Source organism: Lonchura striata, chromosome 2 (assembly GCF_050655825.1).
Source record: "Lonchura striata isolate lonStrDom1 chromosome 2, ASM5065582v1, whole genome shotgun sequence".
Lineage (NCBI taxonomy): Eukaryota > Metazoa > Chordata > Aves > Passeriformes > Estrildidae > Lonchura > Lonchura striata.
This window is the reverse complement of record NC_140704.1, coordinates 124113272-124257450: the sequence shown is the minus strand read 5'-3', so window position 1 is coordinate 124257450 and position 144179 is coordinate 124113272. Positions and strand designations below refer to the sequence as shown.

The window sequence follows — 144179 nt, the reverse complement described above, 5'->3', positions numbered from 1 at the left end:
GAGCAGCATAGGATGTCTAAACACATGGCACATGAGTGGAAGGACCACAACTTACTCCATGAACTATTTTTGTCACCAGAAGAAACTTTTTTCTGGAAGGATCTTGGTAACCTGTGAGTAAAGTTGGCTGATGCATCTGCCTCTGAAATCTTGTCATCATACCTAGTGTAGGTGTCTGCAGGATGCAATGGGTAAAACAAGCTATCCACAGTGCTGTGTTAGCACAGTGCCATCATCAGTTGCATGTGGGACATGCTAGGAGAGCAAAATAGCCACATCAATTTTGCATCAGCATTAGATCATGTCTGCCTTCAGTTCAGTGTAAGGACATATGCTATATCAGCTTTGGTGTTTCAGCATAGCCCCAGTGCTACAGCCACATTTCAAACATCTGCACATACTCAGTCTCTGCTGTGCACTGCATGGCTATTAAATAAAACAGCACATCTTAATACCTAAAGCTCTGGTGGGAGTCCAGGTGTTGGGAACAATGGGCCCATGAGAAACAGTCTCTTCTAGATGCAATGTAGAGAAGCAGACATCACTGGTAAGTAAGAATTTCAAGACCTACCATCTTCTACCCAAGTGACAAAGAAATGTAAAGGCTGAAATGAATATGCTAAATCCCTGACACAGCATCAGAGATTTTTCTGGTTCTTCTCTTTGCACTAGAAGTAAAGCAAACTCAAACACAGCTATGCTTTGCACAGCAAAGTACAGTATCAGTGATGCAGACTGGTTAATTGGTTTTTAAACTAAAAAAAAATATTTATGGGATAATTAATTTTTCTTCAAAACAGTGCAGGAGAGAACTGGGCTGGCATCTGACCAATGTTTGAGTGAAAGGATGTCATTTTCATTGTGAAATTTTCATTTAGCTGTGTCTCCTAGCTGCTGAAAATAGCCCTCTTAAAATTTGCTCTGTGTGCCAGCACAGAATGCCATGTAGCCTGTGGCCAGGAGGATTCTGCAGGTAGACATTATAGTCCAAAATGAAAACATGGTTCCAATTTAATTTTCTGGTGCATCTTAAAGACACTTAAAGTCCTGTGCCTTGCATTTAACAACTCTCAGGGTGGCTAAGGTGAAATTGTCACTGCAGTTCCGCTTACTGAAGTCACTGGGTGATGGTGGCAAGAAATAACATCAGCTGATAAATGTGTTTCTCAGATAACCTAAAATCTTTCAAAAAATCCTTCGCTCCCTGTGAAGCACATTATCATCACCAGGCTAATTATACTCAAAGCTGATATTCTAAAGGAGTTCAGGGATTTCCTTTTATATAAGAAAGTGAGATGATTAAATGCCCCTGCAGTGTCTATTTCTTTCAACAAGTAGATTTTTGCAGAACTGTTACAGTCTGAAATGTCCCAGATGGTGCTTTCCAGTTGCACTGGAGCATGTATTTTCTGGTAATTGCACAGCTTACCTAATTCCCTTGATCCTGAAGTCTATTCTCTTGTAACAAACTTTTTTAAAGGGAAGCATCTGTTTTATGCAAAACCACACTTACCATTTTGAAGGGGTTGGGATGTAGAGTACATAAGAAGCATGATTTTGAAGACTTGGAGTGGCTATAGGGACCCATATGAAGATTATAAATAAAATTTAAAACTTGAGAAAATTGCAAGTAAATGTTAAAACTTGAATAATTGTAAGTAAAAGTTAAGTCTGATAGACACTGAAAGCCACAATGAGCCTAGAACATACAAAAATTATTTGTAAATCAGGCCTCTGTGTACTGCAGCCTCTTGTCCCCACCAAGTTACACAGAACTTTGTCTACAAATCTTTGTTGCTTATTATCTTTTTTATCACAGTAAATTTCAATGTGTCATAGCAATCTATTTAATACTTCACTAAGGATTCCACCTAGTTCACCAATATGAACAATTACTGCATCTGATGAAATGCTTAATCAGGTATGTGAAGTGAAAATAAGACTTCAAGTTACATCTGTGATAGCAGTATGTTGATAAAACAATCACTAAAATCAGAGACATACCTGAACACAAAATCTTCAGAAAAGGGACCAAGTTGGCCCTGTGAGTAAATTTTAAAGACTTTTTTTCCCAGAAAAAAAGACTGGCAGAAGCTACTGAGGATTATGCAGGGGAAAGAGAGTTTGCAGTTCCCTGGGAATGGAGGGGAATTAACCTAAGAAATGAACTTCACAGATAACTTCATTGAACAAATTCCTTTCCAGTAAGAGCAGCCTGGTACATTGACAAAACCCTCAGTGAATCTTGATCTCTTTCAAGAGTGCTTGGTAGTTTTTAAAGCTTTTAAAGCTCTGGGATTTTTTTGTACTAGAGGCTTTGGATTCACTGTCAAGCATGATGGGACTGTGTGTGGGAGAGAAGAGTTTTGTGCCAGAGACATGTAGACAGCAGGGTGAGTGTGAGCCAGATATGTCTGCAATGAACAGCTATTTCTGGCTGTTTGGGACAAGGACACCTGGACTTCAGCATGAAAGAAAGAGTAATGAATAAAGCTGAAGGGATGAAAACCCTCTAAGATATTGCAAACAATATCTTGATATATCTTATTTGTATATATCTTATTTGTACTCTTCAGTGACTCATGAATAGCACAAAATCACATTGGTAGCTGACATTAGAACAAGCTGTAAGTTAATGAACCGACATTGCAAATTTTAGTTTTAAAAATAGATTAGTTGAGTGGCAAATAGCCACCACAACTTTTTGTCCATACATTTTATTACATTCCCCTGAGTAAGGCAGAGGGGAGGAATAAAGTCTAATTTGAAAATGCATATGCACTGTCTGGCAATACATTATTTGATTAATACTTTGATCTCAATACTGATGTAGCAAGTACTGGTATTTTCATCATTAGTGAAATGACTAACCTCAATGGAAAAGGCAGCAACACTAAAGTAAAATGTCACATGCTTATCTTTATCTAGTTGATGCTCTATTTTTTTTAATTAAAAAAAAGGCTTCAAGCTCACTATAATAAGAAATCAAAGCCTAGTTTTCCTGCAACAGCACAAATGCCATATTGTGAATTTCCTTCAGCAGAACGGAACTGGACAAGGCTGCTTTTGTCCATCCATCGAGATACTCTGTGACAACAGACACAGTGATCAGTTTAAGAATCAGATCACAGTTCTGTGTTTCTTTTGTGTCATTTACCCTGTGTTCTCCACAATCACAAATGAGGTATTAAGGAGTTACATGGTCTTCATCACATAACCCATAACTTAGAAAAGTTTCTCCCAAAACTGCCCTGAGGACTCCAAGCCAAATGTCAGATCCAGGACACAACAAATACTTTCCTTCATCCTCAAAAAAATCAGGCTCATTGCACAAGTCCATATGCATGAGCACAGAGAAACAGCAAGCCAGCACTACACTGGAATTGTGTGATTTCTGCAATTCCTGTCAGCTCACCTTATAAGCACTTTTGACCCAGCACACTTTATGTGGCCCATGACTTGTTCACATGCCTGGTAGCCCAGAGCACAGTGTCACCACATCTACACAATAGCCACATTTCCAGTGTCTGCAGAAATTGTGAGTGGACATCTCAGTCCATCCCTCTGTAACTCCACAGAAATAAAGATGAGTCTGGCAACAACTTGACCTATTGCTGGACTCTGTGCACGGGACTGTTCATAGTGAATGATGTTCTCGTGTCTTTAAAGTCTGCCAAAACCTGCAGCAACATGGGCAAGGTAACACCTTTGGCACATAATTGACTGGTATATGGATAAATAACATTCCTAGTTTGCGGCTTTCACGTTGGGGAAGATCTGGCTGCTTTCACAGTACACAGACATGCATCCAAAGTCCCTTAGCACCACTGAGGGAGGCCCTTTTTCTGATTTCATCTGTTTTTGAATACCTCAAGTGCAAAGACATTGTTCTTTGTGTAAACATCCATTAACTCTAATGCATGTCTGGACCTGCCCCAGCTTCCTGAATCACCAGCTCAGAAAACATGAAAGGAAAACATGACAAATGCCACTGCAAAGTGAACCGAGTCCATCTCCAACACCATGCAACACAGAAATAGAGGGGTCTCAAAATATTGTCAAGCCTTTACTCTAAAGTGGGTTCAATTTTATGTCTAGACTATTCCCACCTTTCATAGGTTTAGTTAATCTTTTCCTATCTCCCTGATGAATCTTCACTAATTAACTTAATGTGTCCTGTGGATTTTACTTTATAAAGCTCTTTTGCAGTTGCCATTTTGGACTAATTGATCTGCACCTTTTTTGAAAGGAGCTATGCCAATAGGGAAGTGTTGTTCCAGATAAAGCCCAGTAAACATTATTAAGGTATTTTTTCTTGAATTCTAGCTAGAATGTTTTTGACTTAAAACCAGAATAATTTTTCACTTAAGGTCTTATTTTTCACTCTTTTATTGCTACCTTATTTTTTTAACTTGTTTATTACTACTTCAACCAATTATCCTATACATTGAAAAGGTCTTTTTTTTCCTTTCCTTTGAATTTTTCTCTATTGAATTTAATTAATTCAATTAATTGATTTCTGATTTCTCAGCTTTTCAAAGGTATTTAAAATGCTGATCCTTTCTTCTAGTCTAGAAGTAACTCACAGACTTTTACTATTTTATTTTATTATTTTTATTTTAGAGGTTTTACCACCTCTAATTAGCCAAGTCAATACTGAAACTGTTGAGTGATACTGGCTGAAGTGTAGTCCTTCCAGGATCCTACTTACATGCCTAACAGAAAATCAGAATTAAGTACTGTTTGAGTACAGGTTTTCAAGCAATTCTGCATCTACTGATCTTGACCTAACTCTGACCTAGGACAGCCAAAATACTCTTTTCCCATTCTTTATGGATACAGCACATGGAGGATTAATTTAAAAAAAAAAAAAACTTTCCTAAAGGCAAAATATGTCACTGTTATTGTTTCCTGCCTATCCATCACACTACTTATTCAGAAAGTTAGAAAATTAGATTTAGAACTAGCTTTGGCTCAAGCTGCTTTTGGCTGTCTGTTCTGACTTTTTCCTCATCATATTATTACTTATTATATTTTTATTAATGTTTCTTATTCCTTTATTGCTTACAATATTGTTTTGTGTAAGAGAGTGTTTCTGTATCCTTCTGGAGCCCTAAGGTTAATCTTGACTGATTTCTAATTCTTCAGAATGTTACACATAAAGAATCCATTTAGTCCAGTGGAATTTTTCTGCTGAACACCACTGATAGGCACAACCAGTGAAATTATTTCTGTGATTTATTTTATGTTAGTGAGGTATGGTAAAACAGTCCATGATGGCAATCCAAACTGATGTTCAAACAGGTATACATTTCAGGACACAGAAGAAAATAGGGATTTCTACTCCAAGACTGGTAACCTCTCTCATATTGAGAGTACTCAATTCCATATTCTAGGTATAACAGGTTTTCTGACACCCTTTAGCTGCAAAAGGTAAACTTGCTCAGATATGCAAAATATCTTTTTGTATTCCCAGTGGCAGTCATGCTTTTCTCTTTGAAACTTCTGTTATAGTTCCACATGCACAGAGCTATGGACAGCTTCTGCACTTCAGTTCCCAAGATCCATCATACTTAAGTGATTTATACAAAGCTTCTACAGATTTTTAAGAAAACCTTAACACAAGACTAGCATCTGAGACTGTAATCATACATCTTCAAATATCCTAGAATTTAACATCACTCATCCTCTCCCTCTGCTTTTCCAAATATATCTATGGAAACAGATAGCCTTGAAGGAACTGTATGACAATATCCAGATTTTGAGGAACCCTCTGGAAAAAAAGTATCTTTCCAATTATATGTTCCTTTTGTTTGCTTTATCTCTCAAGGCAATCATTTTCAGAAAGATTTTACGGCAGATCAGAAAGTACATTCCTGCCATGGATTTCTCATTCATACCAGCACTAAATCAGCCATTTTTATCACCAGAAAAGCTGTGCATATTCCAACACATCATGGATTAAAGGAGCAATAAGGAAGCAGTTCAATGTCCAGGATACTTTAAAAAGAAGAAAAGCAGAAACATGAAGAAATGGTTGCATAAGAGTCCCAAGCTAATAACCCAAATACAAGCAAGCAACCAGATGTTTTTTCAACCAGATATATAATACACAGGGAAGTCTATTTTCTTCAGTGAACTGCACATCTGAAATGGACTGCAGACTTGCCAACTGGACTAACTTTCCACAGAAGTTAGGTGGAGAGGGGCAAAATCCTGATTCTTGGATTTTTCTCTGTGTGTGCAGTTTATTCTATGGCAATTCATCTGAAATAATTAGAAGCTGCAGCAGAAGGTGTGAATGTCACTTGTACAGGAGCCATGTGTCATCCATGTTAAACCTTTCAGCTGACAAGAATCCTGAGAGGCAAGAGAGAAACTGAAAATCATTATAATAATTTCTAGAACCATGAGCTCATATTTACAGCATTAGGAAAGAGGGTGTTTTTTTTTTTTAAAGCAGGCTGAATTTCTAATATAAAAGGATTAATTACTACTTAGACTGAAGAAATTGCTGAAGGGGACATGAGGATACGAGCAAGGGTAATCTCAAGGACCAGTGGCACACTGAAAAGGTAAGTGGTGTGAGTGAGAGAGGCTAGGAGGTCCTGAAAGGAAATGTGGTGCTAGATCAAACAGGGATCAGATAGGAACAGAAGATTTGGATCATAGCAAGGAAGGATGTGGAGAGAAGCAGCAGAACCTAAAGGAAAATTGATAGGTAATGGGACTTATGTATCTCAGAGCCTCAGGGTACAAAAATGAAATCTTATATTGAATGGGAAAACCATATTTTAAAATATGCACTAAAGTCTGAATTCTTCAGACTCAGAAACACAAAATCAATAACAAGACCATATAGGAAAGCTCAAAGTAAGAAAAACATCTGAATGTTTTTAATAATTTTCATAAATTAGTTTGGGGATAACATCCCTGATTTAAAAAAAAATTGCATTAAAAATTATAGTCCACTGCAAAACAGAAATAACTAATGCTGTAAAGTGTTTTCAACAACCTGACTCACATAAAGGTCATGTTAAAAATATAAACTTTTAATCAGGAGATCAGTCTGTAGGGATATGGGGAATTAACTATTTTTTTTTTCTTGATTACTACATTCTGGCAAAGGCCCTTCAGTAGAAGGAATGTAAATGAACAGGACAAGTAGATTAATTACAATGTATGACTTCCAGATACATTATTATTTAATCTTTGCACTTTTCAGTTGACTTTCATCATCAGTCAGCAAAAAAATTTCTTCATCATCATCTGTTTGCGATTTGCAAATCTAACTCAGTTATCATCTCAGAGTCCAGAATTCCAGGTCTCCCTGTACTCCTTCCTTTTCTGCCAACAATCTTTATGGAACATAGGAAAAAAAAAATTTGAAAGCTTTGGCTGGTGAGCAGGCATAGCCATAGTATTTTCTCATTCTACACACAACTGAACTTCCCACACTACCCCTGCTGAGACTTGCATGACATCATCAGGGATGATGGCTCTTCTTATGCTGAGTTTCAGCATATCATTCATTGCACTGATGGCTCCAGATTCCCTGTGTGAGAGGCACTCTATCCAGAGGAAAACTACTGAAGATGGATTAGAAAAATATATATGCAAATTTACCATTTATCCTAAGGTTAAAAAATGTATTTGTGCCTAGAATGGATTTGCAGTCATTCACTGGACAGAAATTGCGAGATACATTTTGTTGTCCCAGACAGCATCAAAGAAGAATAAGGCAGGCATCAACTTTCCTTTTCCCTCTCTCCTTTGTATGGAATTCTTTAGAAATGTTACTTTGATGTAATTTCGGCACCTGTGATGCGACCTTTGTTATTTTTTTCCACCTAATCTCGGAGTTGTGCAAACTCTGCTTCCTATTTGACTTGAAAATACTGTAAGTACATAAATCTCTGGGGTTTTGACCATCTCTTCCATGGAGTGTAAGAAAAGTATGTAAAGCACAAGCAGAAACTACAAGACAATGTACTTCATCCAAATAGCTAAAATTCCTTGGAACAATAGATGTTCTTGATTTCCTTATGTATCACATACAAGCACTGAAGTTCATGAGTGTAGAACAAGGCAATGTTCTACATTAATTTAGTCCCTTTTGTTTGAATGTAGTCCATATGTTTCTATGCTGTGTTTTCTAATGAGCTCACCTTAATAGGAACAAACCATGTTTATTTCTATACAGCAGATTTTTGCCTTTAATCATTAGAATAAGTTATTACAGAGATCTGATACAACATGGCAAATTTTGTTGCTGTTTTATTGTGCCAATAAAAGTGTTTTCAAGCATACAATATTTTCTTCAGTGACTCTATATCATCTATTTTACCTAATTTTAATTGCCTGTATAAAGCAGAAAATAGATAAATTCCCATTTATAATTTTCAGTGCAAAAGCACATCATATCAAGAAAAAAGAATTATTAATCACTGCATAAACTGAAAATTAATGGAAAGAAAACTAAAGTAATAACTTAATCATCTCAGCCTAAGATGGTTCTTTTTGGAGAACAGGACAATGAAGAAAAAATACTTCAACTTTACTTATCCTTTCCAACATTATACTTCTTCTGAAGTCACTGAAAAACTTTCCAGGAAATGTTTAGTGCTTAAGTCCTACTGCTTTCATATTCAACATTTCAAAGGATATAATTAATATGTCAAAAAACTGGAATCAAAATACTAAAAATGGAACTGCTTAAGATGAAATTTGACTATGAAGCAATTTGTTTTGAGAGATATAGAGAAAACCATAAGAGAGTAAATTGTGGAGTTTTTTCCTTCTCAGTGCAACCACCTCTATGTATGTCTGAATACCCCAGTGAGCATTTTTAGCTTACCATATGCAGATTTCTGTACATATTTAGCTAAAGTATCCGGTTCTATGAAGAGACGAGGAGGGGTTTTCTCCTAAATTGTTCAGTTCTTCCATGTGTGGCTCTCAGCACACTCACACAGTTTGGAAATGCACACTGCTATGAATAGCAAATGAATATTCTTTGTGCTTTTCTTACAAGCTGAAACTGGGGAGGAAAGAATGAGCAGAAACAGTGAAACCCGAAGTTCAATGACACTTAAATAGTGAAGGAAAAAACAAACCCTAATGGCTTTATCCAAGAGTAATGTAAAAAAAGAGAGCAGAAAATTTTGTGAGCTTGCTGTTGAAAAGTCTGTCAAGAGCAGATGAAGCTAAGTAGGTCAAGTACAGGTCAGAAACTGTTCAGCTTGCGCTGCTTTTAACTTTTATAGAAGGCAGCTCTCATTTGTTAGAAAGTCAATGGGACAAAAATAGCCTCTGTAAGTAGCTTAGGATCAGTCAGTCTTCTTTCAGTATACAGACAGTCTCAGAAACAAAAGCCAAGACAAAATTCCCTACTATTGTGAAAGAGGATGGTGTAAGTAAAACAGAGGTATGGAATGAAAATGTCCTGTTATATGATCTGGAAAACCAGTCATTTTTGTCTTGTACCTAATGCATCCAAGCAATGAAAAGTTCCTGCGTTTGGTTAAAAACCTCAGGTGCAAGCGAGCCAATTTCTTCAAGTCATTTCAGCCAAGACATACAAGCAATGCCCCACTCTCCTCACTGAAACACAGCCTGTCTCGCCTGTGAACCAGAGGAATTCCAGCTCCTCTCAAAAGTCTTCTGTCTGAGCTTGCAGACCTACCTGGGGAAGTTAACTAACACTTTGACATCAGTAAACTTTGAACAAGAGTCTAAAACAAGACTTAAAATTATTTTTTGCATCTCTCTTGACCCCTATGAAAAAACATTTCTGTAAATCTCTTGGAAGGAATCCTTCATATGAGACCCAATGGAAAAGTAAAGCCCAAAGGGAAAGTGTGAACAAAAATAATAGGATGCAAAACTTCAGACAAAATGGATTCAGTCATTTTGTGTAAGCACCACTTAAAACCAGCACCTTTTATGAATTCAGATTATGGAGGTTTTTAACACCAGTAGCATACACTGGCATAGCTTTAAGTACTATTCTAAGGCAACAGGCTTCTCTTGTACAGGCACATGTAGATTTAAATTGGGGCACATGCAACTGATAATTAAGTGCCATTAGCAACTCTGGAGAGACTGACTGCCCAGAAGCTTCCTGAGGCTGTGAATATGATGTCTGGGATTTGTGGAGGCTGTGAGATTGGGGACTGCATTCAAAATCTTCCTCAACTCTTTCTCTACTACATGTGCCTTGCACCTAAATGAGTTTAGACTTTTAACATGATTCATTGCTACCATTGTGCTTTCTTCCTCCACGGGATCTTCCTGCCCCTTTTAAATTAGAATATATGAAGAAGAGTGCACAGGCTTTCACACAAGGAAATCACAAGATATGCTTGGGTTCCCAGGGCCCTGTGTGGGGTGAGTTGCTTCATTTTCTACAGCTCATGCAACAGAAATATCACCCTGAGTGTATATCAGTGTGATATACAGAATGGAGATATTAAGGAGCATTTTGTGTAGGAAAAGCCATGTTATGCCAGAAAAGCTTGGCAAGCCTGCTGGCTGGTGTGGCAATAGACAGGCAGCTGCAGGTCCACTGGAATCTACAGAATTACAACTGTATTGTTAATTTTAATGAGATTACTCTCAGAATGGAAGTTAAACTTGAAGAGCTTTGGTGACCTTTACTGAGAGCACTGATTAAGTTGGTAGGTCTACAGCATGCCAACAAAGCTTAAATATGAGTGCTGCACAGTCAGACATACCAAACCTAAGTCCTTCGAGTATTTACAGAGCATTTACTTTATAAACACAATGTTCTTACAAGCACTTGAGGCTGTGAAGTGTCAACAAATATTTATACTGCTGTGGAAAGAGGTTCTTCACACAAGTGTAAGGGGAAGCTTTGGAGTGCAAAGTAAATTAAAAACCAGCTATGTGTGTGTTGTGTTGCTTCTGTGCTCTACACTCTCTTTGCTTTGGCTCCAATCCAGACTGAAATCCCAACACTGTCCACAAAGGTGGGAAAAAGCTGTCTATAGGAATTAGTCTTTTACCTCTCAGACTAGAGCTGCATATAAAATAGGAATGTTTTTTCATTTTTTAATGGAAAACTGTTTTGCAAAGTCATATAAATAAACAACTCTGCTGTTTGGAGAAAAGAATTATGAAGAATGGCTCCTTGCCACCTGGGTGGAAATACCATTAGCTGCAACAATTCACCAGATATGGTGAAAATGGTAATTTCACACAGTGCTTGTTATTGATCCATAATTGTCCACCAAAATACAAGACAAAGGAGGGTTGCACTTAGTGTGCAAAACAAAGAAAGGAAAGCATGATCAAAATATGCTCAAACACTGAATAGCTGCACCTCCCAGGAAACTGGCTAAAACTAAAACAAACAAAATAATAAAGCAAATCAGCATCCTCACTTCAGGAAAATTATAATCAAAATCAAAAAAAGCTGAATCTGGTGGTTTCTGAAACACTGTCATGATGCTCTGTAGACTGGGCAACGTGCAAAGCATGGACACAACACAATAGTTAGACAGACTCTCTGTGCTGCAATCTCCAGGAGAGGGTGAACCATGACAATGTCATGTCATGGTCCTTTCGAGAGCTGCATTTTTTCCTGCAGTGCACAGCCCACCAAGACAAAGAAAACAATGGAAATATAATCCCCATGAGTCCCCAAGGCAATATAGGGAAATAAATGTTGTGTTCTTCAGAAATTTCATTTTTCAACACCAAGGAACAAAAATTTCTGCAGAAAGCGGAGCCTTTTTAATGAAAAATCATATTTCATCCACAGTCCAACATTTTGTCAACAGAGTTCATATGAAAAATCTCTCTGGCTGATGAATTTGAGGCCCATTTTCTTAAGAGGCCAGATCCAGTCATGGTATAGATCGTTACAGTCCTATTGAGCTCATCACTGTGTTTACACCAGCTCTGGCCTCACACTGATTTTAACTGAAAAGACACAAACATTAGCTTTAATTGCCTGTGACACAAGAGAACTCTCTGCTGCTGAAGCACAGCTCTTTAGGAATACTTCATTTCACAGAGTTTAAAAAAAAGAGTAAAAGAACTAAAATTCCAGGTTAAGATGAGTATTTCTTAATTTTATCAACAAACTTCTGAAATCGCAAAGTGTTCCTTCTTCAGGTGCTTTCAAGGGAGGAGAAAAAGAAGGAGCAAATTAAAAGGAAATACTAAAACCACCTCAGAGACTGCAGCCTGAGGCTGTAATCATGATTTCAAGAACAGATATTGGAAAGAAACCTCAGAAAAGCCTTGAAATACCAGGTAAAAGAGTATAACATTCATTCATGCTGTGTTTGATGCGGTGCCCTGACATGGATTTTGGGATCAGTTTTATCAGCTGCAATTGGATTGAGACGAAGGAGGCGACTCACACGCGCTCCCCACCTCGGGCTGTGGCAGCCACAGTCAATGGCTGATCTGCTGCCACTGGCGGGGGACAGCCTGGCTGAGGGCCTCTGCCTTGTGCAGTTTGCAGCTCTCACAGAGTGCCCATAAACATATGTATCTTTAGAAAACGATCATGTGTTTTCAACTTCCTGAAGAATTCTTGTAAAATATAACTGAACCACATTACCCTTTGTCCTGTGCTTTTATTCCACTAATGGACAAATTGGGAGGAGGCTGAGAACAAATGTGCTATTAATTACCGAGATGGCTTTTTAATAGAACCTTGGATGATTGCGCAGCCACTAAACATTGTCCAGAAATTTCTTAATAATGCTAGTGAACGAAGCATTGCTTGGGAGAGAATAAAGATGCCATTGAGTGGGAGGCTAAGTTATGTCAGGTTAGTTTAGGAGATAGCAGACAAAGGGTGTGTATTGTATGGAAGGAATGACAGGCTGTATCCTAGCTGTCCGGCTCCTCCAGCAATGACAGATTTTCTAATTCACTGCAGATTCTCATAAAAGTGGGTGGTCAGTTCTGGTGAACCAAACAGTGGACCTATTGATAGTGGGTGGGAGAGTTGTAATTTCGAATTAACCTGGGTTGATTTAATACAGCAGAGAGTCTTAGTATCAGCATAAAATTAGGATTAATACATTAAATGTTAGGTCAGAATGTTAAATCCCATTGTTGAAAGACCTACATGCAGTCACTCAAGGCTCGAAATGAGGATTTCAGTCAATCAAGGCTACAGGTTGGAGAGTGCCATGCTTCCACAGCAGGAATGATACATGCAGGAATCAGAAACTGAAGATACTTTCCTGTCTCTCTGCAAACAGAAACTTTAAAAATTCACGTTTTTAATGTATCTATGTCCATATTAGCCTTCCCTTCACCTGTCATCATAATGAATAAGAAAATAACAGGCTCAAGTTTGTCCCAGCATTCAGGGAATGATCTCATATAAAAAAAAAATCCCAACCAGTTAATCATGTTTACTGTCCACTTCTGAATTCACTTTCACAGAAGATTTTTGATACACCAAAATCTATATGGAAAATTATTCTATCCATTGTCATTTTAGTTCCTACTGCGATAGGATTTGAACTCGGGAGGAAGAGAACTGATCTGGCTTGGAGTTATTCCTGACAGTAACTTATTCAAACAAGCAAATAAACAGGCCTAAACAAATTAAAAAAAAAAAAAAAAAAAAAAAAAAAAAAACTAAAAGCTGGGTAAATTATGATAACTGCAATGAGGAACACGTAGCATTAAACCAACCAGACCTGGTAGTGGCAAACAAAATAAAGTGAATTAATTGGAACTGAGAATAAAACAGAAGCCAGTAAGATCACATATAAGAAAAGCACTATATAAAAACAGATAACCTGTGAGCATTTAACAATGTTTGCATTTCACTTTAAAAATTAGGATTAGTTGGAACTCTGCCCATAGGTATTTTACAAAGACATGATAAGAAGTCAGAGAAATTTCTTTTAGCAGCACTCCCACTCTTTCAGACCAGCTGACAGTCCCTGAGCTCTCAGCACTTTTCAGAGACCACCAAGGGAAGGTTAGAGACCAACAACAGCAAATACAGCATGCTGAAGTCAATTTACTGTTGCAAAAGGTTGCAGTCTCTGAGCTAGTCAAGATCCTGCAATTGCTTTCCCACCTGAGCATTTGACAGATTGGGTTGCCTCTGCCTTGGCTACACAAACCTCTGCTTACCCCTGTTAATTTTATAGTCTCCTGTGCTTATGTTTGTGGGCAATGATTGTGTAATTTCATTCTAAGGAAAAAAAAAGTTTCTCGTTCACATAATTTAATTGTGGGAAACTGGAAGTGAAAAAGGTTGCTAATCCAGACAAGGACAATGGGCAGGGTTTTATAAGGCCATCCTATGTACAAATAATTAGTGGTTAAAATAATTGGCCCATGAGTAGGGTCAAAAATGTGGTTTAATTTTCACATATTTTAGCCTTTATAAATTATTTTCCTAGTATTTTAATTTATTTGTCATTAAGTCTTTTTGCTTTATTTTGGTATGTCACTTTCAGCACCATAAAATTAACCTAGTTCTTAGGCAGGTTTAATAGTGTAAGTTAAGGTGTCACTTGTAAAAATAGCATTATGTTTTTTCTTTCTGTCTTCCTTCATTTTTCTTTTATCATGTAGTGAGCCCATCCAGTATGGCTTTTACAGGTCAGGAGAAAAATCTAAATTTTGTGACCACAGCAGAAAAGCTATTATTTCTTTTGCATTTAAGAAGCTGATGTATCCCCACTTGCTTGTTGTATTTTCAAAAGTTTGTAACCTTCACTCTCAGATTTTAGCAGTGCCACTGCAGGGCAAGTATGTGAAACTAAAAGAACTCACCCACTGAAACTAAAGGTAGTCTTACTACAATGATCCTTGTTTCTCTAGAGTACATCAAGTGCAGACTATGCTTTTACTTAAGGAACTCCAATTGAATAAAAATATTTAATGTACTTTGTTATGATTTTGCTCATGGTGGTTCATTATGCTATTACAAAAAATATTGCAACACACCTTCACTTTTGCATCTGTTCCACTCACCACAAGAACTGCTTTGATGTCAAAATACACTGTGCAATCCTGGTGTAATATGAACAGTATTTTCTTATCCATCTACAAATGGCTGTAGTAGACCCACCTCTGGGAATGGGATAACACCTTCTCCAAAGGAGATACTTAGCACAATCCAATGAAGAATCTCAGACTTAATGAAAAATGAGTCTAAGGAATGTGCTTATGAAGGTTCCCAGGTGAGTTCTCAAAATCAGTAAATCTCCATTTGATTATGGAGAAAATGACAAAATTCAGAAATTTTACATAGATTAGGCATCTAAGCTAAAATTACTGTAAATCTGAGGAACTGAACAGGGAAATCAAGTGCATCATGGCTAATTCCAGTCAAATTCCATCTTTTTAGGCAAGCTGTAAGATCACTCTTTAACTTTTGGAAATAGATCCAATGTCATTATAAGCTGACCCACCAGTGGGGATTTTGCAGGAGTTGCTATAATTTTAACAAAGCTAGATGCAAAGGCTGTGCCTGTCAAATGTTCTACCTGACAGTCACAGAGGTGATCCCGTGGGCATCTGCACTGTCCTTCCCAAGAGGATGTGTCTGTCAAGATCAGAAATGTGGCAAAGAGTCTCCACTCTGCTGGATTTTATAGGTTTAACTCAGATTCCCTGCAATGTTTTGCCATCAGTATTTTCATTTAACTCCAATATACTAGTGGGATAGATGGAGACCAATCAGTCCACACTGCACTCTCAGTGCATTTATTCCAAGCTCCCTAAAGGCTGCAACAGTCTACCAAATGCTGAATGCTCCCTCCAGTATTTAGAATGTTAGAGACTATTTAAGATTTAGGCAATTTTACAGATTTTTTCCCTAAGTCTCTTAGTGAGCCCAAAATAGACATTATGAAAATTTCCTCCATGAGAAAAAAAAAAAAAATAGGAAAGAAAACAAGAATTGATAAGCATGAAATAGTTTCCAGAGACATATATGCTGTTCTTAGACCTTAAGTGTTAGCTTTGAGTACAACTACTTCTCAAAAAAGGCACTAGCACAGAAATGGCAACTTAAGTACAATGAAGCATCAAGGAAAATATCTGCAGAGTGTGAGTTTGTCATGAAAAGACAACACTGCTACTAATGTACAAAGCAAAACGTGATACATGGGATCGAGACAGAAGTTGCCTTATCTCTAAATATCCTGGCAATGTAACAACCTAAGCTTGCTTTCTGCCAAGAAATACCTGGCCAATACAGTCTAATAACCTTTCTTGTTTTCTTTTGGACATATTTTTGTAATTGCTTGTCCTCAGGTACAAAGATGCTTACAGGAAGTCATTAATCTTTCATGAGACTATTCTACCATTTCTTAATTCAGAACAATAAAAGCTTGGAAAGGCATGCATTCTCATGTCACTCTCTACTTCAAGGGAAAGGAAGTTTTAATGGAAGATAAATCTGATCAAATGATAGCAAGAGATAATGAAATAACTGTGTTAAAAAGAGTAGTGTAACAGAGCAAAAGAAAAAGCTCTTGAACGTCACTCTTTTTTCTGTGGTACGAGACCAGATGGGCTTCACAGAATATTACAATTGAAAAAGATGTGATTAGGATTTCTCATCCTCCTCTTCTTCATACCCCCTCCCCCATCTCATCTCAAACTTCCCCCCCTCCTTTTCCTCCAGATACAGGAGATAAGAACATTTTTTGTTTGCTATCTGTAGCAGGTGTGGTGGAGCTAAATGTAGAGAAGATGTCCAGCTGGAAGGACCCATCAGCCAGCTGCCCAGTGCATGCTGCTTAGATAAATACCACCTGTTCCTAAGGAGCAGGGGGAGACAGGGGAAGAAAAGCAAAATAAACCTAATAGTCACAGAGCTGAAACCTGCTGATCCTCTGGTTATTGTGTAGGTGCTTTTGTAGTTGGTTAGCTCCAAAACTCAACATGGGACTCACAGAAACGGGCATATGCAATGTGTTTGAATCTGGACTATGATGAGATGGTTTCAGACAATCACGGGGAATAATTTTACTGATTCTCATAGCACATGTTCATAATAACAAATACCATCCAGGAGGAACAGAAGAGGATCCACAAAATGCAGTTTCACAGGTGCTTTTTAAATCGAGACCATGTTGAAAGAAAACTTAGCTAATAATATTAAATTCATAAGAGTACTGAGATTATTTATATTCCTCCTGTGCTAAAAATATAGCTTGTACTTCCCCATACATCAGAAATCAAGTACAAAAAGTTGCCATCCCTAGAAATAACAGCCTGCTTTTCTAAATCAGTCTGTACAAAATGCCCTGTTCTTTTATTTTGAGCATCTTACAGATGTGGTAATCTCTTGAGTATTATTTGATCTGAAAGCAATTATTAAGCAGTGATTACAACACATCTGTACTGCTTATGGCCATATATGATTCATTTGACTAAGACAGACTGTTTCCTAACACTGTGAGACATTTCTCTTTCTGCTCTAATAGCCCTGAGGCAAACAACTTTTTTTTTTTCTTAGCAGCAGTGAAGCCCTGTGAATGTTCACAATCACTAGATTGTGCTCACAAAGCTAGTTTGAATAGGACTGGGGAGGAATAATTACCCTTTTGAAATACCTTTGTCCCCTTTGTTACCAATATTGTAGATGAAATTAGCCCTAACTTAGGAGAGCAGCATGGCCCTGTGCTTAGCATTAACCTGAGCCTGAAAACGTGAACTCTCTTCCATGCCTGCTGCTCTGCATGGCCTGCGTGACCTTCAGTAATTCATTTGCTCTTTTTCTGCCTCAGTTCCCCACGTATGAAATAGATATCCAGCTACAGCAAAGGGAACTTTATTCATATAGTCTGGATCTCATCTTAGAAAACTGACAGAAAATAAATGAGAACAAATACAAAGTCCAAGGGTTTGAAGGTTCAAAAGGAAAGTATAGATTTTGCAGGACCATGATTTCAACTGCACTTCCTCAACTATTTGTAATACAGAGGTTTCATTGAAGAGGTTGACATTTTTTTTATATTTATTGTTTAGATAGTGAGCATACAAAAACAAAAGGTTTTGTGTGTAACAATAGCTACATATCTAGGGTGTAATCTATTTAAAGTAGATGTCTTTATTTAGTAAATTTTGCAACAGCAAATTTTCAGAAAATTTATCTTTTTACAGTCTTTCAAGTATTACGTTCTGTGGAGAGTTAAATTCTATCTCCAGCTTTGCCTGAGTATGATGCAAATGTTCTGCATCTGTGCAAGATGCTTTTGGGCACATTCCTGGGACGTGTCCCTTATAGCTTTACGGTGCTCAGTCACCATCAGAAAATCATGGAATGAGAGGTGCCAGAGGAGAGTGGGCAGTTTTTATAAAGGGATGTCATGCATCAAAAAAACTATTACAGCATTTTAAATGAGTGCCCTAACACTTGCATAAGCAAGAGTGAGTAATAGAAGCAGAAATTAGTGCTAAAAAGTCATTTTTACAGCAAAGAAGGTAACCAGGGATGTTCCCAGGACTCTGTTCAAAGATGAGTGTAACTCCTAGTCAGGAGTCGCAGTTTGCCCATATCTTTTCCCTTCTAAGTCAAGATATTATAGGATGGAAAAGATTCAGGAAATAAACAACAAAGATGCTCAGAGGGAGAGGAGAGTGCCCAGGTGGAAATCAGTAAGGACTTTTTTGCCTGGAAAAGGCATCTGAGGCAGACTGTGATCAAGGTCTGCAAAACAAAGAGTGGCATGACACAGATACAGATCACCTGCTCCTTCTCTCTTCCTAACCACAGTCTAAAAGGCATCAAATGAAATTAGAAGGTGGCATGTTTAAAGCAGAAAAAAGGTATTTATATAGGTGCACACACACAATAAATAGGTAATCTTTGGAAGTTCCTCCTACCACATATAGTGAAAGGTAAGAGCTTGCTTAGGATTTAAGTGAAGTCTTTGGATCCCAGGGTCTCTTGAACAAATCTCACAAAATATTTGCAACCAAGTTTCTTGGTTTTCTTTTCCCTTTTTGCTAGGTTTTATGTAATTACATTAAATTATGCTTTAGCTATTAGCTGCTCTGCTGAGCCAGGCCAGTTTGCCTTTTCTTTTACCTCAAAAATTGAGTAAATGGAGAAGATCATGATTCTGCTCATTATTAATAATAATAATTATAATAATAATGAATGACAGGTAATTTCTGAACATAAGAGACCTGTAAATTCTTTCTGCATTGCAAATACCTTGACCTGCTAAATTGCCCATGTCAACATTTTTTAAAAATGAGTTATTCCTTTCCCCTGTCACTGTAAGAAAATATTCTGTAGGACACATTTGTAAGGGACACTATTAATATTTTCATTTTTCTGTGAGGAGAGTCATCCATATCCCATTATTCATTATGTGTGTATATGTATGTATGTATGTATGTATATACATATATATATATATATATATATATATATATATGTAGTAAAAATACAGCTTTTACTCTCATAACTCCCTTTAAAGTCATTGACTTTATCACTAATTTTGACTGTATGAAAGCTAGTGACTAATTTCAATCTAATTCTTAACATCCAAATAAATAATGCACTTCCACTTGGATAGTGCATTTTCCTTTCTGTTTTACCTGTGGCATGGCATAAAGGGAATTCTTTATACACTAATAGTGGCTTCATCTTTCTGAATTGTGAAAAAAATATTTCCTAGAACTATGGCCCAATAGTCTGAGGCCTTCTTGCATGTCACTTTATCTATGTAATCTGACCATGTACTTCAGTTAATGTCTGTCCCATTTCTGTGACCCACTTACTTTACTAATGTTTGTAAAATAATGACTTTAGGTAACAATCAGCAGCAGTTGCATATAAATGACTTTAAAAAATATATAGAAAAAAAAACCTATAGAAGTTTACTATTAGCTTATTTCTTTTCTAAGGGCCAAGGGCTAGATGTTTTGATACCACATATGCTGAAGGAATTTGTTTTGTATTTGAGAGATCTTTAAATGACATCCTTTGTATTGCCCTTTAAAATGCAGGGTTTGTTTTACTACACACAAAAAAATGAATAGATTTAAAAGGTTATTTTATTTTACTAGAAAACACTGAAATGTTAAATATCTACTATATTACTATGTTGTTTTCTAATTACTGTTATTCTGATGTTTTTGTTGTTTTTATTCACTTTTTTCTGTGGCATCCTTGGTTTCTCTTAACCATGTGTGCCCAAACTCTGAACATGATTCACTTTCTTGACCATCTCCACTGTAGTCCAGTTGTTGTCTGTTTTTCAGTCAACTCTGTGTCTGCCCAGTATCTTATAGGTTAATCAGAAATAACAACAATGACAAAATAATATGATTTTTTAAATTACTCTTACTACTGTTTATGTTATTTATTATTCTTGTTTTTGAGTTTGTTGTTGTTACTTAAGTAATATTGATATATTCAAATCATTGTCTTAAGTTGGTCTGTTGTATTATTTTTACACATGCCACAGAATCTTATAAAATACTTGCTCACTCAGACATAGTAGCTGATTTCACACCGTGGTATGTGCCGATTTCTGCATTTGAAGTGTACATTTGACGTCAGAATTAAACCTTTCCATTTCAGAGACAGCTTATAGCTCAAGTAAAATGGATTGGGAGATTTTATTTTTTTTTTCTTTCAGATACCACTCCTCAGTACAAGAAAGATATGGATGTAGTGGAGAAAGTCCAACATAAGACCACAAAAATGATGAAGGGGTCAGAGCATCTCTCCTATAAGGAGACAGAGAGCTGCAACTGTTCAGCCTGGAGAAGAGAAAGGCTCAGGGAATCTCATTGATGTATCTAAATACCTGAAAGGAGGGCATAAAGACGACACTTCCCAGTCCAATGGAGGCAATAAACACACACCAAAACCACTCTGACCTTCAGGAAACACATTTTCAGAGTGAGGATGACCAAGAACTGGCACTAGTTGCTCAAAGAGATTGTGGAGTTCTCCATCCTTAGAGATATTCCCAAACCTTCTGGACACAGTGCTGGGCAATTGGCTCTAAGTAGCCCTGACTGAGCAGGGGGTAGGACCAGGTGACCTCCAGAGGTCCCTTTCCACATCATCCATTCTGTGATTCTGTAAAAGTTGACAGATTTACAGATCATTGCAAGGATTTTCATCAATTCTTCTCCCTATTACGTATCAAATTAATAATTTTACCTTTCATTTATAGGTTGGAAAAGAGCCATCTATAATGATAAACTACCAGCCATCTTGCAGCAAAGATAGGAATAGTATCCATCTCCTCTGAGTCTAAGGGCACTGCCTTACTCATCTGGTAAAACTGGTGTGAGCACCAGCCAGAGCAATGGATGATAGTGCTTTCCAACCATGTATATCTATAGCAGGGATGATGAAGAAAGCCTCAGCCTAGCAACAGATTAAGCTCAGTCTAAGAAGAGATTATCTGTTTTAAAGAGGATATTGTGTTCTGTATGTGTTCAAAGCATGCCTATGCTGATACTTATGCACTGTGAAGCAGTGGAAGAGCACAAGTGAAAATAGTTGAGTTTTCATTTTAAGGTCCTGTCATGTATATGTCCCATTCCATTCCTGTGGGATTTACCAAACTAAGACAAAACACCACAAAGCAAAGAAATGGAACAGAAGTGTGTGTTAATCACAGTAAGCTGAATGTGTTGATAGAGCAAAGCTTGAAATACCTTAAAGTTGGAATTTTTTTTTAATTTTGTTCAGGTAAATCACTTCCTATAATGAAGCAGTAGCTAATTATAAACATGTAGAAGTCTGTGACAGGTAGAAAAACATGTAGCAGAAAAAATATAAATTATTAGAAATTCCATTATGTTATTTGCTTTGATGCTTCTCAAGAAAATAATGTGATACTTATTCATTGTGAAGTTCTTTGTGCTCGGTTTATGCCTTTTCATTGCTGACTTAATGCAAAAGCTGTGTTACTAACTGGCATGTCAGCCCCTACATTTGATACATGACACACGGCTGGACTATTTGTTCTGAATGTTCTTTTTAAATTTAGCCTGTTTTCATAGAAAACCATTTCTGAATTGACACCGCCTTTCTCTGAAGATGTCCTCCTGGTTTCTGAATGGATGATGAAAAAAGCCTCAGCCTAGCAAGAGATGAAGCTCAGTCAAGTATAATTGAGAGCCCAAAACCCAGCCTTCTCACCAGCCTTCTACCAGAACCAGATTTTTTGGTAAGAACATCTGGATAAATGAGCCACAATTCCTGACTGATAATTCCGCACTGTAATCACTGAAAAAAGTCTGTGCATGCACCCAGCCACCCGATCCTAGCAGTTTGCTCCCAGCTGATATGGAAATTGTGCCTATATGACAAGAGGGGGCAGGCAGATGGCAGCATGACCAGACATACCTGGTGCAGTTTCAATTTCACTAGTTTCAGTAACCTGGAAGCCAAGTCCAAGAAAATTGTGCTGCTCTGAGATTTATGGGCTCCCCTTAAGGATCTGAACTGCTGCATCTTTATTTCTGTTGGTGCTGGATTGGTTTGATCAAAAGTGGTTAATTAGATAGTCCTCTATGCTACATATTTGACCTCAAAATTTTCATAGTTTCTTTACAAATACTATGGTAAGTAGAAGAGGTAACTCTAATTCGTGGGAGGCCTAGCTCAGGCCTGTTTCTGGATTTAAGTGGTCAGGTCTGATTGAATGGCTTGCAGTCATGTCCTGATTTCTGCAGAGAAGAAGCAATAAGTTCTTGTTTAAGCCAATACGTCCTTTTTAAATCACCGTAGCAATTGAAATCTTTCACCAGGGAGAAAACAGGCAACAAATTGTCCCATTCTTTTTCCTGGTCCTTATGGTAAAGTGAGTTGCCTGATGTTTAGCAGAGATGTTGCTGGAGTATATCACGGTGTGGAAAGGTGAAATGTGTCTAGCACAAGGCAGGGTAATCCATTCCAGACTCATGTGTAATGCAGGGGAAACAGGTGCAAACAATTGAGCTCGCTGTCAGTAAGCCACGGTGATCGCTTTTGATATCTTAATCGTTAGTTGATCCATGTGCAACATTGGCAACATCACTGTCATAGCTGAATGCCTCCTGCACATCTGCAAACCTTTTCTGGGTGCTTCTTGATGTGTGCGTGAGTCCATGAAGTCCTGACATCATGAGAAACTAAATTGGGCATGATTGCTGTCATTTCCGTTTTCCTGCTAGAAAACCAGAGAGTTGACAAATGTCAATAACTGCTAATAGCTCACTACTGTTTGTCAGATGCCACACAGGACAGGTGTGAAGAGAAAGCAGTGTGTTTCTCTGAGCACCACTCAGCAACCAAATAATTTGTGAGACTGCCATCTAATTGCTCTTGCAGATAAAAAAGTTGCTGTTTCTTTACTTCATGACCCCTTGGTAAACATTCAGCATTAAACATGTTCCCACTGTATCTACTGACCTCCAGCAAACGGTGTTGCAGATTTCCTTACAGGTAATAACAATAGTTTGAAAATAAGTTTAGCCCATAGAATAGCTTTAGGTGTAATGCTATCAGCCAGCAAATTAGCCGCTTCCTCTCTATTTTCCTGCAGAAAACATTAACACAATTATATATACCTAATTTATGATCTTCCCACAAACATGACACTGAAACTGCTGACACAGGCTGCTGTGGTGGGAGCTCCTCTTTCTACCTCTGTGGGGTTATGCTAGCTTGCGGACAGAAGGTTTTTACAGAGTTCAGTAAGATCTGTGTATTCTGCCTATTTTAAACTTCAATTTAATTTTGAAACAATAAAATGAGGTTTGTATCTCTACACAGGGATTTTTAATCTCATTTGTGTTCACAGCAGGTTTTCACATGAAAATTGTGTTGCCTCAGAAGGAAGGCTTGTTTGTACAAAAATATAATAAATGGTTTATTATATGTGGGACTCAGATTCAGTCAAAGAAAGAAACTGAGAATTTCTAGCCAGGCAAAAGCCTTGGAAAGAGCTGTAGAAGAACGTAAATAATTCTCTATCTCTCTTGTTTTTCACATTCTTTATAGTTAAGTTCTATCACTGTGCGTCAAGCACTTTGCACCAATGCTGTGGGTTGTTTTCACTTCAGAACCAGTGGAGTTGGTCCTCACGAAGCTCTGTATAAAAGAGCAGTGTATTTTGAATAAATCAGAGTTTTACTCTCAGCAGCCTTCTGGTCAGAGTCTCCTCATTCCCATCCTGCCTTGACAGCAATACTTCATATGTTTCATTGATTTCATCAAGAATTGTTTTAGATACCTATTCTACATTATGAGAGTGAATATTTTGCCTGGATATGAGATATATTTCTGTCACATTCAGTCAATTAGTTCTTAAATTATTTTGAAGCATTTCTTGAGAATTATACCATTTCAGGTCTGACATTTATTTCATACTATTATATCACTGCAACATGTTTAGCCAAGCTTCTCCTACATTCACTGCATATTTCTTCTGACACACTTACTAACTCCTCCAAGGAAACAGACCAAAGTTACTTGAAGCATTTGATTTCCCCACTGTTTGATGCTCTATCTTATATATGGATATCCTGTTTTCCCCACTGGTATATCTGAGCTAGGTAATCCCAGGCACCTATCTTCTAAACAACACCACAGTGAAGGCTTCCATGAAGTTTTGGTATTTTCATAAAATGTCTAGAGAGTTTCTGTATCCTGGACAGTATAACAAAGTTATAGTGAATATGGTTGGTACATTAGATAAGACTCAAAAAAAAAAAAACTTTTCTATTTATTCACCAACAAAAAAACAGATGGGCAAATAAAATCTACAATGATTTTCCCCTGTCATCAAAAGCAATCAGAAAATACAGAAATGGTCCAGTCCAAGTCCTTGTTAATACTGTCAGAATTAAAAAAGGATTCATTTCACATTGCCAGTCCTTTTCTCATCTCAATACCCACTGCATCCTCATTTTAAAGGTGTGACACAAGTTGGTTCTGTTTATAGGATATTTAATTTCAGTTGTTTCAGAACCAATGTACAGTGATAAGGGACATGTTTGCTTCACATAGAAATTAATAACAGAACAAACTTAATTCTAATAATGTTGAAGATGAGAAAGAGCCTGTGTGTGTTGGTGCTTCACCTTCTCTGTCCATGTAATACCATAGCAAAGAATGACAAAAATTCCTACAGCCGTACATAACCTATCTATTGCATTCTCCATACTGTTATATCAGTTTTGGGGAGGAGCAGCCAGACTTTATGGAGGAATATACAACATAGTAGTGGTGTTCTTCTCATAGAGTTTGAAATCAGAGCTGAATATGACTATAAGACATTATTTATTCTGTTGCCCTTCTCCTGCTCTAAAGAGGATCACCTAAAGAGGGCTTGAGCAATGTTTTCCAGATTGTCCTAAAACCTTCCCATGAGGAAAATGTTTCCCATTTCTTTTCCTGACAGAGACTGATTAGAAAGAGATATACCTCATGATAGCACCCACATTCAAATAGAAGGTTAATTATAGCCCCTCATTAGACTATATCTCTTCCCAACTTACAAATCCAGATGGGATACCTTTGAGTTTTAGATTTGACAATGCTTAGAATTTTAGGTTGCAAGAGGTGTGTATTGAAATTTCCATATATGTTATAAGACGCTTATTTTAATACACATGTATATGCAGACATAATATATATATATTCATTTAATATACGTATGGTTACAGTGTGTATAATCTAATTAATTAATTAATTAATCAAATTTAATCAGTACGATCCAATGCCTTTCTAAAGTCATCTCCCTGTAAATACCTACACTTAGTTCTTCTAATTCCTCCACCTTAAATAGATAGCTTATTAGGACTGAGGAGATATGTAATGTTTATGATTGATAAGCGACTAGCTCCTTTCATATGCCAAAAACAAGCAAGTCGTATCTCTGGGATAAGGGATTGCAGCACCTTCTTTCATCCAGCTTTCAGTATCAACAAATGTGGGAATGCTACAGGAGAGTGCAGCTGCACCCTCATTAATACCCACAATGATCAGATAATCTCAATAATTAATTCATTTTTACTACTTTCCTTCAAAAATATGCACTTCCATTTCTAGTATTTTCCTACTTTCTATTTAGGAATTTTTCAGAGATCCTCTGTCTTGACTAGGAATGCAAAGTGACCTCTGTGGTTCCAGGAAGCTCACAGCTTACAGTCTGAATGAAAAGCTTTAACTCTGGTTTTGTTTAACAAGTTTTCAAAGGCACAGAGTTTGACACACGCTCTCTTTTTGAAAGTTATATGTTTTTATGTACTGCTATTTTTTCCCATTGGAAAGATTTAACTCCTAGTGGTAACCCTTTGGAGCACCTGGCTCAGGAGAGTAAAAGAAAGGAAAGCTTGATTTATAGAGGATGCCAGTGATTTTCATCTTGCTGTGAAACTTGGCTCTGTCCATCTGATGCCTTTTAAAGCACAACCATGTGTGAAAAATAATGAATCTTTATAACTTCCTTTACCTTTTAAAACAAAAAGGTAATGTATTTCTTTCAAAAGCTGATTGTGTTTCTTAGTGTTATATTTCCTTTCAAAATATATCACTGTATACAGTATGGATCATTTAGGATGGATGTTGATAGGTAATTCAGTAGTACATCCTTCGTGGTTCTATAATATCATAATTAAACACTAAAGCATTAGAAAAACATATCTGGACAGCATGATTGACCTTTGAAAGAAAAGCCTTGTAAGACCAGAAAGAACTTATGTAATTATATGCAAAATTACAACCATACAGCCAAGCCCAGCTGTTCGCAGTGACATAATGCCACGTGCGTATTCCACCTATCCGGTCACATCCGCCCTCCCCGAACCGTGCTGCAGTTTGCACCTAATCACATCTGCACTTTAGATTACCCCCACTCCCCCAGCCAGAGTCTGCCAGTAGCCCACTGGCTCTCACCAGATTCAGGAGGAGCCCCAAGGCAGCAGAGCTGAGGAAGCCCTGGCACAACAGGGGTTTCTCCATCTAGACACCTCGATAATGGAATGGGTATCTCCCAAGCATGTGGCCAGGGAAGTTTTCCTGGAACCTGTGCTCTCTGCCGGCCCAGGGGCTGCTGGGTTAGGGCAGGAGAGAATTTTCATCTTGTAGATAGGCAGGTGCAAAACTATGTTTGCTCATATTTTGGCTGAAAATATGTAGCAGAGCATATGAAGATACTGCCAGCACAATGTATGTGACCATTAAGAGCATGGTATAGAGGGAGCCAGCATGGGCTGCACTGCACTACTCTTCAGCTGTGGAGAGGCTGGGAGCATTGCAGGCTTGAGGATCCACAGTCAGATCTACCAATCTGACAAATATATTTTTGGTTTGGAAGCCAGCTTTATCAGATAAACCCAATAATTCAAACTTACAGAGTAACATTTTTTGGCACATTCAGCTACGTGTACCAGTAATGAGACATAATGTTGATATTAGAAGTTGAGATGGAAAGATATAAATGATAGATCAGATGTCTTCAACATAGATTAAAATGCTTAGTCTGGAAAACAGGCAATCACGGCAATAAAATCACAGTCTCCATAATCTTGTGTGATATAACGTTGAATGGAAAGCAAATGTTTGCTGTCACCTACGATAGTAAAATTCTGTGACATCAACTAATATATCTGGAATTATACTCAAAATTAATAAAAGAATCTTAGCCTTAACTCTAGTAAATCACTAGAACATAATGGATGCTGAGAGGTTACATGGGATTAAGCAGTGACTGTACAACTCAGGGGGAAAAGCTCCGTTGAGGGGTATCAGAAAACCAGATAGTTTGTCTAAGTAAGACTCTGAGCTGCAAACAGGCACTGAACTATCTATTTTCCCTATTCTATTGCATCTCTGAAAGCATCTGCCATTTGATGCTACTGAAAACAGAATATGGACTAAATTAGCGTCTGATCTCCTTCACACTATATATATAGATATATATATATTGATATTTATTCTTAATTGCACTGCAGGGAAAATGGGGGGACAAAGTGGTTTAGCAGTTAGGTGGCATTTCCACCATTCTACAGTGATATCTGGCATGTACTCAGCACAACAAAAGGTTTTTCAACACAGCCACATTTCTCCACAAATGTGGAGAAATTACTTTCCAATTCTCTTTCAGTCAAATCCAATCCTGGCTCTTGATCACAGCCTCAGCATTTGGCCTATTTATTTAAAGAACTTCCTCTCTACTTTATCAGCTTGCTCAACCAGGATCACCACAATTCTCCAGAAACTTCTGTGTATGCAGAAAATGTAAAATATTTCCAAATTAAGGAAGATCCTTCTGTTGAACCAATAGAAAGGGTACTCTTGAAATTTATCTGCAGGACAGGTTACCACAGCCAGCTTGGCTTCTGCAAGCACATGAGCAATAAGAAATAACCCACAACCTGCAAAAAGTTTGTCCTTGACTTCTATAGCCAGAATAGCCTTTACATCTGTAACTCACATCAAGGAGACTCTGGAAAGAATTAATTGCTCTGGAAGAAGCTGGATAAATCATGTTTTAAATTATTTTTGTGGGAAGTGAGCCTTTTAGTCTATTAACAAAAGGCTTGCAAACTGACCCTGTATTCTATTTATGCATTAACTGAATAGTTTAATGCATTTCAGCTTTTTGTGAGTTGTTCCAAAACAGTCTGTCAGTGGTTACATGAGTCATAGGTCATTGTCTCTGAGAGCTGATTGGATGATTGTAGATTGTAATAAGACAAAATGTGAAAAATAGCACCCAGAGAATAAAGCACTTGAAAAGGTCTGTGCCAAAAGATTAATCAGTTATGGTGAACTGCTTTAGTTTTGAGAGTTTTCACAGCCTTTCATGCCATCTGACCACGCAAAACACATGGGTGACATGACCTGCAAATAACAGTTAACTGGATTCACCACTTCAGCTTGGACTGTTTCATACTCTACAAACACATCTATTTTATGTGATTTGGGCCAACACATAAAGCGGTTTCTTACAAAACAATTTTTTCATTTGCTCTAAACTATTAAAGGCAGACAGTAAATGAACGGCCTTGACCACAGTTGATCCAAGCTGTTTATTCTTGCTTCTCATTCAATGAAGAGCAGCTGCACAAGCAGACTAAGTTTAAGAAATACAGCAGTCCTGTTGCAGAACTGCACTCCTGCATCCGCTGCCATGCCTCGGATTTCCCTCTGACAAGCCCCAGAGGTACTCACACACCATACAACAGGTGACTCGGCTCAGGAATCTCCCTCTTAGGGCCTGCTTTATGAAATCAGTGCAAACCAAACTACTCCATTTCATCCCAGCAGGGATAAAATAGCTCTTCAGGGGCCTCATCTCCTTTGCATTACCACATCAAGCTTGTTGTTGCCATACTTTCCCCATCCTTGCTAGCTTGATACAGGATACGGTTTTGCAATTTCAAAAGGGATTGTTCCTTGGAGTAGTTGTGATGTCAGTGCAGGCAGTGAACTCCTTAGCCCATCTGCAAGCCCTACCATGGGCTGCCCTCAGGACCACAGCCTCCCCAGACACACACACTTGCCACAGCTTGCCCCCAGGACTCTCATGAGCCATGTGTCCACCTTCGATGTTTGCAGTCCATGGTACCCAAGCCATCTTCCTGTCAGCCCCTTTGACCCTTTTCCTTCAGCATCCTACCTTAACTGCTTTCTGTCCTTGTGCCAGCTTCAGCTTGCAGGTGGTTGTTATGAGCCTTTTCCGCTTGTACACAATGAGGACACTTTTCCAACAGGTCTTACCCATCTTGCAGAAGGCTGCCATCACTCAATAGTAATTCAGGTTGACAGCTATAATGGGGACATCTATGTTACACATAGACATCTATCTAATCACCAAAGTCAGATGAGATTAAACCCCTCTGAGTCTCTAAACTCTGGAATAAAATTGTGTTTTTTGAAGGCCAAAGCAAGCACAGAGGATATACAGCCTCAGGGCCCAGGGCTTTGTTCAGCATGACCAAAGCAATCCTTCATAAATCATTATCTTAAAAGCAGCAGTGATGGGTTTTAAATCCTCATTCAAGTGCTAAACATTTATTTTTTTGGCTTAAATATTTGGTTCTTTGGCTTCTAAGCCATTAAAAACCCTCTCTTTTAATGTTTCCTTCACAATTTTTGAGGACCTATAAATTTGTTGGGGTTCAGTTTAAATTTAAAGTAACTGGATTCTCATGAAACTCTCCCTGGGACTTTTAAGGAAAACACCAAACATCACAACTGCAATCAGTCTTGAGAAGCAGTTGCTCTGCCTTTCAGAGGCATTTAACTCTCACATAAATCATGGCATTTGAACTGATTCCTTGACTCACTATTAGTGATTCCAGAACAAAAACCAGAAATGTAGTTGAAATTTAGGCCAAATCCACCACAGACTGAAGGAAATGGTTGTGAGATCACTTGCACCACAGTGAGGATCCCTGGGGCAGGCGGTGGGAAAGGATGCTTGTAAGTGCAGCTAGAAACTGCGTCAGTTATACTGACTGTCAAATTTATCACTTTATTTATAACCATGCCTAGACTAAATAGACCTTTTGTCTTTTAAGATGATTTTTGTACCTGTGTTGTCAGGAATTGAATTTGAACACAGGGAAAGAAAATTGTCAGCCCTTCCTGAAATAAGATTTTTGTAAAAAACCATGAGTAAAACTCATTGACTGTTCAGACCATTCATCTTGCACAAAATCATAGAATAATAGAATCATAGACTCATAGAATGATTTGGGTTGGAAGGGACCTTAAAGACCATCTAGTTCCAAACCCCTGCCATGGGCAGTGACACATTTCACTAGACCAGGCTGCCCAGAGTCCATACTACCTGGCCTTAGAGGGGTGTGGCATCACTAAATTCTCTGGACAACTTGTTCCAGTGCCTCACCACCATCCCAGTAAAGAATTTTTTTCCTAATTTCCAATCTAAACCTACTCTCTTTTAGTCTGAATCCATTCCCCCTTGTTCTGTCACTACATGCTTTTGTAAAATATCCCTCTACATATTTTCTTGCAGGGTCCCTTTAGGTACTAGAAGGCCACAATTAGGTCACACCTAAGCTATCTTTTTCAGGCTGAAAAATTCAATTGTCTCAGCCTTTCCTCATGGAAGAGGTGATCCATCCTTGTAATAATTTTGGTGACCCTCCATTGTACTCCAACAGGTCTATATCCTTCTTGTGCTGGGAACCCCAAAACAGAACACTGCAAGATCATGGGCTCTTGCCTGATTTTTGCCAGTGGTACATAAAACCCTTGGGATTAAACTCACCTTTTGATGTGGAAAAGAAAACAAGCACTGAGGAGGACTCTTCTCTAATCTCTTCCCGTTCCATTTCAGACTGAAAGACTTCATTTTTTTACATTATCTGAGATGTGTGTGAGACAGATAATGCTGTGTGATTTTTTTGTGTTCATTGCTTTCAGAATATTGAGTGAGTCTCTGAAACACTGCAGAGAAGTGAATTTTACTTTTAAAGGGCCTTTTATTTACAGCCATTAAGTCACCCAGTGTCTGAATGAAAGAACAGACCACTTAGCCCCTCAAACAATTGGTATTTAATTAGACAGCAGTTGTCCACATCTTTTAGATCAAGGGACAATTTGGACCTCCATTTGTCCTGAAAGCATCTGATAGCTGCAAGAGCTGAAAGTAGGGGCTGACCTGACTTCCTGCTCTTCAGATCAAGAGTTACCAACAGGTCAAAAAGACAAAACTTCAGAGCTAATTATTTGAAGGAATCTCTAGCTGCTCCTTGGAGCAGTTTGCATTGGCACAAAAAGATAAGGAAGCTACAGCTACCACCAGTGCAGATGCAATACTCAGGTGAGTAGGCATAGTAGGCACACCTAAGGATGATATCATGGGGAAGTTATACTACTCAGAGGATGCCTAGATTAAATATATCACAGATCAGTGCTCCTTGGGATGGATGGGACACAGGGCTAAAGAGCTGAGGAGTATGCTTAATGCTGCTTTGGGCAACCAGAATGGCTTTACAAGGACTTGCAATCACATCACATCACATCACATCACATCACATCACATCACATCACATCACAATCACATCACTGTCTACTTCACCTTTGCTCTATATTTAAGTAGAAGAAATGTGTGGCTAAGTTTAATGATCTTTGTAGGAAAATTTCCACATTTTCTCCTTAAATCTATTTTCCTACTGCACTTCTATTTAGATTTTTGTTTTATTTTTTGAGTCAACAGATCATATCCCTGGAAGTACATTGCATAATTGTGAAATCATAGAGACCAGAGAAACAATCCCATAAGTACTCCCCAGAACATAACCAACACAGAAATGCAAAAAAAAAATGTTCTCCCAAGCTGGTTCCTCCCACATAGTTATAGTCTTTAATGTTCTGTCAGCTTCTGTCTTGTACATAAACCATAAGACACATGGCCTCTTTGCATCATTATTTTGCAACTGCTTTTGTTGCTCCATCATTGACACTAGAACTCGAAAAGCAGGTTGGAAGTAAAAACATTCACAGTTGCTGGAAACATGGTGGTTGACCTGCCTTTCTTAGGTTCATAATTTTTCTTTATTCTATAATTAGTCTTCTACCTGTTCAAAATTGTAAAGAAGTAAAATCTTCTCTGCCATGATGCAGGGAGGAGATCAACAACTTGAACAGTACCAAAGAGTTGGGTAATCTTTTGTTTTCATAGGGATTTCACCTTTTTTGTAGTGTGGTCCAAACACAGGCATAGAAAATGGGAGATGGGCACTTATACCTCACCTAAGTCTCTTCCTCCCCTCAAGACATTTATTTATATCTATTTATTGTAAGATTTTCCACATACACAACAGAAAAAGTGGAATGACTCTATTGACACTTCTTTATCCTAAGCCTCTTGGTGGTGAACACGCAGAGGAAAGTGAGAAGGCTCAGGTGATGTAGGTTAAGTCAGCAGGTGAGTCATTAGAAATAAGTCTATAGGTAAGGAGTCATTAGAAATAAGCTTATAGGTAAGGAAAGCCTCTCCAGGCTCAAACAATTCTGATACCTTGCCAGCCTTCTTTACTGCAGCATCCTTCTGCTGTGCCTTGGGCTGGGGACATGCATGAGGGTCAGTGCAGCAGGTGCTAGCTACCTCAGCAGGAGGCTGAGAATTGTGAGAATTGTGAGAATTACCCTGGCTGCTGTGTAAAGATCCCTGAGACATAAACTTTACCAGGAGCAAAGAACTTTACCAAAAGAAAAATTGTTTGCATAATTTTTGACGAGCTAATTTTTAAAAATATTTCTACAAAGCATGATTTATTTCTTTTATTCCAGCTTTGGACTGGAATTGCACTTTTAGTTCATGTTTCTCTATGCTTCTAATGGCTTTTGGCCATGTACTTCACAGCTGAAGTTATAATGGTGACTATAAATACTTTCACTAACAGAGAATAATTTGGCTTCTCATGCCAGAAGCCAGAGCCTGCCCCTAAGGTACCTTTGCTAAGGTAAAACCCCTGCTCCCTTCCCACCCTGGGCTGATTGATTTCAAAACCTTCCCAAACACAAGGAGGGGGAGTTCTTTGATACATCACATCTCTTTGCCACAGCGATCTGTCTTGTGACAAAGTAAACACAAGAAGATGTCAAAATGTCCTGCTTTCTCTGGTTAACATTATTCACAGTAGATATAGTGTTTATGTGAGGAGGTGAAGAGACTTTAAAGCAAAAGGTAAAGTATAATCAAGGAAGGTTGGAAGGTTATTTAGATATATATCAGTTTAAGGCTTTTGATATAACATCATGATGTCAGCTTGGGTTAAACCCTTAAGATTGAGGCTGGATATAAGAGGGATAGTCCATCATGGAGAATGGGGTTTCCAGAGATCTGTAAGGTTAATCTAAATTATCCTGGAGATTAGCCCTGAGACAGTGAATGGTTCCACAAACATCACCACTGCTGTCCCAGGAAGCCATGTGATACCTTCCAACCTCAGTTAGCATTTTCAAGGAGACTAATCCTGAGCTCACTAGTGAGGAGAGGACATAATTTTATAGGTGAGGCTGTCACTCTCTCTCGGGGTGAGTTATGGGGCTGGGCTGGCAGTGGAACAGGAGCATACAAGTTACAGGTCAAGCTCTTCAAAGGCTGTCAGCTCAAGCAAATCCACACTGCAAATTTAAAGCTCTTCATCCTGAAGCATCAGGCAATTTATTCTGTTTTAGAAGAGAAATAAGCTGTGACCTTGTTTCTTGTATTTCTAGCTACTATCTTCGACTTATTATAGTCATCATTCAACTACTTTGTGAGAGGTATGCAGCATCAGTAACATGGAAAAGTTCCCAGAAAGTTTTTGAGTAGTTACTCTGCATGTTGAAGATGCTAAACTACCTGCTCTTTTGACACCAGAAAATGCAGATTGCTATCTCTAGAGATTTGCTACACTGATTTAATTCCAGGAGGCTTTCTTAAAATTAACTCCACATGCAGCTGCTGAACACAGGTACCCAAAAAATGACATTGTCATGACTGTAAGTGACATCTGTGTAGGCCATTGCCCCCCGGCATGTGCCTACAGCCCACCTGATATATATGATTTTCTTAGTACAATACAAACATAGAGTTTTCACTTTTCATCCTTAGCTTGCTTTATAAATTACATAAGGAAAACCTGCATAGACTTCAGACTCCAGTTGTGCAAATACTTGCTTCAGTGCAATTTTAAATGAACACAGTGGATTCCCATTTTTGAAAGCAGATTTAAATGGAGCTGTGGACACAGATAGGCTTGTAACAAATTAGGAAAACTTGGAGTATGTAAGAAGTGAAATGACATGGACAACACGAAATCATGACTACAACTAGATTTTAATTAAACATTCAAATAATATCAGACTACCAGGTACTTTCAAAATCATGTTGCATTGATTATGAGCACTATCATGGTAAGAAAAATAACAGAGAGTAAGAATTGAAATAAAAATCATGCATATTTATCAAAGGATTATGCAAATATGAACCAGTGCAGATGCTTTGATTATTTTTACTCAATTGTCATTTTATTTGCAATTAATTACAATTAATTATTATTAATTACAAATTCATTAAATATACTTTTAAGTGGTGGAAGAAGAATAAACAATGCATTAAAATTAAGGTCATTTTAAATTAAAAAAAAATTAAACAGCTCTGAAGCCAGGGGGAGCTTGTTTTTAATGCCTAGAAAACTAGAGGTACATGTAACAGTTTTCTATTTCATTTAACTTTCTTGTTCAAAATGGAAATTATGTGGGAATTAAGGAGTAGGGAAGTCTGTTTCTGACTGAAGCATCTATGGGGATGTGCTGTCTTAACACCGTGCCCTGTAAAATATTTTTTCCTATAAGAACATTTCACACTATTAGTATTCCAAGTCTAGGAAAGAAGGGAGGTGACAACCATGCCCATTCAGGTAGGCTCACATTTGCACCTCTGTCCTAGTTACCAACAAACTCAAATTGTCAGCTGAAGTGCCCGAAGTTTTGAAACATGTAGACTTAATTTCTTTTTTCTGTTGAGAATTAAAATTGTCAAATACCACAAAAGAGACAGTTGGTCACATTTTCAGCTCAGTTTTCCAGATTCAAAAAATGTGGACAAGCTGGACAATCTTCAAGTAAACACACAAACAGTTCAAAGCACGGAGGTAGATCCAAACCAAACCAAGAGCCTGGATCTTAAGGCTCCCACATTTCATGGACGCTTGGATCCAGTTCCAAAAATCTCAGTGGGCCCCATTGTGCACAAAGGTATGAGCCAAACCCATGCCCAAATCACCTTTCCTTTCTTCTTCCTCCTCAAACTGTGAAGGTGTTTGGCTCTGAAGCCAAGCACTGAGCATCATTTCTCATGTTGCTCTGCAGTTAGGTGGTTGTTAACAGTTGAAGGTAAACAGAGATCCTTTGAGGCTCAGCCAGTGAAAAACCAAAGGTTTGAATAAATACTGTTGACTTGGCCACGATCTCATGAGACATCAGGTCTGTGCCTGCTCCAAAGGCCAAAATATTTCGGATGGCAATAAGAGCCACTTTATTTTTATCAGTGAATAGAGTAGCAGTAAGAGGTTCAGCACTTACAGGCTTAGTTTTTCAGAAGTAACCAGTAATTTGGGGTTCTCAGTATGAAACATTGTATGCTTGATTTTTCAGAAAATGCTGAATATTTTAATTCTGAAAATTGGAATATCTTAGAACTGCCAGCTTGTTTTTGTTTGGGTTTTAATTTTTGCTTTTAAGTGTCAAGTAGCAATTTCCAAAAACATGAAAATGTTGTTGCAGTAGATATAATTTCTGTAAAAAATAGACAGTCTTCTGCTTTCTCACATCTCCGTAGTGAGCATTTTTTAAAGATATTTCTGATCAGTATCGTTGGATTCAGTCTTATGGGTAAGCATCTACACTGGCTGCTAAACTATAAAATATATTAAAAAAAAATAATCTGCTTCGTGGGATCACAGACTTGTTTGGGTCAAAGAACACCTTAAAGATCACCTCGTTCAAACCCTCTGCCGCGGGCACCTTCCAGTAGATCAGGTTGCCCAGAGCCCATCGAACGCTGCAAAGGATGCGACACCAGTAAATTCTCCGGACAACTCGTTCCCGTGCCCCCGCTCACCCCGCGTGAAGAATTTTCCCGTGTCCCGCTCCGTCCCGCCCGGCTTCCCGGGAAGGGCGCGGGGAGGCGGCGGTTCCGCGGGGCGGCAGCGCCATCTGCCGGCCGCGCTGGCGGGAGCGGCGGCGCCCGCGGTGTGCCCGCCCCGCCCGGGGCACGGCGGCGCCGGCGCGGGGGCACCGCGGGACTGGCCCGATCCCGGCGGGACCGGCCCGTTCCCGGCGGGACCGGCCCGTTCCCGGCGGGACCGGCCCGATCCCGGCGGGACCGGCCCGTTCCCGGCGGGACCGGCTCGTTCCTGGCGCGGGGGCACCGCGGGACCGGCCCGATCCCGGCGGGACCGGCCCGTTCCCGGCGGGACCCCAGCCCCGTGTCGCTGGATCGTTGTGAACAAAGCCAGGGCAGCCTCTGTCCTCCGACAGCAAACGCGCAGGAAATCGGCTGGACCAGGAGAGAAGCTCAGATAGTGCTGGTTTATGAACTGAGGGTCTCAGTGACCAACAGGGTTTAATTTACAGATTGTAACCACAAAACCCACAATACCTGGGTTTATAGGCTTTTGTCAATTATATGCTCTGCGAAAAGTACTGAGGAGGTCTTTAACTTCAGTATTGGTCAATTTACAATTTTCATCTTTGCTATTTTATGCTCCCCTTGTTTCACTGCTGCAAGCAGTTAGACTGTTCTTCCTTATCAGTACTGCATGAGGCCAGACAGTATCTTCAGAAATACAGAATAATAAAAAAAATTAGTGATTATTATCCAAAGAAAAAAGAAAATATAAAAATTATTCCCTATTTCTTCTGACATTATTCTCCAGCAAAAGGAATGCTGTGAGAAAGACTTTCTTGTGCTTGAACTGGTGATCAACAAGCTTGGATTTCAGCATATAAGAATCATAAACATTTTGGTTAAAAGGGACCATAGAGATCATCTAATTGCAAACCCCATGCCATGGAACACCTTCCATTAACAAGTTGTCTAGGGCCCCATCCAACCCAGTCTTGAACACTTCCAGGGATGGGGCATCCACAGCTTCTCTGGGCAGCCTGTGTCAGTGTCTCATTACCCTCACGGTAAAGATATTTTTCTAGTATCTAATCTAAACCTGCCCAATTGGAAGCCATTCACCATTTGTCCTGTCACCACATGCTCTTGCTCTCTCAGAAATAAGACATTTAACGTAGACAATACTTAGTGTATTTAGAGCTAATGATCACTGTATATTAATCAGAAAGCAATGTTGGACCTCAACCACATATTTATCTGTAGTGGAGACCTGCTGTTGTCTGTACCCATGTCGCTCCTTTGGCAGCAGTGAACTACAGCTTTCTTCAGCAAGTGCTCATTTCAAGCGTGGGAACAAATTGAATGCAGGGACTGACTCAGTCCTTGATGTTACATGTGAGGATATTCTAGATCTCAGTTAAACAGTTAACTAAGAACCATATTTTTTTTGGACATATAACAATTGCAGCCTTCTCTCAGGATGCCTGCCTGAAATAAAGTTGTTCAGAAGAAAAAGATAAGTGAATGTAGATAAGATTTTTTAATTGTCCTTCCTTTTTTTATTTTTTTTTTCTTTTGGCTTCATATTCTTAGCCATAATTATCTGTGCTAGTTATGAATATACATGATCACCTATCCATGGACTAACCCAATCAGGAAATACTTTTGTGGATTCCTTGCAGCGCCAGAAATGTACAGTATCATACCTGAATAAATTCTCTGTAAAAAGCTTGTCTAAAAAATTAGTTAGGGCTTTAAATATGATCTAGATTTGGCATAAAAATCTGAAAATATTTTGTGTTTTCTCTGGTCTTTCCAGTTGTAGCTGGTCTCATGGACTCTGCAGAGGAAAACCATTCACTGGGATCTGCTCTACTAACAGTCACAGAGGGATGAGGAAAATGGTTAACATGCTCATTTGTGTTTTCACTTGAGAGGATGGAACATAGCATTAATCTTTTTTGGTACCTTATATGTTGCTGATATTGCAATGTCAGACTATATTAAATAAGTCAGGAACAGTTTAAAGAGAGATTAATATTTTCATTGTTTGGTTGATAGAATTGTCAAGTGCGCCAGGGCACTGGTAGGTGACCAGACTTTACTTTTGTTCCTTTGCTGAAGAATAACTTTGGGACACTGATCACAGAGAATTTCAGTGATAAAGTGATATTTGTATTTTTCAGGTGAGAAATATTTTCTCCTTTCTTGCTTGCAGCACTTCATCACTTCCTCAGTAAAGTTCCCTGCTCCCTCCCACTCCTTCTAGCCAATTTAAGCCACCACCATCAGAACAGCCTTTTTCTGTGTGGCAGCACAAGCCATGACAGCAAATGCAGTGTCTGGGATATACTTATTCCTATTGGACATGTTCCTCTTACCTCCTCCTTGCTGTCTCTGATGGACAACCTCAGATGCTGGTGTAAGGCAGAAACCTGAATTGTCCCAAATCTATCCATTCCCAGTTAGTCTCCCCAGCCCAAGCCATCCTGCTGGGGAATAGCAGTGCTGTGGAAGAGATCACAACCACTCCCCCACAGCTCTGTGCAGGGCACCTTCCAACCCACTGTCATAAATCTGGGGTCCTGCCAGGGGGATTGCCATTTGCTGCATGTGTAAGGCTAGAAAGATGCATAACATTTTGTAAGGCAGAAGTCTAGGAAGGAATTTGAAAGAAAAGAATGTGGGCAAGGGATCAGGAATTGCTATCTGAGATATTTACAGCTTGAAAACAAAGGAGCTTAGATAATAACCAGTGACAAGCTGAATGCCCTTTCTAAATGACAAGGATAGTGTAGAGTCCCCACTACTAATACTGTTCTCTCCCACTCCACGTATGCACATACATATACCCTATATAAGATCATATACATCACATAAAATCTCACTTGATTTCAACTACAGCCTCTGTTAAGGATCTTCCACAAAAATGCTGAAGACCTGGAGCTCTGTATCTTTGAAAGAGCTCCAAAACACCATGTTACAAGAGTAAGTCACTTTGCCCTGGAGTAACGTTATGAACTTGATAGTCCATCCAGAAATGAGGTCGCAGTGAAATGAGGTGATGCTTCGTTTATGTGAAAGAATATTTGTACTGGAGACCAAATTTTTATATGTATATAATCAGTCCTAATAGATCACTATCAAACTAAAGTAAACCTCTTAAATGCTCAATTTGTGCATGTGTAAATGAAGCTCTGCAGAAAGGCCTCAGGATAGAATGAAGTTTATGAGATTGTAAATGAGCTCTATAAAACTGTTTGGAAATGAAACAAAGAGTTGTTTATCGCTTGTTGTACACAAACCATTATGCCTAGTAAGCATCCTGGGACACCATACATTTGGGATTTTTCAGTTTAGAAGGATGAAGACATGCAGTTCCTGTGTTTCAATGCAAACAGACCCTAGCAAATAGTTTGATTTTGAAATTACTGGAATAGAATATGCTGAAAATTTAAAAAAAAAAACAGTGGATCAAGTTCAGTTTGTGTCAGGAAGTAAAATTTTGGTGAAAAAAATCCATATTGTGTTTTAACAGTCCTGATTTGTGCCCCTTTTTATTTACAATATAATGTTTCATGGGGATCAGAAATCACCAGGACTCTTCTGCTGTGTCCTTAAGATTTCTATCCTTGACTCTGCTGTAGTTACCATGCACTAAAATGTTATGTATTTATTACTCCTTGTCCTTCTGTATGTATGTAATTGCTTTATAGAGAATTTATGTCATAAATTAACTCTCTGAAGACCAAAGTTTAATTTTAGAATCATAATAGGTGTGTGCTGTGGTCACAGTTACTCTGGGGTTTTTGTACAGAGTGAATCATACAATACTCAAAAGAAGTTAATTGTACTAGACCTTTATTTGTGGTCTTCAGGAGGAGTGTGCTAACCCTTCCAGGCATTCATCTTCCTTTTTGTGACCCATTTTTTCAAGCTAGGAAATTGCTTTTTACCTTACTTCATATTCATAAGCTGAACCTCTCAACAGTGCCTCTATTATAGCAGGATCTGTTGATGAAAACTATCATAATAAGCCATTTTGGTGGTTTGTTTTTAGAGTTTGCATCTGTTGAACTGTTGGTAAAAATTCAGTTAAGATTCAAAATAGAAAAATAAGTATGGCACAGATGTAGGTTGTTGGGGTTGGAACAAAGAATACTGATCTTTACACTCCAGAAATCTAGCCCCAGCCTAGATGAAGTATTCTTTAGTCTCTTATTTAATTTTCACAGATCTGTTTTTATAAGAGTCATGGTCTATGGAAAGATCTTATATAAGCATGCATCTATCCATATTAAAACACATGTATGTACATAAAACTATGAAGAACTTGAATCAGAGGTTACAATGGTTGATAATACCTATTTTTCTTTCTCCTCAATGAACAAAGCACAGCTTATGGAGGGGAAATATTAATTTATCTATATTCACTACAAGGGTATCAACCAAAATTGATTAACTAGTTTTAAATTAATGAACTTTCTTCAAAGAAATGCAGATTTAATAGCAAATGTTCAGCAAAAGCCATTGTAGAGGGCTGTCCCACAGCCAGAGTTTAAGGCCTCATTTGTTAACACTGCCAGTGCTCAGGACTTCCCCTTCTGCCCCAACCAAAATATCAGGACTTTGCACCTGGGATTTCTCCCACAAGTGCTCAATAGCTGCCTGGATCCAGAAGCAAATTGGTTTATGGCAAGATCTTTCAGGCAGGAACAATGTCCTGATAGTTTCTTGTGCATACAGTCTAAAATGTTTCCTCTGTACAAAAATGGAAACAAAGTGAACGTGAAGAAAGAGACTTGTTGCAGGACAAACTCAGATTTCCATATATCCTAAAAATTATAATTTTTTTCACTTTGGCGAACAAAATGAAAAGCCTTCATTACAAAATTAATTCATTTTTCTTTTAAAAAATTAAAAGCTTTTCAGCTGGGTTGGTAACTTATATCTTATGTCTGAAAAATGCATATTCTGGCTTAGGAAAGTAGGTTTTTCCCCTTTCAATAGCTGGCATGTTCTGACAAGCAAACAGCTTGAGCTAATATTTAATTAGGTAAATAGAATATTAATGTTAGAGCAAGAGATGCTGGTCAAGCATTCCTGACTCAAAAAAACCTCTTGGACACTGACCAGAAATTAAATACTCTACTGCAATATGAGATGTTACATATGCAATATTATTTATTATTCTGTTTGAAGTTTGGGTAACAACGTAAAATGTGTGTGTACTTAAAATAAACAGTAAATGAAATCAGGATACAAATGTTGCTGCTGATCTCCATATATATATATATATATAATGGGACAAGCCAAAGAACAGTCCTCAGGTTTTCCAGACCTGGATTGAGATCCAAGTGCTGTGGCTCGTGCCCACCCCTACTTCTTTTCAAGGAACTCATTCATCAGTGGTGTGGACATTTCCCTGGACTTTATTTTAGCTGCCAGAGATTTTTTGGCATTTTGTAATAAGACTAATTGCAGTGCATGTGAGCCCCAACGAATGAAGACACTTCTCTACTTTAAAATTAGTAGCTGTGTCTGCCAAAGTGACATGCAGAAATATTCTTCAGGGAGACAGAGAAATCAATGAGAGTTTCCAAGGCCACACAACAGAGTGATGACTTTTTCAACTTAGCAAATACTGTTTTCCAAAACGCTTGTCTTCTTTTTATTCCTATGGGGTGCTTCAGTAAAAAGAATTAGAGTGAGTAATTCTTGGACTTAATCACTTGATTTCCTAGGACTCTGAGGAGCTTTCATCTCTTTCTTACTGAACAGCACATCTTTTCTTCATTTTTTTTAATATTGACTCCTTGGCTAATAAAATTTTACAAGTGATTTTTGAAAACAAACAATACTATATTATCCCTTTTTTCCAACTCATGAAATAAATATTCCATCAAAGAGACTTTTATGTTTCACAGTGGCAGTTCTCAAATGACCAGCATGGTATCATGTTCAAAACAGGGCACGGTCCATTTTTACAGTAGATTTGCTCAATCACAGTTACTAATCGGATTAGTACTGCTTTTATGTCTGACAAATTTTTAAAAGTTGGGGGTCATTAAAGCCCTTGCACATATAGAGAGCCTGTGGTGCTGGGCTGTGTTTTTCCAGTTAACCATTTCTGCTTTGAAAAAAATCAAGCCTTTTTTTTTTTTTTAATGCATATAGAAGCTAAGTTGCTCTTTTAGACTGCAATACCACTGAGCATTTAAATCCATTGCTCAACTTAGCAAAGCACATGCTTATGTATGGAGTTAAGAGAAAAGTAGAAGAGGCCGAGTGCTAGGGAGGGACTCACCCATGCTATTACCCAAAACAAAATCTTTCCCTTGTGCTTTGCTCTTCCAACTCAACCACACTCAAGAACGAACCCTTACCAACTGAACTGCAGCTTTTGATATTATTTCTTCACAGCTCCTATCAAGAGCTCTAATAAAAAATATTCGGGTTAGAATTTGCTGTCAGGAGCTTGAAAGTGAATCCTCTAAGAAGTTAAGAAGAAACTACATGTACCATCAAAGGGCTAACTTGGGCACCAAAAGACTAGGTTTTGCTTGGGATGCTGAACTCCAGCGACATCAGATGTCTATTCCAGTTCTTGTACAAGGAATAGTATAAGTCTTATTTGGGTACTAGGTGTGCATCTCCCACTCACTCCAGCTGGTCCTTCAAATTACCTAAGGAAACAATTCCAAAACTTTTACTTATAAAACTATAGGAAAGTCTTAATGTACTCTATCAGACAGTTGGCATAAAGCTCAAGTAGGATTAGACCTGTGTCAAAAAAAGAAGCAGAGACAGCAGACAAAAACAGGTAGAAAATGAAGCTTGAACTTTCATTTCTTCTAGAAATAGCTCCCTGGAGCTTGAGATGGGAGCAGAGAGCATGCAATGCCCTTTCCAATAGTTAGCGCAGCATTAAAATTGCTGGGGTAGTTCTGACTGGCTCATTGCTGTACAGGCAGAAGTGGAATGCAAAACTGATAAAAAAACATTCTAAATATTCCACGTGTCACAGTACCAACAGCAATGAACAGTGCCTGTCTTTACTTGGAAGTCAAATCGATTTCAGTTTAAAAGACTACCAAAAGGCTACCACAGGAGCTGATCTCTGCAAACACTTCCAATGCTGCGTCCCCCAAATGCATGCAAACAAACACCTTTCATACACTTATTGAAATCACTTAGTAAGCCTTCAGGGTATAAGCAGAGATTAGATTTCTTAATGGAATTTTTTTTCTTAAATAAAGTAAGGTATTTCATTTTTTTAACATTAATCAATTATGACAGAATGATTCCAGTAGAAACAGATACACTAGAAAACAATTAAAACAAAAATTGAATGAAATATAGTCTATGTTTACACATGCTCTCTATAAATATTAACATCATGAGAAAGTGAATTAGTTAGCATCAGCCAAGTCAGGAAATTATCAAATTAAGTTTACACACCATAGTTTAGACTCTGTCCCCTGGGTACATGCATTGCTGTGAGATCTTTGATATGATATCATATGTCATTTTCCAAACCATGAATTGCAGTAGCATGCATTAAAAAAAAAAAAAATACAGAATTCTCATCTCAAATGTGTATACAATAGAGCCTTACTGCCTGTATGCCAACTCTCCTTTGTAAGGGAAAAACAAAATAAAGATAAAAACCTAAAAGCTGATGTCTCCTTTGCAATATTGCAAATCTCTGTTTATCTGTGGAGTAACAAGTGAGCATATAAATATAAATCTAGTTTGCTATTCATTAACTGAGCTATTAGGTAATCTATGGAAGAGATTACTAATGTAATTATGTGTCCCTTTTACAGTCATGATTCATGTCTCTTCAGTGGAAAGCAGGAGAATTTTTCATTTCTTCTGCCCCAAATCATTAATTCCTCAAGAGTTCAGAGCTGAACACCCAATGATACCTACAGAGATTGTACAACTATTATTAATTCATCAGCACTTCATAAATTAGTACAAATAAACTATACAAAGCAACACACTGACAGAGTTATACCTTCAAAGGAGTAATAATAGCTATTAACATGAGGCTGCTACTATGCAGACACTGCAAAATACTGAATTTTAAATAATATATGTCATAAGGTCATATCATGTGGCTTTTCAGCAAAATTAAGGTTCAAAGATGTTTTGCCATTTATAAACAAAGGTAATAATTGCATTTACAGATAATCCAAATTAGAAAAAAAAAACCAACTAATTTCTGGCAGTGGCACAACAGGTCTTCCAAAGACTACTAGTGTGCAAGTTGCCCAATATATGAACAAAACCTCCTGGATAAGTAAGTTTGTTTTAAAGGAAAAGTCACAAAATATTAAATTGATCTCTATTGTGTTTTGTTAGTACAAGTTCTTCCACATCTTAAATCCCCTTTAAGGCCTCATGTGGAAACACCAGCACCATTACATGCCATGATTAAAGGGCAACCTGACCCAAAAAAATAATAATTCTTTAAACCAGGGTATGATGAGAAATACTAATTGTAATCCTGAAGACTCAGGAGCTTTTATTTAGGGGCACAAGGAGTAGGTTTCAGACAGAAGGTCACCAAATTCTACTTTGAGCCAAGGCCAACTTTGAGCTAAGGTCATCTTAAACTTTCAGAGTAATCAATGGAGACCCAGTCAATACAGTCAATGAAACCAGGAGAGAATTTCACCTTATCCTAAAATAAATAAACGAAAGAGGCATTCACTCTCCTAAAGACAGATGTTGAGAACTTTTTGAGATACTCTAGGATACTTGGGACAGAAACAAGGGAGGCTGGGCCCAAGACCTACAGAAAATCTTTGCCATTCAAGAGCAGCAAATGGTAGCCCAGTGAAATACCTTAGAGCATCAAAAATGTCAGTAGATGCACATGATTAGGCAAGGGAATCCTGTCTGTACTGCACAGTTGTTGAAGAGTTGAAGAGCTCCCTGTGGAGTTACAAGTCTGGATTAGACAGCAAGTGTGCATAGGTAGGCACCTAAATCCCATGCACTGTGTCATTTCCATAGCTCCTAGCTAAAAGAACAGTAGAACAGTGTCCACATACTTCTGGGTGTCCACATACTTCTGACTGCCTTAGTAAAGTCACTGAGGGCAGGGAAGAATATAATCTTAGGAAGTTATTTGCCAAACACTGAACAATGAGGACCCTCAGAGAAGAAAAACACTGAAAGCACTAACTTCAGCATTTCATGTGTTTTAAACTCTTGGCATGTTACTAGTCACACTGACCCAGCTTATTTATTCTTCCAAAGCAAAAATAAACAAACAGAAATCCCCGGGTCTACAACATGAAGACACTAACAGTGTCTTCATTCATCCATTTCCAGAAATATGTGGGGTAAAAGTATTGGCAGTAAAATTTACTATGAAAATGGTCAAACAGTTTGGGCATAAAGAATTATCCTGGGAAGAACTTCACTTCTGATTCATCTGTTAGGTTGTCTCTAACTCAGAGCAGCTAGCCCTACAGTAGCACAACACTTTTCCATCAGGAGGTCAGGAGGAAAGGCATTTTTCATGCACACATCACTGACCCAGACCGCTGGCCAAAAGGGAGTGATATTGATGCACTCTGGAGCAGGTTTATCTGACTCTTAATCAGAAAGGCATTAGCCTGACACAAGGGTCAAAGTAGGGAGTATGAAATGCACTCATATAGGAGGGATGTCCATGATTTCCAGAAAAAGCTTGGAAAAAGAGAGTCTGTGGCATTTCCTCTAATTATTTTTATTACCATGTTGGACTTCAAAACAGCAGCTCAGGAAAAGAAACAGTGAGGTAAAGTCTTGACCCAACTGAAATCAATTGGAATTTTATTACTCACCTCAAAACTTGAGGTCAGGAGGACAGGACACAACTTGACCCTTTTTTAAGTTTAAAAGAATACCTGCTTGTTTTGAGGATATAAATATTATAAGATGGGCAGGGATTAGTCAGTGAGACTAAGAAACCTCCTTGTGACTTCCTGTACAAAGCAGAGGCTGTCAAACCAAACACATTGGCTTAGCTCACTCCTGCTGGATGTTTTCCTAGACTCTGTCAGGGCCCTGGCTGCACAAACTGGCTTCCATTGCCCTGAGCAGCCTCACCTGGGACACACACACACACCTTCTGCCCATGGCATCAGGAGCCCATTTAAGTTTGGCTGTGGGTTTTTATTAATAAATACCAGGTCTGTGTGGTAGGAATCTTTTTCCCCAGCTCTATTCCTAAGCATAGCTTCTGTATGGACATCAGACCTGGGCAATAGCCTAGGTTTTGCTCCTGTCTGGCTGGACTTTGGCCCTAAATCATCATTTTAGCTTGTCAGAGACAATCAGCTGAAACCCAGAAGCAGGACCCTCTTCATGTCCTCTTTTCTAAGGAGAGCAAGAGTATTCATAATTTTTGATTTGCATCTGCCTTTAATTTCTGTCTCCCTAGTAAGATACCAAGAAAGTTAGACTCAGAGATTTGAACTGAAACATTCAAATCACTGTGTTTCCCATTTGGTTTATGTTTTGTCATTTTTACAGTGGTAGGTGGTTACCCATCTGTCTTTAGTGTAGCTAATGGATGTACCCTTAATGGAGGCTTATTACAATGTGGATCTCTAAATATGCAGTTTTCTGTCACGCTGCAATACTGACAACATTCCAAAGATTCTGAAGAACTGTCTGAATGGCAGATTCCAGGGGTTCAAAGTCAGTGTCACAGCATCTAGTTGGAGGCCTGTCACTAGTGCTGTGCTCCTAAGTTAAGTACTGGGCCTAGTATTGTTTCACTTATTCATCGATGACTAGGATGAAGGAGAAGATGCCTCTTCAGCAGGTTACCTGGCCACACAAAGCTGGAAGGAGTGGCCAACACCCCAGGGAGTTGTGCAGCACTTCAAAAGGACCTGGAGAGGGTGGAGAGATAGGCAAAGAACCATCTGAAATTCAACAACTGCAAGTGCAGTGCCCTGCACCCAGGGAATAACAACCCCCTGCACCAGCACAGGCTGATCTGCTGGGAAGCAGGTCTGCAGAGAAGGACCTGGGGGTTCCTGGTGGAAAACAAGCTGATGTGCTGGCAGACAGCAAGCTGTCCAAGAGCCAGCAGTGAGTGTCCCTTTGTGGCCAAAAAGGCCAACAGAATCCTGCTCTATGTTAGGAAAAGCATTCCCAGCAGATTGAGGGATGTGATCCTGCTCCTCTACTCAGTCCTGGTGAGGCTGTGTGAGGAGTGCTGTGTCCACTTCTGGGCTTCCCAGTACTAGAAGGACATGGAGATCCTGGAGATGGTCTGGTGAAGGGCTACAAAGACAATGAAGGGACTGGAGCATCCCTCTTATGAGGAAAGGCTGCATCGATGGGCCTGTTCAGTCTCAAGAAGAGAAGACTGAGAGGGAACTTCATCAATGTACACAAGTATCTTAAGGGAGGATGTTGAAAAGCTGGATCCAGGCTCTTCTTGGTGGTGGACAAGAGGTAATGGGAAGAAATTGATGCACAGGAAGTTCACTGGAACACATTGCCCAGAGAGGTTGTGGAGTCTCCTTCACTGGAGATATTCAGGAAACATCTGGACATGATCCTGTACCTTGTTTCCTAGGATGACCCTGCAGGAACAGGGAGGAAGGTTGGACCAGACAACCGACTGTGGTCCTTTCCAACCTTATGCATTCTGTGATTCTGTAATGACAAATTTCAGCCGCCTCATTATGTGGAAAACTCACTACCAGTGCTAGAGCTTCACCTCCAGGTCCTGTTCCTGCATGCCCAGTACTTGCAATGGACTGCAGGTAAGCATCTTTTAGACTTGTGGTGAAGAGTTGGGACAAGTTTGTAATAAAAATGTGCCTACATTTAATAGCCTTCAAAAATTTATATTCTCTAGGTTTTTGTTTGTTTGTTCCCCACACCACATGCTCAATCCCCACAGTGGCTGAGTAAACCCACATAATCTCTTAATAGCTGCTATATCTATGGCAAGAGCTTTCATAGCATATGTGTGTTTCCTTTTGTTTTAGAAGTGGTGTATCTCTTTGATGCTCTTTTATGTGATTATTTTTATTTGCTAATTTTGTAGACCTGTAATATGCCACCTTTCAGTTCACTCTAGTTAAAATAATTTTGATACAACTTTTCCTTTTCTGTGAAAGTTGTGAAATAGCTTTGTTTGTCCTTGTCTGTCTATAGAATCTTTTGTAATCATTCTTTTCCTGAGATGGGGAAATAAGAACTGCATTCAATATTTGAGGTCAACACATTGTGAAATTGTAGAATGGTGCAGTACTGCTGCAAAAACAAGTCCTTCATAAAAGCATTGAGAAACAAAATTTTATCTCAGTTTGGAGTTCAACTGCAGCTTTTCCAGCTCAAAAAGAGGTCAGGCCTACTTAAATTATTATCCCATTCAATCAAACAGCTGTTCAACCCTTGATCTGGTAGACCAAGTCTTGGGTAATAGGGGATTGAAAGACTCCTCTAATAATCCAAAGATTGCTGAATAATCCTAGGGTAATTATAATTCTTCAGGTAAATCCAAGCCTTCAACCCTTGTTTATGTAGCTAACCTTCACTGCTTAGCTGCAGATGTGTTTAAGCCCATGAGTTAAATACCTCACTAGAACTTCTCTGGTAGTTTGCAAGGTCCACTGAACTTCTTGCCTAGGGGAACTGAAACACTTTAACTACAGAATCAAAACAAGAAAACTAATAATTCTTTATCCCACACTCTAACAGGCATAAGTGACACTGATGCCACTTTCTCCACATGTCAACTTTTCTTTAAAAATTTAATGTTCAGGTTTCTGCTACCTGACCTTTTATGGGCAGACACCACTTAAATGAACAGTTACTTGATAGGACAGGGTGGGTTGAAAACATGCCATTACCTGTGTTGTAAATTTCTGTTGATAAATACTGAAATTCTACTGCTGGCACTGTTAACCTCCCATCTTTGTAAGCCAAGAGAAAAAGAAAACTCTGACAGTTAGAGGGGGAGTAGAGAGAGAATGGAGCCATACAAAAAGTTGCTAAAAAAATTCAGTATCTGAAATTATTTTTGTCCCTCTGTTACATTCCTTTCTTTATTAAACACTTAGAGAATTAATTCTCAGAAATGGAGAATGCTTTCTTCACAAACCTAACTTTTAACATTATTACCATGCAAGGAAATCACCATACCAATGCCCTGATGCCTATTTGAAAAACTACAGTCTTTTTTAGCAGTTCTGCTAAGGATGTGTTTCTAATGTAAACTGTTTTCAGATTAAAATAGTGCCTAGATAAAGACAATCAGCTGCACGATTAATGCTAGGACTGCTGGTTAATACTTTATGCATGAGGGATGTTAGTTGGCAGGCAACAGACCAAGGATGTCAAGGAAGGATTAGGAGAATCAAAAGCAGCCCCCACACTTATGGTGGCTTATACAATACTGCCCCTCCTAGCACAGCAACCACCATCTGTTTTCATTATATAAATATTAATATTTTGTGTTGCTTTGTGCTATTTTTGTTGGTGTCATGTTTGCTCTGTTTGTTACACCAGAAGACAACATTGGCAGAGGTATTTCTTTCACAGTCAACTACATTGCCTAGAGTACGAAAGATAAAATACTTAGGACAAAATAAATGCAGGTTATACAGACATATATAAACCAGGCTATAGGAACACAGAGATAAGTTAAAAAGAAGAGAGGTCAGTGGCTTTGGAGTCCTGGGCTTACTGACCAAAACCAGACCATACACATGGATCAGTGGAACATAGCAGGAATACTTTAGCTGAAGTCCAAAGGCCTTTATCCACTCTCAAACACCACCACATCCACAGTAAAAAACTCTCTGGGCCCAAGGTGCCAACTAAGCAGCTCACTGAAGTACACTAATTCTTCCCTTCAGAGGGGTTTAGGGGTTTAGAGGTGGTCCTCAGGTTCCTGCCCTTGCTGCATGGTCATCCTGCAGCTCCTGTAGACACCTGCAAACATGGAAGGTGTGACTATTCAACCTCACTCTGTGGGAAGCTAGAGGAATAGCAGTATCAGGAGAGGTTGTGTGATAGAGCAACAATATGTAGGCTGAGATTTCTCACAAACCATTTAAATTAGGAAAATTTCATCAGGCTTTTCTATTAATACATAAGTGTTGAAAGCCTTGTAAAAGCTACAGGTATTTCTGGCAATTGGGCTCCTTTTATCTTTCTCAGTTTTACCTGGAAATGTTAAGTACTGTGGCCTGCTCAAGAGTAACAATGCCACTTCAGGATCTGGGAGATTTTCTTGGTATGTTTGTTTTTTCAAGTTCTCACAGCCCAAAAATTCCAAGCCAGGAACATTGCTGAATACTGTAAATGTAACATGACTGCATTTAGGGAATTTTCACAACTATCCATGTGCCTCCATATTTCCCTGCTTCAGCAGGAGGGTTGGACTATATGGTTTTAAGAGGTCCCTTTCAACCTCAGCTGTTCCATGATTGTCACAGAGCTGGATAGAAAGAGAAGAAGTAATAAGTAAGTTACAAAATTGTCAGGGGCAGAAGTGCAGCAGTGGCTTTGGCATAGGCATCAGAGGATGGAGAAATCACATAAAACCTTGAAGGGGTAGGAAAAGACTGGGGAAATGAAGATGAGTGCACAGAAGCAGTAAAGTGGATGAAATGGGAGATCAACAGACTGACATAGTCTCTCTCTCTCCCCTACGCCTCAGTTTCACTCAGGTGGTACATACTGTCCTACATATGCATAGGGTGCCTGTTTCTCAGTGAACAGCAGCAGGAGAGCTAGCTCCTGAAAAAGCACAAGGTGAGCCTTACAGAAAATGAAGGAGTAAGCGGGACAAGGTACAGGCAAGTCTTCTCTGAAATTATTTCTTAATGGCTTGGGATGTTTTACATTTTGACTTCTTAGGCTGTGCTCTGACTACACAGAGGACTAAGTGTTGGTGAATTGGACTTGCTGAAAACTTGCTTCTGGAGCTCAGCAGGCAGTTGGAGAATACAGTCTTCTAAAATTCAGGAAACAGGCTTTTTTTGTTGGTTGGTTGGGGTTTTTTTTGGGTTTTTTTTGTTTGGTTGTTTTTTTTTTAGCATAAAGCTATATTGAATGGATCAATTTATTCCCCTGGGCAACACTCATCAATTTTCTGAGATTATCTACAGCAAACTGTTATCAGTAACTAAAGAGTCTCTCCAATCTACTGCTGAGAAAGCCCTTTTTAAAAACAAAACTTTGGATGGAGGTTCCTAAATCATGTAGAATTCTTGGCTAGGTGTATGGCTGTCTGACATAAGATTCCACCAACACAATATTGTTGGGATTTTCTAAGCAGCAGATTTATCCTTGCTTTGACAGTCACACAATTGAAAATTTTACTGATAAACAAAAGCTGGAAGACCTAGTATTTCAGTTGCTTTCTTCCCAAGTGGCTGAGCTGAGTACCTTCCTCAAAGCACACAAGGGTTAGTAGCCATTAACCAGCAAACAAGGGGCCATCCACCTTGCATGCGTATTTTGGTGACTGCTGAACCTCAGAGGTCCAGCCCACTTTGGTGAGGGAAAAACAATTATTGCCCATAACAAGGCCTGCAAGTTATTAGTTTCTATTCCTCCATGAACAATCCCTCATTATCAAGAAAAACTCAAACAAAAATAAAAAACCTTGTTGGTTTGTGGTTTGTTTTTCTTTCTGATTGAGGAAGGCCACACCCAGCTGCTTTAATTATACTTCTAAATAGATACATGTAAACATTACTTTTTGGCTGGGAGAATGTAAAGTGAGAAAAGGCTTTTTAGGGTTTCATTTCTCTCTTCAAAGAAAGGAATAAATGAGTTACTGATAGCTATTGTTGTCCACATCTGATTATAATTATAGATGTTAAATCACTAATAATAATTTTATATTCATTTTTTCTACACAATAGTCATTCTTGTTTGAAACCGCCACGCTTATTTATTCTATGAAAATCCACACATCACATTAGAAATGGACATTCAACTTGAAATATAACTCTGTATGTTCTGCTTTATTAAAATGCTGCTGATTACGATAACTGATTGCAAAAGTACACACTCATTAGCTTATGCAAGTTCCAGTAGTGTCATTTAAGAAGTTGATTGTAAGGAATTAGGCCATATTGTGTGTCCTAGCCTGTTTTCCTTGTGTTTATGTAACTGCCGTTCAGCTCTGCAGACTATGAGTTATGATGCATTCAAAATCATGGTAGAGAATGCAGGGAGAACTCACCAAGAATAAATTGCTTTCTCTTTTCTTCTCAAGTGAGAAAATATGGCCATATCAGCAATTTGCACCAAAGCAATACCTAACACATATCATTCAAAAGGTCATACCTTGGGAAGCAAATTAACAAGGTTTTGCCTAACTAGACTTCATCCTGTCAAAATTCTTGCTGTAGTCAATGGGAAAGGGCACCTGTAAATGAATATTTACCACATCCCAAACAGGTGTCAGGGCAGACAGGATGGCAGTACCTTGGGTGTGGCTTTTTCCTCCATTGATTTTAGAGAACCCTATAAACCTAACATATAATTTGAATTAATTGTCAGAAATTTGAGGTAAATACCAGCCTACAAGTAAGGGTATCAATACCACTCAGATAACTCTGCTGCACACTCATGCACGTGGCAAAGCAGCACAGAACTGTATGAGGTACTGTTTTCTGCTTTGGAGTTGTGACAAAAGCAACTGTCAGGTGACTACCACCTAGTCTTCAAAATCTAAGTTTACAAATGTCTATAGGCCAGCAAAATACAGCCCAAAAAAAAAATGGAAGAGACCTATAGTATGTGATCTTTCCGTGTCATTGTACATTTTCCATTTTTCAGAGTCTAAATTACAAAAATACTCTCTTCTCACTCTGATTTTTCATCCAACTAAAGAGTTTGACAAAGACCTGGTGACTTACAAAACAGTCAACAGCATGCAGTCTCCATCATGGCAATGCTGCGTATCTCCACACAGCATAACTTCAACCACACAAATGCATTTCTTCTCTCAGTTAAATAATTCAATGTTCACTAATGATGCAAATCTTCATGTAAGATGTAGTTTTTGGAAAACCCCAAATATAAGCACAGGAAAATTATAAAAAGCTAATGTTATTTTTCTGAAGTGCCTCAAACTTTTATGTGAACACCCAGACAAATTTTGTTGAACAAATACTTGCCATTGAAAAGGAGATGTTTTCTATTCATGAAAACAAATCTCTGAAGAAAGCTAGGCCTTAAAGAAGGCAGGAGCTGAACTTGGATCTTACATTGGAAACCAAAAGCCCAACAAGCAAAGAACAGATAAGACAATGCTTCTGCACAGAAATATTTGTTCTACAGTGCACTGAACATGAGTCATTAAGAGTCAAGACATTATAAGATATTAAAATTTTATTTACAATACAAAAATACAAATTTTACTTACAATAAAAAAATAGGATTATAGTCTGTGGACACAATAAATAATCCATTGGATACATTTAGCAGTAGCTAGAGTACTGCATAACAATTTGACCCTGAACTTGAAGAAGGACATGGTGAAATGGAAGAGAAAGCAGTAGGGAGAACTGTCAGTTAGAAGAAAAGTTAAACATGATTAAATGGTTTCCAGTGTTTGGCACAAGAAGTCTGAGAACATGATCATGATCTTCAAATGTAAAATTCTGCTTCACAGAAGAGGGTACCTGTCTGCACTGCAAGGCATGGAGGACAACAAGGGTCTGAGATTGCAGGAGGGAGTCTGAACATAAGAGGCTTCTGACTGAGAAGTAGACCTAGTTGACTGGAATATTGTATTTTTCAGAACCTGTTAGAAAATATCTGCCAGGAATGGAACAAGCACAGTGATCCTGCTGTAGGACAAATTACAAAATTATGTTGGAGGTCTCTTTCTGCTCTACTACAGCATAACACACTTCAAGTTAGATTGAATGTGTGGAATACATTATGTGAAAAAAATACCAGCTCCCTCTTTGTCTACCCACTAAGTCTATTCCTCTCTGTTCCTTTCTGCAAGGAACCTGCAAATATGTAGCTTTGTCATTTACTTTCTCATAGCGGCCAGGAAGCATCCAGTAACATTTAGCACTTTATTTTCAGTAGTTTAGCTACTGCCTACAGACCAAAATAGTTAACTGTGTCTTTTCTAGGCTCCAACTAAAAAATACCTGTGCTAAATCAGAGAGACTTAAGATCACTTGTCAGTGCTGAGAAGAAAAGCATTACAGAACTTTACCACTAGCTTTTTGTTGCACTCCAGTTGCAACAGAGATATTCTTCTAAGCATATCCTCTTCATCTTGACAAAGAGTCCACAAGTAGTAATGATAATGGTAATGATATTAACATATTTGTACTGAGATTAGCAAGAGTTTCTGTGGCATGAACATGCACTTCGAAATCTTCCTATTCTTCCTCATTCTAATCTATTATTTACATCTATGTTCACTGTCAGAAATAAAAAGTATGCTAAAAATATGGAAACTGAAATACAGTTGTAGGAAGGCTAGTGCAGTTTGTATTTTCAACAGTTGCTAGCAAGCTACATTAGTTTTGAAGCAACACTCCCTATCACACCAAGGTCTACATTTTACTAAGCTAATAAACATAAAACTTGCAAAGTGGGAACATTCAGTGACTTTATGTGTTATATGTTAGCCTATTGGAGGTAAAAGAAGAACACTTTTTGTTGAAGGTGGTCTCCAAGGGGTTAGCTGCACTCCATTCAGACATCAATTGTACAGCCCATCTACTTTGCTATTCTACTAAAATTCTGTAAAATTAAAGTGCAAAGTAAATAGAGAAGAGTGCAAAGAAATACAACAGGAAATTTCTTCAGTTGGAATTAATTACAAGTACATGTATTACCTCAGGTTCAGGTGAGATACATTGTTGAACCTCTCAAAGCTTACCATGTTTTTGGAAGAATGCACATATGGTGAAACCTGTGGGCAGAATGTAGGTAAGCCTAAAGGACTTTGAAATGTGTGCACGCTTCTAGACTGTGTAATATAAATAGGAGATGTTCTTTTTGAAACAGTCTTTTAGATATAAGACTCAATGGTAGAAAAAAGAAATGGAACTTTCATGTGTAAATATAGAAAGCTTAATGTTAGGGCTTGAGACTTTTAATGAGAAATATGTACAGTACCAGTACCAAGCAAGAGGTAGAACTCAGCTCTTTGAAGGGTTAAAGTGAACTTTAGTCTTCCACCAATCACCCTCTGGTAGTGTATCTTCATAAATTTCCCCCGTTTATGGAGTGTTTTTGATGGCAGGCAATTCTTTGTTGAAAGTTAAGTGCTCTTTTATATGAATAAATAAAGAAGGCTTTGGTTTGAATGAATACATTATTTTGACAAATGTTTATTGGAAACCCAATTATGGCTTAATAAATCAGTACTATCTGTGGTACATCAGGTGAGCTCACCCATGCCATCAAATGACACGTTGAATATTAGTAGGATAATTAAAACAATTCTGTTGGATGTTGTTCTTCTTACCCAGGTCTGACAGTAGTCAAAACAGGAAGAAATTGTTTATTAATTTTATTTAACTTATTAAAATACTTTTTGTAAGATGTAATGGGCATACTTAACACAAAAAAAAAAAAAGAAAGAAAAAACCATTTGTTTTCAATTTGCTATTAGATTACAATGACAAGGTCAAGCGCAATGCATGAACTGAGTGGCAGCTGAATTTTAAGGGTAGTTGGGAAGCAGAAAGGATATATATGAAGTGGAGCTTTGTTTTGTCTGAAGTGGTCACTGGTGATATGAAATGTATCTGGAGTCAATTCATGTGCTTTCTGAGTTAGAACAACCAGAGGAATGAGAAGCCGCTTTCATAGCTGTGAAAATGAAGGGAATAAAGTGAAAATCTTTAACTCAAAGTCAAGAAGAAATAGACAAGTTTAAAGTTAAATTTTTTTTATTCTCATAATATTCCCCTGTAGATAAAAATTTACAGGGAGCAAACCACCAGGAATTCCCATCTCTTGAGGTCCCTGGACTGATGACAACAAAATAGAGGCATACTGGTGGAAGGACACTGAAGAACTTTAAGATTTATGAAAAGAACTTAAATGATTTCCCAAAGGACCATTTCCAGGCTTAGGATATGGCTAAATTTATATCCACTAGGACTTACAAGCCTAAAATAAGGATTGAAACTGAAGTAATTTGGTTTGGTGTGCATTTGAATTAGAACAATATTAATAGCCACCTAGATGTCTTTCTTACCAACTCAACTTCAGTGTAATATTCTTCTTATGGGCACAGAAGAGGGAGTGAGGAGATGTAAGGAGAACAACAGAAGGCACCACAAAGTCCAGCTTTTCTCCCCTGAGAGAAAATGAGTGTTAGGAGTTGGCCAGAGAGATGGCAATGAAAGACTTCTCTTTGGAATTTGTCAGTTCATTGAAAGGAGAAAAAAAATCACCAAGACAAATTATTTTGTTACACCAGAAATTAATTTTCCTCAGGACCAACTCAGGCTCCAGATTTCTGGCAGCAGGCAGAGAACTTGGAGGTCCCAGGGCTTAATTGCCCACACTAGGACTGAGGATCACATATTTCCCCAGAGATCTGTTTCTCAGATCTTGGATATAGTTTGAGGTCATCTTCTAAAAAATAGCTAGACAGCATTTTGTAATTTTCTGCAAGATAGAGATAATATTCTCTATTTTCCACCATCCCTTACCCTAGTCCCTTCTCAGGATTTTAGATTGACAAACAGCAAAAGTGTGGGAAGCCATATAAGGATTGTCTTCACTATTTACAGTTCTATTTTTTCCTTTATGAAATAAAAGCAGGCATGCACTTTGCTGCCAAGGACACCATCACCAGTAATAAATATTCTGCAATAAAGAAGACAGAACTTAGGACAATCATGGTGCATTAAAGCCTTGGGCTTTTTCTCCTTACCTAAGAAGATGTTCCAGGGCTAGCAAATCTGGATATCTCTCTTCCAAAGTAAAAGAAGTGAAGACACTGGTTTTTATACCAATTTTAGTAAAACTAAATTAGCATTCCTTTGTCACATGGATTATCTTTACTTGTGGACCACATTTTGTTACCCACAAGCAAGAATGAAGGATTTTAGAAGTAAACTCTCACTACATCAATTTCTCATGTGCGGCCTCAGAAAGGCAGACTGTTCAGTCCAAACTATGCACATAGAAACTAATTTCCTTGAATAGTATCAATGTGGTTGGCCTGGTAAAGAGAAGTGTGGACATAGAACAGGAAAGAAATGCATTTAGAAACTTGCCCTGAGCTCTGGTAAGGCTGAAAGAGTAACAAGAAAAAGCAGTCTGCAGCCCATGAACTTGACACAAAAGACACAAGACACAGCTCTTAAGAAACCTAATTATCAACCAAAGATTCAGCCCTTCCTCCAGAGTTTCACATAAATTTGTTGTCAATAAATAATATTAACAGATTTGGTTCCTGGCCAAGTTTATCAATTTTTCTTATCTCTAGCCTCTTTTCTCAAACCTAGTTCCCTACCTTTGCCTGTGGTCAATCTAACTGCAAATGTGACTTAATGGAAGGAGAAAGAAGGGGAGAGAAAGAGTCCCAGGTTTTCATAACACAGATTTAAAACACAGTGGCTCTGAAATGTTTCCCCTTAGATTTTATTTCTGAATAAACTGTGACTATCAACCTTATTTCATTGCTCTTGATTTAGTATTTGAACACACAGCTGAAATGTTGTCTGGTTTCACTCTGCCTTCTGCCAAAAATTCTTGATAGACATGCTAGTTTATCTTTTGCCAGACCCTGTGAGTGCATCATAACTGTTGCTGCTCTTTTCTCCAGTGATAAAGACAGAAGGTGCTGCACCACTGCCTGCTCTGCATAGCCTTATATTTCAGTGGAAATCAGCATTTGAAGTGTTACATCTTAGAGCCCAAAGGAGAAGAAAACTTCATGGAAGATGGTTCTTCATTGGTAAGCAAGACTCCTGTTGCCATCCATAAATCCCTCAGGCTGCTATTATAACCCAGAACAAGCTGGCATCACCCCTAAATACAAAAGACTGTGTGAAAGATTAACAGAACAAAAACAACAAAGAAGTCATTAAAACACCTAGATGATAATATGCTTGAAAATATCTCCCCAAATTTCCTTGTGGCAAGACAGTGATTGAGCCATTGATCAAAGCTATTCTTCTTCAGGGGATGTTCAGGGAGAAGGCAGTACAATGTGTTAACATGCAGGACTACAGCTCTTACAGTAATGGGGAGAAGCAGAAGACTGATCACTGACCTCAGTTATTTTAAATGCACTCTTCTTTCCTTCCAGCAAGAAAAACAAAACTAAACTAAACCAAAAAAACCCTCCACAAAACAAAAAAAGAGCCTTGTTTTTAACAGAATCGACACAAGTTAATAGAACGTGGTTTTAATGCTATATTTCATTTAATTAACTCAGCTTTTTCTGTGTACATTTGCATTGCTAAAAACCTAAAACTGTGAATTGTGTTGGATGAATAGGTTAAATAATTTCTTTGACAAAATAACTTTCACCAGCACACAAATGTTCATGTACAGAGTCTTTGTATCATGGAAAACAAATAGTTATTCAAAGCAAACAACTCTGGTCCACTATGTACTCCTCAGTGATGATACACAAGTACCAATTACAGAGAAACACACTGTCCAGCAAGGATTTGCTTTTAAGGCCACAAAAATAACCAAACCAAAACAAAATCTCAAAACAAACAAACTAAAAGAAACAACAACAACAAAAAAGCCCTGTAATGCTCATTGCATTAAGAAATTCTGAAATCTACCCATTTTCACTCTAACTTTTTGCCCTTCTACTCCATCAACTTCATCTGAATATGCCTGAGGTCTGCAATAAGTACTGGGATGAAAATGGCTGTAATAAACAACAAGAAAAATAATACCTAACACCAGACTCAAAACAGTTAAGATGCTTACAATTGTAAAACGTATTTCTTTGATAATGGAAGGTTTCCAGAACATATATACAAACAAAATACCTAGAGTCACTACAGTGTGAATAGCATAATAAATAGAAATGCAAACTTTTGTTCTTCTCCCCTTTATGTTAAAAAATGAAAAAATTAGAATGATTCCAACTACAGTTCTGTACAGATATTCCATCTTCTTAGATTTGCAAAATGTTGTATGCTGTTTCAAAGTCCAAGTGAAGCCACCGATCCAAAGAAATATCAGCAGAATTACAGAAATTCTGACACTGAGTAGAGTGATCAATGAAATACTGAGTATCCAAGAAGTGATGGTAAGCAACTTATAGAAGAGGTACGTGAACTTGGAAAGCACATGAAATTCATTTTTGTCAGGCAGAGATTTTCGTAGTGATATCTGATAATCAACCATTGTTAAGGAGATACCACAAAAAGACATCATAATGGCAGCATCTAAACAAAACACAAGGAAAAATGTTACATCAGAGAAAAAGATACACTATGATTGCTGAATGAAGTTTTACAAAATATCATGCATCCCTAACACTTTCTTTAACCCAGTTCTATATTTACTCTCTGCTCCAAAGCAAATCACCATAATTTTAAGGCTTGCTTTAGTTACTTAAATCTAGGCATCTGATGACGTTTGGTACACTTACGTTATCCTGCCCAGCCCCTGGTCCTTAATAGCCTTGTCTAAGTTGTGTGTCTTATCTGCCATGTCCATACACAGGTGACTTAGAAATTCCCAAAGTATTGCAAATAGACCATAAAAATTTAAGTTTCAGCAACCAATATATGTGAGTCTGCTGTGTCTAAAATGTAGAAATCTATAACTAATGCTTGATCCATCACATGGTCGTATCCAAGATGAGATTTGTCTGATCCTTTTCCATGAGTAAGTTTTGACTCCATGGACTTTGAGGAACACTAGACATCAATGCAGATATCCCAATTTGGTTAGGTAAATTCCAAACCAGAATATGTCAATGCCTTGCCTGTAATTCTGCTAGTTTTAGAGCTGGAAATGGTGCAGCTGCTGTCTTGCTTCTGCTTCTGAGAGTTGAACCAATATCTCTTCACCATGTTGCATTCTACAATATTGACATCTCCTTAGATTTAGTTTTGACTCTGTCCCTCACCTGTAACCTATGCTCATGGGCCTGCTTTTATTATGTAACTGATTTCCAAATGCCCAGCTAGCAGTTTTAAAATAATCCATAATCAAAACCACACATATCAAACTGCTCTGCAAATTACAAGCTAATTGCATTAAGAGCTTCTTTTCAAGTGATGCATCATTATGGTTTTATTAGATATTATGAATTTTATATTTATGATGCACAGTATTTTAATATGACTTTTCATTTTATAGTGAAATCTTCCTTCTTATTGATTTAGCAAAATGGACCATTTACTAGAGAGAAATTCTAATTAAATGCAGAGTAATAATACAGCGGAACACGTTTTCCAAGGTACATTTAAAATGTTATCCAGTCACGAGTTATATTTTTAGGTAAGATATTCAATTTGCAACAGAAGAAAAAAGACTTACATTGATAGAAATGAGTTTTGCCATGTTCCATGAGGATGTAAATCTGAAGAAAAAGTTGTGGTGTGGTCTCAAGAAAAGTCTTGAACACCCTGAGCATGTTAATATCAGTCACTGCATCAATAGCTTGTTTTTCAATGCCGTTGGAAGGATCTACTTCTGATGCACTTCTGTTACTTGTTTGTTTAAATGCAACTTGACAGCCATATTTCAGAGCAAACCAATACCTATTTTAAAAAGGACACTTGATTAGACAGGACTTTTTAGAAGACCAACCCAATAAAATGATATTATAACAACTTTTTCCTTCTTCTATTCTGGTAAAATTATGTCTGATACCTGTCTGGTATCAGGGATATCAGAGAATAATTTAAGCCCATCAATACCATGCAATAATAAAACTAATGAAACAGAATGAGACTTTTCTGAATAAAGATACAAACTTAATTTTGTTAGGATCTAATTTCTTTAGATTACTGCATTTCTGAAAATTCACTTAGCATCTCTCCTCAGTCTCTCCTTGAGATATTAATTCACTTTCTTTGTATCCTTTTCAGGGTATTAATGAACATCCAGCTGTGAATATCCACATCTAAGTAAGTAGAATATAGATCCATAAGCCCCAAGGATAATATCTGATTAATCACAAACATAAAACTGACTTTTAAAACAACCTACTACATTGTTACTTTCTAAATAATCAGAAGACTTATATTTCAGAAAATACTGAAATATAATTTTCACTCTTTTTTTTTTTCATTTTTGTGTCATGGTCATAGTTTTATATAGGTAACAGTAACAGGCAGATACACTGCTTGCTAATACCCTATCAAATGAGATATTTATTAAATACATTATGATGTAGGGTAGAGAAATCTAGTCTTGCTATAGTAGCAGAGGTCCTGAGATGTGGAGAGATAGGATACAGTGTAGAAAAGCACATGCATAGGATGATAAGGGATGGCTTAAAAAAAAGGGATAGGAATGAAAAAATACGTATGTAGCAATTTTAACTGTATTACTATTATTATTATTACTGAAGACTTTTATGCACAGATGTAATCTTTCTTTTTATGTAACTAATAGATATAGACTAATAACAATTCTTGGAATCAACTATTAGAATTTAATTTATACTAAGTTCTTGGCTTTATAGGTATATAAATCCACGTGTTCGTCCATAAATAGGATTTTGACCATAGCAGGCTTCAGACTTCTAAACCTGTTTCTGTCTATTTAGTTCCCAGATGTTTTAAGCTTCTGACATCCTTCTCCAATGAACCCACTTTGACTATAACCAGCAGACAAGACAGCCTAAGTGGTTCCTTTTAAAGAAAACTCACTGTTATTCAGCCTATTTTTCTAGCCTTGCAAACACTACTAGAGTCTTTCCTCATCAAAAGAGAAACTAATTCAGTGAATAAATTATTACAGTTTCATCATTCATTTGGATCTATTTTCTTGAGAAATTAAGCAGAACACCACAGGCCAACACTTGCTTATCTTAGCTATACAAGACCGCTAATACACAAGCTGAGAAAGGCAAGGTCCTATGCCTTAACTTGCCTCCTATTTACATTCCATAAGACAGCATCTGAGAGAACTTCAAGATTCATGCTGAAGTGCAGCTTTCTAATTCCCTGACCATCCACAGGATCACACACACCAGGGGCCTGATGAAACCCGTGCGTTGCATTTACCGTGTGTAGAGAACAAGAGGGCAGCGGATCATCAGACCATCAGCCAGCCAGACCTCACAGGGCCGTCTCCTCCCAGTGTAACGCTGGAGCTCAGCACTCCTCCTTAATAAGGGAGCTCGGAAGAATCCCTGGCTCCTTCAGGGGTTAAAAGTTTAACACCTTTACCACCGTTAAAGACCAAATCTTTTGACCACAGGGAAGGCAGTGGAAGGCTCTCCTCCACAGCCAGGATTGTCAGTTCCTGGGTTAAGGGCATGCTAGAGGAGTAATTACGTATTCCCTGGTATGTTAAGGCATTTTGACCATGCAAGTGAGAACTGCAACGTGGAAGCAACAATAGGAGGAGGTGTGGAGCAACTTTGTTACACAAGAGACTTTCCTTTTCTCCTTGCAGCGATTCATAGACTGCATCCCTGCCACTCAGTCCATGAACTGCCTCTGGATCCATTGTTTATTCCCAAAGGAAACTCATTTTTATTTTTATGGTTTTGTGTATTTATCTTATTGTTCCCTGAATAACCACTCATAAGCAATGAACTGAACTGTTTGGCAAGGCATCTAAAGCTTTTTCCTGTTTATAAAACAATTAGTATTCCAAAACATCTGGTTCTTGCATCTGAGATGTAAAAATCTGGAAAGTTTGCAATGTTTTCAAGAAAAAACAATTGGGTAGACTAATCTGCTAGTTGTCCCGGACTTATCCACCAGAGCCTGTGTTTGTCCAAGCAGCAAGAAGTGGAAATCAGCTGCAAAAATTCTGAGCTGCAGAGCTCACTGTTGAGATGGCAGGTGACATGTAAGGCAAGAGATGTCCTAAAAGAAATATTTCAGCTGGATAAATACCTGAAATCACTTGTAAGTTTTTAGAGCACATTCCTTCTGAGCATTGTGTATTAGGTTTATATTGTTATAAGATGGTTTGCTATGTATTTTTCATTAGTTGTAGGGGTTTTGGTTAGTCCACTTCTGACTTTGAACGCTTTATAGAATACATTATTTTTTTTCTAGTAAACTCCAAATACTTCTACTGCTCTTTGATTATGTATTAAGCAGGGTGGCATTCTCCAAGATCCACATGTTTATGTTACTTACTGTAAGTACACTGTGACAAATTTTCATATTTTAAGAGTATTTTGTACTTATACTGTCATTCTCATCTGTCTCAAGGGCTCATAACCAACTTTTAGACCTAATGTTGAAGTATGTCCCCAGCCTATGGCAAAGTTCAGTCCATACTAAAGGATAGGTCAGATTTAAATTTTCTCCTTTATCATGCCCACAGCTCAGTTAAACCCTATGCCTGCTCTGAAACTACTATAGCTATACTACTCTAATCTATTTTCCTATAATATATCTATTGCTACAGGAGTTCTGTGCTTCAATATTCACAAACTGCAAAGTCTTTTAAAAAGGTACTACAATTGTAATAAAAATACATTAATAAAAATATTGGATTAGTTATGTATTTTAGCTAGAGGTACATCTTAAATGGAATGTGAAATGGTTATGTCAATAATACAGACAAATGCAAGTTTACCATTTACTTTTTCTCCTTATAAATTCATCAAAGAGAACAGGTTTTTTGTTATTTCAAGGCATATAAGCTACTTGGAAGCCAACAGAGTAAAAAACCTACAATTTCTTTGCAACTGGTATTGTCATATGTGAATGGCAAAGAATTACTAGTGTTTCTAAATATCATTCATTTTGACAGGAGAAAAAAAAGGGTTTCTGCATTTGTAGTATTGCTTTGTGAAGAACACAGATAACAGGGCTCCTACTTGTTATAAAAACTCATGGAAACACAGCTCCATTGTCTCTCTGTTCTTGAGATGTTCCTCAATATTCACCATCATTTCACAAGTGATGAAGTTTGATCCTGTAAAATTAGGAAGGCTTTGTCTTTGGCTGGGAATTCGCAGGGATGACAGCTATTTTGTTTTGTTGCTTCACAGCCTTCACATGTGACAAGCAAGTGGCCTTGCCAATGTTTCCATATCACATGCTTCCTCTCTGATTTCCACTGACTTGTAACACAATCCCAGCATTATACTACATCTCATCAAACTACACTGATAAATATTTGGGTGCCATTTACAAATTCATATAGGCAGGGTGTGAGTGGCCTGGCAATAATGATTGTCCTGTCAAAATTCTGGCCATGCAGTCATAGCCTTCAGTATTGCATAAATCCTTATCAAAAGAAAATTACTCTCCGCTGCATGTTAAATTTCACCTTCTAAGTATCAAAATACTTGGATTAAACCCATGAAACTAATGCAACTAAGTCAATACTTAGGTCAGTAAATTTATATTAAGAAAATGTGATCAAACATAGAATCACAGAATCATTTCATTTGGAAAAGATCGTTAATATCATTGAGAACAACTACTGCTCTAGCACTATCAAGTTGGTGGACCTAAGTGCCACATCTACATGTCTTCTAAATATCTCCAGAGATGGAGACTCACCCACTTCCTTGGGCACCTGTTCCAATGCAGTGAAGAAAATTTTCCTAACATCCAATCCAAACTTTCCCAGTGCAAGCTGGGGCCATTTCCTCTCATCCTGTCATTTGTTAATTGAGAAAAGAGACTGACTCCCACCTCACAGCAGCCTGCTTTCATTTGTAGAGAGCAGTAAGAGTTTGACACAGGGTGTAGGTAACTTAACCTCAGTGACATCTCCTAGCCAGATGACTCAACATCCTTGTTATTGTTCAGTTCCACTTGCAGAGCCCCATACCTGTTATGCCAGGGCACCTGTGAAGGTGGGGTAGTCACAGGGGAGGCACACCTGCTGCACTGGGCAGGAACTTGTTGCCATTGCCCCTTAGCCTTAAGTCACTGTGCTCAGTCAGGTGAAGAGTGCATAGGGAATCATCCATCTCACACATCCTGCCTGCCTGTGGGGCAGTCTCAGGGAAGGCAGAGTGTGATTCTAGCAGTTTGCAGAGTATCTCTCTGTCCCTGATACTCCTCAGCCTACTCACCTCCCCCCAGAGCGCTGTCACTAAGCAGAGGAGCTCCTTTTCCAGAGTGCATGTCCCACAGGTGTGCTCAGTGCTGCCAGCTGGTACTGCTTCAGAACAGGGCCCAACCTGCAGCCCATCACCTATGTTGTCTCTGAATTTTCCTCACTGACTTTTAGAAATATGTAATGAAATAACCCCAGGTTCAGCAAAGCACTCACGTTCACTCTGATGTCTCATGGATCTAGAATTAATTTTTACAAATATGCAAAAAAATCTTTTTTTCTGCTTCTATTCAAAGTTGCAAGGCATTCTGAGCATCAAGAAGCACAAAAGCAGATGACAGTGGCTGCTGATTATGTGACCTATTCTGACAGCAAAAGTTATGAATTGCTAATGTTTAGTCCCCCACAGGTGTATCCTAGACTGATGAAGCACACTGCTAAACATCAGACAGCTCCAGAATTCATATGGTGCCCTACGGAAATCTCCCATTTCCCCACATTCTGTGACAGTGTTATTGTCTTAATATTGTCTTTTTCGTCACGACTGTTCTCAATTCTACAAACACCTGTGTGAACCATTTAAATGGGTCAGGCTGAATATAATTTTAGTCAGCACGTTAAAATGTACATTTTTTAACTTAATTTTGTCTCCTTATAGAGCATACTATTTCATATGAAATATAATTGGAGGTATGCACCCTTTCCAGCAAAAGAAACTAAATCCTTCTTAGATAAGAAATATTTTTAATTTTGTTTGCCTCTGATTTTATATATATTGTATGTATGTATATACATATATATATATATATATATATATATATAGCAGCATGATTTGCATATTTATTACTTAGCATTGACAGTGTGTTAGCAAAACCAAACTGATTCCCATTGTTCTGTGCACTGTACAAAACCTCCAGGGTACTAGTTTGTAAGTCACCAGTTCCAGCACCTAAAGGGAGCCTAGAAGAAAGCTGAAGAAGGACTTTGTACAAGAGCATGGAGTGATACAACAAGAGGGAATGGCTTCAAACTGAAAGACTGTAGGCTAAGAAAAGATATCAGGGTGAAACTCTTTCCTGTTGGGGTGGTGATGGACAGGTTTCCCAGAAAAGCAGTCTGCCCCATCCCTGGAAGTGTTCAAGGCTGTGTTAGATGGGGCTTTGATCAACCTGGTCAAGTAGAAGGTATCTTTGCCCATGGCAGGGGGGTTGGAAGGAGCTGATTTTTAAGGTCCCTTCCAAACCAAACCATTCTAGGAGTCTAAGTTCAAAGATGGATCAGGAGGTGTAAAAGGAGATGAAAGGAGGAAGAAGGAAAGGAAGAAAGGAAAAAATTAAAAAAGATAATTTGATAAGATTTATTCACATCTTATAATTTCAAGCCTCCAAATCTTATTTAATGGCTAGGCCCTCATTTTCCTCTTTGAATGAAGAATATGAGTTTCTGCTCCAAATGGCCTTCTAGAGAATCTCACCTTAACAAGTGTGACCTGACTTGACAGAATCCATTTTTATCCATTTACTGTACAGATAAACCTGAGAGACTCATTGTCTAAATTAACTACATAAATTAGATGACTAAGTGGGAGGACAGGAGGAAGTTGTACCTTGATACACCTAAGGAAAATACATATAATAAAAGTATGTAATAGTTAATCACAAAGCCCAGATGCCAACTTGCTGTTACCAGCTTATACTTTACAATATGCATTACCACACTGCTGAACTGTGAGGAGTGGCTGAAAGAACTTTGTAACTTATACATAACACCTTGGAAATTTTCCAAGCATAAGTAGCAGCACTGGAGAAAATATCATTTGTGCAATAAAGAACAAGCAACCAAGTTGACAACACTGTCAAATAACAAAATAATGTTGACTACATAATAAGCCACTCAGAGAATGTGGAGCTAAATCTGGAAAAGAAGATTCAAAGTTATAGAAATTCATGGTAAGAGATATTCATTGGAAAGTGTATGAGTTCAGGAAAATCTAAAAGTTTGTGGATTGCTTTAGAGTTAAGGTAATCCACTAAGCAAACAAAGTTTCCTATCACCATTAAGTCAGTCCATGCAAATATCCTTACTAACTATTCAGCTATTCATTTCTCTTCTGAATCTTGGTGAGTTTACTACACATGTTTAGACACTCAGGTTGAAACTTTACTTCATCAGCTGTCTTAGATGCTTACTGTGCATAACATCACTTTGAAAACTCCTATTTATCAGTTATGACAGTACTACATCTCAAAGCAATCATTTTTATCAGGTATGCCTCATCAAATGTCTGGTTAATCAAACAGAGCAGGGTTGTGAATGATAAAAATCATTGCTTACAGGTATATGGAAGAAGAACTACATGTCCATCAAAACCTGACAAAATTTACCACCAAAATCCATTTATTCACATGGAGCAGTAATTGTTAAGGCCAGAATTGCTCTTGTCCCTGAAGCGATACTAAGCACTTCTTAATAACTGTCCAAAAGCACCATTTCTCATTTTAAAATAAATGTTTAAATGTGCTTACCTTATAAAAATTCCACAATGAAAGAGATGAACTAGAAAAACCAACTTCTGCTTCCCAGTATCAGTACCTTCCCTGTCATTTTTAAACCACTCATAACTAAATATCTGAGTTATTATTGATGAAATACCTCTAAAACAGAGTATCAATATACTCCAAGAATATTGTCCTTGACAGAAATATCTACTAGCTACCCAGAAGTCGACTCCAATATCAACTACATAAATTATCATTCCACCAACTAAAAAAAAGAAGTTCTGCTTAGTAAACTTCCTAATATGTGAAGCTGCCACTGCTGTCATTCTGTCTTCACTTAATGTAAAGGAATATAAATGCTTTCCTACAATGGAATCTTCTTCCTGTCAATACCATCTTCTCATATTGCTTCATACAAAGGAAAGTTGGGTTGTCCATTTTTATTATGGCAAAGAGACTTGCATTTTCCTGTGCTCTTGATTTAAATAGTAAATTAACTTGTAAAATACATATCTATTTTGGAAAATATAAATGTAAATTGTCTTTTTAATTGACGGAGTAGGTCTTCTTTACTGATTCCTAAAAAGAAGAAGAAAAAAAGGAAGATTAGCAGTAACAATACCTTCATCATTTAAAATATCCTACAGCAATTCTCATGACCATTTGAACAGGCAAGTACAAAATACAGAATGTGCTGAGACACCAGTGAACAATCAGCCCAAGAGAGCTGCATTTCTGAACCTGCTAAGGTCACCCATTCTCCCAAACAATGACTCTCCACTCAAACAGCTGTTGAGATAATTCCTAAGAATTGCAAAACACTAAGAAACAAGTTTTTAAAAGCAGCTTATGGAAAAAAGATTGGTTCCTTCCCAGAACATTCTTAATTTCTGAACTCTTCTTCTTTACTGTGCATGGCACAAAATGTTAAGGAAACTTTTGTCTTGAGCACACACCATGGTATCAGAATAAACATCATTTGGCAGTTTCCATTTGTGTGCAAACATCCAGTGTTTTTATCATTTCTGCTTGGTGTTCCACACAGAGTAGTAAAGTGCTAAATAAGATTGCAGCTCTCCTGTTAAAGAGGCTTCTGAGGAACCAGACCTAGACCAGTCTATACCTCTTTGAGAAATGTCTTCTAAGCTGTGTATAGCTACACATAGATGATTTAACCACATAGCTCACTGTAAATATATTTCATTTGTAGTCAGAACTACATTTTACATTGCCCAACACTGCAAGGATTCTTGTGATCTCTTGGGTAGTCCTTACATGTCTTTCCTCTCTAGATCTGTGGTATTTGGCGGGTGAAACAGAAAAGCTATAAGGCAGTACATTCTTTTTCTCATTCACCTCTGCAGAGCTATAAACTTAAAATTACAAGGTCCCTTTACTTCATTTACGTATCTTAGGAAAAAGCTGCTGGCAGCAAATACAAAGGATGGGATGCAGGACATGCCAAGCCTGGGCTGGTGCCAGTGCCAAACAGCTGCAGACAATACATGGAGAATAGCTGCATGAGGGAACTTGGAGCAGGGAAAGGGCAGGTGGAGGCAGGTCCCTTTGGATTTTGTGAATTCAGGCACACTGTCACAGAGGAATGAAATTAGATAATTGGTTAATAACCCATAAACAAAGGTAATAACTGTTCTATGCTTGGGTTGACTGGGCACCTCTTCACTGTGACCTAGGTACAAACCCAAAAAAGAGAATTTAAGTTCTTAATTTCCTAATGAAGACAAGTGGGAACATAGCAGCCTGAAAAGGTGATGAGTGTATGGCTTACTTTTTTGGATCTAGGCCTTAGCTATTTCTAACCTCTCATTCTATCTCCTACTTAGGTTTCATGTCCTGGCCCAGAAGAGGTCAGAAAGATCAGGCGAGCTTGCAGCTGGGATAGTTGGAATCCTTTCACCATTCTTTCCTACTCTCTCCAATAAAATACCACTAATCTCTTGCAAATCACCAACGCAATTTATATTCAATTCATAGTTAGATTCTGGGAAGTGGACTTAGTACAAAGTCCATCATAAATTAAGCTCTGTGTTTACAAACACAAAAAGACAAGTTAACCATGAGCCAGCAATGTGTGGCCAAGAAGGCAAATGGCATTGTGGAGTGCACTATGACCAGTGTGGCCAGCAGTTTAAGGGTGGCTATTCTCCCCCTCTACTCTGCCCTGCTGAGGCTGCATCTGGGGTACTGTGTCCAGCTCTGAGATACCCGGTTCAATAAAGACAAGGAACTACTGAGAGGGTCTGGCAAAGGGTTATAAAGATGTTTGAGAGACTGGAACATCTGTCTCATGAGGAGAGGCTGAGAAAGATGTTCAAGCTGGAGAAGAGACTACTGAGAAGGGGTCTTATCAATGAACACAAATATCTTGAGGCCAGGTGTCAAGAAGATGGGGCCAATTCTTTTCAGTGATGCACAGCAACAGGACAATAGGCAATGGACACAAACACAGAGAGCTCCATCTGAATATGAGAAAAAACTTTACTTTGAGAGTGACAAAACACTGGAACAGGCTGCCCAGTTGTGGAATCTCCTTCTCTGGAGATATTCAAAACCTGCCTGGATGGAAACCTGTGCAATCTGTTACAGAACCTGCTTTAGCAGGGGGTTTGGATCAGATGATCTTCAGAGGTCCCTTCCAACCCCAACTGGTTTGTGACTCTGAATTTTCTGTCAGAAAATTTGTGTATGAACCAACTTAAGAGTTTATTACTAGGATTCATTCAAGAAAATTCCAAAGGAAACAGTATTTACTCTATATAACAACATGTCATTCTGCAACTTGAGTACCGCCTTTGTCAAGATGTATCTATGGTTTTTAGAACAGATTTAAAACCAGAAGCAAACATTAAAGAAAGCAAAAAAAAGCAAGTTCACTGACTGTTACAGGAAGCACAATATTAACAGGTTAGTCAATAACTAGATTCAAACAGAAAGTCTTTTGGAAGACAATTTATGGCCATGTCAGGCAAGATACCAAGGTTCATATTTAATGACTAATACTGTAATAGACATTCAAGTGGCAAGGAGTAGCCTCTGATCTTGCACCTGGAATGAGCAGAAAAGGTAACAGGATTCCTCCTTCTTTATAGACTCCCTATCCTTTTTGTAAATGCGCACTTCACAAAGTGGAATAGGAGAAAGGAAGTTTTACAGGCAGACTCCTCTGAAATAACAGCATGAAGAGAAGCTGTGAGCCAGGGGATTTCTACTCCTGACAAGCCTACTGTCCAAACTACTGTCATGTCAGCAGTCTGCAGACCCATCTGAACATCTTGGTGCTATTTGAAGCCATCAGGTTAGCTGAGATAAATGAAGAGCCACACATTATCAAGCATGTCAGCTTGCTCACTGTCTCACAATTATTTTGAATAAGGATTCCAGTCCTGAAAGAGCCTTGGAACAGCTGAGAAGACACAAGGTTTATATTTTGTTCATGGCAACCTAAAAAAAATTCTGCCTGAGTCACACAAATCTGTTATCACATATGTCCATTGCCTTAATTCCAAATCCAAGCACCAACACCTGCTCACAAGTGCACATAAAATCACTGTTGAAGATCCCAGCCTTTGATAACCCTACATTTTATGCATGATAATACTCTAAAGAGCACCATGGTCTCAGTACCAGGTGGGCTTCAATTAAGTGCCACAGGAGAAGGTCTCTTTTATCAATCAGAATTAAACTGTCCCCAGTCTTATTGAACACATTATATGAAGAGTAAACTGTCAGTCAACATAAATATAAGCCCCCTCTAAAAACTAACATACCGAATCAATTTGTGATACAGAAGCATTTTGTGATAAAACAGAAACAATAAAATTGAATTATAAAGGCTTTAGTTCTCACTACATATTTAAAATTCTATTTTAAAATACTGTTACCTTAATACTGGCCATGGATGGAGGTCTTTTTCACTTCAAAAACTGTAGATTTCCATATTCACGGCTTCCTCATCCATACCTTTACAAGACATGCAATCCAAGGAAATTAAAGGGCTTACTGATATAACACAAAGTGAAACTCAAATCATATGGAAACCATGTGACACAGTTAATGATTTACTATCTGTCCTTCTTATGCTGGTATTACAAAAATTGTATTCTAAAAATTTTGCATAGAAGTCCCTGTTAATAATAAATACTAAGTTTAACAGATTATCACTTTCTTTTCAATAAAATCACTTAACAATTTACCTCCTCAAAGTAAAATTAAAAAGGTACCACTTTGCCCCTGTATGTTTCTGTGTCTGTGTATTCTTTTTCAAATTTAGACTTTAGTTCATTAGACGTGTTGAGCAAAAGTCAATAGATATTTCTGGAAACACAAGTGTATGTGTGTGTGATTATATGCATATGTTTGCTTATATATATATATATATATATTCATTAATTTATTTGTACACCCATGTATATGTCCCAAAGATTTATACAAAAAGAACAATCTTTTTGGCTATAATTAAAAACTGCAATACAATGCACTTAAAAAAAAAAATAGCCCTTCTGTGCAATGATGCATGAAGCGATTGCATGTAGCATAGAACAGGTGATGAAAATTGTTTTCCTCTAGTAAAAACACAGGTGTTTCCAAGAATCTGCTCCAGCTGAGCTGTTGTTACTCAACATGACATTTTTATGCATGTTTAAAACAGCAAAAACACAGGTGTGATTTCACCTCTGTTATGTGCTGCACAGGATGATGCTCACCCTCAGCCTGTATCTTTTCTAGCTCTTAGGACAGGAGGTATAATCCTCAGTGTCTTCATAACGAACATGATAACCACCCTTGTCTTTTTTGGTGCCTTCCTGCTTCTCCCTTACACTTTAGAAACATCCTAGTCCTAAACAGTCCTTGCAGTGCTTGAAAGGCCATTAAGTCAGCCAAACCACAAACTCACTGCTATGACCTTTATTATAATAAGAAAAAATTACAAAACTCTATTGCACAGAGGGAGGGGCAAAGTTTCTGCGCCAAATTCTTGGAGTGTAAATCAAGCAACTCACAAGATAAATTACTGGCAGGATGATTCATTTGTTTTCTGGTTAGACTTGGCATCAAAGCAAGCACAATTGTAAATTGTGACAAATCTCCTATGGTATTTGGTATATATCCTTTCATTTGCTTCCAAATGTTGGTAGGAAGGACCCTTAAAATATTTATAGGCATTGCTGAGGCTTCTTTTCTCCACACAGGACAGCACCAGCTCTTTCAGACTTTCCTTATTATGGAAATGTCCCAGGCCCTTCATCATCCCCTCAAATCATCTCCCACAAACCTGCTGATCTGACTATTTTACATTTCCTACATGGTGTTGCCTCTCCATGCAGGAATCTTTCAGCCCATGCCTTTCTCTCTGCAAAATCTGCTTCACTTCTTTTTGGTTTAAGGTCTTTTTACTTATCTCTGTACCAGATAAAAAGAATAAAAATATAATGAAACAGAAAGGAAAATTCTGCAAGTAAAAATATCAACTTGAGCTATTCATGTGCCAATGACTATGAAGATAAGTCTCTCAAGACATTTTCTATCTGCTATTCAATTGATTATGACTAATTATTGCAAAATGACATGCTTGTGCTATTCTATTAAGCCATTACACAACCACAGTGGAGAGGCATTCATCCTCAACATTTACATTTAAAATGTGAAAAAAAAAGCCAAGTGCCAATACTCAAAGATGTCTTGAGTGCTAAAAATTCAAACCTTGCTGGATTTTCAGAAATAACAGTCTGTGTCTTGTGCACCTCATAGTTGTTACAAAATTAATCATTGAATAGCACCAACAATCTAATTTTACATTTATTTATTTGTTATTGAGGAAACTCAGCTGGTTTTGGTTTTTTTACAGGTTGCTTAAATGCTTCAGAACATTTTCTCCCCTCAAAAATTTAACAATGCAAAACAGTCAGAGAACCAAAAGAACTTGAGGGTATACATTCATCTTTTCCTGTATCACGTCAGAGCATAATAGCAGGGCTTTCAGTCCATGCCTATTACCTTTGTATTTTAAGAGGAACAACAGATTTTTTAAACAGATGGGCTTGTGCAGGAAATGGAGATGATCAAAGAACCTGTACTTCGTTCTCCAAAGGCACCATTGCTGCCACCTACAGATGAAACAAATTCACAGCTCCTGCCTAACATCAGAAAATGCTTTACTACACAACAGCAAGAGTTGTAACAAGTATTCCCTGGAGAACAACTCTATAGCTTGAGGGGGGGAAAAAGCCTTGTGATGTTCAAAATAATGCCACCTGAGTTATCAATGACATATAAAAAAATATAAATTTGGAAACCCTCTCTAAACCTTCAGAATTTTCTTTAAAAATAAAAAGCCATTTAAATATACAACTTGGTTTAGGTCATAGCTTTTTCTAATGACTAAATTAAACTTTACTTGAAGACTGAAAATGGGTTGAAAGTCCAATAGCTATACAAATATGCTACAAAAATAGCATAAGAGGGTACCTCAGGATTAGGTAAATACAGGTCTAGTCATAGCTTCTTACAAAAGAGCATAGAGGTAAATGATATGGGGAGAGATGAGAATATTGTGTATGGGGTTTTCTTTACTATTTCAACAACATACCTGCACACATAAAAGCTTCTTTCCTTTGACCTGAAACATCCCTTCTGTTGTCTGTAGTTCAAACTTTAATGAGCATGAAAATAAAAAAAATAAATGTAGTGGTTTCATACCTGAAATGAGTAAATGGGTATCTCAAATAAGTAAAGATTTTTTCAGATAAATCAAGGAAATTGGTCTGAAGGCCTAAATATAGGGATTATCAGCATCAGTGGTACAGTTTCTGGCTGTGGCTTTGTATTGCTATGATCACCTTACAACAGGTACTATATGAGATTTTATATAAGAATAAAACAATCAGATAATATTTAAAGTCCTAATATTAGCAGTTACCCACAGTAATATTACCTGCTTTTATTTCCGATTAAATTATGTTTATTCTTCACCTACATGTAGTTTAAGGAGAGAAAAACTCTACCCTATTTTCTTTAACAATGTCACTTGAAAGGCAGTTAATCAGGGGTTTCAGAGGAGATGCTGCAGAGCCAAACAGGGAAATCTCAGTACCTTGCAGGATCTACAATGAACAGTGCTTACAAACACATTATTTCGGCTTGGATGACAGTGACACAATTTCACAAAATCACAGAATGGCTGAGCTGGGGAGAGACCACTGGAGTTCATGTTTGAAGCCCCCAGTTCAAGCAGGGCCACCTAGAGCCAGATGCCCAGGACCGTGTCCAGATGGGTTTTGAGTAGCTCCAAGGATGCAAATCCACAACCTCCCTGGGCCAGCTCTTGGTCACCCACACAGTGAAAAACTGTTTCCTGATGCTCAGTGAACATCCTGAGCTCCACTTTGTGCCCATGGCCTCTGGTGCTGGCACTGGGCACCATGACAGGACCTGAGGCGATTCCCCTGTGACAGAGCCTGGGCACCGTCTCTTCAGGTTTTTACACACGATGAGATTTTCCTGAGCCTGTTCTCCCCCGGGCTGGACAGTCCCAGCTCTCTCAGCTTTTCCTCACGAAAGAGATGCTCCAGTCCCTTCATCACCTTCGTGGCCCTTTGCTGGACACTCTCCAGCAGCTCTCCAATTTTATTTAAAATGCTGAATCCTAGATAGCTCCTATGCGCCGTGCGGGAGCATACGCAGTTCCTACATCCGCTGTAAGGAGGCGTGACCCTGGATACAGAAAAGGCGCATTTGTCTCTTACAACAAATTTCTCTGGAAAAAGCCGGCAGAGCACGGACACGCCTCTCACTGGGCAGCAGCGAGGCACGGAGAACTGAATTCCACCGAGAACTGACCTCCTGCACGGAGGAGGACTTTATCCGACAGGATCACGACACCGCCGGGAGCCGGGCTGCAGCCTCACGCCCGCCGCGGAGCACGGATGGGAAGGGAAGGGAAGGGAAGGGAAGGGAAGGGAAGGGAAGGGAAGGGAAGGGAAGGGAAGGGAAGGGAAGGGAAGGGAAGGGAAGGGAAGGGAAGGGAAGGGAAGGAGCCGCCCCGCGGGCGGAGCGCGGCCGCAGAGCTTCCGCCCCGCCGCCCGGGCGCCTGGGGGGAGCTCGGCCGGGAGCTCGGCGGCGTCCGCCGCAGGGATGGTGTCGCTGCTGCCGCGCATCGAGCGGCTCTCGTCGCGGGTGGTGCGAGTGCTGGGCTGCAACCCGGGGCCCATGACCCTGCAGGGCACCAACACCTACCTGGTGGGCTCCGGGCACAGGTACCCGCCCTGCCCGGGACCGGGCTCGGCTGCCCCGGCCCCGCCTGGGGACCGTGAGCTGCCTTCGGCTCGAGAGGCCGCTACCGGCCTGCTCCCAAATCCCTTAGTCAGCGCTGAAAGGAGGAAAGAAAGCGCAGAGCGTTGGATTTGAGGAGCCAGTGCCCGGAGGCGGCCTGGGCGGGTGGGATATGGAGTCTCGTCCGGGCAGCCTTGAGCCGAGGCCGGGAATTCAGTGAGGAAAGCAGGCTGTGCCTCAGCTCCCCCGCGGGACTAAACGGTGGCTCCTGCCACTTGTCGCGGAATCGTAAATGTGTGGCCTACATTATTACTTGCCCTACTTTTTAAATTGTTATGCCGTGGGAGTGGAATGTCAGTAGTGGCGTCTGGATATGAAGGCATCCATTATTGCTAAATTTCCATTTGTTGGCTTCTTTTATTAATATTACTTGGCTGTCATGTGAACACTTTTTATTATCTGGTGTGTGTCTCTCCCTCCCTTTTTTGTGGTCTGTGTGTAGAAGAGTCCTTATTGACACTGGAGAGCCAGGTATTCCTGAATATATCAGCTGTTTGAAGCAGACACTGTCAGAGTTCAACATCGCCATTCAAGAAATTTTAGTGACACACTGGCATCGTGATCATACTGGCGGAATCCCTGATATCTGCAAAAGCATTCCGAGTGGTAGGCAGAGATTTCAGATATTGCTGAAAATGTTAAATACATGGCAAGAAAAGCATTAAGCACAGAATGCTTCTGTGCAAATCAACTGGATTATTCTTCTGTATAAATTACATGCAATTTCATGATCCTGCTGCAGTGTGTAGATTGAGTGCAATGAATAATATTAATTTAATTGTAGTACTACAGGTTTTCTTTGATACCTGTGCATATTTTCATAGTGAATTTTACTTACGTGTAAATAATAAAAACATAGATTGCTATCAGCATGGTACTAAAAGATATGAGAAAAACTTGAAAAACTGCTTCTGTTTTACTTGGACAACAATGATAAATTTATTGTTATTTTCACTTTTGTAAAAACAAATTGCTTGAATATTGAAAAAGAAATGTGCATAACTTTGGGATTCCTTACAGGAGCCTGTTAGTAGTTGCTGACAAATTCATAAGCCTCAGAGCATGAGGGGAAAGCAGTAGGGCAGTATGCAAGTAAAATTTGATCTAAAAATATGTATTTCATGTTGACAAACAGTAAGATACATTTCTCTGTTGATATCTGAGAAGAGAATAAGCAGTATGGGTAATGTGGTAATTCTTAACATTGTTGGACTTTGTCACAAGCTTTGTCACAGGCTTAATTTTGTAAAGTTGCCAGGGGCTTATCTTTAATGAAACCTGGGTGCTACTGTAAACAATTGGTGTCTTGGAGACATGAGTACATTGATGTCTTGCTGAGGATTTTGGGCTTGCCAGCCTATCAGTGTGGCTGTAAAGACTAGCAAGGGATATGAATGCCTTTGCTGTCTATAGCTGTTCCAGCCAAGGTGTTTGCATTTTGTGCACTGGTCAGAATGGTAAAATCTGAGAGAAGTGGCAGGTCAAAAAATCTTCATCCAATTCTAGACAAATGTGATGCTTCTGTGAATCATAAAGCAAAATGTAAGGGCAGAAATCTAGTGGCATTGTAAAAACTTGGGGGAATTGACTCATGAGTCAAGAAAGAACATTTGTAAAATATATTACTGATATTTATTAATTCCATTTGTGTTTTTTTCCCAATTTCAAATTTGTCACTGGTACAGAGTGCTGTATTCAGAATCAGTGGCTTTCACTGTTCAGTGGTTTTGGCTCTGGAATAAGGCTGCTCTACAAATATAAATATGATACTTTACAGAATTTGTTGTTTCTAGTTTTGTATTCATACTGTGTGATAATTAATAGTACTTATTCAAAAAGTAACCTGTCTGTGGCATTACCTTGTTAGCAACAAATTCAAAACATCATTTTCTTTGCTTTCCTTAAATATTAGACTCAGAATATCGCATATGTAAGCTCCCTCGTGTCCCTCACTGTGAAGAAACAATAGAAGGAGGACATAAATATTTTTATCTTAAAGATGGAGATGTGATAGAGACAGAGGGAGCCACACTCAGGTAACCATGAATTTCTTCAAGTTCTTTTTTTTTTTCAGAATTCTGACATGTACATGTATCCTAATTCCTAGTGGTTCCCATACATCTAATCTTTTCAGTGCTTATGTGTGTAGACTTCCTGCCATGATCCCGCAGGATATGTTAATACAAAGACATTGTTTTTATGAATGAGAATTGTCAGAAATTAGCCTTCAGATTTAGTCTTTAGACTCAGCAGAGAAATTAACAATATTTCCCTAGAAAAACACTTTCTCCAGGGAAATAAAATTTTAATACTTTCTCATCACACTTACATAATTAGTTACTATTAAAATTTTGGAAGTCTATAGTAGTCTGACTGGATTATTAGCATGCCTTTCTTTTTACTTTAAAAATATTTCCCTAGGAGACTCTCAAACATTTAATACTTAAAATGTTAAATTTTAGACCTTGAACCTATGAGGTTCTTGTAGGCTGCCAGCTTTTGGAGGACTTCTTTCTGTGATGCATACTACCTATAATGTTAGTCTAAATGAGTGTGAAACAGAAAGCTACTGTGCCTTGTGGGGGCACACACACAATAAAAAGGTCTGATCATTCTGTTTTCAGACTCCTTTCTTTAACAAGGCATTATTCTTACACAGACAAAGTTTGCCTGTTTTCTTCATTTTAGATTATATCCCACTTGTAGAATGTGTGACTTGGTTGATTGCAAGGAAAAAAACATTTAAAAAGAAAAGGGATGTCTTTTATAAAAAAGCATTTTATTTTATTAGTATAAAAATAAAAGTAAAAAACATCTTGTATTACATACTGAAGACCTCTCACTACCCTAAGTGGCCCATGTTTAGACAAAAATTTGGAGATGGAAAATATTTTTTTTTAATTTCAAGTCAGCCCATTTTGAAGTTTGTGGAGTACATGTTTTGTCTCAGACATTCTGACTTGCAACAGGGAAGTTGCTATTGGAGAGTCCCCTGGAGGTGGGACAGCACGGTCCTGAGCCAGCTTCCTTTTCTAACTTCAGAGTCACAGTGCCTTCACCAGTCCCCCCACCCCAGCTTGGTGCCTTCACCAGTCCCCCCACCCCAGCTTGGTGCCTTCACCAGTCCCCCCACCCCAGCTTGGTGCCTGGAGGGCTCAAACAGGCCGGCTGTGCTGGTGTGGGAGTTGGGAGCTTCTTGAAGGGTGTTGTAAAAATACAGGGCTTGTAGCCAACACCTGGGAGAAGTTTATTGTGACGATTGGGAGCTTGTTGAAGTATGTCCTAGAAGTGAAGGGCTTCTTTAGCCGACACTTCTGAAACCAAGTAGTGGGCTAGTTTATTCCAGAAGGCATGGGAGTTCCCAGACACATAGTCTGGTGTCCTTATTGATCCTGAAGAGAATTTATAACAAACATTACGGCCCCTACAGGTGAATTGTAACAGGAGTCATGCAGCCAAACTTTATGGTTGGTTAAAAGCAGGTATTCTCACCTGGGTTAATTCAGTAACCACTTCAAGAATACTCCTAAACCCCATCACTGGTTCCAAACCAGCAGTATCTGCATGTTAAATTTTAGTTAGCAACCATCAGGTTTTCAAGGTGTGCCACAGCGAGGGGGAAAGGCATGCTGGCAACACCTCTCCACACACTGTCTGGCCTTCTTTTTCTGCTATTTTTTTCATGTTAGTGGTTTGGCTTCCTGGTGAAATTTCATCAAGAACTGAAGGATACCATGTCCCAAAGGTGAGCCCATCAACTTGATTTTGATGTTGCCTCCACAAGGCAATGGCTCACCTGTTTTCTGCTGAGCTCAGTATTCAGTAGGAGCATCAGATGATGCTGCACTTGTGGTCTCCCAGCCCTGCTTCAGCATGGCTGGGAGCTGTTTAGCCTTGCCCTGTACACCACACTTGGCACCTTCCTGATCACTGTTTTAATGCATCTGCCATTAACAAGATTCTAATGGATATTAGCAGTGATGCTGGTTGGAGTTCTGTTACTTTCAGTCTGCATCAGCCTTAGCATGAGGCCCTTCTGCTTTTCAGAAATCATTGTGAAAGGACACCCCAGTGCAGCTCCTTGGCAGCTTAGGTTACCATATACTGCATACATACCTACTGCTCCTTTGCTGCATGCTAATACACTCCTTGTGCAAGCTGTGGGTCCTTAATCCTTACCATGCAGGTGTTTAATGACCTGCACATAGAAAAGCTGAAAGACTTGCAGGGAAAAATAAATTTTTGAAGACTGAACTTTATCTGGGTCAGGTTCAGAAGTTTGTTGTTAATTTCTAAAAGAATAGATATCATCCTTACCCTCCAAAAGTACAATGTGTATGTCAAGAACTTCAAGTGTTTCAATCTGGAAATAACATGTCAATCTTATTTTTTAAAGCTTCAGAATAACTCCCTCTATAACAGAAATTCTGCATGGCTAGTCAGCTCCTTTAATGCACTTGACACGGTGTGTCATGCAAGTAAAAGCATGCTAGGGATGATTGGTGTTCTCTGGATGGTATAAGAAAATTGATTGGGATTAGGCAAAGTGATACCTGTTTACATCAACTTCTCAGCCTTTTTTGGTCAGTTTTTTCTGATTCTTGTTATGGGCTACTTTACAAGTGTATTAGTTTACCATCATTTTTTCTGGCTTCAAAAACGAAGTGTATATATATATGAAAAACATATGCTTTCTTTGTTCTTTAAACAGAGTTTTATATACACCAGGACACACTGATGATCATATGATTTTACATCTAGAAGAAGAAAATGCTGTATTTTCTGGTGACTGTATTTTAGGGGAAGGAACAACAGTAATAGAAGACCTGTCTGATTACATGAAAACTTTGAAAAAGTTGTTAGAAATGAAACCAGATTTGATTTATCCAGGTAAGTGGTTTTGGTTTTAACTTCTCTCTTTTACTGTGTAATTTTTAAATATCTCCTCTAAGAATTTGAGAACTATTATTACAATCAAACATCATTCCTGATGTCACAATTCAATTTAATAAGCAGTAAGCTAAGCTGACTTGTCATAGTGGTTTGCAAAACTTGAACATTTTCAGTGGTAGGTATCTTTCTTAAATTTCTCCATTTCAGGGTGTGTCTTGTCTTTCTGTGCCCAAAGACTTCAGGGGCCAAAATCTTTCACTGTTGGAATAGTACGGCAGATTTAATTTTCTTTTATTATTCCATCCCTGTCCTTGAATGTTATCCTGGAAGAAAAAAGTAATAATTGTTCTTTCGTTCCTTTTCATACCCACATACACTGTCAATGTGAGTACCCTAGTAATGTTTTTTGAGATAGTTGTATGTCCTTTGCAGTACAGATTAATCACAAACTTGTCTTGGAAAGCTGTAGAACTGTAAAGTGGTAATCTTAGTTAATGATTTAGGTTCAATTTGAACAAGAGCTAGGGGGCCAAAAATGTTCTAAAAATAAGTTGCCTATTCATTCATTGTATGAATTTCCTTTAGTTTTTTTCTCTCTCACTCTCTCCTTCAAACCTTGGGAATGCATTTACTTTTCATATATACCACATGTCTGTTTGACAAGACTACATTTTAAGAATTCATTATGTAACTACAGTTTAAGCTCCTCATTTGCTTTTTCAGAGCTACATTTCAGGTTTTTTTTCTGACTTTTTCTGTCTCATCTTCAACTTCTCATTCCAAGCTACTGTATCTATGTTCTCAGCTGTGCCTTTTTCCATTGGCCATCTATGTTTAGCCTACTTTCTTATGTTCACTCTTAAAATAGCCTTCTTTTGAAGTATGTGTCCTTTAGGATCTCAGCATAAAAATGCTGTTTAAGAAAAACATTCTTACATATTCCATAGATGTGGAGGTTGATGTAGACAGAATAGTGACTTGGTCATATATATTGACTTAACTGACTTAACTAATCAACTTAACTGATTTAACTAACTATTAAAACTAACAATTTTTTAGAAAGTAAAACCAAATGTGTACTTTCTTTCTTTCTTAACACCTGCAAAATGCAGTCTGTTCCTCTAACTGAATTTCTGCCTTCCAAAACCCCATATATGTCCAATTATGTTTGGTTTGTCAATTTTATCTATTGTATTTCACTCTGTTCTTAATAGTTTTGTATCTAGATTACACATTCACCAAGGCTGAACATCTGTGCTCTTTATTTCTAAGTGTTTGCTACTGTTTTAACTGTGTTCTTACTGGACTTGCAATTAGGAAGCCAGTCTGATATTGTGAATTTTCAGTGATGATAGCTAAGTATTGAGATGGTTTAGAACTATTCATCCAGACACCACAAAATGTACATGCAGTTGTGCAAAAAGTGCTATTGCCCAATCAGAACAATTGGTGATACTGTTGGGTATAACTACAGCAGAAATAGTTTGCTTTACCAATATATTCTATATAAGCAAATCACTCTGTGCTGCAGTATTAAGTCTTCATAACTCTTGAACTGTTTCCTCCACCAATGCTTTAGCACTCATGTGGTAACCTCAGAATTACACAAATTTTTGTAACAAACTGACTGCTGACTACCTGAGAGTAGGTGAATTTTGTCACTCCTTCCCCTTCTTTGTTTCTTTTTTAATTTAATGTGGAAGTTACTCTGGCACAACACTCAGGATATCTAATTACAGATAATACTTGATGAGAATCCTTGGGACAAGAAAAGGGCATTTTAGTCAGCAAAAGGCTCCCCATCCTGTAATAATATACAATTTTCCTTGGTAATACAGAAAAAAATGGTACTGGAATTAGGAATCTGTGGAAGATTTCATGAGCCAATTGTTTTCTTCACTTCTGTCCTTTGTGCTGTAATTTAAAGTAAGAGAATCTCACACTTTACAATGTGTTATGAGGAAATAATATGTATCTGTCTGAAATTAAACCTGAATTCATGGAAAGATGGTCAGATTTTGAGAGTGCTTTTCATATGCTCAGAAACATTTTACTTTTACTCAGATATTAATCCATTTATTCATTAATAAATAAATAACTACTGCTGTCCCTGAAAAATGACGGATGGGAAAGTTCCACATCTGGACTTAGTTCCCAGCTTTCTGAGATCATTTTAATGTACATATATGCGTACACAACAGCTACTGATCAGATGATGTAATAGATATGAAGTCCCTTTAACTTTGCAAAATGAGGGTTCCATTTCAGGTTCTGACATTGGTCTTGTAGTCTAAGTCTATTAAATCGCTTGGAAGAGTAGGGACAGGTTTTAAGAATGCCTTGAGAGTCCATGTTCAACCCATAATTTTGATTACTTCAGTGAGATTTCCGTCATTAGAGAATGCAAGAGAATGGACAGTTAACATTACAGTCTCTGCTTTGTATATCTTACTGTGTTTTTTCTAAAAAGTTTTTAAGTTTTAGGTGTATAAATGGTAACAGTAGAGATATTGTTATACTTGTAATTTATTTTGTAAGGAAAAATAGCTTCATATTAAATATGTTTGAAATCATTAAATATAAATGCATATTTTAGTATAGCTTTATGTTTACACATTTCATATCTTGTATTTTTAATACTTAAACAAGGTAAGTTTCAATGTATACTTAGTAATTTCAAACATGCTGGAGTGTGTAAGCTGAGATGTATAAATATTTTGACTTGTAGAAGGATAGACTCCTTTGACACTAGTTCAAAACATGAAAAATCAGTTGCTCTTTTTCTATAAGCTGCCTGTCATCAGGCAAAATAAGCTTTGATTTTAAAGCTTAAAAATTAAAAACCCATTTAATCAGTAAACCCAAAAGTGCAAGTAAAGAATACAGTGATTTTTTTCATAGTTAGAGAACCTCAAAATAAACTGATTTTGATGATACCAAGTAACTTCTAAAAGAAAGCTATAGTTTTTTACAGTAGTTCCTTTTCTATTAATTTTATAAATTTCTTAGAGTGTGCATTCAGAGGGCAGAGCTGGAAGTTGCTGCTGCTACTTCACGTGAGTTGTACAGGCAAAGAAAGAGGAAACCTTGCTGTAAAAAGTATGTGATGAATGTTTGTGCAAGTCAATTCCTCTATAGGTAACACAATAAATTTAATTTCTATGCATGTAGCTCTCATGGCTGAACAATATTTTCTGTCATTTTAATGTACCGTGAGATTTGATTTTTTGTAAAGATTAGTGCTTTACCAATTAAGCCATTTCATAATGTGATTCAAAGACCTTTAAGTTGAACATTTCTGATCTGCCACAGTCAGTCCAGGAAAAAATATGTTTTGCTTATTAACCAGACAGACATAAAATAATAAAATAATCCACCTATAACTTTCCCTGTGCCTTCCATTTTTCCTGCCCTGACATGTTCTGACTGCCTCACTTATTTGTGTCCTATTAATTTTTCTTATCATACTCACGACAGTGTTTCTAAAGGCATAAAATACAGTGTGTGAATCAGTTTTGAAGATTTGTTTGGGAAAAGTTCCCATCACCATTAAACATGTCACCTTGGTGTTTGCCCCAACAGGACAGTAACACCTGAGTCCTTTGTATCAGCCATTATTGTTCAAAGGCCAGTATCAATTTAAATCATTAGTGTCAATATCCTTTGGGGAGTGAAAGACAAGGAAACAGAGATAATACAGTAATCTGAATCTCATCTTTTAAATCTGTTCAGCAGTGAACTCCTTTCCTTTTTTCTAATGGCCTAAAGTAGTCTGCCCTTGCTTTCCTTATTCCATCTGAAGTATTCCCTTTTCCCTGTTCAGACTTTTAATATCCTAGTTTTTCCTTTCCATCTTAATGCTTTGCAGATGCAGACTGTAATAAAGACATTCAAACCTTTTTCTCATTAGTTTTAAATCTACTAGAGTTTACAAAAGAATGTTTCAATTATTCAGTAGTGTACTTAATTACAAATGTAAGTAATAGTGCTCTGGTACATGTGTTTTGATTTTTAGGTCACGGCCCAGTAGTACGTGATGCAAATACTAGAATCCAAAACTACATTTCTCACCGACTTGCACGTGAACAGCAAATTATAAATGTTTTCCAGAAGAATACTGGGAAATCATATACATCCTCAGAGCTTGTAAAGATGGTATACAAGGTAATTGTTGATCAAAAGTTTTCAGATCAATCTAAAGAAAATTGAGGTTAGGTTTATCAAACTTGTATGTAACAGTGTTGGTTTTTGAGTGAAAATCATGGTGGCTTCTTGAAAGGGATAAAAAATATTTCTGCCTGTTCAGAGTTCAATTATGATTGTACCTTTAAATTGTCTCGTTTAAGCACTTAATTGAGGTGAGGCCCACATGATTCTTACAAACTTATTTAACTATCCAGGTCTTAGGCACAGTTTCATAAGACTAAGCAAAAATTAAATAGTAGTGCATAGTTCAGAATGAAAAGTATGACATGACTATTAATTGTGGATTTCCCAAAGTGTGTTTGCAGTCTCCTGAAGAATGGTTGAAAATTGAGTTCTTGATTTATCATTCTGCAAGAGGTTACCAGTGAACTGCAATTCCACAGCAAAGAGAAATATATCGCAGCTCCGATGTTGTATGTGTCTTTAGACTGTATAACAGTACTTTGTTGCTACTTCATCATCCTTCATGTAGCCTCTTCAGCTTTTCGCTGTGGTTGGGAGTTGCCCTCCTAACAAGCAGGGATAAGAGATACAGTGTTTCTGCTGTGGAGGAAGATGTCAAAGTTTGCCAATAGCTGTGGCTCATGAACTGGTCTGTTACAGCTTCAAAGCTCATTTTTAGTAGTTCTGCCGATACACAGTTTCCGAAAGAATGCCTATGTCACCACGAACGTTTTGCAGTGCTGATACACCATTACCTATGGTCATTCAGCTTCTGCAGTTCTCCTGCCTGATGAACTAGGTTTTAAGTATAAAGCCATTCTCGTGTTTCTGTAAATCACAAAGCACTTGTCCTGCCTATGTAAGAATTTTTTCAGTACTATTACAAAGAAATGTATATGCTTTCAAAGTATTCTCAAGGTTCACATTTATTTAACTGGTTTTCTAGTGACTTTTCCTGCCATACATATTATTTGAATAACTTTTTAATTTTCAAAAAGGAAAAAAAGAGTTTTGTGTTTAGGATGATAGAGCTGGAGAGGAGTATTTTGGGCAGTAGTCATACAATCATAGAGTGGTATGGGTTGGGAGGGATTTTAAAGGTCAGCAATTTCAGCCATGGGCAGAGACACCTTCCACAAGACCAGGTTGCTCAAAGCCCCATCCACCTTGTCCTTGAGCCCTTCTAGAGATAGGGCATCCACAGCTTTTCTGGGCAACAGGTGTTACTGCTTTTACATAATAAGCATTGAAGAATTGTAAAAAATATTTTGTCCTCCTGAAGCTGTTACATATTTTTATTGTTTACTCATTTACAGATACTAATTGCTACAGGATATTTAAACCTATGCAAATGTTGTCATGGAATAGAACAGATAGTTATCTATGGAGAAATGCATTATAAATTTGTCTTTAAAAATACTCAGCTACACTGACAATCCAGGGCAGATCAAGATCAGAGGAGAAGTCTTCTTAGTGCTGGCCAAAGTTTCCATCATATAAATGGATAATGCAAAAAACAGAGGAGAATTCTTCTTAGTGCTGGCCAAAGTTTCCATCATACAAATGGATAATGCAAAAAACCAAGGAGAGTAAACAAAAATGTGTTGTTAGACTGCGCGTTTAACTGGTGTAAAATTGATTCACTAACATATAGTTAGTTGTTACATAACTAATGGAATGTTCCCATACCGATTCACAAGAGGAACATCTATGGTAATAAACCATGGGTTCCATGGTTTAACAAAATAATTGATGGATATTTAAATACAAAATGCATATTTTTCATTCCCTTTAGGAAATCCCTGAGAATTTACTTCCAGCAGCAGAACGTAACCTCCTGGTACACTTGAAGAAGCTGGAAAAAGAAGGAAAAGTGTGTAAGTTGTGAATGAAGGGTGGAAGGAGGGTCATTTTCATTTTGATGTTCTATACACTAGTTCTTATGTTATTTTAGTGCATTATTTTCTAGGGCGGAAAAAAGTGCAATTTTTTGCATTAGCTGTCCGTCATACAAATTGAAGTAGAGTAATATACAGAATGGTTGTACAGTATTCACAAACTTTTAGAAAATATTTTACTAAGTATTTGAGTGCTTAGAGCTCAGATTACTGCAATGTATATGCCTTTCCATCTTTATTTAAAACATACCATAGAATACAATCCAATGCCAGCATTTACATCTTCCTATATTTTCTGAAATTCATACCTAAATATGCATGTACATTTTATGGGTTTACATTTAAGTTTGTGCCCAGACTAAATGTTGAATATTTTTGTGTGTATATGTTATAGAGATAATTAAAATCACACAATGTCAATTTTTACAATTTCTGATTAGTAGAGTGCCTAAGTAGAGCTGCTGTATTTAGTTTACTGTTTTTACATTGTGCCTTTACTCTTAACGAATAAGGTCAAGTATTCTATTTCTGTAATGGCCTGTGCATATGGACACATTATTCAGTCAAAGCTTAGGAAAATATTTCTTCCTGTACAATACATAACTGCACTCAGGACTGACTATTTGTAAGTAAATAATAACATGAATTAACAGCTGTTGCAGATTTTTACCATTTACCAACCTGAATAACAACATAAATTAGCGTATTTTTTCAACTTAGACCCTCTGTTTATCTTACTGATAGAATGGTACTAGGTACTAACTGAACAATTGAGACTGAATTTTTGTAATAGTAATAACAACCTGATTTTTATTCAAGGAAAACAGACTAGAGTCACATAGAATACAATCATTACTGAAGTTCAGAAAATGTCCTCTTTGGGCTTATTTTGTACAGAATACCATAGAAACTTTGCCAGCATGGTACTTACTGCAGCAGCTTTTAAATATTATCTCAATTCTTGGTTATTAACATACATCCATGAGCTATAAATTTCTCCAATTTTGTGCTACCAGACTCATCAAGGGCCTGAGGTGCTGTTGACTCTTTATCCCTTCTTTTCACTCTCAAAGTAGTTCAAGCAACCGTATTTTCTGTTGAGGTCAAATAGTAGATAAATTAACTTTTTCTTTAAAGGTAGTCTTCCCTAAAAGAGAGTCTGCATCTTGAATACCCAGGAAATAATTTAGTTGAGTGAGCTACTGATTTAAGGGTTTGTTTTCTCAAAACTACCCATTTCATGTTTACTGAACAAAAATAACTCAGTTTTTCTCAGAAATCACATTTTAGTTTTGAAGAGGGAGCAGATACAGTCATTAATCTTTTCACAAAGTATCAACTACTTGAAATTATTAGAAAGGTTAAATAACTAGAGGGGATGCTAGTCAGAATAATTTGTGGGATTCCCCTACTCCAGTTGGAGGCCCTTGATTCAAATGTGTGTCTTACTTTCCTGGAAGCATGAGATGTGCCCTTTGAAGTTTGTTTTGTTTTTTAAACTTGAATTTGTGGGCACAGAGAATGTGAGAAGCAATTTTTTTTTAAATTCAGGTTACTGAATTTTTAAATACAAGCTTAGGCCCAGACCAATGGTAAATGCTTAACATTACATGACCTTTGCCCATTTTGCAGTTCAAATTAGGGGCATCTGTTGAGGAAGACTGATTCTGTTGATTATGAGCATGTCACATATAAATGCTTGTGTACTCATGGTACTTGCTCATTTGATTTTAATATCCTTTGATGGCCTTTCCACATATTCTGAGATCTTGCAGCATCTCAAGTTTTGTTCTTGTTATGGAGGACTTGAGCTGTAGACATAACACTGTCTTGCTTAATTTTCTCAAAATGTTTTTCCAAAAGAACATCTTGTCAGTATCAATAATGGAGGTGACAGGCATATTGCAACCTTACAAGTGAGTTACTCACTGCAGATGATGGCCATATTGCAGCTGCCTGCTGCAATCATTAATTACCCACTCAATACTAGGGATTGCAGATTTTGTCAGTACGTAATTTTTATAACTGCAGTCGGGAGTGACACTGCCTCTTAATTCAAGCAAAAATGTTGCTCTTCCTACTTAAAACAAAAATAATGTCTTGTAAGCAGGAGTGTGGCATAATGTACATGTGTAAGCTTTATCCCATGGTTGGATATAAATAATTTGGTCATTGTTTCACATCATAGCTGATGAAGAGATAAAAAGTAATTTGGCTATTTTTAATTTAGGAGCACAGACTTTTTTCCATCTAAAGGTTATAAATCTCAGAAAATGCAACAAGCGCTCTGCTACCTCAGATTTCTTAATATCTAGAAAGTTTAATATACGAAACTTTAAATAACTAGAGGATTATTAAGACCTTTTTATTAATCATTCTTTATACTGCTAGGTTACATTGTGAAATAGTTAATGTTTATCACCTTCAATTAAAACTGAACACTGGCATGAAGGAAAGTATTTAATTAGTTTTAATAATGAATGTCATGTGTAGGCATACATATAAATGTACATGTTAAGTTTGGGATAATCAATGTTTATAAATAAAATCTAAGTATTGATTTGTGACTAATTTGGTGTCTTTTTCTTAACAGTACTTGATGAAACTCGCAACTTCAGATGGAAAAACAATTTATAAGTTAGGCAAGATTGCTCAGGAGTGCATTTAAATCTTCATGGTTGCTGTATGAAAAATCATAACAATGAGCTGGAAAGTGAAAACTAATTTTTACTTAGTTTTTAAAAAAGTGGTAACCATTTTAAAGCAATATTACAGTAAGTTAACTGATGTTTCACATTCTACTGTATTGGAATTTTAAAATACCTTGGTGGGTACTGAGTTAATAAAATTGAACGAGTGTGAAGAATTGAATCCTGCCTTTGTTATAAAGTGCTGAGTTTCATCATTGGTGGCAAAAGACAAATAGCAAGATCTTATAAACTTAATATTATAGTATCTTAAAGCAATATTATAAACTTAATAAATCACATATATAAAAGAAATCTCTAGTAAAAAAAACAGAAAATATGTTATTCTAAACCTGGTTTCACCTGCCTATGCTTCTCAAAAAGTAATTTTCTATTAAGTTATTTGTACATTCTAAAAAAACAAGTTATTTTTGCTAACAGGTATAATACTGGGGTTTATGTTCCTTTTCTAATTCAGCTGACTGTGCTTGCCTTTGCTGGTTCCTCAGTGCCACAGGTTTTAACAAACACTGAAAGTAATTCTAGACTTCTGGGGTTTTTGGTGGAAACATCATTTCTATGGAATTCTTTCAAAGAATTCGTTAATTTTAACTAACGCATGTCAAAAATGCACAGAGTTGGAGCAGACTTAAATTCTTTGTAAGATTCTGCAAGAATGTGATTAAAAAGCTGTATAAATTGAGATATTTATTACGCGCCATATGACGTTTTGCTGTTAATCCACTTAAAGTAGAAATATTTTAACTAAGAGGTTGTATTTGGTTGTAAGATATTGTACAGTGTATTAAGATATGTTTGGAAATTAATTTAAACTGCAAGTTCAGTTCTCTGTGAACATTCCACTTGCAGAATAGTACATAAATATTTCTTTACGTTGTCTGTTCAAAGTGTGAGACATTTGGTGATATATACATTTCTTATAATATTACTCAGCCTTAAAAAACAAAAGCAGATCTGAGATATTTGAAAATATCAAGGACAAATATATGTCCTTGAAAACCTTAGACCATTCAATCCTGTACCCTCATTTGTGAAACATGCATATATGTTTGGGTCCTTAAGGCATATCTTAATAATTGACATTATTTTGCAAAGTTGATGGCATTTGTTCTGATCAGCTGAGACAAATCAAAAACAAAAATACTCACAGGAACCCAAAACTGAAATGGGAAATAATTACTTTCTGTAAAAATTATGCTTCTTTCATGCTTCACTGATCTGAAATTTGGCCACATCATGACACATGCTCACTTTTAACTTTTTAAACAGTGCCATTAATTATCAGTGAAATGATGGTTTGCTGTCATGAGATCCGAGAACCTAAGACAGCAGGAAATTGATATGAAGAGGTGATGTCTCATTACCTTTCTGAGATAAAGAAGAAATCTAATGTCACTTAATGATTTTCTTCTGTTTTACTATAAATTTTGAAATCATGGAAATGGCTTTAGAATGCACTTAAAGAATTGTTGAAACTTGCTGGTGGTAAAGAAATAGAAAACTCCATGTCTGTGCTGTGCCACCTGACATCTTCAAAAAAAAAACCACAAGGAAAAAGGCTGTTTAACCAGACAAGTAATTAATGATTGTGTATGGTGTCTTTGTAATATTAAGAGCAGAAATTGGACTGTTACTAAGATGCATATATAATAAAGGATACTTGGCTATGGCATCCTGAAAAAGTCTCAAGGCTCCTTGTTGATTATCATGTCTAATGCAATGTTTATTTTTAAAAGGTGAAAATGTAAGATATGCCATCTATGTACAAAAAGGAGAATTAGCCCTTTCACATGTACATGTTCATCTGTTGAGAATGCATTAAAGGTTACAAATAAAAAGAGGGGAGGGGGCTATTTCTATTTTAATAGGTTAGAAAGACTAATAATACCAGTTGCTGGGATAACTTTCTAAACAGCTGGGGACAGAAGGAAGCACAAATCATATTTCCAGCCTTCCTGCTAGCTAATTTCAAGAACCTCTTCTGAAAAGCAACATCCTTTATTACATTTAAGACCTAGACATTTGATGGAAGATATCTTTTTTGAAGTTTTCCATTCTGTTCCTTGCTGATTTGCTTATTTATATTTGTTTTAAAATACTTTTCTTGGTTCTCTCTCTAGGCATGCTTGATGGCACATAAATTCTATAGAAATTCACATAAATTCAATAGAAATTCTAGAAATAGAAAGCTGTTTTTGTCTTGTTACTGCAGGTGTCATAATATGCTTCCTGTCAAAGTCTCCATGATCTTGCCACCTGAAACGCTGTATTTGGTTTGGTTGGGAAGGTTTTGGGACTCACACACGGTGGTGGCTTCTGTGATAAGATGCTAGATGTTGACTCAGATCGTAGGGAACTTGCTAAATAATGTGATCAGTTTGAAGCCTAGTGTTGGAAAACATGGATGTCTGGAAAGAAATGTGGCAAACAGACCAGCCACCCGTGCCAAACAGAAGGTTGAGGGCTGACCATCCCACTTTGCCTAAAGTGCCTAAAGAGAAGAGGAAACTCCTGATAAAAGGAAGGTGTGGAAACTTCAGGTGAGGCAACAGGTTGCCTTGTTTTCCATTTCAGTGTAGCAGTTTACAGTGTATCATCAGGACTGACACACAGCCCAGCTGAAACTGAGGGGCCTGTATGACAGGATATCTAGCCAGGCACTTGCTGATTAAAGCTTGAGGAAAGCATGGCTTGTTCCACTTAAGTCTTGTTTGTTATCTTCTTGGAGATGAGATGACCTGATTTCTTTGAAATCTGAGGTGGGAAATAGATGCAAACTTATACTGCAAAATAGAGTCCAATTTTTAATCCAACCCACTGTATTTCACAGGTACAGTATGTTCCATCCATGACTATACTGTATGCAATCAGAGATACACATTCACATTGATGTTGTTGAAATAATGTCGTGCTTAATTTACATTTACACAGTACTGGTACACTCAGAGGATTAAGGCATTTATAGAATACAAAACATTTTGGGATTAAAATATCAAGGCTCCTGTTTAAAAAAATATCCAGCTGTGAAGCGAAATTTTTTCTGTAGCTTTTTCTGTATTTTTAAGTGTCCTACATCTCCAGGCACCAAATATAGCTGTCTCGTTATAAATTCATAGAAATTCTTTGAGCATTTACACAGCTGATGAAGGTGTTTCATAGTTGAAAAACCTGATCTTGCACTGATCAAGCTGTTCCATGAGTCACTGCTCCATGCAGTTGGAAGAAATGAACCTTTTTTAAACAGCTCACACAATGAATTTGGTCCACACTCTCAATTCTGGCAAAGCAAAGCAATACCTAATAGCTGCGCCTTAATTTCTTGCCCTGTATTCACTCATAAGCTGCCGGCAGCAAAAGTCATTTTAACAACACTGAATTTCACCTATAAATTAGTCAGTTTCTTGATATTTCTTTTCCAAATATCCACGAGGATTATCTGCCAAACAGAAGTTTTAACAAAGATAGCACGAATTTTGCGAGGGTTTAAGGACCTCTGAATTCAGCTTGGATCAGCGTTCATTTCTCAGACCTCTTCTTTCACCGTTTTAACCTGACAGGAGCCTTCTCTTCTGGCTGGGGCTTTTTGCCGGCGCGCAGCGCGGGCTTCGGGCTGCCGCCAGTGAGCATCCGGCCGGCGCTGCAGCACCGCAGCCCGGGCGCCGCGACACGGCCGCGCTCCGCCGGCCCGCGCTGCCGCGCCCCGGGTTGGTGGGTTTGAACTGGCGGGCGGAGCGCGGGCGGAGGCGCCGCCGGCCGGCAGGGGCGCTGCTGGCGGCGGGGCGGGGGAAGCGGAGCGGCGGCGCTGCCATTCCCCGGCTGCGCGGCCGCCTCCTCCCCTCCGCCTCTTCCTGGCCGCGGCCAGAGGAGCTGTGCTGGCAGCGGGGAGGCGGCGGCGGCGCCCAGCTCCCGGCCCGCCATGGCGATCCGCAAGAAGAGCAACAAGAACCCGCCGGTGTTGAGCCACGAGTTCATCGTGCAGAACCATGCGGACATCGTGTCCTGCATGGCCATGATCTTCCTGCTGGGGCTCATGTTCGAGGTGAGGCGGCACCGACGCCCCCGCCGGGGGTCCTCTTCCCGCTTCCTCCCACTCCAGCGGAGGCTGGAGGAGAGACAGGGCGCGGGAGTTCCGCGGCAGCAGGGGAGGCTGTGCGGGCTGCGGCAGAACCCTGCGGCTGCTCCCGGTCAGCGCCGCCGCCTCCCGGCGCACCTGCCCGCCGGCCCACGGGGGGACAGGAGCCGACCCCCGCCCCGCCGCACCGCCCGAGGATCACCGCGGGCACCTTCCCCGCAGTGCATCCCCGCTTCCCCGGGTGGAACGCCCCTCTCCCCGGCTCGGCTCGGACAGGCGCAGCCGCGGCTACCGCCAGGAGCCGGGTCCCGTTTCCCCGCCGCGGCGGCGGGAGTTCCTGCGGGCGGCGGGGTTACGTGGCAGCCGGGAGGGAGGGAGGGGGCGGGGGGCGAGGCCCGGCCGCGGCGCCGATCCCCCGCTCCGCTCTTTGTGTGCGCGGCCCCGCCGGCACTACGGCTCCCGGCGGGCGGCGCGGCGGGGAGGGAAGGGACAGCAGCGGTGACGTGTCCTTACGGCCACCGCTCGGCTCCCCTGCCCGCGCCCCCGCCCGCGGAGCATCCCGGGGCTCCGGGCGGCTGGGCCGGGCACCCCCGCCGCCTCCTCCCGCCTCGGAGATGCGCCGAGGTCCGGCAGCGGCGGGGGCGAGCTCTCCCTCCGGCCTGAGGGCTGCCTCTGCTGCAGGCCCTCCGCTCTCTGGGCCCCCATGTTGAATGCAGATGCTTTAAAACGTGCCTTTTGGCGCTGGGAAGGTAACTTACCTGTATGACTGCCAAAATGTTATCAGTGATCTAAGATCGCTGATCGTCAAATTAAGACACTGTTGACTAAATGTTTCTGGTATTTTAGGCATTTGTTCAGACGTTTATTTCAGACATTTGTTAAGGCTTATGGACCTTTTTGTTATAGGGATGGTTTTCACGATGGTTTCGTCCAGCTGTTGGTACAGCTCAGCACTAAAGGCCAGTGGAGTTAGGAAGTAGATAGAAAGTGAAAACAGGGAGGACCAGCTACACTGTTGTTTTTGGGTTTGCTATCAAAAATCAGCAAAGCACTGTTACATGGTGATTTTCTGGGGAATGAAGTTAAAGAGGTAAACCTAAACTGTTTCTTTTTGTGCCTACATCAGGCTTACTGTATTAACAGTATTACTGGTAGGTTTAGAGGTTTTGAGGGATTGAATGTGCTGAATTCTTTTGTTTCCGTTTTTTTAAATCCACTGTGTTTTCTAACGCAGTGTAAAAAGGCCATGTGCCATTGTTGGTACAGATGTGGTATGTTGCAATTTCTTTAATGCTTTGATACAGATACAGGAAATCATTTGCTGCGGTTAATGTTGGTATGGTAAGGTGTTTACATTGCCTGACGTGTACAACTCCAGTATTGAGAGTAGCTGACAGAGCCTTCAAAGGGCAGTTCAGAACTGAGTACTGTTTCGAATTGTCCTCTGAGTGCTCCCTTGATGAATAGGGAGCCCAAGGCAACTTCACTAATTTGAGCAAACTAGTTGGATTCTCTGAAGTTACATGGTCTGAACAGTCTGCCACGTATTCAGGATTTCATAGAAAGTTTAGGGCTTGTTGATGAAGCACTGGTTTTAAAAATCTCACTTCCTGTGAATAATTAATGCTGCTAGTAACCTAGTCATTATCTTCAGACACTCAACATACCCTTCCAGGATTACTTAAGGGTTTTTTGTCAGCCCTATTAATTACTGCATAGATGCTGGCTTTTTACAGCAATGAGAAACTATCTGATATGAATATGGTGAAGCACAGTTATTTTTCCCTCTCATTTAGGGCATGTTGATTCATGTTGAGATTCAGTGAAGATGTGTTATAGTAAAAAACGAGCTTCTGCTTATTGACAAATAATAACTTGTACTCCATCTTATATATTGGGGATTTCAGAATGTCCCCACCCTCCTCCTCAAAGAAAACCATTAGGACAATATCTTCTCTTCAAACTGTTTTTATTCATTCTGTTTTTTCTTACAGCTCATCATAAAGGGGTAGTACCAGTACTGCTATTTAATTAAATTTGTTTTATGCTTCTTGCCAAAGGATCCCCGGGGTCAAAAGAATGGAAATTGTACTGAGTTGGTATCCCACTGGCCTGAAATTGTTTTCTGGTTTTTATGCCTTTTTTCCTTCCCTGTCTGCATTTTTCAGATCACCCACAGATTTATGAATATGATAACTGACTCACAAATTTTGTCAAATAAGAAAAGTACTTTTAAATAAAGTTTATTCTCAGCCATTGCTGAATACATCATGGTCTAGGGACTCCATGATATTGCAAATTGTGTTAATGTAAAAAAACATATGGACTAAAGACAGAATTATAGCATGTGTTATCATTTTAGTGTTGCAGGAAAAGCTGTATGTAAGTAACATTTTCAAGGATCTTTCATTTGGCAGGTTGAGTATTCTGAAAACAAACCTATAGAGACCAAGCTGTGTGTGCTGCCCTTGGAAAGTCAGGTGCAGTTGTGAGATAATGGGAGTTGGTCAGTTTTTTTGGGAGGAGACAAACGTGCTGGGCAAGGGTGCCAAAACTATGGGCAAATGTTTTCAGTTTAATGTAGTTTGTTTCCATGAGAATTTACAGCACCTTTGTTTTTTTTCTCTTTTAGATTACAGCAAAAGCAGCTGTCATTTTTGTTACACTTCAGTATAATGTTACCATTCCTGCCACAGGTATGTATCTTACAGGAGGCTAGTTAGAAGACAGTGTATCAGGCCTTATTAGTGTGCCATGCTTCCTAGACTTGACAGGAAGGGAACTTGTCCATTTCAATAGATAATGACCAGCTTTCAAGGGTTTCACTTTATTTTTGTTAAAACACTCTTTTCACTAATTAAGTTAGAGACAATATTTGTGTTCTTCTGGATTCGTCATTAGCCCTGAAACACCATCTGACTGGTAGATAAGTTCACATGAATTCTTACTCTGGCTTTGCAGGTGATAATTTTTAATACTCAAAGTGGGGTGATAGTTTAACATTTTTATTGTCCACTTTTAGTGTATTTGAGTAAGCATCCTAAGTGCACTTAAGTTTTTAGTTTTATAGCACCTTTCCAGAGTCAAATTGATAGAGAAGATAACTATAAGCAGTCTAGTGACCTAGTTCATAGTGGCAGTTTAATTTGACTTTTATTTGTTTAGTTGACTACTTCTGTCTAAAAAGTCTGACTCTGAGAAATAAACTTATGAACCATTAAACTGTATTGGTGCCTAACAGTTAATTCTCTTTGTCTTTCAGAAGAACAATCTGCAGAAACAATCTCTCTCTATTACTATGGCATCAAAGACTTGGCTACAATTTTCTTTTACATGCTTGTAGCAATAATCATACATGCTATAATTCAGGAGTATGTACTGGATGTAAGTACAAAATATTAATTCCTTTCATCGAGATAATTGTCGGGTTTTCATTAGACTTTAAGACTATTAACTTAAAAGTAAACTTCTGCATTAAAATTTTTAACTGTAAAAACATGCATTAAAACTTTTAGGTACTATAATGCAGTTACCAAATAAATGTGAAGTACTGCAGCATATAAATAACAGTGGACTTTCATTTCAGAAAATTAACAGGAAAATGCACTTTTCAAAAACAAAGCATAGCAAGTTCAATGAGTCTGGGCAACTCAGTGCATTCTACCTCTTCTCCTGTGTTTGGGGAACGAGTATTCTTGTCTCTGTAAGTATGCTTTCTCTTTGTTTCTGTTGTGAGATTTCAAAAAATTCACTTAATGTTGATGATAAATACGGTTTTGGCTTATTTTTCTGGTTTTAGCTGGCTTTATTTTTAAAGTGGGGACAAGTTTAAGGATTCTGTTTAGTCATAGCTGGCTATCAAGTCAGTAATATACTGTTGCTCAGTCTTGAGTAGATTTACTGTCAAACTGAATAAGATAAAGCCATTTAACTTTACTATGGTATTTAATTCTCTGTAGGTTTTTTTGTATTGGTTTATTAACATAAAATAAATGTTTTGAAAACACCATACATAGCAGAGGCTAAGGAGAGCCTAAGGAATGGGTATATGACAAATTGCTGTAACCTCAGGTCTCTGTGTGCTTTTAGGTGACATGCTCTTTGCTAGTGGCTGGATGTATATGAGTTTAGCTCATATAAAGGGAAGACTATGCCTTCTTTTTATCTTTCTTTCTTTATTTTAACATAAGAACTCCTGGAAAACCTTTCTTTCTCTTAGTTAAGTTCAAAGTTTGTCAGCAGTTTACAAGAGAAGACTTGTGGCTGTAGTAATCCTGGAATAATTTCCATCTCATAAGGATATTCTCTCTTGAAAAATCACCTGATTTGTTTGCTTGCTTTTTATTTTCTTAAGCCCATTCAACTGGCTTTTGTTTTGGGGATTTGTTTTCTGGGTTGGTTTGATTTTTGTTTATTTGTGATTTCTTGGGGATTTTTTATAAATAAAATTTATGGGTCTGCAACTTTTATTTGTGTGTGTATATGTGAATATTTTTTGTGTGTAAACACGTGTATATACATAAATGTATATATGTACACCCAGTCATTATTTCTGACAAGAAAGTAACATCTTGGAGTGTTTATTTGGAGTTTTTGTTTGTTCTGGGTTTTTTTTAGGAGAACTATATATCAGATCCAACCTCTCTGTGGAGGGACTATCCGCACGCTCTGATTCCGTAAGGCCTCTTCCTTTGAGGGTTGCTGGGGGAGAGGAGGGAGTGTTTTAAGCTTAGGGTGTATCATGTACAATCTGTGCAGAGCAAGTCGTTTGTAAAAATATAATAGTCGCTAATGTGGTTTTGGTTTTATTTATGTGGGCTCGATTCTTTAACAATTTGTAGCATACAAAGTTCTTTTTATGTAGACTATTACGTAAAGAATTCCATTTTTGCAAGCTTTGTCTGAATGATTTTATTATTAGAGATATTAGTTTAAGCTTGGCTGGCATGAAGGATCTGTATTTTTTCTTTTTTTTTTGAGAGACATTGATAAAATGAGTTCACTAGAAGCTTCTGCAATGTTTTAAGCTTATTCATAATAAATAATATTCTTCAATTCTTGCTGTATTGTACAGGTTTCAAATGAAGTTTTTCTACATCTTACAGTTGGCATATTGGTTTCATGCTTTTCCTGAATTGTACTTTCAGAAAACTAAAAAAGTAAGTTCAAAACATAAATGGGAGGAACTCCAGAGCAAGGTGGCTTTTTTTCTTTCCAGTTAAATCTTAATTGCAGTAAAATTGCCAAATATCTGTTGTGTAAATAAAAATCACTAGTGTTTCTCATCCACTGAAAGAATTTTCCCTCAAGCAGGTGATTGTGATATTTTCTTTTCAACTCTTGGGGTTTTGTTTTTTTTCTGAGTTGATAGTCTGAATAGGCTCATTGAAATCACAGTTGCTTCTTGAATCATGATATAGGTGTAGAATATAAACTGTGAAAAATTCTATACATCAAAGGAGTATGAAAGTCTGGGATTTGACTTAAATAGCATTTAAATGGGTGGATGACAATGAGATGTGAGCTAGCAATGTACCTTTGCACCCCAAAAAAACAGGTGTCCCCTGGGCTGTATAACAAGCAGTGACCAGCTGGTTAAGGGAGGGGATTCTGCCCCTCTGCTGTGCTCTGGTGAGACTGCCCTGGAGTGCTGCATCCAGCTCTGGGGTCCCCAGCACAAGAAAGGTATGGATTGGTTTGAGTGGGTCCAGAGGAGGGCCATGAAGATGAACAGAGGGTTGGAGCACCCCTTCTGTGAAAGCAGGCAGAGAGAGTTGGGGTTGTTCCTCCTGGAGAAGAGAAGGCTCCAGGGAGGACTTATTGTGCCCTCTCATTGTTTCAAAGGGGTTTATAAGAAAGATGGAGAGAGACTTTTTATTGGGGTCTGTAGTGACAAGGAAGTTTTTGAAAGAGTTCAGAGTAGATTTTAGAAGGTTTTGAAAAGTTGAGTAGATATGAAGAAATTCTTTATGGTGAACATGGTGAGAAACTGGACCACAATGCTCAGAGTTGTGGATTTTTTTTTACTTGAAGTGTTCACGGTCAGGCTGGATGGGGCTTTGAACCACCTGGTCAAGTGATAGGTGTCCATGGTATAGAGGTTGGACTGAGTGATCTACAAAGGTATCATTGAGCCCAAAGCATTCTGTGACTGTTGTTGCTTTGTGACTAGGTTGCATCTCTGTTGCTGGTTCTGCTTTATTCAAGAAAATGAAGCATAGGTGTTACATAAGCACAGGTCTTTGTACTGGAGCCTAGAAGAGGCTTAGTTAAATAGTAACAAAATGCACTGGTTTTAGGCTGCTCAGTTGCACTATAAATACTCTTTTGCAGAAGCACTGCAGCTGATGTTCTCTTACTGTTCTTGTGATACTTTCCAAATTTGACTTCACAGCCAAGTGTGGAGATTTTTCTTAAAGTAACTTCAAGAAAGCTGTCACAAGTGGCCTAAGTGCTGTATGTTGAATAGTAGTGTTTTACTTGGTCACTGCTTGAAATTGTGCCCTCTGACTTTTGCGTGAAGTTTAAAGAGTAATAATTCATTTGTTTTAGCATAGTTGATATTTCTTCAACCACAGCTTAACCTCTGCCATTTTGGCTTACTAGCCTTATTCCTTCTCTTGAACAAACTGGCTACTTTTACTCAGGCCTAGTTACCTGTTTTGCTGACATAAACAAGAAAAGAACTTCTCAGCTCTGGTTCCTCTGTAGTCATGTATACCTCGTGCATTATTTTGAAACAAGGCTTGCAGTCTGACAGTTTGTCTAAGCAGGCAGCATGGGCTGCTTAAATGTTATCTCAGTTCTAAAGTTAAAGTGTAGGCTGGTCCTGGTTGTGCATGGAGAAACTGAGCCATATGTACTTACTGTGTCTTTATCTGAAATAACCAGTTTTTCATTTTCTTTCAGTAATTTAGAATAGGTCTTTCTTCACCTGTTTTCTTACTCTTTGTATGTTACGAATGGGATGTTTGCTCTTGTCATAATTGTTTGATTCTGTGGATTTGTTGGATGTGATACTGAGTATTGAATAACATAGTGTAGCTCTTGTAAGATTAAAATTTAGGACCTTTTTACAAGATAAAGCTAAAGATCCTTGCTTGAAGTTTAGAGAATCTTTCCAAAAAGAAGTTCATGTAAACACATCTGAATGTACTCTGCTACCACTCCAAAAGAGATTTTTATTGTGATCTGGCATACTTCAGGAGTTCTTTTGTTCACAGATGGCACAATCTGCTTTCCATGTGCTGTGTGTCTTCCTCTTTATTATTTCATCTCCATGAAGTGTTCAGTTTAATAGGGCTAACTAAAGCCTGACTTAAAGCGGGACCATGTGCTTTAGCATGACTGGTTAGTAACAATATCCTCTGTATCTGCCAGAAACAGTGTGCCAGAATTTTGGATGGCCTTGAATTTTTAAAATGTATGTCAACACTTGGAAAACTTTTAATTTTGATTCGTAGACTGTTATTTTATTCTGTAGCAATCTGACAATTTGATGGGCAGCGAACATGCGGAACTGTAGGATCTGATGATACAGTAATACATACAAAATAAGAAATGTAATAACTTGTATATATTCACAGTGGTCATAACAAATAAAAGTGGATCCTTTTTAAAAGCATCTTTCCATGTGTGATGCCTTTTCTCACAGTAGCATATGTAAGATACTATGACTGGTAAGTGGCAATAAGTTATGTGTGGAATTAGATGTTCCAGACTGAGTGGTTCAGTGCCAGACCAGAGCACGTTAAGGTAGCTGATACACCAGGAAGAATTTCCAAGACTAGGGAATAGTTTGTAATAACAGATAACATAGTACAGTGCTGTGTAACGTTGCATATAACACATGGTCACTTTTTTCTTCCAAATAGGAAGATATCTTTCGCCAGATTGTCTACATTGGACTTTACCTCTTTCATATTGCTGGAGCCTATCTCCTGAAGTAAGTCAATTGTAAACTTTTGCTGACTCCATTCTTTGCCTTAAATATCTAACACAACATCTGAATGTTTGTTTTATTTGTTTTGATAGTCTGACCCACCTTGGGCTTGTTCTTCTGGTGTTGCATTACTTCGTTGAATTTCTTTTCCACATATCCCGTCTTTTCTACTTCAGTGATGAAAAATACCAGAAAGGGTAAATAGTCTTTATTTTTAAAATTCTTGTAATTTCTGTTTTAGAGCCTTCTGTACTTAACTAACCAGAAACCAAAATTACAAGGAGTTCAAACAGTGTTTCTTAAGCAACCACAGTTGTCCAGACTGGTGTTAGTACTTATATTTCTAAACCATCTAAACCATACTTTCTACTTTGTTTTAGCCTATTTAAGTAAATATTAATAGCAATATTAAATGAAATAAAATCTCTCAATGTATGTGGGAGTTTTTTTACATTTTGTAGAGAAAGGAACAGGATAGATTGCTAATACAGCCAGCTCTGTAGGAACTAAAAATGTGTTTTTGTTCTAATAGTACTGCAAAGCACTTTCCATTGAGTTGAAATCAGTTTTCATAACATAATACAAGATGCATTTAAGAGAGGTTCAAAATCATGTATTTAGGTAAGTTCTTACATTTCAAAGAAATTTGCATGGTGAAAGGTAAGCATTTGCATTGTTAGTGCATGTGTTTTGAATGGAAAGTTTATTTAGTGTTTGTGGTGTTTTTATTTCTAGATTTTCACTGTGGGCAGTTCTTTTTGTTTTGGGAAGGCTTCTCACCTTGATTCTCTCAGTCCTCACTTTTGGCTTTGGACTGGCAAGAGCAGAAGATCAGCAGCTGAATTTCAGTACTGGGAACTTTAATATCCTGGCTGTTAGGTATAGTAAATCTGGAACAGTTCTTAAGCATGTGCTCTAAACGCATGTTAAATACACAATGTAAGTGGTATGGTACTAATGCCAGTCATTCTGAATGATTGAGTGTTTTCATGCAACCAATGTGATCAATAGGAATAACTTATGTAAGAAACTTAAGGCACAGTGAAATTAATTGACTGAATTTAGTCTACAGCTGAGAAATCTGTAACTGGTTACCCTTCTTCTTTTTGTTAAAAAATCCCCAAGCAACCAAAAAAAATCAAAACCAAACCAACAGAATTAATAGGAATATATTACAGACACTGCTTTCAAATGCTTTAAAGTTAGTAAATTTAATTCTAAATATGATTGCTATCTTAGAGGTCAAGGTATTTGTGCCCAGAGCATCTTTGGTCTCATTTGCAGATTACTGCCTCGCTCTCTACCTTTTGGCTCTCTGCCTTTTCTCTGCCTTTCTCTGCCTTTGTTATGGCTCCTATTGCTGCTGCCCTTCTTATGACTGCAGAAAATGAACTTATTGAAACTTTGATAATGTCAGCTGTCAGCATTACCTTGCAAAATTGATACTCTGAGCTGCAAGACACTCTTGACACCATTTTCAGCTGGTACTACCTGGTACCCTGAGAGTAATTCTGAGAAAGATAGTAGGAAAGAAACCTAGTACTTGTCAGTTTTGATGGGCAAAGATTTCACTATCACTCTATATCTGGTTTTGATCATCTGTGCTTAAGCCCAGTTAGCCCTATGCAAGAGAACTCTTGGCTTAGAAAATGGACATTACCAGGAGGAAGGGGCAGAATTTGCCAAAAATCCTGAGGTGTTCTACCTTCCTTTTCTGTTTGAATAATGAGGCAAACTTATGATAAAACTTTGCCTATTATTTGTTTCTAGAATCAGTGTGCTTGCCTCCATCTGCATGACCCAAGCATTTATGATGTGGAAGTTCATTAATTTCCAGCTTCGGAGGTGGAGAGAGCATTCTTCTTCTCAGCCTCAGACAGTGAAAAAGAAGTTTGTATCAGCTAAAGGAAAGAACTCCAGAAAAGAAAGAGGTTTGTAGTTTCAGTTTTTCTGCTCCTTTGACTTCTCAAAACCAACTTCAGGTTGCTAAAGAAGCATTTTGTGTTTAACTTATAAGTGAGATGACTCAGCTAGAGAAGCAGTCCTGGGGAATTTTACTGTGGGAAGAATTGATTTTTAAGAAAAACCACTCTATATTGTTGGGTTTTCTAACTTCCCAAATAAAGGAATTACTGTGGTTTTTTAAGTTAATGCAGCATGATATTTTTATGCTCTTTAATTTCATTACATGAACAAAATGTGTCATACTTATATTTTGTTCTCTTATATAAAGAAAACAGATGCAATTTTAGATCTCTTCTGTTAGACACTTATTTGTAAAATTTTCTTGCCATGGATTTCAAGCTTCTTTTTCATTGCCACAAAATTCTGAGGGTTTAGAGCAAAGAGATAGTTTGATGACCCACCCAGTAAAAAGTTTTCTGTTGGACTGTTTTTACAAAAAACAGAAATTGGTAGTTCTTTAAGGAAAGGTAATAACACCTTACTACTCTAAACCTGTATCAAAGCATTTGGAAATTAACTGAAGAGTCCAGGTTTGATTTTTTAATTATGTCACACCTTTTTTTGTAGAAAGGGTATGAAAGATGAACAGAATGCTCTTTCCTCTGAGAAAAAATTATATGCTCTTTTAAAAAAAAAATTTAAATCCCTGTACTTCAGCATATTTATTACACCAACAGTTCAACTCCAGTGTATATAACTGCTAGCATGAATAACTTCTGCACCCTTTTGAAATGGCAGAAGTTGTTTCAAAAGCTTTCTTCAGCATGATCATTTGCTCCCAATCATGTATTACCAATCTATTCCATTTTTTGATATATTGAAAGTAGTGTGTGTGTCAAGACCATTTGCACTGAGAACTGAGATTTGTGGTGGGAGATCAATAATTTTTTATTTCTCCCAAGTTTATGTTTTTATTAAAATTATGTGGTTTAGAGTACTGCTGCACTCCCTTTAGACAATTTGTAATTATCACAACTTGGCTTTTGTGTACTGTTGGGGTTTTTTTTATCTGAAAATTCAGCTGGATTTTTTACTTTTAAATTGAGTGAAGGTAGTTTCCTATGTAAGTGTCCTGTTTAATCAGAGCTTCATGTTCATGGCCTTCTCACTATGGTTGGGTTTTTTTTTTTTAATTTAAATGTTTTATGTCAAATATTTTAAAATATGTGCTTTGATCAGGAAGTCAGAAATGCAATAGTTTCTTAAAATCTCTTAATCTATTTCATTCATGTAATTTATTGAATCTGCTGGGTTTCACCCAACTTGAGTGGGGACTTGCAAGTGGTAAACAAATAGTGAAAAAGTCAGTTAATTAGAGTTGTGGTTTAATTCACAAGATAATTTAACTATTCCTGTCTTGAACATTGAAGAATTTTATTCCTTCTTTTAAATGAATGTAAAAGAACTCAGGTCATTCAAATTCTTCTCTTTTGAATACTCCTGTTACATTGTTTGTTCAGAACACATACATAGGGTGTAGCAATGCAGTAATTTTTGAAAGAGTAATATATGCAACTGAACTGTTTAAAACACTTTTTTTGTGTGTGTGTGGCTGAATGGTTTTTGAGAGCCATGGCACAATAAAATATGGTACTTTTAGTCTACGCCAAACACAATAAATGACAGTAAAAAATCCTGCTGGTGATGTAGGTGGGATATACAGCCACGTACTGATTCATGTTCTTTGTTGTTTTACCTAAACTGTTTAAGAAAATATGATTTCAGTTAGCTACCTTGGATCTAATTAATTGTTTGTAAGTTTCTAAACAGACTCTGGGCTTGTGTCTGGTCTCATGCTCATGTGTGGTTGTCATTGTTATTTTCTTTTGTTGCTTGTTTGCATAAATGGGAGCATTTGGGTGTCCTGGGAGAAAGAGGGAGGCCAACACCTGTTTTTGTAGACTGTCCACACTCTAGTGACCTTCAGCACTTCTGCAGATGGAAAAAATAAGTTTACCCAGTCTTTTGTAAAAATATATAAATATATATAATTGTTTTAAAGCATCCAAAAAACCAGCAGCTGTTGCTTGAAGTCAGAATGAGTCAGAGCAGAGATGTTAGGCTGCAAGCATTGTAGCTGGCTATGCACTGTGCTCTTTAGATCTGTTTTATAAATATAGTTACTGTCAGGCAACATCTGTTCCCTTGGTTTTGGTGAAACTGGATAAAGGGGGTGTTAGAGTTCTGGATGCTGAGAATTTTAGACTTTCTGTGCTGACACACTGTAACTCCCAGGAGAGCACAACATTTGACCTGAAGCCATAGAGAAGGCTTCCAAAATGAATTGATAACACTAGGGTTATGAGTGCATAGTTAATTAGAAGTGTGTAATACCACAAGGTAAAAAACTTAGGGTTTGACATTTTAAAATAAAATAATATATATAGAACAAGATGGAAGTTGTAAAGCAAAGTAAAAGCTAGTCCTTCTTCTTTACCTTCTTCTTTCTTCTTCTTATGTTTAAATAGTATTTTGTAATTAGAAAAAAAATCCGCATTGCAGACTTTGAGTAATTAGTTATTAGATTAAAAGTGAAAATAATTTAAGTATAATTTCTTAATTAAATAGTTTAACCTTAAAAAACCTTATAACAAGTAATTGTTAACCATTTCATACTTTATTAGTAAAAAACTACAGAACTCACTACCTATGAGATTATAGCATAAATAAGAAATGATAAACACCTAAATCTAAACACAAACTATCATCTCATGGACCTTTGTGTTCTTAGGTGCCTGATCTTGATCTCTTTCCACCTACACATACTCATTGCAAATATGAACTAGTGTTTTACTTCTGTCTGTCTTATCTATGTAAATATCTTCATAATAAAGTAAATGGATTCTGTATGTTAAAGTATATACTTTAAAAATTGTGAGTGTATCTGTGTAGAAAGGATTTCCTCTATGTATCAAATGCTTGTGATGGTAAGCAAAGGAGTGTAATTTTAGCAAGAATTATGAGGTAGGTGGGATAAATAATTAAGACCTGTAGCAGAGAACTCTGTATACACTGTGTCTCCAAATTTTCACTGAACCATCTCATCTCAAGTTGTACTTTACTTTTTCACAGAATATCTTCTAAAATATCATAACTGGTCTTGATTTTCAGTCTAGATGCATATAATGGGCACATTTCAGTGTCTTGCCACAACAGGAAACTGGAATTTATTGTAATAAACTTTAAATATTGGACTTTGAAGAAACTTCATTATACTGTTGTGCTCTGAATGATAATTAAGAGGTTTAACCAAGAAGGTACATCAGAAAATAAGTTAAAGTCTGTTTGTATAGGACCTACAAAAATGTACTAAAATATAAAGGTCTCACTGTATTTGAAAAGTGTTTTCTTCTTTTTTTCTAGAAAATGGAATAAATGGAACAGTGACCTCAAATGGAGCAGACTCGCCTCGCAGCAGGAAGGATAAATCCTCGTAAAACTGGGTTTTATTAAGTTAATTGACTAATGTCCCCAAAGAATCTGCTTTTTACATGGATGGCCCTTCAGCACTAGAGATATTATGGATTAAAGAAAATACAATTCATGTTTTTTGATTATTGCTGTTGTTTTGAGAAACTTTTTTTAAAAAACCATTTTGACTAAGAAAAAAGGTTTATCTCTCTTCAAATACTTGGGGGGAGGATTCAACACTTTTTAAAACACATTGACACTTTTTTAAATATTTACTGTGATGAAATAACTTAATGAGGATCACTGTTCCAGTGTATTATTTCCTTCCAGTTTTTGTAATCTTGGTGATATTGTTCTACCAACTTCACTTTTTCCAAGTTCCTCAAGAAGTATTGCAAAATTGAAGTAAAAACATAGTATGCATATTCAGATACTCTGGATTTTCAGTTTATTACCTTGACTCAAATTTACATTTCAATTTGGGATTTCAAGACCACACCAATAGACCTCTTTGTTTGGTAGTTACTATAGCTGCACAATGTCTACTCTAAGAATTGCCCCATATCATTAAAACAAAACTGAACTAATTGGAAACGTTGCAGAGTCTTATTGTTTGTTGGTTAGAAATATCTTAGAAGGAGCACAACGCCTTTTTGAGGTATAGCTTTTAGCACCTGAAAATTAGAAGGGAGTGTGTATGGTCATAGAAAGAATTGCTTTGAGTAGCACTGTCCACTTCTGTCTGTGCTTTTGAAGTGTATGTATCTTGGAGAATTAGTGTGCGTTGGACCTTCTTTGAAAACTTGTCTGTCTGATTTTACGGGTGGAGGTTATTATAATGTGTTGTGTTTGTTTTGGGAGGCAATCAATGCTCCATGAAGAGGGAATTAGATAATGGATCAAGTGATGAGAAACATTCCTTTATTCTAACTGCTTTTCTTTTTTTTCATCTCTGTTAGGAAATAGTTTGATTTCTCCTATATATATTTTTATGGAAAATATATTTAAAAGCTACAGCTTCTTAAAACTGAATTATTGTGACCTCTGCTACAACTAGAAAAATCTAAATTTAAGAATTTTTCCATTATCTTTCATAATTGTATATAATGTGAAAACTTGTCCAGTTAGTTTTCCAGTATAATACGCAGATGTTTCCTCTGTACACTTTTGTAATGGGTATAATTCAACCTGTTTCACTTGAAAATGAGTGAGACAATTACTGCAGTCTTAAGAAGAAGTTGCTGAATTAGTCTATCAAGTTAACCCAAGTATTGAGCTGCTTATTGATTAAGGAGTAATTATGAATAATCAAGGTGATAAATAAAATAATTTTAATTAAAAACTGTTCTTATAATGGAGTTTATACCCTACAAAATGATAAATCTGCATTCTGTATTTTCTACAGTTCAGTTGCTTACTATTCAGAATAAACATTTCTAGTACAAAATCCTCACTACAAGCAACTATCCATTCTTAAATTGTTTAGTGCTGTTTAGAGTTATTACATTATAATTTATTACATGTTTCAGCTGATTACAGACACAATTCCCAAGTATTTGGTTCACAGCTCCTGAAGTGGACTTGGCAGACTTGTACTTGCTTAGCTTGAGTACTCTGGGGCAGTGTGCCCTCTAGTATGCCCAGTCTGCTTGAGTAGGAGTAGGTGTCCCATGTCCTGTGACATCCCATGTAGAACTGTGAATCTGTCCAACCTGACCACAAAACTGGAAAACTGGAACTCGGAAATTTTGAGAAACCCATGTACATTATATACTTATTATTCAAAATCATGTTTTGTGTATGATGTTTCTAGAAAAACCTTCAAAGATTCTGTGTGCCTTGCTCTCAACTTGTACCTTAAGCCAAAGGGGGTAGATTTTAAGTGTCTAGTCTGGTGCTTGGGCTCTAAATCAGTTTGCTTGGGATATCTGGTTGTACTGGGGCTGAAAGAATCATAAAGGGGTGGAGGAACAAATTACGAAGCAATCATTTAAGGTACTTCTTGAGATCTTCAAGACTTATAGGAGTCTGAGGGTTGTAATAGTTGTTTCCCTAAGGCAAACTATTTCTTGTAAACCTCATTCTTTGATGCAGTAGTCTTGATATGTCTTCAGGTTAATTTCCAAAAACTTCAGAAAAATATATTCTTGACTGTTATTACTGACATTGCTTTTTGTCTCCTTTTGGCCTTATGGATGGACATTCTTGTCCTTTGGACATTTACAAAAGCACTTTTGTTTCCACAATGGCTTAATATTCATCATTGCCTTATAGGAGTTGTTGGTATCTATTACCAAATAATAGAAAGTAACAACAGTTGTTCTAGAATTTTGTTAGAGTACTGGAAGTATTTTCTGTCTCTTCTCTCATAACTAAAAATACATATTTATCGTGTTTGATGAGGCAATACCAGTAATTTTTAATTATCTGCCTTGGGATGGAAACAGTCATAAACGGAAGATATTGAGATTTCTATTTCTAGTTTGATATTACTTGTTTTAGTGTTAGAGTATTGTTTGGCTGGATAACTTTTTTGGATTGCTTAAAATTGATTTTCAAATGTTCTTGAAGTTTTGGCTCTTCGCTTGTAATCTGGGTTTCAGTAAGATGGAAGATTAGTTGTCTAATAATGTTTTCTTAATTATGGCATCAAGAAAATTAGAAATGGAAATGACTGAGGAGTTCATTATTATATCCTACTCCAAATAAAATAGGCAGTAGTTAATTTATCCTCATCAATTACCAGGTCCCACAGAGAGAAAGTTTTGTCCATTTAGATGGATTTGAATTGAATAATTACACAGACGGTGGGAGAGGGTGTGTTGGGTTTGCTTCTTTTTCTTCAATCTCCTTCTCTTCGCCCAATCTTGTCAAAACTTTTCAAGATTTAACAACAGATGATTTCAAGCCTTTTTTGAGCCCCAAATATATGTTTGTTTTATGTGCCAGAATATTCTCTCAAACCCAGTATTTTACTTTTAAAGTGGTTGTATTTAATTTCAAAGTACAAACAAGGAATGCAGAGCAGCTGAAATTAATTTTCAGAGTTTTAGTTTTCATCTGGGTACTTTCTCCTTGACTGGTTGCAAAGACTGATTTCTCTTGTGTGAATCATTCATGAATGTGAAAATACTCTTTGGAAGTACTGTTTTTCTGGTGATCCCATGTCCAAACTTAGGAATGGTGAAGGAATTTGCTGAGCAGAGAAAATGCATAGGCTATTTCCTCTAAGTTTAGGTTATGCTGAAGGTAAATTATGTATGTTGAGATAATGCATTTAGAAAATCAGCATTTGGTATTTTTTCTAAATACTCATTTTCTTTGAAAATTTTAGTTGTGTTTATGGAGTTAAGCTACCCAGAATCGTATAAGCAGTGGTATATACCTCTGGTATAGGTAATTGGACTTCTATAAAAAGGGTCAATACATGTGTGCAGTCCTTTGTTTTTTGAAGATTTCTGACTGACTGCACCTGAGTTGATTTTGCTGGGGGCAAAACTTGATTTTAAAGGGAAGAGAGGATTTCCATAGCCATGCTAGTCTGAAAGTAATGTGAGTTGCTGCCAGAATTATTCTGTCCCTTGCCTTAGCTAGCACGAGCCTTTCTGGTTGCATGCTGAGCTAGACCAGGGAGCTGGTGCACCTGAAAACAAGCACAAGGTTTTTTCCATTGGGCTAGTTGCCTGATAGCAACCCCAGAGTTTTACAAGTCATTATTTATAAGCAAGAAGTAAAGTTTCAGGGAAAGATCAACCAGGTTCTAAGGCAGCTGCCCCTTTCAACAGCATGTTGCTTAAACATTACACTAGATTACAGTGTGGGAGATCTTTAAAGGCTTCCAGTCACCAGTACCAGAAGGGACCTGGCCTCTCTGGTAATTCCTACATGCCAAATCCCTGAAGTATCAATGGATTTTTTTCAGATCTTGTGGGAGAAGGGGAAATACTCATTGTGGTTTACTGTACTGAATACTTTTATCTGTCATCAGGGTCTCCAAGCCTGCAAAGAGGATCCTGGCGGTGTAGAAATAGGGATTTTGAAAATGTAGATTGTCCTGGATCAAACAAATACCATTGCTTTCTTTAACAGCCAGGAAATTATGGGGTTTTTTTGCTTTTTTGGTGTGAGGTGGTTTTTTTTTCTATATCAATCCTTTATGTACTGGAAGAAGTATTCCACAGAGCTTTGCAAGAATTGCACAGTATGCAAGTCTTAGTACACGGAGGGGAGGATTGTTTGGTTTCTCTTATTTTGTTTTCCTGTTTTCAGGAAGTTCACCAGCTGATTCCTAGGTCATGCTTGGGTTTGGTTCCATTTGTGACTCAGCCCTGTGGGCTTGTGTTGTAAATGTTGGAGATTGCCAGTTTCAATAGGCTCCCTGTGCAGTGGTGATCATTGCTGTCCTAATTGTTCTGTCTGGAAAATGTCAGTATTGAAGGGACTTGAACACAAAGTAGAGACAGTGGTGATGTTTGTAATGTTTACAGGCCAGTGGGAGCCTGCATACAGAGATGGTATCTGGAGGGGGGGCTGTGGTTTAATGCCTGAATCTGGTTATGCAAATATTTAGGTTATTTCTGGTGCAGGGTATAAGAATGTCCTACAAAATGAAAGCTTGGGGAATATTTAGAAAATCCTTTAAAAAGAAAAATACTTCAAAGGACTGACATCAGTTATCATTGCTCATATTTGAATTTCTTACATTGTGAGCTATGGATTATCTTTAGAGCACTGGATTAGCCCATATTTGTTGGTTTGTCAGTGGGGTTGTTTTATATACTGTAAGTTGTTGTTGTGGATGTCTGGTGAGTATCCCCTCTTCACACTGCTCCCTGAACTATTCAGTTTTGGATCTGATAACCCTAAATCTGTACACAATAAGCAATTTTGTGTGTTCTTCAGAACTAAAATAGGATCAGTGCTGGAGTGTTTCTGGATCAGATGTGCAAAAGAAACACACACATCCATATGTTGAGTGTCATCAGAACTTCCTTAATGGGAACTGAAACTCTTTAGGATGAATAAAATGCAATACAGCTTGGATGTAGCTCACATCCACATAGCAAGTGCTGTTGTGGGTGAAATGGGACTGTTGTTGGCATCTGCCACTGTCCATTCCCTTTGATGAGCAACGGGTGAGGGGTGCTGGGCTGCAGCAGCAGTAGGCTGACTGCTTTCTGCCTTTTACAGAAACTCTTTTGATGTTGCCAATTCAAAAGGCAACAACTTTTATTTCTGGTTAAAAGAAAAAAAAGCGTACGGCCTAGTTTTGAATCCAATACACTTGCTCTTGATCTCTTTCTATGTGTCCTGTCACTTTTATTTTAGGTTTCTACAGATACTTTAGTTTTATGCAGCTCAAGGATGGCAAGTCTATGATGTGAGTGCCAGAAATGACAACTCCTTTTTCTTCTTTTGTGTTTGAAACTTCTTGCAGAATCAGAGCGGCTAAAATGTAGCTTTATAGTTCAATAGCATTTCAGTATTCATTCTTTGTCCATATTTATTGTGGTTAACATTAAAGGTCAGGCATTATCGTTCATCACAACACAGTTGTTACTTCTTCATGCCACACACAAGAGCATTAGGCAATTTGATACACTGAATTAAAAAAAAAAAAAAATGTTGGTCAGTCTGGTTTAACAGAAGTTGATATTCCTGGATTGTTTTTCTTTGCATATTGCAGTTCACTGTCACTGCCTTTCTCCATCAGGAAACTGGGCACCTAAGATCTCTGAATCTCTAGACTGTAGTTTTGCTGTATACGACATGAAAAATTATGGTCTAGAGCTTTGTGTCTTTTTATATCTGTTTTTAAATGTTGAAGACTGTATTTTGCATTGTAATCAACAGATAAATATTCAGCCCGTGGTAATAAGAATTCTGTAATAGGGTAGGAATTTCAACTCTTGAACTCCAGACTAGAAACCAAGCCAAAACTTAACTCATGTTCTCACGCAGGTGATTCCTCCTCTTTGTTTCTTGATTAATCATTATCTTTGTTTTGTTTATGTAGATTGTAAGTTCTTGTGGCAAGGGTTGTCTTTCGTGCGTGTGTGTGCGTGCGCGTGTGTGTACCCAGGACAACGAGGTCTGGAGCCCCAGTCTGTGGAAGCTGTAATAAGCAATCATCTTGTTATTGTTTTCCTGGATATCATAATAAAGAGTATCGAATTAAAACTGTCTTGAATAGTCTGTTACAAAAAGGGAAGCATGTCAATTGCTTCTGGCCTTGCTTACAGTCCAGCAGCATCGGAGATACTGCTCAAAGGCAAATACAGAGTTTTGTTTGGGGGTATACACCAGAGAGAGGAAATCTGCTTAGGTTGAAGAGGAATGGCTTGTAATTCGGGCTAGAGCTGGAATTGGCACAAAATTATCAGGAGTTCTGATTTTCAAACTTGCTGCCAGATTGAGAAACTGCATTGGCCCTCCCTCTTGGGAAGAGGAGGGGCTTGTTTGCTGTTATGTTTGTGGAGCATTTTGTGTCCTTTGAGTACACTTTTCAGCTTGAGAGAGTAACCATGAAGAACATCTAGAGCCGTGCTGGGCAGTGTCTGATGAGGCCTGGGAACTTGGTATCCAATGTGTCCACTCTCCTCAGCTGACAACCTTTAAAGCCTTTGTAGACTTCATTGTCCCTGATACAGAAGAGCCAAATTTCAGCCAGCCTGATTTGGAGTCTCCACACTGCTCTGTTGGTGATTTGGCAGTGTGGTGGGATCTGAGAACTGTAGCCAACTTAGGAAAAGTTAGACTGCTTTTAGAGGACTTTGACCATGAATGTTACTTTCCATTAGGTTTGATTCGGTACATTGTAGAGGGAATATCTACAGATCCCATGAGGTCTGTATTCACTTCAGTTTGAAAAACATCAGATTGTTGCTTTTGAAGAACTGTTGAACTACTTAAATATTTCGTTCTTAAAAACCTGCATTTGTAACTTTTAAATCCTCAAAGTAATTGAAAGACAATGTTAAGTGAAGATCTGTCTTTCATGAAGACATGTCTTGTTCTTGACTTCATTGTTAGACATCATAGCTTAAACTGTGGCTTAAAAAGACATTGTGTTAGGAAATCAATGGAAAACACATAATTTCAAGAACCAGAGCTACTTGCCACTCTTTATACCTGTCAGGTGACAGAAAATCTACTGTAGGTAGTGAGGACAGGTCTTGATGTGTCCATGGCACCTAAGATGATTGTACCAACTCCTACTTTATCTTTCCCCTACTGCACCTCTCAATATCATCGGCTCACTCTGATGCCAGGTTTGGAGTGGTCCACTAAATACGGATGGGAAGTGGAGCAGATGGAATTTTAGGAGTCAAATCATGTGATGAGTTTGGGATGTGGACAAAACTGCCACTAGAGGCCACCAAAGTCTGCGACAGCTGCGTTTGACTGAGGGTGACTGGTAGCCAGCAAGAATATCTCCAAAGGCCCGCTCTTTTTGCTGCCCTTTCAGCGAAAATTACTTGTTGTCTTTCAATAAACATTTCTGCTGTAACTCAGAAATGAGAGCATTGAATTAAATTAGACCGAGTACCTTGTAGTTTTGACATAGTAATAAAACCTGGGTTATATTGTGCAGGGCTTGGAAGGTGTCCTAATTTGTCAAGAATCTACTTCCTCACTTCTGGTTGAGAACAGATTGTAGGCATCCAGTATTAAAGCTTTTATCTTAGCCCAAAAGAGCGACACCTTAGATGAAAAGCAGTATTGAGAGTGCAAAGTAAGCCTCAGATTGCATCTGCTGTCTGAGATCAGTTTTGTAGGCAAGTACACAGTGCTGGGGCAGATGCTGCTTTCTTTGCTGAATACTTGGGGTGGGAGAAAATACAGAAAACTTGCTCTCTCTTTTTCCACCAATTTTTAGTGCTTTCAAAATGAAATTATTTGTTAGACAGGCTTATGAAATTGTTTCCTGTACTGAAATTTCAGCTTTTATCTGCCAATAGGAGACACTTGTTCAGTGGGAGCTTTGCTTTTGGACACATCCCTTTAGATGCTGCAGGAGTTGTATGAAAACTTAGCCTGCAATAGTTAAAACAACTTCTCAGAAAATACAAGTTAAAAGTTGTAGCCTACAGAATTTTTTTTTACAATAATAAGGAAGCTTTTTGTTCTTTAACACATTCCTCCTTCTCTATAGAAAGAAGTGTTTTGGTGTGACACTGGAAAACAGTGTAGTCCATTAATTTTTATAGTTGTCTTTGGGGTAATTTTACCTTCTCTGCCCAGAAAAAAAAACATCTTGCATTGGCTCTAGCTGTTCTGGGTCCTGATAGGATTGCCGAAAAGCAGCACAGGGAAATCTATCTCTGGAAAAACAATAAGAACTATGGCTCTCCTTCAGGAATTTCCTGGGACTTTGGTGCAGTCTGGGCAAAATTTTCCTGAACATCTGGATTTGGGTAGCTTTGTTAAGAAATGGCAAACTTTCTGGATCATGTTATGAATTATGAATGTGCTTTGTTTTGTAATTCATTAAACTGATGGTGACGGGTTGAGCATCTGACTGGCCTAATCAACGGCTTGGCAGAGCCACACTGCCCTCTGAGACAGAAGGTGTGTGAAACACCAGTTTGTATGGCTCCACATCTCTGGAAATGAAGTTAAAAACAGGTCCAAAGGCTTGCAATGCTTACACTGAGAAGGTACAATATCAAGCATTCTCCTCTTACTCTGGCTATCGCTTTGGAGATGAATGGCTGCACTGAGACCTGCAGGAATGCAGCAGGAGCCAGGAGCTGGGATTGTGCTGGAAACAGCTGATTCCTTCAGGACTTGAATACATACCCCCTGTTCCCCACCACCAAGCCTGCTCTGCTTCAAAAGCTCCAGAGATTTTAAATGGAAACCTTTTAATTTATAGTGACAAACACAGCTTAGCAGCATGGGGAACATTAGGAGCCTCTGAGTAGAGAATAGAGTATGCCCCACCCTGGAGAGAATGATGTAAATCATTCTAATTCTTGGCACTGGTATTTAAATTTTGTTCATTGCATGCCATAAAAAGCTTTCAGACATTGTAAACTGTCTATGTTGTCAAGAAAACTCTCAGAAGCTTTCTGGAGGAAAATTTTTTCAGAAGGTAGAGGAAATGGTGTAGTTTCTAGAGGCAACACAAATGGTGCCATAGTTCTCTTGACACTTTACTTCTGCTCTCTCACTCTCCCCTCTTCCCCTTCTCTGCCCCACAAGTCAATGAAGTCATGAGAATGAGCTGCAGTGAAGGCCAGAGAAACTACGATTAACCCTGGAGGTTCCTCTTACAGGGAAGCCCAGCAGACTTCTTGTCTCCACAGCTGTAAGGCTTCTCTGCAGAGAGCTGCTATACTGGACAAACGCAGGAGACCCTGTGCTCCAGTGTCTGGCACTCATGGCCCTTTAGAGAAGGGATGCAAAACTGCTGTCCTTGTGTTTCATCCCCCCAGTTTCTGGCAGTTATCACTTCACAGGCTTCTGAAGCATCTGGTACATCAAAACTGTAGTTTGTTTTTTTTTTCTTTTAATTTTTTTATAGTCATCAATAGAAGTATTCTACATGCATTTGTGTGATCCCTCTTGAACCCATTTAAATACTTGGCATCCACAATACTCAATAAGTTACACAATTTAACTATGCCTTGTTTGGAAAAAACATTTCCTGTGGCTTGTGCTTTAAACCTGATGACTTCCTTGTGTGAGTCTCAAATAGTGAATAATCATTCCCTCTTCATCACTCTCATATTATGCTTGATTTTATAGACCTCTCTTTTTCAAGCCTGAGGGTTCCCTCTCTATTTAGTATTTTCATGTACAGAAATTGTTCTGTACATGTTATTATCTGTACAAGTTGTTATCTGTGCTTTTATGTACCTTCTCTATTTCACCTGAATGATTAATCTTGGACCTTATATGTTAAGTTTATTGGGAAGGATATCCTAGCAGTTCATTCACTTCTAGATTTAAAATTTTTCTTGAGCCACGTTTTTCTGATTTTCACATCATAGTATGGTTTGGGCTGGAAGAGACCTTGAAGATCCAACCCCCATGCCATGGGCAGAGACACCTTCTATTAGACCAGGTTGCTCAGAGCCCCATCTAGCTTACTCTTGAACACCTCCAGAGATGGGACATTCACAACTTTTCTGGGCAACCTGTTGTGGTGCCTCACTACCCTCACAGTAAAGAATTTATTTCTAATATCCAATCTAAACCTATTGTCTTTCTGTTTGAATCCATCTCTACTTACCCTGTTACTTCATGCTCTTGTTAAAAATCCCTCTCCAGCTTTCCTATAGGCTCCCTTCAGGTACTGGAGGACCCCAGTTAGGTTACCCCTAAGCTGTCTGTTTTCCAGGCTGAGCAATCCCAGTTCTCTCAGTCTTTCCCCTTTAAAGATTCCCTCTAATCATCTTGGTGTTCTCCTCTGGACTCAGTGCAACAGGCTGATGTCCTATCTGTGCTGAGGACCTCAGGGCTGGATGTGGCACTGCAGTTGGGGTCTCACCACAGCTGAGCAGAGGGGCAGGATCCTCTCTCTCGCCCTGCTGGCCACACTGCTTTGGATGCAGCCCAGGATATTTTTGTCTTTCTGGGCTTCAAGTGCACCTTGCTGGGTTATGTCCAGCTTCTCATCCACTAATGCCTATGAGTCCTTCTCAGCAGGACTGCTCTTGATCTCTGTTGAGACCAGTTTTGCCCTGCACTTTGCATTTGGTCTTGTTAAACCTCATGAAACTCCCATGGGCCCACTTCTTGAACTTTTCCAGGTCCCTCTGGATGGCATCCAGTTTTAGCTGCAGGTGTTCACACGTCAGTTGAGCTGCATAACTATATTCCTAGAATGCTGGGATATTAATTGATTAGGGATACAATAGTTCCTCACAAGGAAAATAAACAGTGACTTGCCAACACAGACGTGAAAGACTTAATTTTGAATGCAGCCGGATCTTCATTGGCTATGCTCACTCTTGTGGTCTGTTGGTTTTGCTTGTAGTGCAGTGCTTGTCCAGTGGTTGTTCTCTGTTACTACTCTAGTTGATTCTATCAAATCATTTTTCATATGATTTGGGAAAACTCTCCTTGACAGTACTATTTATATGCAAGTGAAGCTGGCTTTAATACATTAGTTCTGCAATATTTCAGTAGCAAGCACTGTATGTTTCAAAGGTCTGAGAACATGAGGTCATGAAAGAAAGCAGCATAACCAATTAACTCCTTTTGGCAAGAGCACTGCTGGCTCACCCTCATTGCTGGGAGTAGCTTGGATTTCTTTGGAAATCAGCTTAAAGGTTCATAACTAATCGACAAAACATAATTTTTAGAAACAAAAGTCTTCAAGACAGACCTACCTGAATTATGTTGGTTTGTTTTGTCCTTATCCCACTTTGCTAGTCACTCACTGTTGTCCATAGCAATTTCATAAAATGCAAAGTTGTTTTCTTCGGGTGAGGAATTATCTTTTGGAGTCTCAAGCAGTACAGTTTGATCATGCCAACATCAGCTGGCTAATACTTCCAAAAGCAGATTTAGATCTGAGAGCAAAGATCTCAGTCTTTTTATGAGCCTTGGGATAGTGATTTTAAACTTACTACTTGCTTCTCCTCAAATAGTGGATCATATTTATCTCACATAGATACTAGGACACTAGTATCTATGACCTACAAATGTGCTTTACCTGCTGCGTCTTGCAGTGGCTGCTCTGTAGGAAAACAGTAAGGCCTTGGGTTCTGTACAGCCACATCCATGAGGAAGATTGTCAGAAATCACCAATAAGTTCAAAAGCAGATTTTCCTACTCAAGACATACTGTAATGAAAACAAGATGTTGTGCTGTAGTGCTTTGCATTGTCTGTATTTTCAAGTGGAAGTCCTTTGACCTGGATATCTGAATGACACTGTGAGTTAAAATAGCACGTTTGCTCTAGAATAGCTAGAGGCCCCAGGACTTGCATCTAGATGTGATAAAAGGTGATCTGTGTATCAGGCAGGGCAAACTGGAGAAGTATATTCTAATCTAAGAAGCTGATGGTCCAAAGGCTTTTCTGACACCATGGAGCATAAATTACAGTTCAATCACTGGATGTGTGCATTGGAAATGTTGCCTTAACGTGTTGTTAAAATTCATCTGAGCCTAGAAGATATGTTTGGTTTCTTGGGTGTGTTGTTGTTGTTGTTGTTGTTTTTAAGATATGAACTGAAAAGAAGAACTGAAAAAGGTTGGGATTTGAGAGGTGTTCTAATAACCGAGACCTAGAGACTGTGGGGTGCCAGTGTTCAGATAAACTTGCAAGTGCCAACAGGAAAAAGAAGAACTTTGTTCTGGAAGTCACATGCCTTTAAGTGAGATGCTGACTCCAACACTCAGGCTCTGAGGTACAGTATAACCATTTATTCTACTCCAAAATTGTCCCTAGAGGATTAAAAACTTTTTTGAGATTTTTTTTTTCCCCCACTCTGGCACACAATCCCTTTTCCATGCCTGCAGCTATGAGCAGCATTTGTCTCTGGGCCTGTAATTTGGTGCAGTTTGGGAATTCCAAGTTCTCCAGTGCCCCTACAGTTCTTGGCAGCAGCAGCGCTGCTAAGTGGCCAGAACTTTTGATCTCCGTTCAGCCTGCAAATGAACATTTCATCCAACACCTCTATACCTGTGCTCCCTAGAACAATCAGACTCTTGATTGCATCCTCCACCCCTCCTTCCCTTCCTCCCTCCCGAACTGGAGCACTGTAGAATAGCTCCACAATGGATGACTATACTTCCAGCAGCGTCTGGAGGACTATAAATAGCCTTAAATAAATGCGCGTAAGGATCCAGTGTATTGTCTGAATGATCTAAAATTAGATTGCTCTAATGTTTGTGCATCACTCTTCCTATGCTGTAGGAAAATGAATTTCTTTCCAAAGTATTTAAGCTTGAATTATGGTTCCTTAAGGATGGGGGAGGGTGGGGAGGCTGCTTGAAGGGAAACTCCTGTAGGGATAGGTCTAGTCTTCTGTAATACAGAGAGCAGCCGCACTCACTATGGAGGGAAAAATATCTGCAAGTTCCTGGAAAGCCTGGACATGTGTAGATGCAGTTTGTTCCTAAAATACCACCTTTATGCTCTCTTTATTTTTGTCCTTCAAGGATATTTGCACCTTGAATGCAACAAACATTTTGAATGAGTAGGTGGGGTGGAAAAGTCCCAGAGAGGACATTTCCTTTTTCTGCCTAGGGTTAAATGACATTGTATGTCCTGTGTTCAAGGTATTTTAATTCTTGATCTCCAGCCATTATTTGTAACACATAACAGTAGCTATGTATTTTAGATAAATGTGAACGTTTCCTGATATCAGCTGGAAATACTTGAGTTGGCTGTTAGTCCTGTGAATATGCATATTTGCTCATACTATACAATGGAATAATGCTTTCTTATTCAAATACCTTTCTATTGAGTTAAGAGAACACAAATTTCAACAATTTCAGTCCCTTATTCCCATTTTTACTCTCCAATATTTTTGGGGAGGAATTTAGTGCAAAATTATATTTTATATAAACCTTCTAATATACGTGGCTTTTAAAACAAATTGTGATTTGTTAGCAATGAAAGCAGAGAAAATTATTAATTGTTCTCTTGATTAAATTGCAGCTTGACTGGAAGTAGTATGGGGGGTTTTTAGGGTTTTTTTCTATACGGGCCTGTTTATGCAACCTTATTGTGGTAAGAGGCGTAAGAAGGGTCCACTGCATTGAGACAAAACGAAAGGCATCCTCTGTTGTGCTATGAAGCTGGAAACCAGGGCAAAGGGAGGGGGCTCTGAGGCATTGGGGTGCCTTGGTACAGCTCTGTTGAGCAGCATTAATAACACATCTTTTTTCTACTTACATGCAATAAGGGACTCTGTCTTTACACTGTGTGTTGAACTCATAAATACCATTCAGGTGTGAATTAACAGGTAAATTGATGAGGTCTGTGGACTCTCTGAATGCTCACAGAAAGTCTTATGTAGGGTTCTGCACACTCTAAGAAGATATATTCAAGGGTGTGTGTAAATCCTGTGTAGGGATCCAATAGTTTCACATTTTCAATTTTCAAGCTACTCTGTGGGTTTAACTATTGGTTATCTAGAGGGTAAAAATTCAATCATTATTTGTATATTAAAAACTCTATTCCTTACAGCCTCTTTTGTGAGGAGCTGTAGATTTCTCCATATCAGATCCCAGCTTTCTTTGCTGTTTTTGTCGACCTTTTGAGGGGGATGATTTTTTTTAGCCTTTCAACACAGATACAGGGTGAAATTGTCTGTTCAGAGTGAACTCTGTGCAAGGTGTATTATTGTACTCATACTTTTGTATGCATAAACGCGTATGCGACTGTGCATTGAGATGCAAATCCCGGCAAATAATCCTTTCTTCCCTGAATTTTCATGCAAAGATCTGCAGTGCCGCTAAATTAGCAATAGTGAGTTTTAACCACAGGAGGGAGCGATGCTTATCTGCACTGGGAACGCTGCAGTCCCTAGCAAGGCTCGGCACCTATTTACAAGATTAAAAATCTGTCTTTTCCTTTCTTAGCACCGTTCTTTCTGGTTTTTCTATGTCTCTTGGTGATGTGTATGATAAAAAGAATGTAAGTAGAAAGGATAAAGCAGGACATAGTTGATTATAAACCTCCAACTACGTCAACTTTCACCTGACAACGGCAGAGTGGCTTTGAGCTGAGTGAATCCACCAAACCGTGGGTACATAATGCCGAGCCCACAGCCTGCCTGAGACAGTGCTTCAGACAGAGGGTTTCTCGAGCAGAACTGAGAGCTGCAGCTATATCTGCTCATTCTCCAGAGCCGTGCTTTCCTCTCTGATTCCCTTCTGCTCCCTTGGAGGCAGCAATTGGAAATATCATTTTATTTCATAATTTACCCAACAGCAAATGAGTTCAGAAAAGCAAATGACTGCCTTTGCTCCTACAGGCTGCTGGTGTATTTTTTCCTTTTTTTTTTTTTTTTTTTTTTTTTTTTTTTGGGTGGGGGGGGCGTGGTTCGTCCTTCCCTGCTCCCACCAAAATATTCCAGTTAATCTATTTAAGAGTTTGTCCTGGACACTGGCCACTTTCTTAGGTGATTCCTGAGCTGGGATATGAGCTTCCCCTGCAGAGGGGAAGCCAAAAGGACAAAGAAGGAGGTCTGGTTACCTCCAGCTACAGGCTAATGAATGTTACATCTGATTAAGCAAGAGCAGTCATAAAACAAGGAAAAATGGGAGCAGCAGATTGGAAGTGGCTGGTCATTCTGGGGGACTGCTGGAGACAAAAAGCTTGAAAGTCAAAAAGTGAGAGCAGTGTGGAAAGGAGGGGTGAGGAGCAAGGAGGACTGACTGCTGGTGGGGAAGTGCTATGGATAAGAACTCTTCTGCTGTCCAGCTTGAAGTGCTGGGGTGAGAACCTGGCTGTGTCCTGGTCTGCTGCAGGCAAGGAAGTGGCTCTTAGGAGGAGAAGAGTTCTAAGGGCTAAGGGTGTGAGACAGGGAAGCAGCCTCAAGTCACTGCTAAGAATTCTCAGTTTTGTAAGTATTTGTAGGCTGCTGTGTGTATCCACACTGTGGATACAGATTTGGGTGAGAAAACTATCTGCTGCCTGCTCATCTAGTCACTTAGTTAAAAAAAGATCTCAGAAATCCATCATTAGTCAGTGACATGGCTTAACAGAAGACCCTTACTGTCAATATGCACTCATCCCAGCTCCACCTGGAGTCCATGTGAGCTTTCCTGATTCACCAAAAAGTATAAGGCTAAAATAAAGTTTAAAGGTGGTGTTATAAATGAAAGACACTGCCATTCTTCTGGATTTTTTTTCCTTATGTGGCATTTTGCATTTTGTTTTCATGCAATAGATCTCGCTTGGTGGGGTTTTTTTTACATACCAGCTTTTCATGGTAGACTAGAGAGCTGGTCTGTAATGCAGAGTCATCACACTCTTAATGGCAGCCTTGTCACTGTTCATGGGCTCTTTTCTCTAGAAAAATGAGAAATGACATGCGTTTTGCAGTAGCATAGCTGCAGCAGCCCCTGCTAACCTGGTGCAACCTCTGGACTCCAGAAATGCCCTTTCCCTATGGAGGAGTTTATGGCTTTTATTGGAGGGGGAAAAGGGAAGGGCCACAGGCAACTTGGTCTGGGGGGTTATACCTGGGTTCCTGGACATCTAGTAGTACTCCACACTCTTTCCAAGTTTCACAGGGGTTGTCAAAATAAACCAAACAAACAAACATGAGGATCTGTTAGTTTAAAACCCAATTTTCACACAATATTAACAAATTTGGTTTTTCTGAGCTTGTTATGTTAAGGCACTTCTTTTCCTGCTATGAGATGAACACAACTGAACTTTATGTTGTGTCCATGCCTAGAATCTGAAATGATGAGGAACAAATGTACTCCTGGCAATGTTCTCAGGGTAAGTAAGGCTGTAGATGGTCGATTAAGCTGGGGGATTCAGTAGAAGTTTAAGTATTTGCATATGATAGAACTGGCGATTGTTAAAGTGTTTTATTACAGAGTTTGATCTAAACTATAATAAGAGTCTGAGCCTGGAAACAGAAAATTGTCCTTCCTACCAACAAAGCTCCATGCATTTTTGACAGCCAACATGACCAAAAAGCTGGAACTTCCCAATGGGTGTATCCCAAAGAAATTTTTGTAATACAACCAGAAATGTGCTTTAGATCAGAAAGACTGGGTAGTTTTGATCTGCTTTTCTTTACATAGAACAACTTGGCCTCAGTCAGAAAACTCTTTGTATAAAAGCTAGTTTTTTTATCTGTTTCTAGCTGTTTGGATGATTGATTGTTTTTCTCTGTCTCATTTCTCAAGGGTGCTTAGATCCTTAAGAGATAGATGTTTAATTCAATAACAGATACCTAGAAATATTTAGGTTGGGTAAGAATTTTAGAATTGAGTCTAACCACTAACCCAGCATTGCCAATCCCACCACTAAACCATATCTCTAAGTGCCTCATCTATACTCCCAGAGATGGTGCTTCAACTACTTCCCTGGGCAGCCTGTTCCACTGCTTGACAACCCCCCAGGTGAAGAAACTTTTCCTGATATTAATTCTAAACATCCCTTGGCACAACTTTGAGGCATGCTTAGTTCAGTTGCCATTCTCCCTTCTAAAATTTATTTGCAGAAAATGAAATTATCATGGTAGCTTCTGTGCTTCAAAGATCTTTCTGAAAACACAGATTCCCTCCAGCAATGCTGGACCAGGGGAACTGTGTCCTTGGGCACTTTGATACTGCTGCTGATATGATAGTATGGCTTTAATTCCTGTAGCATGGTGCTACAAAGTAGTGGTGAGGAGAAAAAGAGAATAGGACCACATCTCCTGTTACAGTCATCTTGACTGTATAAATATGCCAGTTTTTAGAAAGTTAGAGGCAAACTAGACTTTTCCTGTATTTTTTCTCTATAAAATACCAGTTTTGATTCACAAACCCATTGCTATAATGTTCCTGAGAGCATCATTTGGAGAATATGGAAAGGAGTAATGCTTGGAAATGTTTTAGCAAATCAAGAAATGTTATGTAGGGGAAATAATTTCTAGTGGAATAATGAGTAAGAAAGCCAGAAGAAGTCAGCACTGAGATAAAAGTTGTTTGAATTTGGTGTGGAAAACAAAACATTTTAGATGCTAAATTTTGCTCTTCTTTATTGGTGAAAAATAAACAACAAAAAAATCCCAAATAACCCCACATAAACAAAAAAACAACCAAACAAAAATACACCAACAAAACCAAATCAATTGAGATTTTAAATAACAAAACAAAACAAAAACCCCAAAAAAATCACGTCCCAAAACAAAAAAGAAGTGGCTGATAGGCAAGATAGAGTTAATTTCAGTACTCCATGGCCATCCTGGTTCATTTTTGGGGATGCTGAAGAAATGTTAGCATGATGGGAGCAGTGCTTCCATGGGACAAGGAGAGATCATTCAAGTTTGGCTTTGCCCGTCTCATGAATTCAAGTGTTTCTGTTGTGCTCAGACATCCTCTCTTCTCTTGCTTTACTGAGATGACACAATGAAGGAATAAAGCCATTTTTCAAAATACTTCTCATGCTCCTAAAATGCAGCTGTGAAGTGCACAACTTTACTCCTGTTTGCAGTGAAAGGTTTCCGGTATTACATGGTCAGCCGTTACTAATGAAAGATCACATCAGTAAAGACAATAACAAACCGGCATTCACCAAAAAGCTTAACAAAACAAAAACATTGCATTTACAATTATGCTTTTAATTCCAGAGCTGCTCTGGGAGTTGTAGTATTGGGAGGGTTATTTCACTGATGGCTGAATCACAGCACTTCTGCTTGAAAGAGCGGTATCGGTTTGACAACTCAGAGCTTTATTGCTCAACAGCTTTGAGCAGGAAGAGGAGCCGATAGTCATCTCGGAGGAGTCTGAGGACAGCTTCCAAAGCTGGAGCCTGGCCAGGAGTCTGGGCTAGGCTGTCTTGCTGAGAAACCTGTGCCAAAGTCTTTTCCTTCACCCACAGTCATCCAGCACTTCACATTTTGGTCTTCTTCTGTAAATTCTGTCTGTTTTTTTTTTTTTTTTTTTTTAAACACGCTTCTTGAAAACCTTATTTTAAAATACCAGTGATCTAAAAATAGGACTTGAAATGCAAAAGCAGGGAATTTTTTTCCTCAGCCACTAGGTGCTTCTGGATATGCTCATTTTAGACATGTTTTTCAAGTGTCAGCTGGATGCTTTAATGCTGTGACTATCCTAGCTCATCTCCAGTTGCTGTTCAAAACCAGGCTGAACAGAGTTATTCTCTGTTGCTCTCTAGTCCTAGGCAAGCAAAAGCTTATAGAAATTATATTAATGCTAGACAGTTTTGCTTGTTTTCTTCTTGCTGTACCCACTTTGTACATTTACACCAATTGAACAGTCAGCATTAAACTTCCCAGTGGCTTGGAGATTACACCTCCTCCACTCTCAAGGAACCTATATTACCTCAAAATACAGCTAGCCCAGAGTACATCTGGGAATTTATCAAAGGCCTGTGTTTTATCACTGCATCAAAACTACTTCTTTCCTTTGGTTTTTCTTTTACTTTTCTTTTTTTCCTTATTGGGACCTATTTTGCATCCCCATAAAAGATCTTAGATTTGATGGGTTATATTATCTAGGATTCCAAGTGAATCAGCATTGCTGTACTGCTTCAGATGATTTGGGTTTGCATTTCGGGGTTTTTTTGTTTGTTTTCCAGTTGTCTAAGGTTTCCCAGGCCCTTAGTACTTCAAATGTTGAAAAGTGTATTCTGTACAGAGTATAAAAGCTACAAAAATGTAGCAGCTAAAAAAAAGGCCTTCAAATTCCTATACCTGTTCTTATGTTGCTGTATTCTTTCTGAGAAGCTGGCTTTTTAAATCTCCACCTCTTTGCTGCATCCTTCATCACTGCAGAGACACCCTACTTAAGTAACTTTCCACTTATAGCAAAACAGCCCAGATTCCTATGCAGTGCATCAACCTCACTCAAGGGTGATGTTAATACAATAGTGTTACAATGCTAAAGCATAATTCTCCACCTCTCTCTTTTCAGAATCGTCTTAATTTGTGTTGATATTGTGCTTATGTTCTAGAATATGTTAAGAATATTCATAAAAGCAGATTTACATGACCTTTCAAACTCTAGTAAACTGAAAGCAAAAATAAAATGTTCACTTTTGTTACAGCAAGGAAATTCTGAGTTAACGGGGAGTTTTCACTTTTGGTAGCAAGAAAGATGAGTGCTTTGCATCTGTTGTGTATCTAATTGTCAGCAAGGTGATGGAAATGCAGCCCTCCTTTGCACTGTAACTGACTTAGAGAATGACCTAGGGATAAAATTATTTAACTCCAGGTTTTTACACCTGGCAAAGCAGTGGTTGGTATCAGTGATGCCTATTGCTCCCAGCTGCAGACGGATGCTCACTGATGCAGAACAATGACATGTTATGTCTTAAAGATGCAGGAAACAGGACTCACAGACCACAGATTTCTGAATATCACAGAGGACTTTTGAATGCCTTGACTTTTGTCACTCTTCTTGATGCCAGCTGCTTTTGAGATGCCTGTTTGTTGCACTCACAACCAAGCCATCTTCTTAAACGTTCCTTTCAGCATTTCAGCTTGTCTTCACAGCAAAATACACTCAAAAACATTAATGATTTTTTGAAATGTCTGAATCTTTGAAAAGCATTTGGAACTGATTAGTCAAAAAGCATTACAAGCAACTGTGAAAGTATTAGGAAACAATACTGTGTAATACACAGGCTCTGGATGTGCTCTTCACTTCATATATGCTGTCAATCACTTTTCTTTGTTGCCTACTGTACAAAAGAAATTTTTTCCACCTTCAAAGTACATGAATTGCATTTGAGACCAATAACAGGGTCATCTAAAGGAATTTAGAGGCATTGGACTTGCAAATTCTTGTCCACAGTCCAGGGATGGTTAAATGGCACATTCACTACACATGGATCAGGTTGTCTTTATCATGCTGAAAATGCAGGTGTCAGATTTGTTACACATGGATAGATCCATTTAGTGATATGACTCTCTTACATATATTCAGCTTTATCCCCAGAAAGACAATTTGCCCTAACAGAAAAGCTCTGTCCCCTGTGGTTTTTCTGGGCCACGGTGAGGTTTTTTTGGTCATATACTAGGAAATCACATAGTACTTACTATGTCTTGCAACTCTATTGCAAATAATGGGGGCTCTCCAAATCAGTACTCATGCTCTATAATTCAAGCCCTTGCCTTAAGATGACACCACTTAGCTAAAGAGCCCCCACAGCCATGTGAGGACTGATTTTCACAACAGGAATTTTTCATGGCCCTTACCTTAGATTACTGAGGAGGGCCTTAGGTCTTTACAGTCTTTTGCCATGCTCCCTTTTCAAAATGGAGTTCCTTTGAATTATATATATATTTATATGTAATTTCAAATTTATATATATATATATATATATATATATATAAATGTAAAAAACAGTCACATAGCAAAGAAAAGGCAAAATTAAACATCAAAATATAGGTGAAAAGCCTATGAAAGGACTCCGTGTGCAGAGTATACATATATGTATAAATGTATATACACATTCACACACAACTTTCTGGATGCTTTCTGATTGTATCCCACTAAGAGTTATGATGTATCTAGGGTATCTAGGTGACTGGTTTCCCTATGGTATTTTTTGCACCATATAAAAATAATACTATTTGAAATAGATAGCTGCTATGGATCAGAAAAAAACTTGTACAGAATACCACAGATAATTTCTTGGAAATATGTCTCACTTAGTTGTTTCTGAAGCAGGGATTTTTTGTTTCTTTTTCAAAACCACCTATCAGCATAAGAGCAGCATTTTTTTTGTCAGTGCTTGTTTTATATCAGAGTTTGGGTACCATAGACTTACTGTCCCCTAGTAGAAGTTTTCTTGTAAACAACAATTATATATATCTATATTTATATAAAATACATTTCAACTTTGTTTTCCTTTTAGCAAAATATTCTGTATTTCATGAGGTTAGGGATTGTTTTTGCCAAGAGACTGGTTTTTGCCACTTGTAAAAGTCATTACGCTATTGCTTCAGTCAAGATGGCCAAGTGCAACATACGGAATTGCTGTTCTGTGGAAATGTGTTTATTTTTCCAAGAGGTGATTGTGGCTCCCAAAATAGCTTCTGTATGACTGTGTAGTAAATTTTAGATTTGCCAGTCTTGGCACTGTCCTTTCAAGCAATTTATTTCCTCCTCCATATTACTTCAATGGTATCTTTAATGAGTATATGTCTCAAGCAGTCACAGGGGCAATTTGAGTCCATCTCATTTCCTGGTAAACACTCAGCCTTCAGTGAAATAAGCCCTTCTGCATTTTAAGTTGTGTGCAAACTTTCACTTGCATTTATTATCACTTCCTCAGATCAGCCAGTGTATATTATAGCAGAAAGTGGAAAAGAAGACCTTTGTTTTATTAGATTCTTGGGTGAGAAGAGTAAGAGGAAACAAAAGCATAATGTCTATTTTTACTTCTCTTTTAATATTAATATTGCCTAAGTGGGTAGCGCAAATCAAGCTCGATTGCTTTTATTCTAATAAGACCCTTGAATATTTGTCATGGTTTAACCCCAGCTGATAACTAAGCTCCACACAGCTGTTCACTCACTCCCCTCAGTGAGATCAGGGAAATAATCGGAAAGGTAAAAGTGTGGAAACTCAAGGGTTCAGATAAAGAAAAGTAATGAATAAAGTAAAAGCAGTACACATGAGCAAAGAGAAACAATTAATTAATACACCTTTTCCCAAAGGAAGGCAAGTGTTCAGAAACTGAGGAAGGAAAACACCATTACTCTGAATGTCCCCACCTTACTCCTCTATCCCTCCACTTTGTATCCTGAGTGTGATGCCATATGGTAGGAAATATCCCTTTGGCCAGCTGTGGTCAGCTGTCCCAGCTGTGTCCCATGCCAACTCCTTGGCACCAGCTGCTTGCTGGTGGGATGGAGTGAGGAGCAGAAAAGGCCTTGGCTCTGTGCAAGTCCTGATAAGCAACAGCTAAAATATTTCTGTATTATCAGCAGTTTGCAGCACAAATCCAAAACACAGCCCTATACTGACTATGAAGAACACTAATTCTACCCCAGCCAAAACCATCACAATCTTTTTATCCAAAAAGACACTGACAGGTATTGGTAAAAGTTTTGTCTGAAAACTAGAGAGAAATCTCAAAGCATTCCTCAGTGATCAGGGAAAAAAACATATTACAGGAGTGTTGCAACATGAAGAAAGCACCAGAAACACAAAAAGGGCTGAAGAAAGTCTAGTGAACCAGAGGAAGGCCTATCTAAGGAGACCAGCAATTAGTGGGCTGCTCCTCACAATTTGATTAAACAAATCTTGTCAACGACAACAATTTAGGCTGTGAATCCTGACAAATTCATTAAAAATGCATTGTATGGTATTTTCACTTCCTGCAGAGCAGTCTCATTAAGCATTTCCCTCCATGGGACCCTTGTGTGGGCTCGGTTGCTAAACTTCCACAAGTTACAACATCCTTCATCCTCTTGGGACAGAAGCCAAGGTGCCTTCTGAAGAGGATGTTTTCCTGCCAGGGCCTGGAAAGGGACAATGCAAAATAGATTAAAAGAAACAGTGATTGTCTCTAGGAAGGGTGGCGAGTGGCCTAGGACCACATTGCTGAGAGCAGTGAGAGGCGACATCTGTGTGGAGAGGGGATGTTCCTTGGTAGATTTCCATCCACAGCTCCATTTATCAGAGCTTTGCCAAGGACAAATGTTTGGGGCTGGAGAGCAAAGGCCTGTGGGGCAGGGGGAACTTTCTGTTCATGGGCTCTCAGCGCTTTCCAGCTCTGCAGGGAAGATCTGAACTGCTTGGCTATAACTGCTTGGGATGGGGCAAGTCTGGTGTTGTCTTCTGCAAGGTCTCATTTTAGAAACAAGCTTTATCTCACTGTCTGTCCTTGTCAGAAATAAACTAACAGGCCTGTTCTTATTCTCGAAAAACTACTTCTGTCCCAAACAATTATTTTCTTAATTTTGAGAAAGAGATTTACAACTGCAATGCCACAAAAATTGAGTTTCTGCTTTACTGATAAGGTGATGTTTACATTTACTTGTGGACTGCCTCTGTAACACCAGCTAAAGACAGATAGCAAATCTTCCAGTCTACCTAAAGCCTACTTCTTTCTGCCTTCCTTTCTTTTTGGCTTTAATGCTGTGTTGTCCTATATACTGAGTTATGATAATTAGTAATAGAAAAATCCTTTAAAAAATACTGAAGGCCTGATTTATTTTTATATCAATAAAGCTTTTGTAATTTTTCAGCTGTCTTGTAGCTTCAGAGAAAATTCAGAGTACCAGCAGAGTAAGTGTAGTGTGGGAGGGGTTCAGCTGAAGCATAAATTAACTGTATTTCATTTCCCCTTAATAAAGAATTTCAGTTTTTCCGCAGCTAACTGTATAATCAATTTGATCCCCTGCTGGCTTGCTAACTTGCTGTTGGCTTTGCTTCAATAATATCAAGCCTGTAATGAGGGAAATGGGAGGCTCTAATCACACAGAGGAGAAATAAGCAGCTGCAACTGAACGTGTAGTTTAACTGTGCAGAATTTTGCTGCGGCTTTTATCGCTGAAGAGCTCCAATACATTTCCCTCCATGTCCGCCTTGCTTTGGAGACTAAAAAGCGGTAAACTCCTCCAGACTCATTAATCATATTTCACTGATTGGGTGACACTAAATACTTAAATCCTATTCAGTTTTCGGCAGCCTTGAGTTCACTCCTTCATGTCTGTAAAGTTTTAGCTGTAAGCTGTACTTGTGTAGCCAGGGTGCATTGCAGCTCTGCTTTGCTGTATTAGCAACGTCACATAATTCGTTCCATTCTGCTGTGAAATTGTTAGTCAAAATATGCTTTAATTGTAACATTATTGTGCCACAAGTCTGGGAGTGCTTATAAAGGAAAAAAGAGAATAAATACAGTATAATAACTGCTGAGTTTGTTTTTCCTGCCTTCACCATGCCTAGAAATTATACCCTGTGTTATGGGTTTGTTCAGTTACTCACTTGTAATTCCACATTTTTTTTCCAACACTTTGGGTATACAAGACACAAGTTAAACATATAAGATAAACAAAGATTATCTTTAGTCACAGTATCGCCAGACAAAAGACTCTTCTGAGCTAGCAGTCTCCACGCCTACATTTCTATTTCTGCTCTTCATTCTAAATGCTCCACTTCTCATTGCAGATAATCTGCCTGGCAGAACTCTGCAAAAAGGAAAGTCTTTGTGTCAATTTAAACATTTTAGCTGTTTGTCTGGGTTGTTTGTTTTTGTTTTTTCTTTTTTTTTAATTGGGTTTTATTTGACTTCACTATTTGTGGGGGAATGACTTCTGCTTCATATTTGAGGGTTTTTTGCTTGCCAGTGCATGGGGGAAATAACTGGTGAGAAGAAGTGGGGGTTAAAGTTCAATTTCTGCGTCATTTGATCTCATTTTGACTTGTGGCCCTGTGATCAGGCAGAATTCAGTGCAAGGAGAGGCAGAGTGGGGGAGGCTGAACAAATGTCAGAAATACTTAGAACAAAAGTAAAGATTGTTAACTAAAATTTGGTTTGGTTTACTTTTTGCCCTACCCCCCAAAAATTATTAATATAAAAGTATACTTCATAAACAATTTCTTGTTGCTTCAGGTCTTATTTTGGAATCCCCTATATGCAGAGCCCTGATCAAAAAATATTTTTTTATTGCACACAAGTATCACAAGTCAATATTGCTGCAAAGTTATCTGCTTATTTCCTGTGTCATTAGAAAGTCCTTGATGTCATTCCAGAATATGTGCCCTGTTTATGATGAAAATTTAAAAACCAAAGTGATGTAAATGTAATTAGGAAAACAGTCTTGGTTTGATTTATAAACAGCATGATGCTTACCATTGATTCTGCCAATGCAGTGCATATAACAGTGCATGAAATGGCCCTCTTCTTAAGAGGAAAGAGATCAGAACTCATTCATCACCCTTTTTTTTCCAGCTTTGAGTGGCTGTCACACTGCATGTGCATGCAGGCAGGTATGTGAACACGTGGGTGCCTGCTCAGGTATCAGGAAGCTGACAGGAGGTGGGATGGCTCCTTGCCCTTGCACTCTTTCAGTCTCAGAGGATCACGCCGCAGTTACCAACAGCGCCAGGGCTCTGTTTTTTCTACTGCTGTGTTTGGGCAGAGCTCATTGCATACAGCCCAAAACCAGAGCACACAAGAAATCCTGGGGCCCACAGCCTGGCAAGGTGGAGTCCTGGGGATGCTGTTCAGGGCCGAGCAGCAGCTGGAGGTGCTGTGGAGGAGGCAGTCTGGCTGCAAAGCAGGGATAAGCCAAGTTCATGTGCTTGTTTCAAACATCACGGGTGACAGCCAGAGGAAGAGCTTTTGAGGAGTGAGGGATCCTAGATATGTGATGGTGAGCATTCTCTGATACTGTTTTGTATGCTGGCTGGACTGAGCAGTTCCACTTTCATGTTGTTTTCTAGTAGGATCCTGGGATTTATGCAGCAGATGAGTCTTTCTATCTTGGCTCAAAAGACAGAGTTGCATTGCCTTTTATTTCTCATGAGTCACCATTCTCACGTCTGAGTGCATAAAATTAAGGATGAGAATCATGTTGTTTTGTTTTTAGCCCTTAAGAAAGGAAAAAAAATATGATTAATGAAGTTTTACAGTTCCCCCTCTGCCTAAGGAAGAGTGGTTTTTATTGCAACATGAGTACTCCAAAGTTTCAGAGAATAACAGCAGCACTGAGGAAGAAGTGCACACAAACACTACTGGGTCTGTAGTAGCAGTTATATTTATTAGAAACTAGGCCATGAATTGCCCATCCTCAAGACATTTGCCAGTAGCAACCATCACCTGAAGTACTGGTTGAGAGAGAAGAGTTGAAAAGTCTTGAAATGGAGTCAGGGACAACACAACTTAAAGGAAGCTTTGGCAGGATGAGGGAGTACCAAAATCTAATGGCATTGGTGCTCTTTGCTAAACAGTGAAGTTTGTGACTTTACACTTCAAATAATTTAATATGATTTGAGTGTCAGCTTTCAGAATGACACATTATTAAAATGTTGGTCAGAATTCCCGTGAAAAATGCAGATAATGAGCTCCTGATCCTCATGATGAATATTGTTCATGAAATAATTTAAGAATTATTGAGAGCACATACATCTGAAAGGAAGCTGCTTGTCTTCTCCTTTCAGATCTTGACTCTTTTGTTGTGACTGATGGAGATGTCATTTGGCACAAGGCCTTTGCAAAATGAAGCCTTTCTCCGTGGGACTAGCAGAGAGAATGACAACCCATTTCTAATTTGCCACCATTCATCTGCAAGAGACTTTGAACGGTTTCTGGCTGGAATGATTTGACTCAATCAAAAAATATACCCGTTGCCAACCCCCTTCTTCATTTTCCTCCATCATGTTTTATCTAATGTTTCCAAACTTTGTTTCCTGTAAAATTTGTGAAGGGGAGATTTCAAAACCTCTATATAATTTCATGTTCTCCTTGCAACCTTTAAGACCTTTTCTCTCTTTCCGTCCTTCATTTCAGTTTGTTTCAATCTATGCCAGTGTGCTGCCTGTCTTCTGGGAGTGAAAGCTATCTGAGCCAGATTTAGCTAGAAGGAGTGTCTTTCTCTGCTCTATTAGAAGAGAAATGCCACAGTAGCACCCTGAATTTTACATCCTTTTTGTGCTACTGCATCACGATGTGAAACTGCCTCCAGATTGCTGTCTGGTGTCACCTGCAGGGCTGCCTGGGCACGCCTGCTTCCACTGCTCCGCCCTCCCTTCACTGGCTTTGCCTATACTCTCCTTATAATAATTTTCAAAGCTTGTTATTATATTTTCTTACACTGTTTTCATTGTCTCTGGTTTTTGTTTTGGTTTGTTTTTTTAATACTATCTCTATTCTCATTAATGCCATCAGACCCTCTCATTTTAGCATTATGTGATGTGATTAGCATGTTGTTTACAACATGCTCTGCCATTGTATTAATGAAGCTGCTAAATGAGATGAAACCAATTTATAAACCTCCTTAAGCTCATAGAAAGCTAAATAAACTCACATTCTCACTGCTTACCTTTCTGGTTTTTAAAGATATCTTTAAATGGCTTTCAAGCCATGTAAGTCAGCTTGAAGTCACCCTTTATGTAAGATTAACAAGACACATCACCAACCGTCACACAAACCTGTGAAACAGGCCCTGCTATTATTTAGTGAGGACAACCAGGTTGGGGATTGTAGGTACTACTTCAATTTTCAAAGCATTTTAAATAAAATTGTATCACCAGTTTTTTAAAGCAATTGTTATTTCTTTCAGGTGTATTCAGATCCTTGCTGAATCTTACTTGAAAATATCATTTTCTCTTCTGATCTGCTGCCTTGCAATAAAAATCAAAGCATTCGAGCATTTCCTTTATGAGGTTACTCATTATGAGTCTGGAGAATGTATGTAGACATAAATGTTCTCCAGAATACTCTCTAGTAATTTCTGAATTTTAATTTAGAGAGAAGGCACCCTGTGGTACAAGCCTAGACCATGGGCTCTGTAAGACACTTGATGTTAGGAAAAGGGAAAAATGAAGATTTTAAGTAGACCTAAATATAGGGCCTTATATACTTTCTTTCTGGTCTTAACTTTCTCCCAAACATATTCAAATACCTTTGAACAGTTGTATCTTACTTTTTCTGGACAAGTCTTGATTGTTGTGGATATCCTATACACAGGTATGTTAAAAAGATTTACTTGCAGCTTTCTGGCTGGAAAATAAAAAGCATTGTAAGAGTAGCAATAAAAATACAGCATGTATCCCTTTATTATAGTTTTGTAATCCTCTACAGAAATTAAGGCACCACTGCATCCTGTGTTATTAGTATTAATTGCACCAACTAATCATGGTAATATGGTCAGAGAGGAATTTGTCAGCATCACACAGCACTGTGGTTAGGTTGTCTCACTAAATGATACTCCTGGCTCTTAGTTTGGTACTTTCCCAAAACATTCAATACATCTGATATGAGTTTGCTTGTTAGTGATTGTTCTGATGTTTTAGGAGGTTGTTTCTCCATTTCATAAATAAGCTGGATAGTTTTATCAGGTTGCTGCATTTTAGTTTTTCTTTTTAGGAGGTGTCACTTATGTATTACTTATTCATTGTTGGACATTCCATTGTACTCTGCCACTGTCCAAAATTTTCACAGGAGTCAGTCAATATATTCATCAAACTTTGTGCAGTTGTCTATTTCCTGAAGGTATTTTCAGGCCACAGTTTTAACAAATTGCTAGTTATTCTATGTGCCCCATTTTCTGAGAAAACTTCAGAGGAGACCTGATTTTCAGAAAGCACTCAGGACAGGAGAACAAACCACATTAAAGTTTCAACTACCCTGAAATTACCAGCTGTTAAATCTTGACAATCATTACATTCATTTCCCCAGATTGTACCCAGTACTTTGCTTATCATCTAGTATTAGAAGTAACAAGTGTTTTCTCTTGCTATATATTTGCTGTAAAAAGTATGTAATTAAAGACATTTCAATGAATGTATAATTTCTGTGCTATGCTGGATTTATAATAATTATTTTGATTGTGTTAAAACTATGTAAATACCAGTCTTAAATGCCTCTCTCAATTGATTTTATCTTGCCTATTTAATTTAGTATTTTTCACTTTGTTTTTTTAGTTTGCTTGGACCTGGAGTTATGATGGTCCCTCCCACTATGTTTCCCCTTACTTATTCATATAGATTTTCAACATGTTTTCCTTAGGATATCAATTTCTTTCACCAATCTCATAAAGATACTTTGCTCTCCTGTCTGTAGTCTTCTTTCTGCAGAGTGACTGTTTTTTTTCTTTCTTTTGAAATTTAATGCAGCTATAATTCTTTCTTTGACTTTCATCCTCATCTTCTAATGAAATTAAACATTCATGTCACAAAACTTGTTCTCAGTAAAACCCAAAAATCTGTCTAGTGTCTCAGGTTATATTGTAGTATTTCAGTGAAGGGCTTGGACAACTGTTCTTCATTTCTTAATGGAATTCTAAGCAAAACCATGTTAAACAATGATTTTTTTTTATTATTCTCCATTATTTTGTTCATTTTGAAAGATGATATCTCAGTTTTCCATGTGAAGTTTCTAAGTTCATTCTCCAGCTAACCTAAAAAAATATGTTGTTTACTTTAAAAGATTTCAAAGTCTGAGCAAGCTAAGATAGGGAGACTCGAATCCATTTGCATGACAATATTATACTACAGGTCATATATTCTTTTTTTCTACAGAAATGGGATTATGGCATGAATATACAGGATTTCTTATCCATATAATTTGATGGCAGGAAATATTAAAATAAACTATAAACTCAATTTGCAGCTTGTCTTAGGGAGGAAATTGGGATATTACTGGGTAAAATACAGATTGCAGACTAGCAACTAAAAAACATGGATTTGCAGAAATAGAACGATTACATAACGTTCTCTGTCATTTTCTTTCGGTAACATTGAATATAATTACCTTACCATTTATCTCAGTAAATGTTAGGTTCCCAAACAAAGCTACGTAAACAGAAATTTTTGTATCCTTTAAAAGAAAGACCTTGAAGAGACTTCAGCTACCTATATTCTTGATGAAGCCTCTACATCTTAATTCATGCAATCAAATTAAATAAGGAATTAAAGTCCAAAGAAAACAGTTATTACTTTGTGGGAAACCCACTTCTACAAACAGAATTAGTACACTTTGTTAATTTTTTACAACAATGAGGACCTAAGTTTTAAAGGTGTTGAACATCTAATTAGTTCATAAGTGAATTAATTGCTTACGGAAGGTGCTCTGTGGAGATACAAGGAAATTGCAAATTAAGTTTTGCTGCTCTGAGCGCCATCTCTGTGCATCAGGCCCACTGGCATCAGATGTGTTTTTCTAATGCTCATTTCAGGCCTGCTCACTTATGAGAGTCAAAATGGGTGCCTGTTGGTACTGAGTGCTGAGGCTGCTCGTTTCTGGCGTGCTGCTGTCTGGTACCCAATGTAGTGTGGTTTCTGATGAAATGTATCGCCTACAGCAGGCAAGGGGGGGTTGTCCTTTGTTACCATTGGGTAGGGACTTTTTTTCTTCTGAACCTTCCCCCCCATCAAACTGGTGTCCAGGTTTCAAGAAAAGAAGTTTCACAAAAAAAAAAAAAAAAAAGCAATATTTGTTTTGCTTTTAAAAAGCAAGAAACAAGTAATTATCAGAATGTTTCTTATTTTTATGTTGTTTCCTCATATAACTATTGCTTCAAATTGACAGCAGTGCAATTATTTTCTTCCTGGTGCCTGTGAGGAACTGCTGAGGTTGAGCACTGGCTCTGGAGGGCTGGGGAACCACATCACACTTCCCAGCACCTTCTGAGGCAGGTGTCCCAAGCTCCAGCCACCCCTGAGATCATGTCCTTCCCCCTTGTGGTCTCTTATCTTGGTCAAGATGGAAAAGAGAGTGGCTTCTCTGTTGAAAAGGGAGCCTGCAGATTTTTTAACAGTCTCAGTGAAAAAGGAAGTAAAGACCAAGAGAAGATATGATAAAGATAAGGATTGATTTAAAGGAGTGCAGCTGGGGCAAGAATACCCTACTAGAAACCTTCCAGGTTATAATCCAAGAGGTGCAGTTCATGCCTCAGTCCTGGCTTGAACTAAAATTAACACCTTGACCCAAGAGTTACGTAACATCTCATTATTTTGGCTAAGATGTCCAAAGTAGTGATTTTGTTTTCTAAAAGTTGAATGCTTGTATTGCTTTTTCCATAATTGTAACCATGCTGGGATTGCTAGTTTTTGTCAGCTTTGAAAGTTTGGCTTCCATAGTAGTTTTGTTCAGAAGTTTTACAAGGACCTGAAGTATTTACAAGCACCTTCAGTGCCTAAAGTCTTCCCTGACTTGCAGTACCTCAGCACCTATTGCATCTGGAGCCCCCAGACACACATGTATTTGGATGTGATGGTATTACTGGTGTATAAAACACAGCAATTGACTGTGAAATAGTACAGATGTTCTGTGCTTTTTAATAAAAACCTAGTATGTTTATGGAATTTCAAGACTTCACTTTGGAGCTGATACACTGCAAGCTGTTTGGCTTCCATTGCCTTGCTCGTCGCAGCATTTCCTCCTTAGAACAGGCAGTAAGGAGCAGTATCGATAGGAAGAGCCTGCAATACAGTGAGATGACTGCTGCTGGCTGGAAAAAAGCATAGGGTATAGCCAAAGAAAAGCTGGCTGTAGTCTGCTTTTAATGCTTTTTTTTTTTTTCTGAAGTAGGACTTAGTTTGTTCTGTGTAAATGACGTCAGCCCTGCAGTTCCACCCCATTTCATGGGGCAAGGAAAGGGTAACACACAGCTCTCATAGGAAAAAGAGCTGACACAGGGGTTTGATGCAGATTTCTACCTGCCTGTGTGTGAACCAGTTACACAAGAACTACAAAGTATTCTTGTCCTCTTTTTATTTTTTTTTCCGGTAAGTGGTAGTTGCAGACACTGTGATTTGAGTTTGGGCGAGGTTCCTTTCTGCTTGTATTTAGAATAATACTTGCATTTACAAAACAGTGTAGGGTTGAACCTTCACGTTGTGCCTTTTAGCAGCCTTTTTTTTCAATAAAATCAACCCATATTTCAGTGTAGATTCTATCTTTATTGCAATCTGTACAGGATTCTCGCATGTGTTTCTATCTGGAGTATAGGTAGGTAGGTCTTAGAGAAACATATGAAGTTTGAAATTGCTGCAGGTATAAAGAAATATTTACATACCTTGACTATTTAGGACTTAATTTTTTTTTCAATACACCTTTCCACTTGCTCTGAAGTAGCAATTCAGTCATGATTTAATTATGGATTATGGGCTATCCAAAATGTATGCACATTTCCTTGTGTAAGAAACAACTTGATTTTCATTTTCATCTTAATTTGCATTTAATTTTCAGAATTTCTGACTCCAGTCACCAAACTGTCATGGTGCATGAAAAGAGGAGAAATTGTCTCTTGAAAGTGGTCTTGTTTATTAGAATTGTATCTACTCAGACATTTACATTTTTATCTTCTCTTTTATCACTTTGTCTTCTTGCCCTGACTTCAGCATGTTTACTTACAATGACTATGAATAATTAGAGCTGGTGATTTAATAGATGTCATGGTATGTCTATAATGTGTATATAGGCACATTTCTAGATATACATTGTATTCGAAGTGATACATATATGTTTTTAAAGCAATATATTTGAATGGTGGTGTATAGATGAAATTCCAGATGTTTAAATACTCTACTTCTACAAAATAAACAGCATTAATTAGAAATTACTCTTGCATTATTTCTTCATTCCATTCTTTAGGGTTTGCCAGCTCACTTGATTTTCTTGTTTGAGTTATGTGAATTAGGAAAACTTATTAGACATAGGCAAGCCTACTACTCCCTGCTCATGCTCTCCCCAATCTCTATTATTATAATTTATTTCTTCTAGTTTTTATAAGAATAGTGAGAAAATGTAAGGAAAATAAGCTTACACAATGAGAAAATTGCCATTTATTACTACATAGCTGCAGAGGCCTTGTGATGTTTAAACAGAAATAAAATACCTGACTTCTCTAACCATTTCTTACTCCTCTAAAATTTGCAAGTATTCACAAACAATGAAGGGGATGCTAAGACACTGTGCAACTGAACACACTTTAAAGTAATCAATCAAATAGAATTCCTGAATAATATCACAAGCAATTCCTACACAGAAAAGACATGTAAGCAATTTAATAGGGATGTGTAATATTTTACTCAGTTTTCATGGTTAGATTATAAACTAAAAGTTGCATGTAAGATAGCCAGCATGGAAAACTAAACCATGTGTGTGAAAAGTTAATCAACACATTCAAAATTCTACTCATCTATACACATCTATATATTGTTTTCCTTGAATACACCTTGTTCCACATGTCACAATTCAGGGCTCCTCCTCTATGACTGTTAATCAAAGAAAATTAAAGACTTTATCAAAGTAGTAGGGGATGAGATTTAAGTAATATCAAAAATAATATTAAAAAAAAGCTTTTTTTTGCTGGCAGACAAGCTTGTCTCAAAATTATAAGTGTTGGATTGGGTTTTTTCTTTTTAATTGTATCATTTTTCCAGAAAAAAAAAAAATACATGGATCTGCAATAATAAGTATGAAAAACAATCTTTAAAAATATATATCGCTAGCAAATAAATTCAACTAAATACATGTTTGGAAGGCATATTTTACTATGCATGATTTTGTCTTGCAAGAACCAGCTAAAACCAGGCCCACTAGCTTCAAACAAACACATTTCAGTTTCTGACTCCAAATAGCTTAAATAGCCTCCTGATTAGCAAGGTGCTTAGGCATGTAAGTAGCCTCAGTGAGTATCCCCAGCAAAGCTAAATATATTTACCAAATCACTTAACTAAGGGTGTCTCCTGAATTTTTTGAATTGTTGCATTGTTTACCCTGCTCTAGTTTCTACCAAGTGACTCAACTACAGTTTAGCAGCTGGAGTAGGACAGCTCTCTATCATACCAAGCCCTGGACTTGGCCAGAGTTTCATTGTTCCCTTTAACTCCACTCTCTAGGTGGAGGGTGAGGATGCGGCTTGTAGGTTAGGTTGGAGTGGTGGGGTTTTTTTTTTGTTGTGGGTTCTTTTGTTTGGTTTTTTTTCCCCTCGCAGTCCACCCACTCCTTATCTGGTATTTAACTTGCAATGTTTGGCCAGGGAAAAGCTCTTCGCAATAAACTTGTACAGTCCTTAGCAAAATGGGATTGTGTTCAAGAGGTAATCGCTGCTACAGCAGAAGTGTAGTGCCTTGTGTTTAAACCTAGAGTTATGTGACCTGTTTAGAAAAATACATAGCTGTGAACAGAATACCTAAGCAAATGTGACCATCCCGGTTTCATAAACATAAGTAGTATCCTTCTCCATCCTGGAAGGTTTGGAGTTTTTTTCCTACATATCAGTGTTTGTCTTAAGACTGTAATGAGGTGTTACTGAGCCTTTTCTGTAGTTTCCTGATGGTTCTCTGATATTCTCGATCCTGATTTGTAGAAATACAATTAGCACAGAAAATAATGCTTGTGCTATTGTGTTTGAAAAATTCAGGCAGATCTGCTCACAAGCACTAGCTGTTTGTTTATTATGCTTTGATTTAGAATCTTGATTTTGCCAATATGTACAAATATTTGTGGTCTAAGTAGCTCTGCTAGATTTATTTCTTCAATTTTTGTTTAAGTCATGGCTGGGAAAGGTCTTCATCTGAAGTGGTGTATGTCTTTACATCAATGCAATGCATGTAATAATGTACTAAACGGCATTTTAAAATTTGGGAAATCCTAAAGCTAGGATGGTAGATCTGATCTCTGAACAACAGTGAGCAATGCCATATTGTTGGAGAGGTGGGGGAGAAATAAATTATTGGGATGTGGAAAGCGACGTACAGCTTGCATGGCAAATTATGGCAATGGCAAAGTAATGCTTCCAGCATCAGTAAGGCCTCAAACTAAGCAGTATGCTCAGTGTCTAAAATGAATTCCTTTCTCTGTACCAACAGCAGAAAGCCCACAGTGGTTTGAGTGAGCAGGACCGGTAAAACGTGCCCTGGAAGGAGAGCAGGAAGGAACTGGGTTTGCTCAGGATAGCAACAGACTCAAGAGAAACACTGCTGCAGCTCTGCTTAAGGATGAGAACAGCAACAAGAGAGGGGAGAAAAAAAATCTCCATCTCTGTGGTAGATTTGAGGAAAAGATAAAGAGCTAAACTGCAGAAAAAAAACAAAAACAACAACAACAAAAAAAACAAACCCACACCAAACTGTTTAAGCACTAGAAAAAATTATGTGGAGAAGTTTAAAGCAATACAGTTGCCTGGGAGGATGAGATGTCTTCATTACAGGTCATTAAGAACAGGTTAGACCGATCCATTAGGAATGAGACAGGTGTTGATCATCCTGTCTTAAAGGAGGGGGTGGACACAGATGGCCTCCTGACCTCTTTCAGCCTCATGATCTTGTTGTTAGATTTTTTTATCTGGATTCAGGTTATATATTTAACCAACCCAGGTGTATTTAAACTAAGAGGGAATGTGATAGTTTTCTATAAAGAAATTAAATTCCTCTTAATAATTTGGTTCTCTCTGATACACACCTTTTTCTGAGCTCAGTCTGTCCTTCATAGGACCTTTTTTTCCTATTTGCTAAACATATGGCCAAGACTTAGTAGAGGAGAGCATAAAGGACAATTTGTTCTGGAAGCCTTCATCTCAGCAAGCACAGTATTTATAAGAATCTCATCAAATATACTTCAATTTTCTAACACAGGATCTTTCTTAAGTGTAAGCATGAAAACGAGTAGGGGAAAGCTTAGGCTGTAACTTGCCTTCAGAGAGGGACAGAGCAGAAAGGACGGCAAGGGTGGGGGAGGAGGAATAGTTTTACATCGCTTCTCTTGGAAACCTTAGAGCTACAGTGGCTCTTGCAAAACACTTGTTGATTTAAAGAGTGCAAGCAGAGCTATTGACAGAGCCCATTACCTTCGCTGTCAGGTTGGACTCACCAGACAATGGTAAGGTTGAGTTGGTTAAGTTGTGTGTAAGTACACACATGATTACAAATTGTGCTTTTCCAAACCATTCGGTACATTTGCATCATCTTTCAAGCACCTAGTCAAGCATGTTTTGTCTTACTGCAAATAGGAGCCCTCAATTAGTGTATCCATTTCTCTTTTATTCCCTTTCCTCTTAATTTTTTTTAATGAAACAACTTTACTCTCTAATATTTTTAAACATTGCTATAATTATTACAAATGTATTTCAGGACTTAAAAGTGGAAGGTCTGCAGCTTGACAGCACAAGAAAAAAATATCAAGACAAACACAATTGTAGCCTTTCTCCTCTTCAGCCTTGGCATTTGCCAACTTTAC

At 38.2% G+C, this 144179-nt stretch overlaps 3 protein-coding genes across 4 annotated transcripts; 2 read left to right on the top strand and 1 right to left on the bottom strand.

Annotated features, from left to right (window-relative positions):
- Positions 1–47942: 47942 nt before the first annotated feature.
- On the bottom strand, positions 47943–74068 carry XKR9 (XK related 9). The gene is made up of 4 exons (XM_085572218.1): positions 72172–74068; positions 68297–71731; positions 61098–61321; positions 47943–59995 (listed from the first exon to the last, which is right to left on the bottom strand). Exons 2-4 carry the CDS (start codon positions 68593–68595, stop codon positions 59352–59354), a joined length of 1167 nt encoding a protein of 388 aa, XP_085428344.1. The 5' UTR covers positions 68596–71731; positions 72172–74068; the 3' UTR covers positions 47943–59351.
- Positions 74069–74108: 40 nt separating this feature from the next.
- LACTB2 (lactamase beta 2) lies at positions 74109–91948 on the top strand. 2 transcript variants are annotated; one of them, XM_031504040.3, is made up of 7 exons: positions 74109–76542; positions 77061–77224; positions 78531–78654; positions 81330–81508; positions 85527–85675; positions 87456–87533; positions 90152–91948. In XM_031504040.3, the coding sequence occupies exons 1-7, from the start codon at positions 76421–76423 to the stop codon at positions 90224–90226; spliced, it is 891 nt and encodes a 296-aa protein (XP_031359900.1). In that variant the 5' UTR covers positions 74109–76420; the 3' UTR covers positions 90227–91948. The 2 variants fall into 2 exon arrangements, with proteins under 2 accessions (XP_031359900.1, XP_021399049.1); XM_021543374.4 differs by having other exon boundaries at positions 87456–87537.
- A 2178-nt stretch (positions 91949–94126) lies between these two features.
- On the top strand, positions 94127–109109 carry TRAM1 (translocation associated membrane protein 1). The gene is made up of 11 exons (XM_021543376.3): positions 94127–94305; positions 96971–97034; positions 97601–97722; positions 97925–98041; positions 98956–99014; positions 99413–99497; positions 102213–102283; positions 102373–102477; positions 103016–103159; positions 104051–104211; positions 107609–109109. The coding sequence occupies exons 1-11, from the start codon at positions 94183–94185 to the stop codon at positions 107680–107682; spliced, it is 1125 nt and encodes a 374-aa protein (XP_021399051.1). The 5' UTR covers positions 94127–94182; the 3' UTR covers positions 107683–109109.
- Positions 109110–144179: the final 35070 nt, after the last annotated feature.

Coding starts and splice junctions, on each gene's coding strand:
- XKR9 (XM_085572218.1), bottom strand. CDS start 68,595: ATGACAGCAGTGGCAGCTTCACATATTAGGAAGTTTACTAAGCAGAAC. Junction 61,322..68,296: donor CATTGTGGAATTTTTATAAG/GTAAGCACATTT, acceptor TTTTTAAAATAG/GTATTGGTTTGCTCTGAAAT. Junction 59,996..61,097: donor CAAAACTCATTTCTATCAAT/GTAAGTCTTTTT, acceptor TGTTTTGTTTAG/ATGCTGCCATTATGATGTCT.
- LACTB2 (XM_031504040.3), top strand. CDS start 76,421: ATGGTGTCGCTGCTGCCGCGCATCGAGCGGCTCTCGTCGCGGGTGGTG. Junction 76,543..77,060: donor CTGGTGGGCTCCGGGCACAG/GTACCCGCCCTG, acceptor GTCTGTGTGTAG/AAGAGTCCTTATTGACACTG. Junction 77,225..78,530: donor CTGCAAAAGCATTCCGAGTG/GTAGGCAGAGAT, acceptor CTTAAATATTAG/ACTCAGAATATCGCATATGT.
- TRAM1 (XM_021543376.3), top strand. CDS start 94,183: ATGGCGATCCGCAAGAAGAGCAACAAGAACCCGCCGGTGTTGAGCCAC. Junction 97,723..97,924: donor TTCAGGAGTATGTACTGGAT/GTAAGTACAAAA, acceptor CTTTCATTTCAG/AAAATTAACAGGAAAATGCA. Junction 98,042..98,955: donor GAACGAGTATTCTTGTCTCT/GTAAGTATGCTT, acceptor GGTTTTTTTTAG/GAGAACTATATATCAGATCC.